At 38.4% G+C, this 144,179-nt stretch overlaps 1 protein-coding gene across 2 annotated transcripts; it reads right to left on the minus strand.

The window, feature by feature from the left end:
- Nucleotides 1-4,826: 4,826 nt before the first annotated feature.
- Nucleotides 4,827-115,180, minus strand: LOC126191555 (serine/threonine-protein phosphatase 1 regulatory subunit 10-like). 2 transcript variants are annotated; one of them, XM_049932467.1, is made up of 15 exons: nt 115,128-115,180; nt 114,907-115,016; nt 114,191-114,256; nt 79,976-80,073; nt 48,939-49,025; nt 41,598-41,785; nt 38,423-39,940; nt 10,881-11,104; nt 9,723-9,846; nt 9,377-9,634; nt 9,197-9,280; nt 8,955-9,114; nt 8,471-8,795; nt 8,022-8,388; nt 4,830-6,007 (listed from the first exon to the last, which is right to left on the minus strand). In XM_049932467.1, exons 3-15 carry the CDS (start codon nt 114,209-114,211, stop codon nt 5,889-5,891), a joined length of 3,573 nt encoding a protein of 1,190 aa, XP_049788424.1. In that variant the 5' UTR covers nt 114,212-114,256; nt 114,907-115,016; nt 115,128-115,180; the 3' UTR covers nt 4,830-5,888. The 2 variants fall into 2 exon arrangements, with proteins under 2 accessions (XP_049788425.1, XP_049788424.1); XM_049932468.1 differs by lacking the exons at nt 114,907-115,016; nt 115,128-115,180 and adding an exon at nt 114,413-114,477 and having other exon boundaries at nt 4,827-6,007.
- Between the last annotated feature and the right edge of the window lie 28,999 nt (nt 115,181-144,179).

A 144,179-nucleotide genomic window follows, 5' to 3' on the forward strand; every position in this document is an offset into this window, starting at 1 on the left:
TAATTCTGCCACAAGTTCCATGTATTTGTAATCTAAATAAAAAGTAATTATATTAAATAAATTTTTGCTTCATTTCTACACCTCCTTAGTCAGATAATTCCTCATAATTCACAGTTAACCTTCTGGATTTTTTTGTCAGCAATCAGTCTTGATTCAAATAAAACAGTAAGTCATATACATAAAATTAGAAGCAGAAATGATTTACTCTATTTATAAGTCAGTCTTAGTGTGGCACAGCCACAAAAATTTCTGATCAGCTACTCATTGATATATTGAATTTAATATGAACAGAAATCATATTTGCTTGACAACTTCTTCTCATACACAGAAGACTTTATGCATATACACACACTGAAGAGCCAAAGAGATTGGTACACCTGGCTAATTGTTTAGTGTCTCCCCCCCCCCCCCCCTCGAGCATGCTGAAGAGCTGCAATATGACATGGCAGGGACCTGATTAATGTTTGAAGTAGTCGTGGAGGGAATTGGCACCATGAATCCTGCAGGGCTGTCCATAAATCTGTAGGAGTATGATGAGGTGGAGATCTCTTCTGAAAAGCACGTTACAAGGTATTTCAGATATGCTCAATAATGTTCATGTCTGCGGAGTTTTGGAGGCCAGTGGAAGTGTTTAAATTCAGAAGAGTGTTCCTGGAGCCACTCTGTAGGAATTATGCACATGTGGGGTGTCACATTATCCTGCTCGAATTGCTCAAGTCTGTCAGAATACACAATGGACATGAATGGATGCAGGTGAACAGACAGGATGCTTACGTATGTCTCACCTGTCAGAATCGTATCTAGACGTATCAGGAGTCCCATATCACTCCAATTGCACATGGATTCATGAGGTTGTCTCCATATCCGTACATGTCCATCCACTCAATACAATTTGAAATGAGACTCACCTGACAAAGCAACATGTTTCCAATCATCAACAGTCCAATGTCGATGTTGATGGGCCTAGGTGAGGCGTAAAGCTTTGTGTCGTGCAGTCATCAAGGGTACAAGGTGGGCCTTCACTTCTGAAAGCCCATATCAATGATGTTTCATTGAATGGTTCGCATGCTGTTACTTGATGATGGCCCACCATTGAAATATGTAGCAATTTGTAGGAGAATTGCACTTCTGCCACATTTAACGATTATCTTTAGTCGTCGTTGGCCCTTTTCTTGCAGCATCATTTTTCGGCCGCAGCGATGTTGGAGATTTTATGTTTTACTGGATTTGTGATATTCACAGTACACTCGTGAAATGGTCCTGTGGGAGAATCCCCACTTCACCGCTATCTCAGAGATGCCGCGTCCCATCACTTGTGCGCCAATTATAACACCACATTAAAAGTCATTTAAATGTTGATAACCTGTCATTGTAGCAGCTGTAACCGATCTAACAACGTGCCAGGCACTTGTTGTCTTATATTGGCTCTGCCGACTGCAGTGCCGTATTCTGCCTGTTTCTTTGGCGCTTAAGTGTATATTACAATTGAAAGACTTTATGAATGATATTCCTGCGAGTCAAGTATTAGGTGCCAGCGATTCTTAGATAATTCTTGAGCACTACTCTCTTGCCGTGTTACCTGTTTTGTAAATACATACAAAGCATTGTTAAAGATGGTTAGCTACACACCAGGAACACTGCCCTATAGCACTGTGATCCGTCACTCACAAAATTATTTTGTTTTGGCTATAGCACCTTTTTAATTGAAGCCCATGTGATAATCTTGTTGCCTGTAATTTTCTAGGTTCTAATGCTGCAAAATGTCAAAGTGGTGGGATAGGTGATTCAATTTGCCTCCATCTTAGTGTTTCTGACATTAGTATCTTACTTGCTTGTGATATGAATGCACTGTGCACAGTTATGTTACTCAGAAGACAGTTTGTGTTATGAAGCTTTATCTAGCTGTCTTCCATTATCTGTCCCTTGCAATTTCATTTACAGATCAAGAACTTGTGCAGATTGCATGTTACACTCTTACTCCTGAATAGTTTCTGTAACATAAAAAAGTCTATTTAGCTTAAATCTCCCCACTTTACATTTATTACATTACATTTTTTATGTATGATTACTTACTGTTTTCTGGGATTGCCTGTACAAAAAAGTTAACAGCGTACCTTTGGGATTAAGATTGGAGAGAGAGAGAGACACTGAAGATATTAAGACACTGCAGTGTGAATACATAATCAGAAACACAACTACTCAGATACACTGAGTGTGCTTTAATCACAAACTTATTTGCAGCAAACAGCTATGGTGATGGTAACCAGAAAATGCCATGAACCTCTGTGATAAGCAAATATCCTACAATAAAATGTATGGAAGCAGCTGGAGCTGCACAAGGAAGATTGATGAATTGTTGCTTATTTCTTCTATGATGAAGAGTCTTCAGCACAAGCAGTCACTTCCTCTGTTTAGTAACTGTGTGTTGCCTTGTATCGTAGGTACAGTGAGCAGTAAGACATGATTTTCAACAGAGAAACAGCACTGTCTCTTTTAGATATACTGTGTACTCAAACTCAGTTCAGTGTGTTTTACTTGGTAGTATTGCACCAAAAAATTCTTTTTGTCCATGGAATTTTCTCTGTTTTGCTCTTAATTCCACTATTAAAGAAAAGTCCTGTAGCCACAAGGAAGTTCATTCTACCTGGATTTAATGTTGTTTTCTTAGTTTTGCTTTTTTACACATTGCCAAACAATGGTCATTATACTATATTTTTGTAATAGCATCTGTCACTAGAAATGTTCAAATACTACTATGTTCAACATCTGTTAAACAGAGAGAAGCTTTCCTCTAGTTACAATTTATGTCCTCACAGAAACTGAAATTGTAAATGTGAAGAATTAAGCTTTTTTAAAACTTTATTAATAATTATAAAACTTGCCACATACATGAGCACTGCATTCTGCTGCTTAGCTTGTGACCACCCAACTCAGTACAGTCATTTTATGAAACATGAGGAAGCATGTACCAGTGTGTACACAATAGTATTATGCCCAGTTTCCCCCTAAACAAAACCTGCAAATTAACAAAGTACATTGAAAGTGGCTGCAACCAAATTTTGGGCATAGAATCTTCTACCTTCAGTGAATTTTACATCAGTCACACTGTTAGGCTCTACAAAGCATTATATGTGCTGTTCACAATATAAGAAGAGGCTTCTTGTCTGACAAGGGTAGTTCTCATTCATAGCAAAGCTCATTTCCCTTCTATTGCAAAGGTTCTACCTACTCTAACTTGTATACATCTGGAGGCTTTTGTTTCACATTATAAGGAAGTGTGGTGCCGTTATAAAGAGATGTGGTTGTGGCAAGGAATGCATAGGTGAAACTAGACCAATAAAAGAATTATCAAAGAGGATGAACATCACACACATTTTAAAGTCTGAAATGTGCAGTAGTAGGGGGGGGGGGGGGGGGAGAGAAGGAGGATAATACTTGAGATAAGACATTTACTTACTAATGAATCATCATCTGCAAAAAGTAAATTTGACATCCCATAAATGAGTAGCAAGGTAGCAACTACACTGTCTGTAAACTGAAGAGGTAGAAGCTGTTCCCCCACACTCTTTACCCAGCTACATCAGAAGGAGCTTCTACAGGTTGCTCTGCAAGCTAATACTGACCATTCCATCATGCATTCACCTTTTGAATCGGTGGTAGTGGTGCACAGACATGCCTGAGGAATATTTACTGTCCACTACATACAGTAACACAACACAAAATGCAGGAATTAGTAACTAAATGAGTAATGCAAGAAACACACACACACAGAAACTAGATATTTTGCAAAACACTGCTAGATGGAAAAACTTGAGTCTTAGTCATCTTGTACAGCAATTAAAGAGTTTTTCCCAGGAAAGGCCACTCTGTTCACTGCAAGTGATGCTCGACATTCAGTTTAAAGACTGACTATAGCCAGCCATGACATGCTGAGAGTATAAATCACTCTCAGGAAGTCACATTACAAGCACAATAACAATAACATTTGTGTTTCCTGAACTATCTTAAAACATTCCCTCCATCTTGTATTGTCTGTTGTAAGTATTTAACTAATAATTATGGAGTGCCAAATACATCCTGGGTAATTTTTATTGGATAAGTCTCCTTTTTCCAAAAAGGACAAGGGAGCTCCCTTTTGTACAGGGACTGTGATACCAGCTTTCCACAGTGTCCAACTACTTGTGGACATTATAGAGAAATCTGTACAGGTACAATAATACGACAAGTGCCAACTTTAAGCATTTCTCAGTGCAAAGAACGTTTTAGTAACTAATAACATGCAGATGAGTAATATAGTCAAGAACCTTCACTTTTCAGCAGAAAATACCCTTCCCCCCCCCCCCCCCCCCCCAATCATTTTCAAGGCATAGACTGTGATCTGCATTATAAATCAACAGTGTATGTGGTCGTCCTGGTGCAGATCATACATGATGCCAAATAAGGTAAGTTGCATGTAATCAGTATTAGAGCCACTGCCTGTCAGAAATAGCTGCCACTAAGATGTATAGACAGCAGATGAAGTAGGTAGTATCTCTAGCAGTCAGTGGCACTAGTGTTGATCATCTGTAGCACCAGCAGGGCTTACAATGCACAACAGCAATTCATGCCTTGAAAATGATGGAGAAGGGGGGGGGGGGTCTTGTAACTGCCAAAATATTGGTGGTTTTCGATGAATCTATCCGACTGCATTCCTGCAAATAGAGTAAAGCGTTTGCGAAGTCAGTAAGTAGACAATAATCCGAGGTGAGGTAGAACACTCAAATACATATTATTGAATTACCACATGTATGTGCATTGAAAATCCTTCAGCACTGTTGAAAGAAAACATTTGAACGTTGATTTTTTTTCTCCTCTAGCTTTATAGACATGTTTGACAATCAGTGCTAACAGGGTCTGATATTCAGCTGGTCATCTTCATGAGGGTTTACATATTCGTTTCAAGTATGAAAAAATATAGTTTTTTATAACAAAAATTTATTTCACAAAAAGTGAAGTCTGTTGATTGTATATTGTTTAAGCATGGCATCTTTCACAAGTGAGGATTAGAACAATATTTTAACATCAAGTAGGCATTTTACACTTATAACTAATTTGTACTTCTTTGATGCTTAGTAATCAACATTTACAGCAGTCCCACCTAAAGCAAGTACATAAATAATGTGACTGTAATAAATATCATCATAAAATGATGAATACATTAAATTATAATGACTGCTGTATAATAAACTACTAAGCTTGTATTATGTTTGTTAAAATTTGTTATTCACACACAATAAAATAAAAAAATTGCCCAAGACTGGCAATGCTGCCTCTATGTTTCTTCGTATGCACAACATACAACATTTTAGTAGTTATCAGTTCATGCAAAATCGTATTCAAAAATGAATACTTTTCAATTATATACAAATAACATAATTAATATACTATTTACATTCTGCACTTTATGCATTACAATTTACATACATAAATTCTGCAATCTCTTAAAATATAAAAAAAATGTAATTTACTCATTATCCTTTGGTTATATAACTTTTCTTATAAAATCCCAGATCAACAAGCAAAGAATGAAAAAAAGTTCAGTAACAGTTTTGAATGACGCCTGCTTAATTAAAATATCAGTCTCTGCTTGAAGTTGTGGTCCAAATGGACTAACTGACTGTACATAATGGAATGTTCTACACATCTGACTCTTGTCAGTCAGTTTTTATTTATAACATTTTATACAAATAGCACCAGGTTTGACCAGTCGTCACGTCACTCTGCACTTCGAATGAAACTGGTATGAAGACAAGTTTGTGTTAAGAGTTGCACTACTTTCAATCTTTATTGCATAGCGAATTATCCACAATAAGAGCACCAACATGACACTGAGACAGCACTTTGTTGCACTAATACTGGGGGCCATTAACACCCGGATGCAGGAAAGGGCACTTATCACCTTGTCTGCAATAACCATTTCTAAAATGTTTACAGGGTGTCCTACTTGGTCCATTCCAACTTCCTCTACCTGCAAAAGAGAAAGAGCATATTATTTAGTATATTTATCAGTAATATTGAAAGGAAGAGTAAGACTACATTGACTATCCAAAAAGTTCTGAGACTATTTTATTTCTTGCATCATCATATCAGCACAGTAACTACAGTCACAGCTTGAATTAATGACTACGACAGTTGATATTTTTAAAAATATCGATATATCAATGAAAAAAATATTTATCTGTGGCCCTATAAAAGTATGGGCCACACACTGTAACTATACTGCCAGTTTTAGATCTATATATTTAAGTATTGACTTATTATTAGATGTTCTATAATCCACAAGTTAGCTGACTACTTATTCCCCTTAGAGCAGGAATTGAAAGGAAAACGATGCATGTTCACGCCTGGCGATAACCACTTTGGTAACTGCGCATAAGTTGTACAATATAAGGTGTCCAATGGATCTGTCATCAGATTTGTCTGAAACACTTCAAACGCCAGCAACCTAGCAGTTCTAGTGTCAAAGTTGTGTGGCGAAGTTAAATGTTGCAGTTTTTGTTGGTAGTGCTCAGCACTGATTATGTCGGCATATCCTCTCACATGTCTCCATCCACCACAAAAGCCAATCTTGTCATTTAGATTATGGTCATCTTTTTCAGCTACTGTTTTTGAAGAACTCAAATGTGAAGAAATAGCACACTAATTGTGTTAAAAATTGTTTTTTAACACAACTGGTGTGCTGTTTCTCCACATTGGAAATCTCGTTATTCCATTCACACCACCATCCCCCATTGCAATCGGGCTTCTTCTTTGTGCCACCTATACATCCTTCACACAATCAGAGAGAAAGACTGAATGTGATGGGAAGTCAAAAAGTAGCAAGACTCCTAAGTAAGATTATGTTCTACTACTATTTAAAGAAAACAATTTCATATATTTACTGCAAATTGTGAAAAAATATAAAATAAAATAAAAATACCAACACTCGATATTGCCATTTCGATATCAATATATTGGAAAAAATATATTGCCAATATATATCGATATTTTTGGAAGTTTTGATACATCACTACTTTATCACCAGCCCTACTAACAGACATGCATTTGACCAGCCAATTGTGAGTAGGAAGTGTTGAGAAGCAGATATGCAGCTGTGGCATTTCATAAATTACTATGGAGCCACGTTTCTAAATCAATTATTCATGACATTCCCCAAAATCATTTGAACAAGAGAAAAATTTGTGCATCGTTTTTCCCACACAGTGCGACTTCAAACAAAAATGAAGAATGGATGCCTATTGTGACTTGACTCAAGTGCAAAATGTGAACAATTATTTCCTAGAAAAAATTATCACAGGTGACGAAACATGGTGTTATCAATGTGAACCTATCACAAAACAACAAAGTGCAGAATTTCACATGAAGGGTCAATTCTTTGAAAATACTCCCAGTATACAAGTTAATGTGATGCACAAGTTAATGTGATGCACAAGTTGTGAACAACATCCCAAAGAAAAACTTTTCTCACAGTTTCACGTGATTGTATGAACTTCTGTTTTTATTTTTTTTTATTTTTTATTAACCCAGTCTTAATATTTTTGGGCTGACAGGGGTACATCAGAAACATGTCATCAATAATTATTGGTTTTTAAATGTTTGTGCCAAAAGCACATGAAAAGAAAATATTATTTGTTACAATTCAGCATCCAGTAAAAACTTGAAGTGGAAAAGCCAAATACAAATGTAATAGAGCACCTGAATTTATTTTTATTTACGACAGTGTTGGAAGTAGAAACAATGAAAATGAAAACAAAACCATGAAAATGAAAACTGAATAAGTCTGAAATGAATGTTATCAGTAGAATCATAACCTTTCTCAGCAGCAAAAACAAGATGAACAGATTGTAAGATATAGCACATTAGAAATGACACACTGTTAAAATGACTGCTAGACCATTAAGCTGCCATTTATGAACCTTGCTGTCCAATCCTTCTTTAAAATTCTACTTATACTGGAAGATATAATGATGCAGCGATCTTACCTCCACGTCCACCTCTCTGCCAACCTCCGCCACCGCCGCTGCCACCACCACCACCAATGGGGTTGAACCACTGACCTCGTCCACCCCTTCCTCGTCCTCCACCTCCCATATTATGACCACGCATATTGTGACCTTGTGCACCACCTCGGTATGGACCAAACATATTTGGTGGACCTGCCATTGGAAAACCCTGCATGGGATAAGGTGCACCCTGATTCATTTCATCTGGTATCATGCCATAACTCATTTCAGGCATTGGGCCAGGAATGTTTGGTGGCATTCCCATATTCATTGGTGGCATTCCTGGATTATACATGTCCATTGGGACAGGCATTTCATTTATAGGAACAATTTTTCCATCTCCAGTCTGAAAAATAAAACAAATTAGTCAGTATAAAATAATGTTTCAACAACGTTCAAAATATTTGGATAATGGTTGTAAAATTTACCCTCCAGTCTCCTCCACCTGTGTTCATGGAGTTAGGCACCATCATTCCTACAGGTGGTGTCATGTTTGCAGGAGGTATATTTTGTTGTGGTGGGAACACAGGTTGAGGGGGAAATTGCTGAGGCTGTTGGAAGGTTGGAAATTGTGGCTGGGGTACTGGGTATTGATGAGGAGGGGATGGAGGGGCCAATTTAGGTTCTGGCCATGGTGTGTTCTGGAAATCATTCACACTATCAGGATTGCCAGTGATATCATCTAATGGTATGATTACAGGATCTGTGGTTGCATGAATCTCCATATCAGGTTCTGCTGGAGAATCTGGTATCCTAAAGTGAAAAAGAAAAAAGTATTAAAAATCTTCACTGTACATATCCTTATTAAAAATACAGTAATATAGAAATGATATCACATTATTTTAATCAAAATTATGTCATAGTACGCTTCAAAGAGCAATTTAAAGACAAATAACACAGTGCTTCACTTACATACTCCTGCTGAAGTACAGTGCTTGAAGAACAATCTTCTCGCGAGCATACTGAATTTCCTTTTCCCTGCTATTTTTACCGGGTTCAACTAAATTTGTTGGTACATCAATGGGTATTAAAGGCTGCCACGTAGTTTTCTCTTCCATGATATCGTCCTGAGCTAAAACATAAAATTTGTTCTTTATACAATGGATCATTTAGACAAAAATGTTATTATTTTCAATGAGTAGATTTTTACTTACGCAATTTTCTTGAAAGAAGAAAAGCTTCTCTTTCGTGTGATCTTTCCATCTGCTTCATATCCATAAAATTTTTTGTAACATTCACTGCAAGGAACAAAAAAATAATGAGTATATCATAGTGCTTTCCATGTGGTAGTCTTTATTGTATATCAATATTAGTATCCTTGTTAAATGTTTTACCTCTTTCAGTTTCATCCAATTCAAAGAACCGCACATCTTCCAGGTCTTTCTCAGCTTTCCATCGCACGTTTTTCTTTGGCCCTTTCCTTGTTTTATGATAAATTAAAACACCCTTTGGCAACCTTACACAGTGTTCCTCCAAAGAATCGCTTTGGGTTTCATCTGTACTCTCATTGGAATTTTCTTCTTTGGTAACTATTCTGTTTTCACTTTCTTCTAATGGAACTTTTAAAACATCCTCTACTTCCTCTGCAGTGGCTGAAATAACAGGTTCTCTTTATTAGGAAAGTCACACAAAAACCAAAAATTTCTAAGAGTACAACACATATAAATGCAATTTACATACATTTTGTGTTCTCCTCATCTTCCTTATCCTTTGAAGCTTCAGTTTCAATGTTCATGTTTCGTTCACGTTCTGGATTATCTTCCGATGGTTTATCATCATCAGTTTCCAAAGTATCCTGGTAAAACTATAAACATAATAAGAAAATATAAACATTAATTTTAATATTTCCCGCTGAAACTGTCCTAAGAATTGAAGAGAGGTAATGGAAAACTTTCTAATTGCCATTTTTTCACAAAACAGTGTCAGTGGTTTTGTGTTCTCAGTAGTCTGCTGCAAGTCCCTAGGCCTAACTCGTGTGCCAAAACACGGAGAAAGTCTTCAAAGCATGCGTTAGTAGATAGTGCATGGTCATTGTGCCAAGCTGTTCTTTTCCTCTGGAGTTCCAAAATTTACAAGCTATGAAAGTGTTTTTGTTGACTGCTGTTCTACTAGTTAAAAATGTAATGCTGTATTTTATTAAATTTCTGTTACTGCAAATAAAACACAGTGTGTCATATCATGAAACAAAAACAAAAACTTCCTTCCTGATATTTGTGAGACTGTACTAAAGATCATTTGATTCTTACAAAGAAGAGAACAGCAACCATCCACTGTTAATAACACTATTTATTTACACAATTAACACCATTATTGGCTCCGAACCAACAGTTTCATCTTCAGATGGCTGCTCATGTTGATACTACATTATTTGTTCTTTACATAAGTTGTGTGGAGAAACAGACAACAACTAATGTAAGAAACAATAAATGTAATATAAACATGAACAACTGCCTGAAAATGAAACTGTCAATTCAAATCTGGCAACAGTACTGTTTGTGTAAATGAATACTATCATTAATTGTAGCTGGTTACTGTTATCCCCTATGCAAAAATCAACTAGTAAAATCAAAAAGAATCTTCCTGGGACTTAGAATGCTCCTAAAAATGTATTTATTTTCTAATTTGTCTCACTTTTTTTTTTCTTTTGTGGTGATGCAGCAAAATTCAGTAATATTAGAATGACTTTTTTGGGTACAAATGTGTTAAATACAGACATACATTATTTTTATTTCTTCTGACAAACAACAGATTTGGCACTCAGAATGTTTTTCATTGTCACTCTCAAGGGAATTTTTTTCATTGTCACTCTCAAATTAATATTTTTCTTCTTTAATTTACCTTAAATGTTGGCTTCACAATGGGTGGAGATTTGTTCTCATCAGGTACAGGAGACTCTGGTGGTGTGGTATCCCTACTGCACTCTTCATCTTTTCCAGTACCATCTTTCTTTGGCTCAGGAACATCTTTACTATTACTGATACGTCGTTTCCTCTTACGAGGTTCCTTCTTAGTGGAAGCATTCAGTGCATCCATAAACATGTCACTTTCTTGAAGGAAGCATGCTGCAACAATAAAGAAAAGGACATTAAGTATAATTTATAAACAATGACAATATTTATTTAAAATTTCTTATGTATTTTATTTCTGTCATCCACCTAAAGGAAAATTAAATATAGTTTACACTGTACATTACACATAACAAAAGCAACTGTACACAAAATCTCTCTCGGCCTCACAGCAACTGCCACCTAAAGGAAAATTAAACATAGATTACACTTTACATTACACATAATGAAAGTGACTGTACATAAAATGTACATGCACAAGTAAGCTACATAAATCAGACCGTGTGAAACGTTTTTAAATAGTATGTTTCTTCCTGTCTCAGCTGGAACTTCTGCCTATAAACATTAGTTATCTCCTTTCATTATCAGATACAAGCTACAAAAAAATTCTGGAACTACTGTTAGAGTGAGCCTAGAATAACAAAAACAGATAGCACTGATAGGACTGTCTTCACATATATGGTACCACAACTTATTGAAATATAAAACGAAGTGCTGGCTGAAAAGCTAGAATGGACTAGAAACATAATTTTGATTTGTTTCTTGCACACAAGCTGCTTATAATTTCACATTGAATGATATCTTTCATATGCATAGACATGGCACATAACCCCAATAATTCCTTTCAACAGCACTATTCTTCATTGTTGGACACTGTATGCTACCACTATCTAGCTCACGTTGCCAACTCGGAAAAATGGGACAGGGCGGGGGTGGAGAAGGTTGTGCTGATACTGTTTCTGATGATTTCCACCAAGTACTATGACTTTCTTTTTCAAAATATTATAGTTCCTTGCCATTTAAAACCTTATATTTATACTTGTATGTGCAAACAAAAGTAACAATAATGAATAAATTTTTACGACTTTAATGCAGAAACATATCCACAAGGAAATGGCTTTCTATTGCATTTTCACAAATAGAACATAAGCCACAGGTAGCCGAACATTGCCATAATCCAACTATACAGGACGTCCCAGGAGGAATGGTAAATATTTCGGGATATTACAGTAACAACTATTTGAAGCAAAAAAGTGTAGTAAACACGTGCATACCTTAAGGGCTATGGGATCTTCGATGTTGTGAAACAAATCTCTTCTACTGCAAGCTCTTTGTTTTTCATATTTTTGGAGGATGTAGTATGGAACAAAACAAGAAAAAAATGTCTAGTAAACACGGGCTCTAAAACACATACCTTAAGAGCTATGAACACTTGTTCTGTATAGGAGAGGTGTTCACAGTCTTGAAGCTGAACAAGTGCTCATTGCTTTTAATGTAAGCAATTTAGAGCCCTTATCTAATGGATAATATTTTTCTTGTTTTGGTCCATATAGAAAGCAGAGCACTTGCAGTAGAAGAAATTTGTTGCTCAGTATTGAAGACAAAGAAGTCTCATAGCCATTTAAGATATGCCTTTCACAGCTCATGTTTACTAGACTTTTTGCGACAAATGATCGTTCCTGTCATATCCCTGAACATTGACCATTCCTCCTGGAGTGTCCTGTACAGATGGCACCTCATTTGTTCACAAGCTTCTTTAAATTCACATTTAAAAATTTTCTACTTTTAACCATCAAAGTGTGTGTGTGTTTATCCTACTGGCGTCAGCAACTGTAATATATGAACCAGATACCACGTGCGTGAAAGCAGAATTGTTTTCTGTAAGTAATGAATATTTGCCCATATTTTACGAACTGACAATGTATATTGTGTACATTCATCCCAATGAGATGAAACAGAAATTCATTTTGACTTGTTGAATTTCATTGCACCAACTCTTATGTTGTTTTTTTTCTTTCTTTCTTTCTTTTCCTCTTAAACGCAAGAGAATTACATTAAAAAAATTCATGCACAATGATGATCCATAGAAACAAGTGACACTATCACAATTGACAGATCCACTTATTAACTTGGTCATCATGATCTAGAATAGATATTGGATATCAAGGGGCTGGTGGTCACAACACCATTCCACTCAGAGAAAACTTACAAAACATAAAATGTTAATGCTTGTCGTAACTTTCAATTTTTGACTTTTGTACCAAGAATTTAGTGATATTATGTGTTGTGCATTTTTCACCGTATGCAACTTGATATACCTGGGAACTATTCTAGAATGGACATTTCCCACTATCCTGTTTTCCTGCATTCATTTTTCTGTATTATTTATAAGCATGTATTAAGGTAGCCATTCATTCTTCCTCCCTACATAGTTTGGTTGAGAACTGTTCAGCCCATACCAGAGTGAGCCAGTGAGTGGTTTCCATTAATTAACTGGAAGGTTTCCGTAAATGACAAATTAAATGCTTTGAAGTTGATGGAACAGGTATACACATCCTCTCAAAATTATTATTTTTTCCCCATTTCACACTACTCTTGAATCAAAACAATGTCAATATAGATCTACACAAATACAACTGTCTTGAACAACATAATTTGGCAATCATATATATATATTCTCATAAGCACCCAGTTTTCCACCGAGCAGTCTCTTAAGATAATACTGTACATCTCAAAGCCCTCCCTCCCTACTGAACTAAAGATGAAATAAAGTTTAGTTTCAGCAGTTTTATTGCTCATAGTTATGCACTTAAGTTTGGAAAAATTGCAAATTGAAGCCATTGTTAAAACACAAAAAGAATCCCAACAAACCTCTTTGTTCCACGTATATAACAACTCAGTTTTTACAATTATTTTCTATCTACTTCCGAAGTTTCCCTAGAGACTACATTTTTAATTTATATGCATTCTAGTCTCCCCAACAACACCATTATTTAATGAACGTGACGAAGTTCACAGTTACATAATAAACTTGAATGCGGGGATATATTTTATATTATGTATTAAAGTGCACATATTGGATTGTTTTAACTTTACAGTTAGAATGCTACACTTCATAGTAACTGAATTCTTAATTAACCAGTATCTGGTGCACATTGCAAGGTGGCGTGTAGTAAGAATAGGATGATATAATGGATAACAAATAACAAAACATTTGGTTTTAAAATACATTTATTCAACCATCATGTACATACAATTTATAGCAAATGCAACACAAAAATAAATTATTTGTAAGTTATCTGAATTGTACAAAACAAAATGCTATGTATTTATTTAATCACAACTGGACATTGGTTTCAAGTGTGTGTGTGTGTGTGTGTGTGTGTGTGTGTGTGTGTGTGTGTGTGTGTGCAGAAGAAATATTTAATGTACTGCAGCAGTGTTACTTGTGAAGAAAAAAATAAGATGTCGAAGATTCGATGGAAGAGTTGGATCACAACTGTGTGTGAGAAGGCAAATAATCAATGGAACAAAGCTGAGTGGTAGGGAGATAGAGGGGACAGGGGTGGAGAGGGGATCATCGCAAAGCGATGAAGAGGTAGGAGGGGGGGGTGGCATGACAATAGGCTGGGGGGAGGGGAGTCGCATAACAAAAGAAGAGTTGAAGAAGGGAGCAGTGGGATGACAAGAGGGGGATTGTGGGAAATGTCAGGGGGAGGGGGCAAAAGGGCACGAGGGGAGTTCTTGGGAGGTGGGTGGCGGCAGAAACATGGTGCAGGGGTGCTTTCAGAAGTGGCAACAACAGGGTGGGTGCAAGAAGAATTTTCACAGGAGGCAGCAACAAGTGGTTGGGGAGGGCAAAGGGTGTTGGAGGGGGCAGTAACAGGGTGCAAGGGGGGGGGGAAGGGCAAAAGGGCACCAGAGGCGTTGGGGTGGGGTGGGGCGCGGTGCACTACGGGCGTTGGAGATGGGAGGGGCAAAAGGGCTCCAGAGGCGTTCAGGAGGGGCGTGCTAAGGGGGGGAGAGGAGGGAGGAGATGCACTACACTACGGGCGTTGGAGATGGGAGGGGCAAAAGGGCTCCAGAGGCGTTGTGGTGGGGCGCGCTACAGGCGTGGGGGGATGCGCTACGGGGGGAAGGGATGTGCTACGGGCATTGAGGAGGCAAAAGGGCGACAGTGGGGTTGGGGAGGGAAGGGGAGGCAAAAGGGCGACAGTGGGGTTGGGGAGGGAAGGGGAGGCAAAAGGGCGACAGTGGGGTTGGGGAGGGAAGGGGAGGCAAAAGGGCGACAGTGGGGTTGGGGAGGGAAGGGGAGGCAAAAGGGCGACAGTGGGGTTGGGGAGGGAAGGGGAGGCAAAAGGGCGACAGTGGGGTTGGGGAGGGAAGGGGAGGCAAAAGGGCGACAGTGGGGTTGGGGAGGGAAGGGGAGGCAAAAGGGCGACAGTGGGGTTGGGGAGGGAAGGTGAGGCAAAAGGGCGACAGTGGGGTTGGGGAGGGAAGGGGAGGCAAAAGGGCGACAGTGGGGTTGGGGAGGGAAGGGGAGGCAAAAGGGCGACAGTGGGGTTGGGGAGGGAAGGGAAGGCAAAAGGGCGACAGTGGGGTTGGGGAGGGAAGGGGAGGCAAAAGGGCGACAGTGGGGTTGGGGAGGGAAGGGGAGGCAAAAGGGCGACAGTGGGGTTGGGGAGGGAAGGGGAGGCAAAAGGGCGACAGTGGGGTTGGGGAGGGAAGGGGAGGCAAAAGGGCGACAGTGGGGTTGGGGAGGGAAGGGGAGGCAAAAGGGCGACAGTGGGGTTGGGGAGGGAAGGGGAGGCAAAAGGGCGACAGTGGGGAGGGAAGGGGAGGCAAAAGGGCGACAGTGGGGAGGGAAGGGGAGGCAAAAGGGCGACAGTGGGGAGGGAAGGGGAGGCAAAAGGGCGACAGTGGGGAGGCAAAAGGGCGACAGTGGGGAGGGAAGGGGAGGCAAAAGGGCGACAGTGGGGTTGGGGAGGCAAAAGGGCGACAGTGGGGTTGGGGAGGCAAAAGGGCGACAGTGGGGTTGGGGAGGCAAAAGGGCGACAGTGGGGTTGGGGAGGCAAAAGGGCGACAGTGGGGTTGGGGAGGCAAAAGGGCGACAGTGGGGTTGGGGAGGCAAAAGGGCGACAGTGGGGTTGGGGAGGCAAAAGGGCGACAGTGGGGTTGGGGAGGCAAAAGGGCGACAGTGGGGTTGGGGAGGCAAAAGGGCGACAGTGGGGTTGGGGAGCGGAGGGGAGGGTAGGCAAAAGGGCGACAGTGGGGTTCGGGAGCGGAGGGGAGGGTAGGCAAAAGGGCGACAGTGGGGTTGGGGAGGGTAGGCAAAAGGGCGACAGTGGGGTTGGGGAGGGTAGGCAAAAGGGCGACAGTGGGGTTGGGGAGGGGAGGCAAAAGGGGTTGGGGAGGGGAGGCAAAAGGGCACTAAAGGGGTTGGGGAGGGGAGGCAAAAGGGCACTAAAGGGGTTGGGGAGGGGAGGCAAAAGGGCACTAAAGGGGTTGGGGAGGGGAGGCAAAAGGGCACTAAAGGGGTTGGGGAGGGGAGCAAAAGGGTGTTACAGGGTTTAGCAGGGCAAAAGAGCATATAGGGGGGCTTAATGGAATTAAAGAGGATAGGTGAGAGCAGTGGTGCGCTACAGGGGAAGGGGTAGGGCAGAAGTGAAGTGCGCTACAGGGGATGGTGTAGGGCAGAAGTGCGCTACAGGGGATAGAGTAAGCAAAAGACAGTGGACGGGGCAGGCAAAAGGTAGGGAAGGCGAGAGGGTGGAGGTGCATGAAGTAAAGTGTGTGTTGAGGGTGGGGGCGAAAGGTGTATATGACTACAGCTCATGCTAAATTGTAGGGAAGAAGATAAATCAGTCATGGCTACAGCATAATTAGTGGTTGCAATGACAAAACAGCATAAACTTGTGTAACTATGGAAAAAGATTAAAGTATTAGAGATTATCATTTTATACTCAACTAAATACTGTAGTAATTATTCCCTATTCCCCACCTCTCACTAGTTCGCCAAGGACTACTTGTTAAACATTTTTCAAAATAATTTTTATCATCATCTTTGGTACGAAACTGCAAAATTAAAGTAACGTTGCTGCACAATTCCGTCGACTGTCCTCCAAAAGTTTCTCCGGAAACCCCAAGAGTATATGAATCAAACCTAGTTTACCTCGATAATATAAACACCTAAAAAATATCAGGGCAGCAGACAAATAATAGCGCCGATGGAACGAAGAATTTGGCTTACTTCTCTATCGATGACTAAGTTCATCAAAACACTGAAAGTAGTATGAAATAGACGGCGTTCATTTCATAACGACCAACACGGCATACACATTAAATCATTTAGGGAAACCACGTGAGACATAATGCGACGAGCACTGGTTAAAAATAACTCCCATCCTGAAAAAATCTTGTGTGTTACTATCTGCTCCACTTCCTTCTGTCACATATGTTATATGAACGTGAGCAAATACCGTTACCAAAAATGGCACAAGACATCACTGGTGATGCCACAAAAGCAATAACGATTTCTTCGTAAGATATTTGGGGAAAACGAGAAATTTAAAACCGCATGCCAATCTGGCGAAATTAGCTAGGCCTGCTCGTAATCACCCTCAATGGAGAATAAAAACTTAAAGACTATTGAGCCGTTTCAATCAATAGTTGCGAAGTGACAAGCCTTTATGTGCATAACGCTAGTGATTCTGGTTCCCTGTCAGCTTATCATATACGTATATCGGTTACGTGGCTTCAAATTTCTAGTGCTATTACTTCCGTGAACACACAACTATAGTCAAACACGTTTGTTTTGTCTGGCATTATGTATTCGCAGTAAAACACTAGGATTTCACGAATGAAACAATAGCATATACGAGAGAGGTATTTAACTTGCACTACAGTCCTATATAGGTCAATATCCCTCCTCTGTAGCTGCGCAGCGATTCCCGGCGCCTACGCAAAGATTTCCCCGCTCCGGGACTGGGTATTGTCCTCACGTTCGCATCATAACTAACATTTTTTCGCGCAGTATGGGCACGCCCCGAAAGGCAATAAAATGTCATTTGACTGCTAAGCAGACCGCTCCCGCCGGCAGTGTACAAATGGAAGCCTACATTGGCTTTCCTGTTCAAGTGATTGTGCTCTGATCGCTTCTGGACGACGTGAAAATTTCGCCCAATTCACGAAAAAAGTTTGGCCTTTATTAAAATCAAGAACTGATTTTAATTATCATGCTTAGAGGCACTATAGTTATCTTAACAGAGTTTGATTTTTTTGTAGAATTTATTTAGAAACTTAAAACAACATACGTGTTGAGAAATTATATATTCTTGTAAATGAAACTTTAGAAAGATCTCTCTCTGATGGGGGATTTTGGTATTCAACGAAGGAGAGAAAATGGTTTCAGTAATTTTGAAGATTTGAAATACTTCCGCACGTTTCAGAAAGTAGCTCCGGCCCTAATTCACATTTCATAATCGCCTTTCGTTTTTAAAATAGCGACTCAAGCAATTTTCTGTCGCCGCAGAGAGCGTTCTTCGCAACAACGTCCGAACTTTGACCTTTTCTACGTCAAATTTTCGGCGAACACAGTATCTGTAACTGTAATTCTTCTTGTTTTACTACGAATGTTTAACACTCGACAGGGTATTTTTCTTATCGTGGACTATGGCATCATTTTTGATGGTTTAAAAAAAAAAAAAAAAAAACTTTGCTGAAATCTCTCATTAAGCGTATATATGGGCGGAGCTTGTTCATTCTTATAGTCATTTTAAAATGTCAGTTATCACATTAAATATTTGAAAAAGTGGCCAGTTAACAAGCGCTTACTGCCATGGAATTACAGCGACTTATGAAGACGTACTTAGCTAGCTGAAAGTAAAAGTGGACTTAACTACCTTAAAGATTCTGGACTCATTCTTTAATAACTCGAGTTTCCGCGGCTTCATACGCCACAGGAAAAGCCCATTAGTGTTTCTTATACAAGGCTGTTCCACAACTGAAATCTTCACAGATCAATACGAAAATAACAACCAGCTGATTTCATCGGGAAAGATCTATATGCTATTCCGAATTGAGGTACGCAGCTCGTGGTCTACGGGTCAGGGTCGCTGCCTGTGAATCACTTTTTTTTTTATTATTCCCGGCATGGTTGGAAATCATTTCCACTTTAACCCATCTTCATCACGAGGACGCGCAAGTCGCCGAAGTGGCGCCAACTGAAAGACTCTAACCACGCAGCGAACTATTATCACATGGAGTCTCTACCTCCGCTATACGATCATTTCATTTCCGAAGGTTGTTCCCGCAGCTGCAGCATAAAACGGCTTTATTTTAACGAATTAAAACTTCAACAACACCCTTCTACACAAACACGTTCCGTGGAACTGTATTACATGGTGACTCGAATCTGAACACCTTAGCATTCGCGGGTATTACTCTTTCAATTGCCATCTGAGCACACCTCCTCAGAAGCGGACTTGAAAGGCTGCACGTTGCCACTGGATCTTCTCTATTTGCTTACAATACTGTCTGAATAACATTTCACGAAGAAATAATAGAACCCTCCTTAATTTCGAGTTAGTTTTAAGTTTAGAACGCTCAATAATAGCGGCGTTATTAGTGCCCCAGAGTTTCTTTGCTGCCAGTCCTACGCAAATGCTACACCGGAATTTAGAAGAGGGGCGATGCTTCCTGGGTACTCTGACGACAAGGATAAAAAAAGACTAGTTCCGAGTAGCAATATTTTTCTCCAATTTTAATCTTGTCATATACATTCAGAAAAAGCTTCTTGCTTCTGAAAAGAGCACCAAGACAACAAAGAAATATTTCACGCTAACACGAACAACCGATGGATTATAAAACAGTTGGTAGCCAAATGACCGTGAAAGGAGCGTATCCGCGATCGTGTCATAGTCCGGTAGTTTTTAACTCGCCACATATAATGAACACACAATATACCATGCAGGAGCCAAATCAAAACAAGCAACTACTCCTAAAATACGAACAGGGCAATATTTCAGAAACTCAACTGGGTATCCGACAAGTAGGCAATGGACCGCGTAACCTTTGTTGGTTACTGTGATGCTGAAGCTATTACTTTTTAATGATAAAATGTACGCGTCTCAGCAGCATTAGTGCGATCTTACAAGCTTCATAACAAGAGAGAATTCTGAATCTAAAGTCCACCGTTGGCCTTCAATTTCCGCGAAAACAATCGCTTGGAGATGTTCAAGCTATCAGATAAGCAGTGAAAAATTTAAATACAAACATTAGCACGCATTACACCACGGCACGCTGCTCTCTTGAAGAGTTCTCAATTTTTTTTATTTGTTAAACATCCGCTACAAAAGAACTTATGTTCTAATATATCTTTCAGATAACGAATATCAACCATATAGAATAATACCTCCAACGTTAAGTACTTTCTTGATTGCAATAAATACTGATACGACGATCGATAGCCATGATTACGTTGTCAGTATATTATATAGACAAATTGGCAAGCATGACAAAACTCGTTAACAGGTGCCACTAATGACGTGGAAAGAAAGCGTACTGTATACACTAACGGTAACAAATTACTACATCAAATCAGTTTGTGCCTCGAAAGCTACTGAACACAATATACGCTTTAAGAGTACAACTATGGGAAGGGGGCCAACTACAGCTGAAAAGGACTGAAGCTAAGAGGAATTAATTTACTGGCGCCCCAAAATAATAATCGTCAATTGGAAAACAGGCTTCCAAACAGACCTCGCCTCAATAAAGTATCGCAAACAAGTAATAGTATAATACAGGCACTACAGAACGTAAGCCACTTGGCTTATCTGTTCAGGTATCTTCAAAACGGATACAACCAAGAGTTCTACCAAAGACAACGCTGATGACCCAGACATGTAAAAGTAAACGTGATGGCATTATCAAATTTTATCAGCTACAAGCAGTGTGTTCAACCCGACCTTAGGGTTGGAAACGTCCTTTTCTTTGCTTATGAATGCAGTATCAGGACAGTATTTGACGAGCTATTGCGGATGCACTAGGCATATGCATGTTCACTTCAGTGTCACGGCATTTAAGTTTAAGTGGAGACAGGATACGTGTTAACAATTTTCTTCTTCATTAGGCTAGCGACATAAAATAGTCTACTCTTAGTCCCTATCTAAGAGACAAATTTCTTCAATAACCGAAGTCCTAAGAGTTTCGACAAATTCTATCTTAAGTGGTCTGTCGAAATGTTCGTCTTGAACTATGCTGTAAATTTAAAATTTATGCATGAATTCTTGTCACTAACTTCATCGTTCGAGTTTTAAGTAAGTAACTACGAAATGATCTTTTAAACGCACATTTTTCGCATCCTGTCGAATCGTAATAAAAGACTTGTAATGATTAATATAATTATTTAACGTAGCTGAGCATTCGTTAGACACGAGAAATCCTAAAACCAAAATTCGAAGATTTCCATCGTGAATCTACTGCACGATATAGATAACTACCAAGTTGGAAGGATGGGTTGCAGAGAATGAATAATATTAAGTTTTCAGTATACAATCAGACACTTAACTTCCACCCGACCCACTTACTGTAACATAAAAAATTCAATTTATATTTCAATTCCATTACAGTCGGTCTGGCTGCACTCGTATTTTGAGAGGAAAAGATTTCCTCGTCTGTGGCGATCACGGCCACTTTTCGCCTTTTATGCACTTTTTTAAGCAGCTACAATACAGACCGCAGAACGAGAGCGAAGTTCGATGTAATTCTGCCTAACTCAGCATCCGTCTCTGAGAATAACACGCCTTCAACTTATTAATGTATGAAGAGACGTTCTGTCGATTGAACTGATCACTCTCAACCCGAGGATACATGCATGCACCAGGTGCGACTGATTTAAGTTGTTCTTCAGTCAATGCCCGTGATCCTCAATAAGAGACTGTAACAGGTTAACAACACTGAAGTGAGGGCACACACACACACACACACACACACACACACACACACACACAGAGAGAGAGAGAGAGGGAGGGAGAGGGAGAGGGAGAGGGAGAGGGAGAGGGAGAGAGGGAGAGAGAGAGAGAGAGAGAGAGAGAGAGAGAGAGAGCGTCACGTGCAAATAGACGACTGGTGAATCCACCGTTGTCGGTTAACAAGTACAACAGATTTGCTGCACATTATAGATCGGGGTTTTTAAAGGAAGAAAAAGGTTTCTTTAAATAAAAAAAAACACCTAGCTGGGAGTTATCCATTGCCGTGCGCATGGTCGTTACCCCACGGCGTTGCTCATTAATTAAGAATTGGAGAAAATAAACTGGAATGTTTCACAGCTCCAAAATGGTTGAGCTGCGAATGCAAGGTAACATAACATATTCGTCACGTGGCTCGGTGAACTCCACATGAAATTCACAGTCTACAAAAAAATGTCTTCCTTGGGTAAATTTGTTAACTCAGGGCTGTTTTCATCGGATTCGGCGTTTCTCCCGACCAGGGCACTGGAAAGTGGTGATTAACGAAAAATGACACTTTTTAAAAAAGGAAAGTGTCCGAAAAAATACAAAGACTATGGTCGACTAAAAACATTTGCCCAAGTCTAAACGACAGGATTATTTTGTTTATATGCGTGTACCAAACGTTTAAAGTTAATTTTTTATTAAGCGCTGTGAAGGCGTACGCATTGAAGAGAAGCTACACTCCTCACCCCGTAAAAACGAAACAATGCGAACTAACATCTAGCACTACCAAAAATACAAATTCAGTACCAGTTTGAAGATGAATATCGACAGTCAGAAAAGTCCACACAGAGCCATCTGATGTGAAATCTCTAAAAGTATTTCGTAGTTCACTGCGAAATCAACATCAATTGCCGCCACCCCGCACCTCCTAAGCTTAATACCTGGGCAAACATTTGTGATGTGCGCTCGTCAAAACTGTATATGGACTAAAACTAATATCTCCTCGAAGGACAGGTTGGTAGCGGTACTGAAATATCTGTTATTTCAGTACAACGGAGTGGGCTCGACCTACAGTAGATGGTTTAAATAGTAATGGTGGAAGAAATTTTCCTTGATCAATAATTTTACAGCAAAGCTGGTTGTCTTCATTTGTCCGATACCTATAATGAGCTAAATCTTTTAAGTTCTCGGTCGTTGGTAGTCATCCATCCCAATGTTGGGCATGGAAAACTATCGTTATTGGGAATGGTCCTAGTGGAGGTGTTGCACTCGTCTTTGTGATACTTTCGAAGTGACGTATCTAAGCACGTATAGAGCGACCCGCAGCTAACGTGGACTCCGACCCAGGCAAAAACTTTTTTTCACGTTAACAAATAATTGCTAGATTTAACAGAAGTAATCCTAAGGCCCGGAAGGTAGTGTGAAGCCCCGGTAACCATGGAGACCCACACCCGAAATATCGGTCCACGACTTATCGAATACAGACCAAAATTAATGAAATCTCATCGAATACTAGAAACACAAGAAATTCTCCAGTCTACTTTCGACGTTCAGTCCTCTAGACTTAGAATAACTTAAATCTATCTAACCTAAAGGCATCACACACATCCATACCCCAGGCAGGATTCGAACTTGCGAGCATAGCAGCAGTGTGGTTCCGGAATGAAGCGCCTAGAACCGCTCGGCCACAGCGGCCGAGCTATGCAAAGATTTGATAACAGATCTAGAGATTTGTGATCACGACCGATTTAAGACTCCAAGGGGGACAAGCCGCTGCTTGGGGCGCCACAGTGCAAGATTTGTGTAGTATCGCAATTAGTTGCGAAAACTGAAAACAGTAAAAGTGTACGGAGAAAAAGGGGGAGGGAGTGAGGGGGGAAAGGAAAAGTCTTTTGTTTAGAAAAATGTTCTCGAACCGGTACCGGTTGTCATATGCACTTTCACACGGAAGTAGCAGTCTTCCCCAGTCTAGCAGTGATCTTACAGTAGCTCGGTGGGGTCGTGCTGATTCAAAAACGAACTGCAAATCATTCTCGTTAGATTATGAATTCTGTTTGCGAACAAACTATTTAGAAAAGGAGCTGTGGTGTATGTAGGACTTACTGTTTCCAGATTTTTTTTATACAGACGAGTATACCAAAATTGTAATCTTTCCAAAGTAAACATGAATTACGATATCACATTTTGCCAAAGGAGCAATTTCTCATTACTTATAACATACGCAATACTGAAGTTTGAAACAGCTGCTCATCTCCTCAGGCGATGACCTACTTTAATCGCTGTGCAATACATCTCACCTCAAAATATTTCACACACACACACACACACACACACACACACACACACACACACACACACACACAAAGCTAATTGGTGATTTTCGTTTTATGGATATTTGGCCGCGAGTTCCGAACTTCGGTCAGCAAGCCCAACTGTTTATACGTCGCCACGCAACTGTCGGGCCCCGACGTCATCAGACCGTTGCCCAGATCACGTAAACGCACTGGTGTTTGTTATGGTGCGTTTCAGTGTGTTATGGTGCGTTTCAGTCTTCACAGCCGCTGAATGTCTCGCATAAGGTGACGAAATGTTAGCAAATAAATAAGCCTTTGAACAGGGCCTACTGTCCGTAAGACAAAATTCACTACAGGTACAAATACCAGCCATGAAAGTCTCATTTTTAATTTTGTATGGCGTGAGTCAGTTGGCCATATATAATGTATTGCGTACGGTCGACTGACGTAAGCCGTAATTTGACTTAAGAAGCAAAATTAAAAATGTCTGTCGGTTGTATAGCAGTGCTGCATTAAAGGCATCTTCAACTCTTATTAATCTGCGATACCATGCAAATGTTTCAGTTAAATTTGTGGTTTCTGGATTTTAGTGCGACAAAGAGTACCCGAAGGGGAAAAGCTAGCTGTCTACCCTGCGAAGTCTAATGAGGTTACATTGCATCCCTTCTAGCAAAGTGAAAAATCTCGACAAATTGCCACATAGACGTGCATAGTTTACGAAGGAAAAACAAAAACCACAAAACTGAATAGCAGTACAAATGTGGCACGCCGAAAGGTTCATTTTAATTTTATCTGGTTTCGATTTGACTTCAGTGTCACAAAAGACTTTTTCAAAGAGGTGAACAGCATTGATTAATTTGAAATACCTAAGAACTTCCTGGCAGATTAAAACTGTGTGCCGGACCGAGACTCGAACTCGGGACCTTTGCCTAGAATCTTCAAGATTCACTAATGTTACGAGTGCAGCTGTTGGTTGCGGGAAACGGAAATTTCCACTCGTTCCTTCCTCGAATTTTATAGCTGAGAATGGAGTGAGACTCTCGCAACAGTAAATATGCTACATAGTGTAAGCCGATTTCGGATCGTTAAACTATTTACGAAAGGCTTGCTGGACGATTTAAGCTGCTGCCGAAAAGGGTCTCATTAAATACATAAATGTCCTGAACCATATTATTTCCACTTAAACAATGGTTTCTTCGGCATAGCGTCATTCCAGGCATTCTTATAGCCTAAAATAACTCGATATAAAATTGCCCATTAAAAATAACAAAACCAAAGCAGAGGCCAACTAAAGAGTAAGGATCCAGTTTGAACGAAAATTTCAACAGTTCTAAACGAATTGCCATTAACTTGTTTTTACAAGGGATTCGTAAATTTCTACAAAGGGGAAATTTAATACGCCTCAATGTAATATTCTAGCTGATCGTTAAAATTCGTTACTAAGCTGTGTTCTTTTCTGTTGTGCATACAAAAAGACCTGCAACAAAATGTAACAGACATGTTCTTTTCTTCAACCAAGCGAATTCAATCATTTATCCACATACATGCATAAAAATGTATGTATGCGATGACAATATCTAACAGCAGAAAAGCGACTCCAAACTATGAGCTGCTTCAGAGTTTCTTCTTCGACGATTCCAGGGAGCAAGTACGGTAAGTCACAAAAGCAATGGAAACTTAGTGCAACGTGTTGCGAGTGTCGTGAGGCCAACCTAACTGTATAACATTTTAACTTATTTACAAATCAAATTTTTTATACAATATGCCATATCATATATGAACACTACATACCCATCTATACCATGACGCACGTACGACAGGATAAGGGGGGGGGGGAGAGGGGCGCTAGACCTATGTGTATGAACTATTTTTAACATTTTGGAAGACAAATGGCGGATTATAAATAGACGTAAGTTCCGACAGTGTTCAAAACCTATGTAGCCCTTGCACTTTTATTTGTGGTCTCAGTCGTAGTTTTCCAAATACGTGGTGTGATCAAATGGTAAATGAATTTTTTTAATTTCGCTGACTTTATACATCTAATTTTCAAAACTTTATCTTGTTGGTACACATGTCCCTGATGTGCATATGCATTTTTGCAGTCTTGAATATTTAGTTTATTGTTGATAGTCGAAATGATACGTTTTTTCAAGTGTTCTACGAAATTTTACTACCGAAAAAGAGAGATCACAGGATCAGCATTAAATTTTGCTTGAAGAAAAAATAATAAGAATACAGTGCAGCACCGCATTCTAAATGTTGACTGTGGCTTTTGGCGAATCTACTGAGTTTACGAGTGACAGGGATCGAAAAGAAGACCGCGCTGGAACATCTATTACTGATGACAATATGAAAAAAAAGAGGTTCTGGAAGATAGCTTAATCAGTATATTAAAGGTTTCTGTTTACGACGGCATATCCTTTGATCACGCCAAGCAATTTTTTTTCCGGAGATATGGAACGTGAAGCAGCAAAGTTTGTTCCGAAATTGTTGAAACTCAACAAAAACGATTATCATAGACGTCGCTCCGTAATTGCTGAATGAAGTTGACAACGATCCAGAACTTCTTTAGAAGGTTATAACAGGTGACGAAAGATGGGTACACTGTTATGACGTCAAAATGAAGGCCCAATCGTCCCAGTGTAAACTACCTGAAGACCCAAGACAGTAAAAATTCAATCACACATAAAGGTTCTCACTTTTTTCTTAGATTGCGAAGGGATAGTGCATCACGAGTTCCTGCTTTATGGTCGTGCGGTCAATAAGCAATACAACCAGGCTTTCGTGCAGCAATCTAGAGAAACGACCAAAACTGTGGTGAAACCACGCGTGGAAATTCCATCACGATAAACCACCTCAAAGGTGGTTTACACAACAAAAAAAGTACATTGTCTCAGTCATTGTATTCTACGGACATGGCCCCCTGCGACTTCTTTCTATTCCCGATGCTGATGAGAACCCTGAGTGGACACTGTTTTGCCACCGTTGATGAGATAGAAGTCGCTGGAACACAGTAACAAAATTCGAGTTCCAGAAGTGATTCCACGATTGGAAAATGCGCTGGCACGAGTGTATTACATGGGGGAGGGGGGTGTATTATTTAGATGCGAACAAAGTTGATGAATAAATGAACATTCTTTAAGCAAAACAAAATTTCGTTACTTTTTTTATCACACCTTGTACATTCCTTCCACAGTAAACAGCAAAATGAAACTTTTGCCTTTTGTTGTATTTATGCCAGCTACTGTGAAAAACTCAGCAATTCTTAAAATATGTTCCTGTACAAATTGTTTCCAGACATATACAATGTCCCTGAAGTAATTCAGCCTATTAGAAAACAAGCTGACTAAAGAAGAACATCAAGCCAACATCAAAAACATGAGTTGGCAGCCTGATTCAATTGAAGATTTAATTTAGAGCACTACAGCAAATGACTGTATGAATCGCAATGAGCAAGACTTCAAGAGGTCAGTAAGACACGTTAAGGTTTTATGCTTCTGTGTGAAGAATCTTCAGTGATACTGTCATCATCCCAGTTTGTGTGAAACCATGGAGTTGCCTACAATATTGCTCTCTGGCTTTAAGTTCAATAATAAACTTTCACTTAATGAAATCTAATATGTGGTCATGGGTGTTTATCATTGGGTGTATAAGTTTTCCACAGAACGAGTGGTTTCAGTCAATTCAGTATTTCTGAGCAATTCCATATACATTTTGCTACATTGGAGCATATTTCCACATGCCATAACAGGCCACAATGTGATCAAGGATACATATACGGCCCAGAGTTACAAACTGTTGTCAGTCCTTGATCTTATTTTGCTGTTATTAAGTTCTTTGTTCCAACATTATGCCAACAGTATGTAACTCTTTTTTCTGCCACCCCTCTGTGGTAATAAAATCTGCAGCATACACTAGAATACTGGTCCTTTGGACACAAATAGTGTCATGTTTAAAGAAGTTTTACTAAAGATTATTGAAGGACCTCTATTATTTCTTTTATTTGATGCACAGTGTTTTTCTTTGCTGTAAATTTTGTAGTTGACTCCCTGCAGTAATACATTGGAGCTTTTGTTTCCTTTAATATTTCCAACTATATGAACAAAGTGCAGTTCACCACTGCTGCATGTTTATGACAATGCATTGAATACCACCGGAAAATTATTGCAACACACAAAATATTCTTTTCAACAAAATATTGCAATGCTGGTGACACCAATAGGTATCACTTGTTACCAAGTTGTTTTCTTGACAAGACATGCAGCAATGGGAAAAAAAAGAGTACAGTGTTACTTCATCACAGCTGTTGTCCAGAACAGTTCTGCTGGTAGCATCATTAATGATCAATAAAATTAACCACAGTAACGAATCTTCTTGTAGCTTGTTTCCTGGTTCATGAATCTGAAAATCTACCCACAACCAATGCATCTCCTCTTCTGATATATTAAAGACAGTGAAACATCCAGCCATCTTCTGAGCGAGTCCTGAAGATTGACTGTGCAGCCGGCAGCTGCTGGAGGTGCATGGGCTGTGTGTTTACAGCTCATTCAGAACATAGCTGAGCATTTCAAAGCCTATTTTGTATCAGATGAAGAGACAAATTAGTTACGGCTGTATACACGGAACTTCATGGACCGAACTTAACTTTATTAAAGAGAATATTGTTCTCTTAATACACTACCCAATTTCCCAACAGCTGCATCTTTGGCACCCTTGGCCTGTATATTGTTGTCCATAATTCTTTAGTGTCAGATGTGAAAAATGCTCCAAGAACCTTTTCATCGCCACAATTTGTTGCTTGAGTGAATGTAAACTGTTGTCAATATGTTTACCTATAGTGTTTGACATTGAAGAGATTATGGACACAGTGTCACTTGCATATACAGTAATCTCCCAACAGTTGTACTTTGCAGATAACGTCGCCACCACACTGTATATGTACGCTGTGCACGTTTTGTGTTCTTCCAACAAACATTATTATCCTCAGATGTCCAGGGCTTGACTTCAAGCAGCAAAATGGATAAGAGGCATACATGGCACAAAGTAATACTTTTGTATCCTTTCCACAACAATCTGTGTCTTGTGTAGAACAACTATTCTAGGTTACATTACTGTCAACTCTCACTGCTATGGTCAGATTATAATTACCCTTTTAATTAGAAACAGAGCATTTTTGCGATTCTATTCAGCTGGAAATTATTTTACAAAGTTACCAGAGTCTCACAGATTTTTTCTAAACCAGCAATATGCAGTATGTACTTACTTCTACTCTTATTTTTGAGAATAGAGGCAATAATTATGTGAAAGTTTAATGAGGCCACAGCAGTTGCTTTCGTGTTTTTTTATACATGAAAAATATTATCACTGGGGTACATCTAACATACATGTCTGAAAATGAAGATAGTGCACAATTTCAGATGCAAGCACAACGTAAAGTTGGTGGGAATCCCCAAAGTTGCAGCAATTCCACACACAATGGATTACAATTAGTTGTGATGTGGATGTAGCAAGAAAAGTAAACTCTGAAATATGGAAAACACATTACACCAATCAAGAACAGATGAAGAATAAAACATGGTTAAGATACAAGACATTCAGGAACAGAAGTTTGGAAACTGGACAAAATGTCTAAAAATGAATTAACCTAATGATCAGTCAATGATAACAACAAAGTACTTTGCTGCTAACCTGCCACAAAGATATGGTAATACTGAACAGGAAAAATGTTCGATGAACTGCAAAAAGTACAAAATACCAACATTCTGAAGATGATATAACTGAATTCTACTTTCCTTCTGCAAAGCCCACAATAAATGAAAGTGGTCACATGATAAAGGATGCTGGAGTAACATCACTTTATTTTCTTCTTTGAATGGCATATTTTTAAAGCCATCTGTTGGAAAAGAAGTTACAAATTATAATCCATGGATTAGGGAGTTCTCTATACAGGTTCAAAAGTAAAATATGTTATCAGCAACCAGAAAGAGCAATAATGAGATAAGTGATGAATTTAAGTGTACTATTCAGGATACCACTGGCTAGGGGAAGGTGTGCAAAAAAAGACATTTACTTCTGAAACTGAAGAGAAGGTGATTTCAAAACATTTGAAGTTTATGACATTCTGCTTGTGCCATACAGAGAAATGGGACATGAAATCAAATGAAAAAGTTACCATGATTTATACAGGTATCAAGTCATGGGGTTCCAAATTTCACTAATGACATACTGACAATATGTGATAAAACATCAAAGGGACAAAATGGCTTTGTTATCATGTGTTACAAACTGCAGTCTAAGTTAAAAGCTCTAAACAGAACTGGCAGGAGTAAGATCCAAATAACCATCAAACTTTGACCAGACCACCCCCTCCTGATACAGCGAACAGTAAAAGAAAATAGAACATGCTATAATGACAAGGAGACTAATGATACAACAATTTGCTAAAACTGACTTGCCAAAATTCAGCACCTTGTAATATGGAAAAACCTATACAAATCGATATATAACTAGAATGCAAATATTTACATCTGTAAATCTCATAAGATCCTAAAAAAGTGGAGCAATTTACTATTTTCATGTCACTTGCCTCGTATCTTTGGAAATATTATGAAAGTTGAAGCTAACAAACTCTACAACAGGCCAAATACTTAATTACTACTTTACCTTTTTACTCTATTAACTCAACAAAATGCATCTATAGATGCGAACAAAAATATGAGGAGATAATTACTCTGTTACAACATGATGGACACTACCAAGCAAGTCACAGGAATTTGGAAACTTCCAGGTCACTATCATCACAACTGAATAGTTGCTGTCCCATAGATCATAAATACAGAGCTCTGGACACAACATTTCTTCTTAATTTTTCCATATTTTTAAACAGCACATTTTTCAAATACTTTCTAATATTTATCGTACTCCACTCCAGGATGTCACAAGACACAAATAAGTTTGTTCACAGCATCTGTTTTCTGCACTGTGAGCTCATTAACGCTCACTAGCAACTTCAATTATCCATTGAAGAAGAACACATTATCATCTCTAGAGGATAATCCTGCAAACCAATCTGAAAACTTAAAATGTTTCTCAAGTATGTATGTAACTGGTCTTGTTTGCATGGACTGCTGACATTAAATATCTGTTCCTTTCTGGAAGGCGCAATTCCCTTAATATTCATGGGAACTCTCAAGGGACGATTTGAGGAATAACCATATTTTAATGCTAACCATTCCTATTCCATAGGAAACTACAAATATATTATTATTATTATTGTAGTGAATGAACTTCCAACATAAAATATCATCAGAACGTAAAAAATGAAAGCAGTTCATAAAGTTAATTTGCTGTAGAAAACCTGCAGTTTTCAGTTTCTTCATATCAAATGATTCTCCCCCACCCTCTGGTTAGTATTTTCTTATTTATTCACAACAGAAATGTCTTATGACGACTCATAATTAAGAAACATTCTATGTGCTCCACTACAGTAATTTGACATTTAGTGTGGATATACTGTGGTACAAATTTCATCTAACTGAAAGCAACACACTTTCTGATTCTTCATGTGGGAACTGTACTGCAGCTTGTAGCACTCCCTTCAGAGTTGGGAAGGAAGGGATTAATTAGAAAGTAAATAAAATAATATAAACCAATAAAAATTGATACCGTAGTGTCATTTAAGCAGCATCTTGATTGTGAAATTGTTGTGCAGGAAAAATACGTTCAATTTGCTGGATTTATGTCATGTCTCGCCAAGTCCAAAATCTGTGCCGTAATTCTCAACATCACACCAAATTTTCATCCCAAACTTATTTTGTTTGTGGTGATAATCTACCAAGAGTTCATAAACTGTGAGCCAACAGTTTTGGAAGGGAGCAGTGACACTCATGGTAAAAGATGAAATGGAATGCTGTCTGTGTCATTGGTAAAATTTTCAGACAGGCTGAAGAAAAGATATGAGCTGACAAGTATTTAACTATGAATGAATTTTACCAACAATGTTCAGATGCACTGAACTATTTTTAATGAAACCACCACATACAGTCTGAATTATTTTAAACCTGAGATACAGCAGATGCCAAAAACACTGAGATCACATAAGAAAGCAACTCGCTGCAACAAAAGACATTCAAAACAAATGTTGCAGAATAATGTAGGAAGAAATCCTCTTTGTACTTCCAGAAAATCTAACACACACCATGTGGTGTACAAGAACTGTTTTGGGCAACAGAGTTGGACGTTTTGGTGCATTCACTGCTCAGGCCAGATCTCAAACCAAGTGAAAAGTCACTTGTCTCCAAAGCCAAAAAGGTATGTTGAAAAAGCAGACAGAACACTTCTATATCACTGGGAGGTGGAGTGGAGAAATGCTCACACCCTTGGTCGCAGCATTCAAGTACAGTCTTGTAATGAAGCAGTAAAAGAAATTTGGAATGTATGCACGAAACTTACTTGATGTTAATATAAAAATGTGATTCACAAAAGTATTTTCGGTGCTTTGTAATTTTTACTTTACAGGTAACACTGCAATTTTTCATACTCTGCTTGAAACAGTAGCTTCATCTCCAAAGCCCGCCTTTCTCTAGTCTACACACTCTTATTGCATCTCCATATTTCAAAAATTCAACAAAGAAAACCCAACATCCATATTATGACTGTGTTTTTGAAAAATGTGTTGTTTAAAAAACTGCATCTGAGAAAACAAAATTCAAGTCCCATTTCCTGCAGTTCGTAACAACAAATTGTTTCATGATTTATATTTCTGTAGTGTTCATAACGTCTAGAACTTCCACTGATGCTATACCACAATAACCTTGCATGCTACATTATTACTTTATTATCTTATGCATTATATCTCCAACTTCAGACAGAAAGTTGTTATAAATGAAATTATGACAAAACAACTGGAATGTCTCTCGGCTCCCATCAAATTGAATTTGCAAACATGAATCCACTCTTACCTCTTTGCAGAAAGTTATTATGAAAACATCCTGGTATCTTGGAACACAGGCTTATGACCCGTAATAAACAGCAACAGCAGCAGCAGCAATGTATCAGCTATGAGCAATGTTGCTTGGAGTAGGATAGACAGCTTATTCCGTTTCGAAAAATCTAAAGGATAGTAATTTAAAATAAATGTGCACCCGCCTTAGAGTTTTTATACCAGCCCGAGTCAATTATAGTAATAAATAATAATGAAATGTTATGGCAACTGGTGATGCTGTCTCATTACTACTAACACCCTGAACGATCCCTACATTATCATTTTAATAAAACTGAAATTACAGTTCCAATACACATGAGAAGTTAGCGAACCCATGAATAAATTCTGTATTGAATGTGTAATTTTGTTTCAGATTATTTTCCTAATGCCATTTGCAGCTGGGCTTTTAAGTAACTTTACAACATTAATTTCTAGTCCCCAACTTTCATAAGCTGCCCCACACACTGTCTAAATTTGTAAGAACCCTCAGCTGTATACTAAATGATGTTAACATTACAAAATTACAAAGCTCTCTTTAACGATTACCCTAATGAAGTGAAGTTGAAAAAGACCTAGAAAACTTGTGTGTATCCAAAGCTTGCTTTGAAACCAATTCTTGCAGTGTAATTCTTCTGAATTCATCTGTGCAGGTTGACAACAGCTGATGGTAGTGTGGAGAGGTACTCCTGCCAGCTCTTGATGTCAGCACCACTCAGGCCGCCTCCTTCCGCTTCAGAGCATGCTTTAATTCCTCAGTTTATTCAGTTACAAATTTGTAGACAAAAGGTAGATTGCTATACTTTTGGAACCATTGTATAAAGCACATATGCTATGCAACAGTGTTGTTTCAATTATTCATTAAAATTTCAGAGATATTTGTTCTAAAGTTAAGAAGTGGTAAATTTACAACACTTCTCTAAACAGAGGAAGTTTTGTTGCCCCCTTCACAGAAAGCTGACTTTACCAAATGAGAACAGAAAATAAATTTCAATCTAAAACTGCTTTCTTCCTGTTGCATTCAAAACATTTCTTGAAAGTTCATACAATGGTTTGTAATGCAAACTACAGATGGTAGCCAACTTAACTGATATTTGATCCAATTTTTCTTGAACCAAATTGTCTCACAAATGTGATAAAATTATCACCAACGGAAAGAAAAATAATTTTAAAATATGAAGAAAACAAACCATTCTAGTTGGCATCGGTGGCTGAGTATCTTCACAGTGCAACTTAACAACAAATAAATAAAAAAAACTTATCTCCAGAGAACAGACATTAACTGAAAAATAGGAATTGTAGAATGATTACACAGCAAACATGTAACATGTTATTAAAGTAACAATTATAACAAACAAAAGAGAAACACTAATGTTGAAAAACTGAACTGTAGTATCTGTTGCTACTTCAGTGACACCTGTAAAACTAAAAGTAAATAAATAAATTACTTAGAACGTTTTGAGCTATAGTGTCCCTGCAATAGCCAATGTCACTTCCACCTACAAAGGATAAAATTTTCGCCGATGAATATAAACAATGTTATTTCTCAGGTATTAATTGCCACCAACAGAGTATCTAGAAAGAAGAGAAACATTTTCCAATTTTGTTTAAAAAAAATAAATGCTGGAAGAGGTGTGTGTGGGAGAGGGGGCAGGGGGGGGGGAGAGGGGGAGAGAGGGGGGGGGGGAGAGAGAGAGAGAGAGAGAGAGAGAGAGAGAGAGAGAGAGAGAGAGAGGGGGGGGGGGGATATTTCATTTCTGCTTTGCAAGGCTTGTGGCTGTACTGCATCCTATAGCTGCATTAATTCAGCAGATGTCCCGAAGCAGTTCATAGTAGCCATTCAGTGGAGAATCCTATCCTCCCTTTTTCTCTTTCATCTGCTTGATGCTGTGCCAAAATGCCACAGACGTCAGTCTTTAACTGAATAACAATTTAACATCAGCATATCCTACATGGCTTCACTCCTGTGTTACTACACAGGATAACACAAAATTCAATAAACATGAAAACCCAACAGCTGTGATATGTCTCATTCACAAATGAATTTAATAAACCCGTGTAATAACAACCAGCCACAGTATGATACAAGATGTGATATTAAAATCGCCTGAACGTCACCTTTTCACTGACAGTTACTTCCCAACTGAAACTGTACTTAAAGGATAACTATAGTCAAGATGCTATTACTACACTATGATTCAAGTTAAGGTAATGCCCACTTGTAATCTGGAAATCTGATCATCAAATAAAGGCCCCAAAAAAATCATAATCTTTCCACAGTTTGCAACTGCATAAATGGCAGTTATGACAGTAATATGAGATACCGTTTAAAGAGAAAATCAGCACACACCACATAAGGCTTCTGGAGATTAGACATATATTTGCAGAACTTCACAGGCTATGTACACACACACACACACACACACACACACACACACACACACACACACACACACACACACACACACAAAATATGTCCAAAATATTATGACCAAGTACCTAATTGCAAGGTGGCCCACCTTCAGAACACAATGCATGTCCAGATGTACCATGTCTTTACATACAAGTCATGTTATTCCCATAACTTATGGTCTGGTGGTTTATAGACGAGGAACTGGTATAAAATAGATTCACTGATTTGTTCCTTCAGGTTCCAATCAGACAAATTTGAAGGCCTTGTGACATAACAGTCTGAGACATCACCACTGTTGAGGAAGACATCAAAGCATGAAGGGATGCAGATAGTCTGCAATAATGTTCACGTAGACTGCGGCTGTCAAGTCCAAGTGAATGTTCTACCAAGACATAATATTGGCCCCACACATTCAAGCAGATGTTTATCTGGATGACAGTGTTTCCAAGCATGACCATCAACATGGTCTAACAAGAAATGTGATTTAACCAACCACGTGACATTTCCAGTGATCCATGAGCCAATCTCTGTGATGCTGTGCCCACCACAATCATAACTGACTATGTCATTGGACCAAAATGGAAACATGTAGGGGCTGCCTACAGGGAGGTCCATTTTCAGCAATGTGCACTGAACAGGGTGCTCCAAAACACTTTTGCCTCTATCAGGATCGTACTCTCGCCAGATCTGTTACAGACCACCACCGTGCTGACTTATAGTGTGGTCAAGCGTGAAACCTCTGTTCTGTGACGAGGCAGGGACTTCAAGATTTCACCATCTTTCAATCACTTTTCATGGATGCTCACCAAAGGTCCTGGCCTACAGCAGACTAACTTTGCCATCTAAGAGTTATTTGCTGTCAGGTGTCTGGTCATAACAAAATGCTTTATGTCAAGGTCACTTGTCACAGGATTTCTCAATTTGTGACCTTAATCATCACTAGAATGATTCCAACATTTGTTTCCACTCCCCTAATATACTTTCCTTGCCGCGTCACATGCCCGCAATGCCAACAGTCAAGCATTCAGTCCCATGGTGGACCATGGTTGTACGTGATATGTTTCATGTTCCTGCCAGAGACTTTCAGTGAATTAGGCAAGAAAAGCAACCTCAGATTAGAAAAAGTAAGATGAAAAAAAAAACCACGCCACACTGTCATTTTGGGGTCATGGGCCTCTTGTAGGTGATATTCTTGAGTTTCTCTCCAACCAGTACCAGAAACTCTTCTTGTTTACTGGGCCATAATTGTGAAAATGTGCCTAACCAGGAAGGAGTGGGTAGGGGGACTTACAATAAATCATTTTCTTATCAGGTTCAAATGGCTCTGAGCACTATGGGACTCAACTGCAGTGGTCATCAGTCCCCTAGAACTTAGAACTACTTAAACCTAACTAACCTAAGGACATCACACACATCCATGCCCGAGGCAGGATTCGAACCTGCGACCGTAGCGGCCGCGCGGTTCCAGACTGTAGCGCCTAGAACCGTTCGGCCACCCCGGCCGGCTTCTTATCAGGAACACACTCCGTCAATCAAGTGCACAGCTTACATAATTCGTTGCTTTGTAAAACCATTATATTTTCTAAATTCGTGTATAATAAATGCTCAATGTTCTCCCAATCACACCATCGTGAACACCAAAAATGGCACATACACTGCTATTTGATGATTCAGTCCCCACCACAGTTCCCTCTCTCCACCAGAAGCTATACCCCTCCCAAACTGGGTTTTTTTCTTTTGCATCTTGCCTTAAAAGGTGCTTCAATAATGATTCATTAATGTAATGTACATATTTACACAGAATATTGTGAAAACAGATTTTACAGAAATTGATTCATAAATCTGATTCACTTCACCGACATCTCCAGCCAGCCACCCAGCTCTATACAAACAAATTTTGAACTTTGGAGTAGAAAAGCAGGAAACTGGAAAAAGAAATAAAGAGTACATAACAAGGACCAGCAAGACATCATTATGATGCGGGTGGTTGGCGGGCAGGCCTGGGGGGTGGGGGGGGGGGGCACGCACACAAACTGAGTTAATAGAAATAATGACTCTTGTTCCTTTTTAAAATCATGTGTCATAGATAACTAAATATGAAAAACTTGCACTGTTGCTCACATTTAAGAAAATGCATGATGATAAATAGTTCAATGGAATATAGGTATCACTTTAGACATTATGGGGCTAAAGAGGGTGGTGGGGGGACAAGGTTATAAAAGAAGTGTGCAACAGGACAGTATGCAGTCACATACAATGACTATGCAAGGTTAGGAAACTGTTGCATCCAATAAGAATGATCGGAGTCAATACAGTCAGCAACACCTACAAAAATGAAAATGACAAACAAGAAGTACGTACCAAATATAAGAAATTAATGGCAGCTTCTCCTTAGGAGCTCATTCTAACCTGCAGTGAAGTTAACATTAACAATTTTTTTTTAATTTTTATAGAAAAGATGTGAGACTGCAAACAAGTAACAGGAAAGCTGAATAATTACTACATATAACTTAGTGCTTTACTACTAAATATGACATGAATGTTTGTGGCAAGTGAAATAAGTTTGTCGGACTGACTATAACATGTGCACCTGCCTTTTGCAAGCAGTACTCTATCCTTGACCCATTCAGATGTGATTCATAGAGTGACACAAAACTTCTGCCTGTCACTTGTTCCACTACATACTTTCCTATAAAAATAACTGAATGGCAATGGAAATAACATAAGTGAAACATGTCATGATTGTACATGACCAAGGAAAAATTGTGTTCCTTGATAAGCATAAACAAAAACCAATGAATTCATTGTTCTTTCTCAGACAGATCATTATTCGCCAATTATTTCCAAGGAACACGGAAACATTTTCAAATTTTTGTGCTACTCTCTCATACTTACGTTTAGGTCTAGGAGGAATCAGTTTAATAGCGCCAGATTTTTCAGTCTTCTTACTTTCTCCAGAAGTAACATCTGTTAATGCTGGTTTCAATTTCTTTTCTGGGGGACCTATTTCCTTCACAGGTGAAGGTCTTTTTAAGACTGGAAACTTAACAGGTCTTTTATCTAATGTTACAGGTTTTTTTAAAGGACGAGGTGGAGGGGGTTTAACTTCCTCTTCTAACCCAGTGGAACGAAATTTGGAATTATAAGTCTTAACAGTTTTGGGTCGAGATGCATCACCAGTTGGCTTTCGTACCTCTATGGAAATTGACAGCTTTTTTTGTTTTATTTCTGGTGGTTTTTTAACTTCACTCATTACAGGTTTTACCTCTGGCTGTGCTTGGCTATCATCAGTATGAACTTTCTTAGGAATTTTCCCAAGTTTACTTATCGATGGTGGGATGAGTTTGGCCAATGCAGCATTATCTTTTTCAAGCTGATCTTTGTCTGTTTCAGTCTTCTTCTCCTGAAGTTTAACCTCTTTCACTTTCTCTCTATCCCCTCCTTTCAATCTTTCTTTCTCCCCTTCTTTCGATCTTCCTTTCTCCCCTTCTTTTTCCACCTCATTTAACTTTTCTTTTTCTTTTTCCTTCCCTTTCTCTTTGTTTTTGTTCTTTAATTTTTCCTTATTTTTGTCCTTATTAATTACTTTCGTCTTTTCTTTGACAAATTCAGCTGATTTTATGTTCTTCTTTTCAGGGGTTTTGACAGTATTTGGCGGCCCTTTCACATCTTTCACTTTTTTCTGGGATTCTTTTATCCCTTTCAATGTTACACTACTATTCTCAGATTTATCTAGTTTTTTCTTTGATTTTGTTACAGGAGCCTTTAATTCAACTGTAAGTTTGGTTTCAACATTTTCAACATCCTTATTCACCAGATCAGATGACTCAGTGACTGCCGTTGCCGCTGAGTCACATTTCTGGACATTGGTCGTGTCAATTATCACTGTTTCTGGGGTCTCTGCATTTACCTTTTTTGGTCTGTCTGCACTTGTAACTTTTGCTAAAACCTGTTTACCATCACGTATCGTTATTTTGTACACTGGCAACTGCCCCATTGGAACATTCCAAGTAGTGTCTTCTCCCGAGTCTTCTGATGTACCTGTTTCTTCTGTCTGTGTGGCATTCAACACTTTCTCTTCTTTTTCCTCCTCTTTAACACTTTCTATATGCACTTCAGGCTTTTTTTCTTCCCCTACCAACTTCACATCAGATGGTGTTACTTTCACATCTGTATCTTCTTTTTTTACTTGCAATTCTGATTTATCTTCACATTCCTTTTTTATTACTTTTACAGGTGTAACATCCGATGGCTCACTCTGTACTTCTGCAGTACTAACTGAATTCTCCTTACTGTCATGAGCAATTAATTGTGGCTCTGATGATTTGATAATGTTTGCATTTAATTCTACACTTTCTCCTTTGACAATCCGAAGCCATTGTTCCACCAGCTTGCTTGCTAGGAGTCTGACACCTGTAAACAAACAAACTACCTTTAATATAAGTAACTATACACAAATATTACAATGAAAGCCTGCAAACAATCACTATGTTTGTTGACATAATATACAAAGTGTTGCTTTAAGAGTCGCCAGGCACATTCTATTTGGTGTTTTGGCAGATATTTGCAATTCTGTTTTTCTAGCAAGTAGCTAGAGTCAGCCTGAATAAATAACACTCATCATGTCTTTCACGCAATGCCCAGTGTCGAGTGAAAGCACCAGTTTGTTTCCCCATTACAGACAAAATGATTTTTAAAGCAAGGATTTTATGTGGTCTCTCAATAGAACAGCCCCAAATTAGTCTAAAGAGATATTTGTTTTTTCAAATACAGTACTGCTTGGTCACTGCTGGAGTAATGGTTATTCCTTGAGTTTTACAGTACCTGTTAATACATAATGATAAAACAAATATTGCACTGGATTAATCTGGGGCAACTCCACTGAACTGGTACGTAAAATTTCACTTTAAAAATAATTTTGTTTGTACTGGGAAACACACCAGTAATTTCTGATGACACAGGGCACCACAAAACTTAATGAGCTGCATTTGTTTCGACCAACTCCAGCTATACATTGCAGAGCAAAATTGCAGTTACCTGCCAAAACATCAGAGAATGCATCTGATGACTTTTAGGAGGGGCACCCTGTATAACAGTTACACAAAAGTAACATGTTAGAATACAAAAGCCAAGTTGCCGGATCCCACAGACACTAAACATAATTTATCTGATGCAGAGACAGCTGTTCTACTATCAAGAATAATTGAGTGTGTGTGAACACTGCAAACCATTTCACCTCTTCCCCTTCAAAAACTGTGACTAATATGAATAATTATAGTTGGAGACCTCACTTGCAATGAGCTGAGAACACAATGCCACTACCTAGATTTGTGGTTTTTGTGTACAAATTGAAAAGTATTAATGTTAAGATACCAGAACTCTAATGGAAGTCTGATCAGTTTTCAGAAATGCCCCCTGTACTTTAACATCTGTGTAGTTCACAATGTTACCCGTCAAATTAGATAAGAAATTTATAACCACACTAATCAAGACAGAGGACAAGGCTGGAAGCCATACTCTAAAAGAGTAAACCACAACCACATCAGCTGCCAATAAAATAAACTGTGAACAAGTTAAAAATTGGAAATTCTGTCAAAGAGAAAGTATTTCACTAAACTGGGGGCAAAATTCAGTAATTTCAGTTTCCAATTATTGTTCTCAAAGCTCCCTTTAAACAGTTTAAGTATGAATCCTTATCAATGATAAATGAGCTGTTTTTCCAAGGTAACTTATTACAATTTTTTTTAAATAATTCATCTAACAACACTAATCACAACAATGCCCAAAGAGTAAACTCTCTTTCTAAAGGTCCATGCTGAATTTAATATGATTCAGGTAAGGTAGGAACAATAAAAAAGAGAAGCCAAGACAGATATTCATGAACACACCATACCGAGTGTATACACGCACAATCAAAGTGAAGGTGCGCGCATAATCAAAGTGAAGGTGCGCGCATAATCAAAGTGAAGGTGTAGGCTGATCACTTGGAACGGGTGGAATACAGGCAAGTATAATCAACTTTACGTACATAATCAAATATCAGTTTACTTTTTTGGCTCAAAGTACTCACTTTCAGAACTTCCATCTTTTGATAGGCCTTTAATTAATTTTGGACAATTGTTTGTTTTTAGTCTTTCCACATCAACAGGGCACATTAGTAGCAATTCTAGAAGCTCTTGTATCAATGGCCAATTTTTGACAACAATGGCATCTGATAACCATGTGTGAGTCAAATTCCAACCACCTGCTCCCATAAACCTGAAATAAACACGAAATAAAATCCTTGTTTTTCAATTACAATACCACGTATGATGTCATGTATCCATTATACAGTTTCAGTATTAGTGCTTATAATAGAGCAAGAGAATAGGTCTACATATACTGAAACTGCACCATCACTTCTTATGAAATGCCATTTTCTAATCTGTATCCATTAAATGCATGACTTCATAAATGGAAGACAGCTGTACACAGATTGATGTGTAACCTGCTAGAGTGAAAGAATGCAAATTCCCATACAGAAGTTACAGAGAACTGACTCAAACTATGTTTAAAGGTACCAAAAGTATGATGAATGTCTAGTGTGAAAAATGAAGACAGTAAAAATGAAATATGAATACCACATTTAAAAAAAATATTCTGAGATACTACTAGGAGGCTACTACCATATCAACATTTGACTTACACACAGATTCACAAAGGAGACATTAAAATAAAGGATTCAAGAGAATGTCGCAAGTTAAGTTCTTTGAGTTCTTACAAATAGTAAATTCAGTTGATGAAGCTTGATTCTATCTTCCTAGATTTCCAAAAGGGGTTCTACACAATAGCACTTAGTTGACTGATATGCGAGATACCACTGTGCAAGTACATTTTCAGGCAAACGTTAAGAAACAACTGAACTTTTTGTAGTATAACAAAAAGTTCAGGACAGTATAGGACAGTAAATGTTCAACAGAAAAAAAAACTAGAAACATTAGGTGCCATGTAATTAAGCTAACACGACCACAAATGTTCAACACCTGTAAAATATTTAAAAGTGTATGCCCAGCATTATCATATTGGTCACTGACATGCAGTTGCTTGTAGGAAAATGACATCACTATGAAGAAATGCAGAACTGTGACAGAATTCCATTTAGCAACAGCTATTTGAAAGTTGATAAACATTATGTAATACCCATAACAAAGAGAGACATACCAAAATTGACCAATTACAAAATTACCACTAAACTTTTGGAGCTCATCACATAGTTTAAGTACGAGAGTAATCCCAAAAGTAAGGTCTCCTATTTTTTTCTAAGTACATAGACCTGTTTATTTCTACAATGGTTTGCATCAGTTTACAGCTTGAACATTTAGCTATTATTTGACATAATCACCATTTCTGTCACTGCATTTTTGTAGATGCTGTGGCAGTTTTTGTATCTCCATGTCATACTAGCTCGCCGCCATGCTATTCAGAAAGTTATGAACCTCTTATTTCACCCCCGTCAGAGCTGAATCGCTTTCTGGCCAATGTTCTTTTAACCTAAGGAACAGGTGATAGTCACTGGCTGCCAAGTCAGGACTATAGGGTGGGTGGGTGGGTGATTATGTTCCACTGAAACTGTTGCAGGAGAGCAATGGTTTGCTGAGTGATGTGTGGGCGAGTGTTGTAATGGAGAATGTGTACGCCGTTGCTCAACATTCCTCTTCTCCTGTTCTGAATTGCCCGTTTGAGTTTTTTCAGTGACTCACAGTACCTGGCAGCGTTAATTGTGGTCACAGCGATTCAGCTCCGATGACGTGGTGAAAGAAGAGGTTCATAACTTTCTGAACAGCATGGTGGCAAGCTGGTATGACATGGGCATACAAAAACTGCCACAGCTTCTACAAAAAAATGCATCGACAGAAATGGTCATTATGTCGAAAAATGGCTAAATGTTCAAGCTGTAAATTGATTTAAACCATTGTAGAAATAAACAGGTCTATGTACTTAGAAAAAAATAGGAGACCTTACTTTTGGGATTACCCTCGTACTTAGGGGTGATACTAACAAGCAAAATGGAATGAGACAAGGAGGTAAAATTGGTAGTTGGTAAGGCAAATAAGAGCGTTACATTTCTTGGAAGGGTTTAAGGTAAGTAAACTGTGCCTACTAAGGCACTCTCGCATGTCCATATCAAGACAGCACATAGTGAACCACTTCAGAAGTGCACTGCTAGAATTGTGGCAAGTTGTTATAGCCCACATAGAAGTGCTGCTTTTATATAAACTACTAATACAGGCATGAAGTGCTCTACTTCAAGCACCAACAGTGGCTTGCTGATTATGTACATAGACACAGGTGTGAGGGTTCCAACAAATGTAGATGTGAGGGTTGCAACTGGATGCACATTTCCCACTCCCCCTGGGAACACAGTGTCATTTCACTCTAGCAATTCAGTTACCACACTTCACCACTACAACACTATCATAAATATGTACCATTCACAGGCATTTTCACATAATAGTGTATCAACAAGCGAACAGGTTACCAATAAATGTTGTTTGGCAAATATTGGCTTCTGCAAATGGCAAATTATTCTCATGGGTAACTCAATGTTACATCACATTGAGTACAGCTTGTCTGATAAATTTTGTTAATGTATACAATAAACACACCATGTCTGTCTATTGCCTTGCTGGCCAATGGTCAAAAGAAATTTACTAGGGTCAACTAAAAAGTAATGGCAACACTGCTGTAACATGAAGGACGTGTGTCAAATGGTGTGCACACTGGCTACAGCTGGAGTACTGCTGTGGGCAGCAATGGCTGTGTTCGAGTCAGTTGCAGTGTTTACTGTCCAAATGAGAGGCCAATTCAAGCATCCTTACAGTATATTATGGAAACATGAACAATGTGTGTGGACCAAGACTGAAGCAGCATGCGATCAGAGTGCACAACATTTTCAGAATGGAATGTGACAATACGTACACACACACACACACACACACACACACACACACACACACACTCACACTGATGCAGAGTGTGGTTTCAGTTATCTGAGACTGCAGACGTTTTGTGCACGTTGTGTGTGTGTGTGTGTGTGTGTGTGTGTGTGTGTGTGTGTGTGTGTACTGCTGACAAAGGCCTTAATGGCCGAAATCTATAATTGTGTGAACCTTTTTGTTGTGCCTATCACGACTCGGCATCTCCGCTATATGGTGAGTAGCAACTTTCCTTCTCTGGTATTGTTAGATTGCATCCTGGATTTTCCACCATTTGAATTCAACATTTTCTGGAATTGCACAAAGCATGTGGTGATGCAGCATTGTCATGTCATACAGTGGCCAGATGGGTGAAGTGTTTCTGGACGGCAGGGATGTCACTCAATATTGGCCTCATTAGGGACGACCCACCACCGCCCCCAAACAATATGTTAACCCAGCTCCTCCTCTTCCTCTTGGATGTAGATTGCCGATGGAATATGCGAGAGTTAGCTTCAGAGGTTTAGCTTTGTGTCACAAAACAGAGCTCCTTATTTTGCACGATATTCTTGGGTTCCGCAAACTGCAGCGCATTGGGTAGCACAAGCAATAACTGAGGTGGAAAAGGGGCATCATCACACAACTGCAGAGGAATTGTTCAACCACTACCCCATGGATGGTAAAGGCTTCCTTGGGAGGTTTTTCGCTAAGGACAAACCATGACTAACACAACAACCCAATGACTGGAAAAGCCCACAGAATGTGTACTGTGAACCAGCTGGTACCAAAGTGAAGGTTACTGTGGCTTACGATATCCATGGGTTAATCCTGCATCACAATGTACCACAGGGGCAGATAGTCACTGAAGCCTACTACTGCAATTTCTTGTGGTATCGATCAACGTCACCCCGCACTGAGAAGAAAGGAACGGCACCTTCTGGTACTGCACCCCGTCATCCTTTGTGCACAATATTACACAGCAAATCTCTTGCTAGTACTCCTGAATTTGTAGGAGTGGTAGATATTGGAACACTCACCGAATTCACCTGATATGAGCCCGTGGATTATGACCTGTTTGCCAAAATGAAAGAGAAGACATCATCGACGCCATGGGGCACTCCTTGTGAGAGACTGACAGGGATGAACATGCTGACAGTGTAACACCATCTTCCAACTGCGTGGGTGGAAGTGATCAAGATGCAGAGCAATTATATTCCGGGCATGTAATACGGCGAATGTCTGTCAAAAACCTGATATGAATTATAACAGTGTTGCCACTACTTTTTATCTAAACCATGTATTTTTTAAACAACTAGTTGATTATGAGCCAAAGATGAGAATGAACTTATTTCTCTTACTTCCTTTTTCTGAACCACAGTTTTTATGGTAATTTGGTCTCTTCAACAATTTTTATAGTTTAGGTGCCACAGCGATTGATATAAATCTTACAGCTGATACTTCTGTGCTGAACGGTAAGTTACACATTGCTACCTGATCAATACAATACAAATTCCTTATGTTTAATTACATTACAGTTCAATCAATTCGCTACTGTGTGTGTGTGTGTGTGTGTGTGTGTGTGTGTGTGTGTGTGTGTGTGTGTGTGTGTAGTAATTGTTTTGTCATTGTATTTTGACTTGTGACACTGATTCACGCAGCTAAAGAAGAGAAACAGTACTTTCTGAATATAGTCAACACAAACATACAATTTGTGAACAAAGTTATCAGTAAATGAGAGTGACAAAACTCTATGTGCTCTTCACAAAGTAGCCTAAGACGTACTGAAAACAGAACAGAAAATATAGATCTATAAACAAATATATCACCATGTAACTTACGATTACTCCTATCTGCAAATTTGTAACCACGTAGTGCACCAACATTCCTGAAGAGAATGAGATTTTCACTCTGCAGTGGAGTGTGTGCTGATATGAAACTTTCTGGCAGATTAAAACTGTGTTCCAGACCAAGACTCGAACTTGGGACCTTTGCCTTTCGCGGGCAAGTGCTCTACCATCCGAGTTACCCAAGCATGACTCACGCCCCATCCTCACTGCTTTACTTCCGCCAGTACCTCGTCTCCAACCTTCCAAACTTCACAGAAGCTCTCCTGCGAACCTTGCAGAACTAGCACTCCTGGAAGAAAGGATATTGTGGAGACTGACGGAAGTAAAGCTGTGAGGACAGGCGTGAGTCATGCTTGGGTAGCTCAGATGGTAGAGCACTTGCCCGCGAAAGGCGAAAGTCCGAAGTTTGAGTCTCGGCCTGGCACACAGTTTTAATCTGCCAGAAAGTAACATTTATGAAGTTTTAAGGACTTAGTAATTAACTTATTTACTCAGGCTCTACTGAAGTGCTGTGAAAACTTGGGACTGTTGCAAATACTTCGAAATCAACAAATACTGCAGCGAACCACTTCCCTCATTTTACTATTTATTATGAATGAATAAGGAAATAGGAAAAGTGATTCACTGCAATATTAATAGATTTCCAGCAATCAAAGGACGACGACTAAATAGAGAGAGAGAGAGAGAGAGAGAGAGAGAGACCGCATGGGAAGTTATTTCATAGTTTCAAGCAGTTGCTGTAATATACCCTTCCTTTATTTTTGTTTATGTTTATTATTCTCTTTATTTATAAACTAAGAAAATGCCTTTTATTGTCTATATTATTATTATTATTATTTTATTATTGCAGATAATTACAAAAAAGGAAGGAACAGACACTTTGGAATTAGTCCCTTGGTATATTCATAAATACATCTTTGGCCTCGATGTATTTTACACGTGCCATTATTAGGGAAGGAAAAAATCATTTCAGTGCTTTTTTGCTAATATCAGTGCTAATCTGATGACAGTATTTGTGCTTTTTTTTAAAAAAAAATTGGGTTATTTCTTGTTGATATAGGTGCTACTTTTGCCAAATTTGACGCTTTTTTGAAAAACCCAGTTTTTTGCCAAATTTGGTGTAATTTTTATTACTGATTTCACTGCTACATTTTACCAATTTTACTGTTATTCTTTTAACGATTTCCCCCTTTTTCCCCAGATTTTGCTGTTTACTCCAGTTTTTTTGCAGATGTTGCCGATTTCTGTCTTTTTTGGCAAATTCACTTCCTTTTATAATTTCAGTGTCATTTTTCCAAATTTTGGTGCTATTTTTGACATCACATCACAGTTACATGGGAAACAAAGTGTCAGTTTCAGAGTAAATAGGAAGTTCAGTCTTCATGCAATAAGAAGTGAAAATGCAGTTTCAATGTTAAATAACTATCAGTTATTATTGGTGAACTGCAATCCTCAGATTTATAACATTTTCATCGGGAAAAAATGACAAATTTTGGGATAATTCAGAAAAAATGTAGACTGTGTCATTTCTCCACAAATTCACAATTTCGGTTCATTGTTTTCGTGACAATTTTCTGTGCCTAACTATTACAAATGTTAGGTATTAAGTTATCTTTTCAGGAGAATTTTTAGTTTCTTTCTATCTAGATATATTTCACCATGTTTTGCTAATATCTCTGGTGGGACGTAACAATATTGACAATTTTAATTAACCAATAAACTGAACCAAATTTATCATACTACGGTATAAGATACTGGTGCTCCATCTGGAAGCAAATAATTGTAATTGTTGTGTGAAGAATTGTAATCACAATGACTGGAAGCATAACAGTCCTGATAAAGCAGACACCATGTGCCATGCCATCTATACACATCAATATAGTGTACTGGAAGTCCTTTCCATTTGTTATCAGTATTTTGTATAGAATCTAAGACTTTGTACCTTCCTATAAATTCCAAAAGTATAAACTATGTGACACCATCAGACTTGGCCCGGTCAGCCACCTTTTGATTTACACCTTACACAAAAACACAAATAGGTTTTTAAACCGACTTCTGTGTAATTTATCAGGGAAGATAAAAAAAGGCAAGAGGGTCCGCAAGTGACTCAGTCCAGCAGTTCACTTATCTTCCAAGTGCACCCTCTACCGAGGCAGGATTAACTGTTCTAATCAATAGTAATACAATTTTCGTTTGACATTTAATGTTCTATGCCAAACAGATAAATTACATTAATATTTGATGGGACAATTCCAGAGACAATTTAAGTATGCATGAGTATTAATAGACTGAATATAATCTGATGTGAATTCCACATAAGTTTTAACTCCTCAACCTATAAAGGCAATTTTAAACCAAAACTGAAAACAATTTTCTTGTCTCTCATTTAATTACCAACCTTTTTCCACTTTCACTTTACTGTAAAATGACACTAGTGTTATATTGTAACGCTTAACTTTTATGTTGTAAATTTAGAAACAAGGATATTTGTTTAGGATAAGTATGAAATGGACAACTAGTAATACAAAAAAATTCCTTAGAACAAAAGTAATGATAAGATAAACTAAGCAACAGTATGATCTATCAGGAGAAAGAAATCATGGTACTCACATTCCTAGGAGATCTGTTCTAGTAGATTTCAGTATCTGTATGTAAATACATTTACTGACTAATTTTTTGGAGAATTTTGTCATCAAACTGAAACAACAGAAAAGAAATCATCAGTATAGTAAGCATTACCAAGGTTTTATAGTGACCTAACAGCAGCTATCAGCTTGGTCTGCAGCATTCAAATATCTAAAGAAAGATGAACAAACGTTTTAGAGTATATCAAGCAAAAAACCAGTACAATCTGGCCATATCTTTGTATATACTGTTTCGTTGGTGTTAACTGCTATGGTGCCCTCTAATCATTCCTGACTACTACTGCTGTATGTTGGGGAAGGGGGGGGGACACTGTTTACAGTTAGCACAGATACTATACAAAGACAGTTAAGCACAACAAACATGGCATGGAAAGTCAGGATAATGTCTTTTCTACTTCAATATTCAAATCACAAGCAAAATGAAGACAATACATACAAAATATGTGTTGTGTTGTTAGATGTCCATCACTGTACAACGAAATTCTCGTTCCAGAAAATTGACATTAGACAGCATCTTCAGGACAAATTTTGAATGTTAAAAGCACAACTTATTTACTCCAGAAGGAATTTCCACTCTGCAGTGGAGTGTGCACCGATTTGAAGCTTTATGTCAGATTAAAACTGCATACCGCACCAGGACTCTAACCTGGGACTTTTGCCTTTTGTGAACACATGTTCTACGACTGAGCTTTCCAAACACAAGTGACGTCCTGCCTCTGTCAGTACCTTGTCTCCAACTGTTCTGCTAACTGTGCACTCTTTATGTTTGCATAGTTCAGTTGGTAGACCACTTGCCCCAACATGCAAAATTAGCAGTATGGCACTGCTCACTTAAATGTGTGATAAAAGTAGCTCTAACTGAAATAGTCTAGTAACAGCAGGTTCATCATCTAATTACTAATATATTTCAGAATGCTCATGCTTGCTGTACTGATTCATCTGTGATCTTTTGAGATTACTTATGTATGCTATCAGACAATTTTTCCACAGCAAGCCAAGTTTTTTTTCTTTTTTTATTCATTCATTTTTATTCATAAAATCATCTAGATTGTTTCATGCAATATTGTTCTGGGCAGCGGCACCACCACCACCACCACCACCACCACCACCACCACAAAACTACTGACTCTGCTTAGGTCTAAGTTTTATTTAAACTGACACTGAACATTGTTTCAAGAATTCTACGTTTTACTCTGCAGACTCATTCAGGAAATATATTTTGTTTATTAATTTCACACACTAAGTTATTTTAGTTGCTTTACAGATTTCACATGATTAACCTAATCAAGTGATAGATGGTATAATTAAAAGAACAGTTTCATGAATATAACAATGATTGACAAAATTGTGAAAGTAGTGCAGGTATTCAATATTTCTTACAAAAATTTGCAATTAAAACTTTTTACTGGGCCAAAATATGGAACGAAAGAAGGGCGATTAATGGTTTTGCATCACATCAATTTCAATGTTATTATAAATTCAGCTGGAAAAGACTGAGAAAGTACTTCCCTTATTGGGAGAAAAAAAATCTTGCAATGAGGTAAGCTATAAGAAAAATTAGAAAACTTATGTGAGGAAGATTGTACATGGTTACAAATGCCCTTCCTCGCATAGCAAGAAATGTAATAATTTGTGGTGAGAACTGAAAAGTGAAAGAAAATTATAAGTCATGACGATGATGGTATTCTAAGTGGCCAACATTTCACTTTGTGAATGATTATAAATTTAAAGGAGATACAGGAATCACATGAAGAAATCAACAGTCTGGCTATCTGAATTTCAATTTATTTCTACTGTTATCCCCTGAACAATGACCTGACATTTCACACTTAACTAAGAGTTTGTGTGTGTGTGTGTGTGTGTGTGTGTGTGTGTGTGTGTGTGTGTGTGTGTGTGTGTGTTTACTACATGGAAAAAATATCCAAACAAAGCACACAGATACCTACATAACCAACTTCATCAGTCCACCCCCAGCAGTTATCTATTCTTACTATTTAAGAACAGTTAATCTACCTTGAAACAACATTTGTTAAATCCACGACCATGGATTCTTTCATTCATTCATTAACATATTTCTGTATAATTAAAATTGGGGTTATTTAACATATACAGCCAAGTAGGCTTGTTCTTTAGTGAGGCAGGAGTAATTCCCTCACACAAAATTACAACAGCAGGAAAGCTGGGATTAATTATCAAATGAAAGACATTCAACACAATGAGAAAAAATTTTCTACCTTTAACTGGCTCAACACTAGCTTACAAGCTAAAATTGGGCAACTATAACCTCCCTCCTGCAGCACCTTCATTTTCTTCTGATCCTATGACTAACATGGTAGTTCCTGTAACTGTGTACCTTCAAACTCATCCCAACCTTAACATGCTCAATTGTGTAGTGGTAAACTAATGTTTTCATACTTCAGTTTATGTACTCTGCATTTGAGGAGAAGTGGTGTAGAATTCAACTACTACCCAAAAGCCACTCAGGCTTGCCTGAGTGGAATATTAAAACGGGTATTCAGACCAAGTTGGTGTAATTCCTTGCATAAAATCGCAAACTATATATTCTTCACTTCCAAAAATCATACTGTTCCTCCTGTAAATAAAGCCTTTTGTTGACAGTTTACAGCATGGAAAGCAATTAACCCATTACAGTTCTGCACCATAACCCATAACTGAGAAAACAAAAAAATAAATTGAAATGTGATAAATGTGGCAGTTAACACATTTTCTTGGTAACGCAGCACAGCTACAATTATTTGTTTTAAGTGAATCAACAATGGATGGCTGTAAAACAAATCAGAGTGTGCCCACTGAGAAGAACAATGAATTTTTCTGTGTGCCGAAAACTTTTACGTAGCCTTAGGAATTACAAAATATGCCTAGCTTCCTAAAAATAATTAATGCAGACCTGTGAGGAAATACATTTGTAAAATGGAATCATCAACCCACCAGTCATTCTTTGATATCAAGAGATGTAATAATTTACACAAGTAACCAACATGTTCATTAGTTCCAGAAAATGATTAACTTTTAATAGTACATCTGTAAAATATTGCATCATCTATCAATAAACTATTTCCTGACTACAAAAGTGCGATACTTTATTTTTGGCCCATTTTTTGTATTCCTTGTGATGCACAAGAAACCTGGTAAGCATGTCCCACACTCCTAAATGTGTTGCTACATGCAAAATGTACAAATGCTTGTTTGATCTAATGCGGTACACCTGTTATCTCCACTAATAGTTGGGGGGGGGGGGGGGGGGGGAGAAAGAGTTGTATCTCAGAATGTCGAAATAGATGGGGCTTACAAATGTTTGCAAGTTGATTCACAAGAAAATAAACTAATATCACAGCATTTCTGTAATTTTGGGATGTGTTGGTACGTGCTTAAAATAACCGAAATTAATCTTCCTGCACACTATCTCTGCATTACATACTGAAGTTCTACATTGTGCTACTGAAAATCAGGTATTTTAGGGCAAAGTGCTCACAGTGAACAAATACATTTTAACTCCATGTACCAAAGAATATCCAAGATGATCCATGTTAATGGCTGCACATAGTAAGTCCATTTAAGGTGGAACTGAAGCATTTTGTGGAACACAGAAAAAAAAAGGAAAGAAGTACCTTTAAGAGCTTCAACAACGCGATAGGCCTACTCATAACTATGACAAAAAGTGCACTTCAGGAAATCTTTCTAATGGAAACACAAAGCAAATTTTTAAGCAATGTGCGTGATGGTACAGTAAATTTAATGTTCTATGGACGAAATAATTTGAATCAAGTATGTCATCCTGCTTTGTAGTGTATATGCTGTTTCTATCCACACACCATCATTATGATCCTGCTCTTTTAATAGGACAAGAGCAACAATAATAAAAACTTGAAAGGGTTAACAACCAAGTGCAATACACAAACCACCTTTTAATTTGTACGTCTCACTAATGTTGCGATATAAATACGTTATCAACAGTGTAAACTATGAGAGAAGGAAAGGCAACAACTGACTGTATAGTTGGGGTATTGTGTGGCTGATAGTCAAATACTGACAAAACAAATGCCGTGTACTAAAGACCAAGAGTTTGAGCTAATTCACAAGAAATTTGTCTACAGGAAAAAATCAACTGAAAGGAAGTTTAGACGCAAAGCTTTTTTATGTTCTTTGGCTGGGGCCTGTTACTATGGAGGAGGCTGAAAAATTTTAGAATGCCTCACTTCTAAAAACAAATGAAATCTATTTGTTTGACAGTTACTTTATATTGTTTTGCGAGTTGATTGCTCTGTAGTTATCACCAATATGGAAAGGATAGGACTACTCACCATACAGAGGCGGCACAGAGCTGCAGACACGCACAATGAAAACTAATGCCAAAATATTAAAGCTTTCAGACAGACTCCTCCTTCCACATTAGATCACACACACACACACACACACACACACACACACACACACACACACACACACACACACACACACACAAGGCTCTAACAACTGGGGACAGTGGCCACATGCATGCGAGTGGTGCTTTGTGTGTGTGTGTGTGTGTGTGTGTGTGTGTGTGTGTGTGTGTGTGTGTGTGTGTGTCTGTCCGTCCTGCTGCAGAAGAAGGACTGTCTAAAAGCTTTATATTTTAGCCGTCCTTTTCATTGTTGCTGTCAGATTCGTTTTTTATAGTGTTTTCAACGCTGATTTCAGGAAAAAAAGTGAAAAAATTCCATCACGTACAGTTATTTCACAAACAGCTTGTCTAGTTTTAGCATTTTTCGGTATTTCAGCACTCTAGTGAGTTTGAATTTTGGTTTTTAGGATCTTCATAAACTGTTATTTAGCCATTTTTATACTGGATATATGTAAAATGAAGAGTAATTAGGAGAAATCAGCAGTATTTCCCATGTCAGCACCTGTCTGTCGCACTGCCCCTTCTGCCGCCACCACGAAGCAGTGAAGCAGAAAGAGTGTGTGTGTGTGTGTGTGTGTGTGTGTGTGTGTGTGTGTGTGTGAGTGTGTGTGTGTGTGTGTGTGTGGGGGGGGGGGGGGGGATGACTAGGGCCTCCCGTCGCGGTCGCGTACACCATTCGCCAGGTGCAGGTCTTTTGATTTGACACCATTGCAGCGACTTGCGCGTCTGATCACCAAGCAGTGAACTTCTGCTACTGTCCTTCAGTTCACAGTACCTCTTCACTCTGTGCTGTTCACGTGTTATTACTAGTGCTTTAAAGTAGTGACTGTTTTCTTGTGTTGTGAAGTCGTTTTATGGACAATGGCTACCCGAGGATGTATAAACTCGCCAGATTGCTTCTGCTACATTTGTGGTAGCTATACCGTTGAAAAGCAACAAAGAAACATTTCCGATTTTCTTGAAAAAGTATAATTCGCCTATTTTGGTATAAAGTTAGGCAATCAAGATAAGCCTTGGGCCCCACACAAAGTTTGTTCAGTGTGTGTTGAAGAACTGAGGCAATGGTTTCAATGTAAAAAGCAGTCCTCACGTTTTGGATAACCAATGGTTTGGAGGGAGCTCAAAAATCATAGTTATGACTGCTATTTTTGTTCTTGCAATGTATGAGGTTTCAATGTGAAAAACAAAAAGTATATTTCTTAACCTGACGTTCAATCAGCCATTCACTCTGTTCCTCATGGACCTGAAGTACCAATACCCTCTCCTCCAGATTCTTTGGATGATATAGCCATTGGCTCAGCAAGGTTATAGTGAAGAAGACAGATTGCTACGATCCTGGCACAACCAATCCCATTCCTTTCTCACAATCTGAACTGAACAATTTAGTTAGAGACCTAAGCCTTTCTAAAGAACCGGCAAAGATTTTAGGATCTTGATTGAAAGATAAACATATGTTGGTTCCGGGTACATCCTTTTCTTGGTATTGATCGAGGAAAAAGGAGTTTGTATCACTCTTCTCTCCAGAAGGGGACCTGGTGTTTTGCAGCAATGTTTCTGGATTCATTGCACATCTCAAAATAGAACATGCTCCTGATGAGTAGTTGGACACTCAGTTCACTTGAAAGAATGTTTGACCTTGAACTGGTTTTTAAGCAAACTCTGCTATTCAGACCACAAATTAACACCATGTGGTGATTTAAAAGTGATTTCAATGCTGTGTGGTCAACAGAGTGCCTACACAAAGTTCCCTTGCTTTCTCTGTGAATGGGACAGTAGAGAGAGAAAGCAACACTACATAAAAAAAGCTTGGCCCTTGAGAAAAACCTTACAGGTAGGGAGTTAAAAATGAGAGAAAAAGCCTTTTGGATCCCAAAAAGGTGTTACTTCCACGACTTCACATTAAGTTGGGGCTGACGAAGCAATTTGTTAAGGCATTGCCAAAAGAAGGGGAGTGTTTCAGATATCTTTGTGGGCAGTTTCCTGGTTTATCAAAGGCAAAGCTAAAGGAAGGAATCTTTGTCAGACCAGACATTAAAAACTAATGACAGATGCCAACTTTGTGGACAAAATGGAAATAAAAGAAAAGGCAGCATGGACATCTTTTAAATTAGTTGTTACCGGTTTCCTAGGAAACAAAAGAGATCCAAATTACAAGATAATCATAGCAGACATGATCGACAACTTTAAGAAGCTGTGCTGTAACAAGAGCATTAAAGTTCATTTTCTCCACTCACATCTTGACTACTTCCCTGCAAACCTTGGTGATGTAAGTGAAGAGCAGGGCGAAAGATTCCACCAAAACATCAAAGAAATGGAAAAAAGATATCAAGGAAGATGAAACGTCAACATGATAGCAGACTACTGCTGGATGATAGAGAGAGATGATCCTCAATGAGTCCACAGCTGGAAAAGCATTAGAAAGAGTTATTACAAGGACTTATGAGCTTGAAGAGAAATGAAAGTATACTGGAAATGTAGTTTAGGACATGATTTATAAATAAAATTTTATAATGTTGGAAAAAATGTGATAAATTGCTTAAATTTTGTTATTATACCCAAAAATACTCCCTTTTTGTGAGAAAAGCTGACGTGATAGGAAGAAAATGGATTGCATTTTTGAAATCAGTGCTAGTACATAAAAGTCAGTTATCAAATTTCAAACAATTTCCAAAAAATATTTTTTTGCAGACCTGTGTAACCATCATTTACAGATATTGTGTGTGTAATGAAAAAGAAATTTAACTAGATAATATTTCTGGGCTGTAATTTTTTTATGATTGATTTGTCATTAATACCTTAACAATATGAAAATTGTCTTATAAATGCATTTGGCAAAGAAGCATCATCTATGACAAAAATTTATAAATGGTACAGCAAATTCAAGAGGGATCGGTTTGTTCTTAGCCATTACTTTAATGAAGGATGTTCAAGACCTGCTGTTACTGACGGAAATATTGTCACTGTTCAAGCAATGCTTGAAGACAGACATCTCATGAACTTATTCAGATGGGGAGGGGGGGGGGGGGGTGACCACAGGTCTTAGCCCACTACTGCCTACTCCAAAACTGAATATTATGTGGTGTATCTCTCTGCCAACCAGTACCCTCAAAGATTAATAGTAGCCCCTTTAATAGTTCTTTATTAAACACTTCTTCTAGAATTAATGAGCCATATAGTTGTGTATTTTGGCCTCCAATGCTTCACAATGGCAGAATAAGTGCATTTTCAGTCCCTGTCTACAATCATTGTGATGGTTAAAACTGGTTCTGGTCCAACGAATGTAATCATCGCTCGTGGCCTGGCCAGCCTATCACTGCCACTAATCTGTGAGTGACCAGGGACCCACACTACGTTTACTCTATTGCTTTCCCCTACGCTTACAAGGGGTTCATGGCATTCTAAAACAATCTCTGATCTTGTTGTAATCCTTGTAGCACCTATGCACATTCTCCACACTCTGATAGCACATATTTTTCAAATGTAATACAAAGGCCAGCTTTCATAGAGAGACTGTCCTCTAGTCTTAACTGTGTCCTATATACAGCAGCTCCAGGACCAGTACCTGAGCCAGGCGGAGTGGCCGAGCAGTTCTAGGTGCTACAGTCTGGAACCGTGCGACCGCTACGGTCGCAGGTTCAAATCCTGCCTCGGGCATGGATGTGTGTGATGTCCTAGGGGATGTTCTAGGGGACTGATGACCTCAGAAGTTAAGTCCCACAGTGCTCAGAGCCATTTGAACCTGTATCTGTATTCACCCAATTAGTGCCCACCACCACAGCGCAGTGGTAGCATTACCATCTTCCACGCAAAGGGGCCCGGGTTCGATTCCCAGCAAGGGACTGGGTGTTGTGTGTCCTTCAATCACCAATTTCATCATCATTGACACACAAGTCGCCAAAGTGGCGTCAACTAAAAAGACTTGCAATACAGCAGCCAAACCCCAAAGGGGATATCCCGGACAATAAATGCCATACAATCATTTCATTACCCCACCAGTAAACCAGACTGTCTCCCAAATGGTATCACAGTCATTCCTCCACTGCTTCCTATTTCCAGCACGGTCTCGATTCCAGTAGTGGATGTGCGACAATCCCATCTATTACGGATGAGCAGGACAGTCTCTGCCTCTTCCAAAGCTCATTTGCAGCCTCCTGCTGTACTTCATTTCACAATACCATATCCCCATAAATTATCATAGGTTTTATTAAAGGTCTTATTATTCAGTACACACACTTAGGATTAGAGCTCAGTTTCCGCAGGCCCTGCTAGTGCATATAAGAGCCCCTTCACCTTGGAACAATTAATTCTTTATGTGAGGGACCCACTTCAGTTGTAACACATTCTGGGTGCATTGTGTCATTGTTTTCCAGGTACTTGCAAATTTGCCAAATATTAGTATGACCAAATTGTCTACATATCCTTGACAAAAGTAATCTCTAGTATTTAACTGTCCAACAAGATCATTCACCACCAAGTTCCACACAGCAGTGGGGAGGAAATCTATCTTTGCAGCACCTTCTGGTGGTGTTGATCACCACTTCTCATTCATCATGGTGGCTTTCACATTTTATTTACTCAGCATAGTCTTCATCCACCTTAATGTCATGCTTTTCTGCATCTTTAACCAATGATTCAAAAGTTGTATTGCAAAAGTCTGCTAAACAACCATGCAGAGAGCAATTTTCTGAGAATGTGGCACTTTATCCATTTCTCAATGATTTGGTGAAGTAATGTTTTGAACTATTTGCCTGTTTGATGACTGTGATGGTTTTCATGTAGAGGAACCTCAATTAACCTCCTTTCCCTAACGAACACATTAACTGGTTTTTCTACTGTTTTTAAAAGAAATTAGGACAGACTGATCTGTCTCATAAAATGGTCCATACTGCTATTACATCATCAGAGGACAGATACATTGTTACTTTTGATTGGTACACAAACTGAAAGTTCACGAAACAAACCCAATAGGAAAAATAATTGTAAGTAAAGCAACAAAATCTATCTCAATGTGAATAATTCTCACCACACTCAGTGCTTACAGGTTTCGTTTATACATCATGCCGCAGCTACACGACTCACTCACTGCTGCAGACAATTAATATATGTATCATCTCATGATGATGATGATTTTGTGGGGCACTCAACTGCAGGGTCATCAGTGCCCATGCAAAGTCCCAATTTTTACGCAGTCCAATTTTTTTTTTTTTTTCTTCTTCTTTCTTCTTTACACCAACCTTGACACTATCACGAATGATGATGATGACACCACAAAAACCCAGTCCCTGGGCAGAGAAAATCCCCAAAGTGGCCGGGAATCGAACCCAGGCCCCCGTGATCCATAGGCAACAACACTAGCTACTAGACCACGAGCTCAAACTATCATCTCATAATGAAAATCGCTAGGCTGTTCGAAACCAGAAAAATTTTTTTTGAAGAACAAAACAAAAGGTGGCTGGTTGCAATGATTTCAAAAAACCTTTAAATAATTTTTCATCATGGCACTGCATTTTGTCTCAGAGCAAAACTAAAAACTGAGTAACGTGATGCCCTAAAGTTCATACCATTGACCCTTCCCACCATATAGCTGTGTCGTAACATCTTGCAATTTCTTGTTTTTCAAAAATTAAGGACAAAATTCAAGGAGTCAGTTTTTGTCATCAGATGACACAGGCTGAAGTAACTTTGTCACCACGTAATGCAGCTGAATATAATTAAAAACCATATTTCTATAGTGCCTAAAAAAAGAGTGGCATAATTGCTTCAAGGATTGGTTTCAGTAAATGCGAAAATATATTTACATTAAAGAGAAATATTTTGAAAAGAAATAAAATCATTTTTATTTAAAAAACCTTGCTTACTTATTTAAAAATTTTCAGTGTTGCCTTCGTATATGTAGTGTCTATACTGCAATTGTTTCAAATTTTGTTAGCAAACTACAGGCCTTTTCTGAAACTGTCTTTGAAAATATAACTTCTCAATAATTAAAATAAACTGCAATAACTTTAACAGATACAGCAGAAGCACTCATACCTATAACAAGGACTATGGCACAGTATTAGCTTTAGTCATAAGGAACTGTCGCTTTGAAATCTTGATACTTAATGACAACATTCTAGAAGCCAGAATTTCCTAATATTTCACCATCAGGAGGGTACCAGACAAAACATTAAATAATTTAATACAATAACCAAATAATTACTACGGGGCACAACATGCAAAAGACACAAAGCTTACCCTCTGTACTATTACGAATAGCCCTGTCACGGCTACACGCAGACTACCAAACTTCTGTTATAAATTCTAGTTCCTTCCTTCTGAAGTGTTCATTTATGCAGGTTACAGAAGTCTGTCTGGCATAATCAGTGCAAAAACACTTTTGAGAACTTATGCATGTGGCAACATTTCAAAATCTGATGACGTTCAAAATCTGAACTAATCAAGTTCAAAATCTGAACTAATCCAAGTTCAAAATCTGAACTAATCAAGTTCAAAATCTGAACTAATCAAGTTCAAAATCTGAACTAATCAAGTTCAAAATCTGAACTAATCAAGTTCAAAATCTGAACTAATCAAGTTCAAAATCTGAACTAATCAAGTTCAAAATCTGAACTAATCAAGTTCAAAATCTGAACTAATCAAGTTCAAAATCTGAACTAATCAAGTTCAAAATCTGAACTAATCAAGTTCAAAATCTGAACTAATCAAGTTCAAAATCTGAACTAATCAAGTTCAAAATCTGAACTAATCAAGTTCAAAATCTGAACTAATCAAGTTCAAAATCTGAACTAATCAAGTTCAAAATCTGAACTAATCAAGTTCAAAATCTGAACTAATCAAGTTCAAAATCTGAACTAATCAAGTTCAAAATCTGAACTAATCAAGTTCAAAATCTGAACTAATCAAGTTCAAAATCTGAACTAATCAAGTTCAAAATCTGAACTAATCAAGTTCAAAATCTGAACTAATCAAGTTCAAAATCTGAACTAATCAAGTTCAAAATCTGAACTAATCAAGTTCAAAATCTGAACTAATCAAGTTCAAAATCTGAACTAATCAAGTTCAAAATCTGAACTAATCAAGTTCAAAATCTGAACTAATCAAGTTCAAAATCTGAACTAATCAAGTTCAAAATCTGAACTAATCAAGTTCAAAATCTGAACTAATCAAGTTCAAAATCTGAACTAATCAAGTTCAAAATCTGAACTAATCAAGTTCAAAATCTGAACTAATCAAGTTCAAAATCTGAACTAATCAAGTTCAAAATCTGAACTAATCAAGTTCAAAATCTGAACTAATCAAGTTCAAAATCTGAACTAATCAAGTTCAAAATCTGAACTAATCAAGTTCAAAATCTGAACTAATCAAGTTCAAAATCTGAACTAATCAAGTTCAAAATCTGAACTAATCAAGTTCAAAATCTGAACTAATCAAGTTCAAAATCTGAACTAATCAAGTTCAAAATCTGAACTAATCAAGTTCAAAATCTGAACTAATCAAGTTCAAAATCTGAACTAATCAAGTTCAAAATCTGAACTAATCAAGTTCAAAATCTGAACTAATCAAGTTCAAAATCTGAACTAATCAAGTTCAAAATCTGAACTAATCAAGTTCAAAATCTGAACTAATCAAGTTCAAAATCTGAACTAATCAAGTTCAAAATCTGAACTAATCAAGTTCAAAATCTGAACTAATCAAGTTCAAAATCTGAACTAATCAAGTTCAAAATCTGAACTAATCAAGTTCAAAATCTGAACTAATCAAGTTCAAAATCTGAACTAATCAAGTTCAAAATCTGAACTAATCAAGTTCAAAATCTGAACTAATCAAGTTCAAAATCTGAACTAATCAAGTTCAAAATCTGAACTAATCAAGTTCAAAATCTGAACTAATCAAGTTCAAAATCTGAACTAATCAAGTTCAAAATCTGAACTAATCAAGTTCAAAATCTGAACTAATCAAGTTCAAAATCTGAACTAATCAAGTTCAAAATCTGAACTAATCAAGTTCAAAATCTGAACTAATCAAGTTCAAAATCTGAACTAATCAAGTTCAAAATCTGAACTAATCAAGTTCAAAATCTGAACTAATCAAGTTCAAAATCTGAACTAATCAAGTTCAAAATCTGAACTAATCAAGTTCAAAATCTGAACTAATCAAGTTCAAAATCTGAACTAATCAAGTTCAAAATCTGAACTAATCAAGTTCAAAATCTGAACTAATCAAGTTCAAAATCTGAACTAATCAAGTTCAAAATCTGAACTAATCAAGTTCAAAATCTGAACTAAGTTCAAAATCTGACTAAGTTCAAAATCTGACTAAGTTCAAAATCTAATTAATTTAGTAGAGGACCTTATACTGAAGACAGTTTCACATAGATCATGTTACTTAACAGTGCATTTCCAATTCCCACTCCTACTAGCTCGTCATTCTGTGATACGTCTTAGTTTCGAATGGAAAAGAAATTAATGATACCAATAATGTGATACCTCTTAGTTTTGAATGGAAAAGAAATTAATGATCCCAGTCACAAGGAAGGAGGAGACATTTCCTCTCCTACCTTTGCTGTAGTTGATTTTTATGGCCTTATGTTCTTTAGTTATTTCACTTCCAAAACACTCCACATCCCATGCCTTCAAGTTATTGCTTTTGAATTTAACATATTTTCTTTCGATGTTGCCCGTGTGCTTGTTCCTTCCTTTTATACAGCTGATTTAACTATTTTTCCTCGATCTGCATCATCCTTTCTCCAAACCAGATTATTGTCATTTGTACGTCTTGCATAACTTTCCTCTGATGCTACAAGCAGCGCAATGAATGAGGTGGCACAGTGATTAAAATATTGAACAGGGCTTCAAATTACCATCCAGCAATCTAAATTTAGATATCTCCTAATTTTGTAAATAACTGAAAAGGAAACTATGAATTTCCCTCCTCCTCCAATCCAAACTCATGTGCTACCTGTAATGACCTTGTCACTGAAGGGATGAGAACCAAATCTAACATCACTATTCTACACTGGTTATTGTCAGTCAAGTACCGTAGTAATGACAGGACTTTCTCTGCAGTCATTATTTCTTTCTTTTACTTTGTAATCCATATAATGTGTCCTTCATCTATTTACAGCTGACAATGCTTAATCACATTTTATGTCAAAGACCATTACTCTGTCATAACCCAAGATCTGAATACAATATGGCTTCCAGTCTTCCTATATTTTTATACTCACATTGATTTGGCAAGCTATTCCACTACAGTTATTACACACCTTACCTTGGTTGCTAAATTATAATGTAACCAACTTTTAGGAAGTTTACATAATCATCATAACAAATCATCACTTTACTAAATGACAAAATGTGCCCATATTATTAAAGTTCTATGTTCTTTAACTAAAACTGACGATATTCTATAATTTTCGCTTTTCCCATACCTGCTTCTGCTGCCTACCTTCAATTCAAGTCTCACATTGTCACCATATGTACCCACAAACCTCTGAAAATTATCCTCATTTCACACAAATTCAATAAAGCTATTAAGTTTATGTACCATACTAGGTCAGAAACTAATCAACCGCACAAGAACATGCAGGAAACAAATGCAAAAACAAAGAAGCAAATATTTTTAAAATTTGTACAGAAGATTACACAAAACAAAATGAATGTCATAACAACAACCTACATTCTCTCTTCATATAATTTGATATCTAGGTATTATCTCAATATTGTGACAAGAATATGATTGTCTATTTCATTCATACTAGGTACCTAATTTTTCCTGTTTAGAAAAAGAGCAAATTTTTATGGAGAAATAATTCAATATTTATTGCCACTCCTTACTGACAACTAGCTTCATCTAGTCTGTTTCCTGTTATCTCCATCAACATCAAAACATAATAAAGTCAAATTTTTAATGACTGCTGATAAATGATGTTTTTAGAGTATCTTAGAAGAGTTACGATTATAGAAAACATCACTACAACAACTTGCTCAGCCAATTGTACTTTTAAACTTTCATATTAAGTTTCCTCCACATTAATAGTAATATTAACTTATTGTGCTTCCACCTATTGCTCTTTAATCCTCATTCACATCATTGCTTCCAAAGTTTGGATAAAATAAACTATCTAAAACCATTAGACTAGCTCACAACTTAAAAATGTTGTGCAGGATTAGCAATACTGCTTACTTTATTGATCACTTTCTCAAAGAAAAACAGAAATTACCAAACAACAACAGGAAATGTTTTAAAGATTTCTGCCCATGTAAGAAAGGAAAAAAAAGTAGCAGAATTATTGTTCAAATGGTCTCATGCATGCAGCTCAACACAGGTTCACTAACCCCAACTCCAGAATGTCAAATTTTAATACAGTGAAAAACAAGGACCATATTACATTCAATGGCACTTAAGTTAAACAAATTACACTAACCAAAGAACACACAGGAACTTGAAAAAGATGCTAAAATGTAAATAAAAAAATCTAAGGTGGCTGTTAATAGCAACTGTGTGAGTGAGCTTCAATTAATAATATAAACAGCCAAAGTATTACCATCAGCCAGGCCAACTGATCGTATATTCGTTATATGACAGAAATGTTTAGAGATAAAGGAATTTCAACCTATGATAAACAACTATTCGGCGGATAATGATGCACAAAACAATACTGCAATATCAATTTTCGCATAATTACTCAATTATTAAAGCAATTAATTAATTTTAAAACAAAAAATTAATTTAACAGTAGCTCATTTCTACTCACTTCAGCCTTAAGTTTTACTACCCATACTTTTTCTTTGCTGCTACTTTCCCCCCATTCAGCTAATTTGTGCCTACTTTTTCATCGTGAACCTCTTCCAATACTTTCTCTTGTTTGCCCAGTAGTGTCTCCTTCCTTTTCCCAGTTTTTGTAAATTTAATCTTTTTACCTCCCTTGTTAGCACCGAGTTGGCAAGGAAGGAAAAAAGATAAGGGTTTAACATCCCAGAAACAAATATGTCATCAGAAGCTGAACTCAAGTTCAGATGGGGAAGGATGTCGATTGTGTTCTTTCAACGGATTCATCTTAGTATTCACCTAACTGATTTAGGTAAATCTCAATCTGAATGGCAGCAAAGAACTGAACTGTCACCCTCCCGAATACTAGTGTAGTTTATCACCAGACTACCTGACTTGATGGGCTGGGCAGAATCTTAACCACATTCATAGAAAGGTAGGGAAAAAAGAAATAAAAGTGCAAAAAAGAAAAAGTACACTAGGTGATTAAAAGTATCCAGACACCCCAAAAACATATGTTTTACATATTAGGTGCATTATGCTGCCACCCACTGCCAGGTGCTCTTTATCAGCGGCCTCAGTAGGCATTAGACATCGTGAGAGCAGAATTGGGTGCTCCGCAGAACTTACAGACTTCGAACGTGGTCAGGTGATTGGGTGTCACTTGTGTCATACATCTGTACATGAGATTTCCACTCTCCCAAGCATCCCTAGGTCCAATATGATAGTGAAGTGCAAATGTGAAGGGACACGTATAGCACAAAAGCATACAGGCTAACCTCATCTGCTGACTGACAGAGACCCCATACAGTTTAAGAGGGTCGTAATGTGTAATAGGTAGACATCATACAAATTATAATAAGCAGACATCATATAAATTATGGAGTGCAGCAATCAGTTGTTCTCTTTTTAGATTTCATTATGCAAATCCAGATTTCAGCTAGTAGCTATCTATTCTCACGCCTGTAAGTCCCTGTTGTTCATGCGTCACAGTTCTTTGAATACTGTGACTGACACCAGAACAACAGGGACTTACATGCACTGCGAATAAAAAATAGTGCATTGAGAATGGCTAGCTACTAGCCGAAATCTGGATTTGCGTACTAAATCTAAAAAAGGACGACTGATTGCTGCACTCTATAATTTATAAGTCACATAACAGTCGCTGAGCGCACCCACCTTCCGAATGGAAGGTAACCTGAGGCAGACATCTATCCAGACCATCATACTGCAACAGGATCCACTGCAAGCACTTTGACAGTTAGGCAGGAGGTGAGAAAACTTTGATTTCATGGCCGAGCACCTGCTCATAAGCCACACATCACACTGGAAAATGCCAAATGACACCTCACTTGGTGTAAGGAGCGTAAACATTGGACGACTGAACAATGGAAAAACGTGTGGAGTGACGAATCACGGTACACAATGTGGTGATCCGATGGCAGGGTCAGGGTATGGCAAATGCCTGGTGAATGTCATCTGCCAGCATGTGTAGTGCCAACAGTAAAATTCAGAGGCATTGGTGTTATGGTGGTGTGTTATGTTTATCGCGGAGGGGGCTTGCACCCCTTGTTTTGCGTGGCATTAGCACCTTCTTGCTTCCCACTGTTGAAGAGCAGTACACGATTGAGAACCTGTTCATAATACAAGGCATGTGGCGGAGCGGTTACACGACAATAGCATTCCTGTAACGGACTGGCCTGCACAGAATCCTGACCTGAGTCCTATAGAACACCTTTGGGATGTTTTGGAATGCCGACTTTGTGCCAGGCCTCACCAACTGACATTGATGCCTCCTCTCAGAGCAGCACTCCGTCAAGAATGGGCTTCCATTCCCCAAGGAACCTTCCAGCACCTGACTGAATGTATGCATGAGAGAGTGGAAGCTGTCATCAAAGTTAAGGGTGGGCCAACACCATATTGAATTCCAGCATTACCAATGGAGAGAGCCATGAATTTTTAAGTCATTTTCAGCCAGGTGTCCGGATACTTTTGATCACATAGTGTATGTGATGAAGGGAAAACACATTCAGAAGATAAAATGAAAACATAACAAACAATGAAAAACCAGGATGGAATGTAACATAATGATAACGAAAGTTGTGATTCACCATGTAGCAGAGATGCCGCGTCACAGATAGGCACAACAAATAGACTGTCACAAATAAAGCTTTGTATCATCAAGGCCTTTGCCAACTACAACTACAACAACAACAAAGGTCACACACACACACACACACACACACACTACTGCAGTCTCTCACAACTGAAACCACACTGACAAAAAATAAAATAGACAAAAGGAAATAACTAACTAGAGTATGAGGATGGGAGGGGGGGGGGGGGAGAAAAAGAGCCAAACAGAAAGAATTCTTAGTCACTACACTTACATACAATTGTTGTGCTCCATAACTTACCATACAGTGCAAGACAGTAAATACTAACCTATCACACAGTGCAAGACATTCACATCACTATTTTGTGGCTTTATTTTCTGATCTGCTCATTCATTTCTGGATACAAACTGGAAGCTCTTGAAGATAAGATGCCTGTCTACATTCAAAAAAGTCCATTTTGCATTCTTGAGCACCTCCACATTAACACTGCAATGACTAAACTGACTGCATACAAGCCCCTCAACTTTTAAGTTCTTTGGCCTCTTCCCGTAAGCTAGTCTGATGCATTCAGACAGCCAAACATGACTTATGAAATGGATAAAAGAGCATCTTTCATAGAGAAATCTTCACAAATGCACTGCATTTTCACATTACCTCTCCAAACAAATCTAAGTCTTCCATCTGCCCTATAAATTTTGCCTTTTCATTCAATTTAAGATCAGTTTTAAAGAAACCAACGGATATTTTAGGTAAGTGTTTGAACACAGAAATTCACTATATAAAGTGGAAATTCTACCTGCCATTCTGGATTTTCTTACAATTATTTATTTTCCTGTTAACAATGGAATTTGCACTTAACATTTTGACTGCTATTTACTATGATGGATGGTTTATATACAAGTAAGGGATGAGCTTTCTTATCACACTATTTTGTACACACAACTGCCCTTTAAATAGGTCTTCAGGCTACCACAGCTTCCACATTAATTAAATTCCCTTTACAGACAGAGGACTCTTAATGGGGATGAAGATGGCTGTGTTTAGTAGAGGAACTCTTGTCGGAAACTTACAATTTCCTGTTACATGTAAAATACCACAACAAATGTTGCTCTCCGTCCCCTGCTGCTTGATGCCTGTTCCACTTACAAATAGAGCTTGATGTAATTATCACTGACTTCCCAGATACAGCACCTCCGTATCACATAACAGTGCACATTGACATCAATCCCTGGTCCAGCATTCACCACAGCCATAATCAGTGACATTAGATCTTCCTCAGATGCCACAGGTCAAATCACAAACTAAACTGAATTACATGTAAACAAATCTGTGGTGGGCATGAAACATCAGGTAATCACTAATTATGTACGTAATATGCTAGTCATATAGGTCTTCACATGAAGTACTTTACGTCTGTAAATGGAATTTAATATACACTGTACATTTGTAATTTGTCAACAGAATAGTAAGTATCTATGAATTTTGGAAGCCTAAGAAGACTTGATATACTTGTTTGCCCGTGTTTACAATTTGCAAGATGTCAACGGTGAAGACAGCATGCTGAATCTATACTGTCTTTACTGAAACAATATGTTCCAGATTCCAGCTTATTTTCAAACAAATTATTCATATTCCTGCATCTGTTATGTGGTTGCTGGAAACATTTATACTTCCGCAAATCTAATCCTTTTATTTTTATAAAGAGGACTCACTTTTGACTTATTGCCAGTCAATGGCAGTTATTTGCTGTGCAGGAGATTTGTTAGGCAAGAAAGTAGGTAATTTTGCAATACACTAAATGAGAAATATCCAAAAACAAATTTTGTCATGTGTTGCTCGTTTATTTTGAACTTCTTTCATTTCCCTGTCCAAACTGAGTTACAGCAGTACTTTCTTCCTGGATATTTGTGAATTTAAAAGTGAAATTAAATATTATAACTTTCATTTTCTGTGGCTCTGAAATGATCAAGGTGTAACTGAATGGAGTTTCTGACCATTTATATCACAATACAAAGAACCAGACTTCATTTATCAATTTATATTTATCCATCCAAGTATCAACCAATAGTGACAAAAACTTTGGCACATAATACAATGAAAATAAATAACTCACAGATATTTTCTGACGGATCACTTGCAAAAGTGAAATTCACGGTATCAAGTTCCATCTGACAACAAATAACTAACAGATTAACAATGAACAGCCAATGTATAACTAAGATAACGTTAAGCCCTTTTTCTTACAGCAGTAAAACAGTTACCATTATCGATCTTTAATTTTTCATGGTTAAAAATACACTTTTTCTTGGGGAAATTTTTTTTCTATGGTACGTGACAATATAGTATCCCTCAGAGCTATAAAATTCATCAATACTTTACTATTCATTCAAAGGTGTTATACACATGCACCGAACTCATGGCATTTTAAGAGCAAAAAGAAAGGAGTGTTTTTGAAAGATCTTTGATACATGGAAATCTTCACAAAGCACATTTTCATATCAGGAAAATGTAAATACGAACTCCATTAAATAACAGCAGGGTAGCTTCCTATCTACTGAAATGAAGATTGCATCGTGTTTTTCTCAGCCAATGACAGCACATATTCGGAGTATAGGCTACTAGGTCGCACACATTTACTTGGCCCTCTCTGTGACCGACAGAAATTGGCTGCTGCTCTGGAATGTTTAAATCATTGCCAGATTTAGCTACACAGCAGTATTGTGCACCATAACAATAAATAGTTATAGTGAATATTTTGTTGATCCATCATGTTGTGTGCCATGATTTTTAATAATATTTACAAAAATGAGTGAAGAGGCCGGTCGTTGACAAAGTTCCGTGTCATTCTGCAAAGCATTAATCCATTATATCAGGGGTGTCCAAACAAGCGGACTGCGGCCCAAGAAGTGAGTATCTATCACTCACCTGGTAAAAAAAAATCCATTTACATAAAGTTATATAAACTGAATACTTTTAATTTGAAACTCCTGGCACACGATGCTATTCTCTCATTGGTCCACCTCCTCCACTTTTCTATGTTCAGCAGATAGTGTTAAGTACATTATGTGCAGCCAAAAATACTCTCCTTCTTCCAATGTCGTTCTGGTAAGCTAAAGGTTGGATACCCCTTCATTACAGTTTTGTTCCTTTCACATGCGATAAGCTAGCCGCTTTGGGAAAGGAAGTAGGGCTTGTCACGGCACCCAATACGCTACAAACCAATTGCAAAGTTCTGCTTTCAGCGCATTCTGCTCAGGGGCTAAGTAGGAGTTTGTCAGCCTACAGCACCATCTTTTTTATGTATTGGAAACACACAATTAGATAAAGTTAATAGTTAAAATTAATATAAATGCAGTATAGCAACAAGAAAAGTTAATCTTACACATATAAGATTCACTGACAAAAGCTTTTGCTGTTTTTTTCTGAGGGTGTGATTAGGTAAGATCCTAAGTGTACAGCTTAAATTGCAGCAGTTCAGTATTTCTGAAAAGCAGGATTAAATTTGAGAGTTGTGCACTAAATACGTGTTCCACAGAAAACTTTGCATTTTCCAAAGAAAATGCCAATTACATGAGAAACTTCTCAAGAACTCACATCACACTTTTTTTTAAGAATAATTATATCTTTTGCCATTGTGATCTGTGAAAGAACTAAAATAAAAAAAATAAAAACTAACGATAAAGCTCTGTCTTTTTTTAGCATGTGTTACCCTTTAAGATCTGACAAACACAAATGTGCCAGTAAAATTTTAAATAATGGCATAAATGGCTGGTCTTCTGGACTAAGTTTTTCTAGGAGGCTGGTCCCCAAAGTGTTAAGTTTTGAGAGAGTCAAATGCTCAGTCTTTTAAGAAATTTGTTGCACATTCTCACACATAACACGATTCATCCAGCATAAAAGGAAATTTACTTTGAAATTAATGCTTCTCAAACCACCATTCGCAATATTTTCATGCAGCCTGTTAAAAATGCACACTCTTGTGACATCACACACATCGAAAGCAGTTTATTGTTACGAAGTATTGCCACTGCAATATCGCGTAGCCTTTGTCCTAAAGCCTTTTAATACATCTTGCTGTCAGCAGACACTTGTGTGTGCAGAGTGTTTTGTTGTTGTAGATGGTGGATTTTCTTTGCAACTAAGGTTTTTTTCTTGTGTTTTTCACTTATTTTTTATTGCTGCAGTATTATTCTGCAGTAGAGGCAAAAGTAAAATTCTTTGTTATATCATCAGTTCTTACCAGAGAAAATTGCCAAAAAATAGCTCTAAACCAAATCAATGGAAAATTCCCGGAATTATAAAAATTTCCTCGGTTTTTTCCCAGTTGTCCCAGGAAATATACACCCTATGTTCAAAACCACGAATCTCATATTATGAACTTTTTGAACATCTTAAATCAAGCTAATCTAAGTCAAACATTACTGGAAAAAATATTATGAGAGAGAGAGAGAGAGAGAGAGAGAGAGAGAGAGAGAGAGAGAGAGAGAGATAGTTGAAGGGTGGGTGGGGGTGGATTAATAAATAAACATGAAGACTGCCATGTCAAACAGTTTAAAAACCTTCCCTACAATATAATTGTAACAGTAAGACAAGTATTTTGCAAGGAAAAGACTGAATAATTTCTTGCAGAAAGTTAATAAAAATGGAAAAAAGTTAAGTCATAGAACAAAGCTTGCAACTCTGCAATATCAAGGAATTCAAAATAGGATCTGAAGTTAAACAAAAACACCTCAGAATAAAAGGAGTATAAAAACTTATGCCATGTATCAGAAACCAAGATTTGTGTGTGTGTGTGTGTGTGTGTGTGTGTGTGTGTGTGTAGTTAAAATACACCAACAAGACATGGATGAATACGAAGTACACTGACTTCCATAGAAATTACCCAGGATAGAGACTAATCAGTGTCATTTAATAGTGGTCACCAAACTTTGAACATTATTACTGTAGTAACAGTTGACATATCTTCTGAAAACAATTCGAAACCACCTGAGAGAAAAGATTTGTCTTAATTTTCACTCTCAATGAATAATAATGAGCCACAGATTGAGAAACTACTTTCCACTCAATAAATCTCCAACATTCTCAACAAAAACGAAAAATGATGTATAATGCTATCGAAGAGTGTCCGTCGGCTACATGAAAACGCATAAAAAATGATTCAACAGGTTATGTGCCATTAGAATTAATTGTCTTAATTCCTTTCATGCCCAAAACCACAACCCATTTTCCACAATTTAGTTATAATTAAACTTTCACTACTTGAGCCAATATAGACTGAAAAACGATTTACAGTATGGAATGACTTCACACTGTGCACTGTAGGATTTGTATTTGAATAGTGCTAGTGTCTTGACTTGCTGTTAGGCATCGGTACTGGCACAGTAACATATGCTTGAAACATATCATCAATATGCATTACAGTTTCAGACAATCAGCATGGGTTTGCACAAGGTGAGCAGGGCTTTACTCGAAAAGCTGTTTTTATCAAAATAACAGCAATAGTACTGCTGCTCTTCAAGAGTATCAACACATTAAGGAAATACAGAGAGGTCCTCTTTCCACACTTTGGTTGTAGAGTATGACATTCAAAATAACTGGCAATTGGGGTATCTCTAGTAGGAGAGGACAATGGCCAAATGTACCACAAATTGTTGGAGAAGTATTGTTGCCATGACTCAGTATGCTGGATACAATGTGTGATCTTCAGGCAGTGCAACAGCTGTGTCACCAAAGCTGAACATTCTATGGTCCACTGTTTAAAAAATGCTACTAACAATTGTAAAGTGGTATCTGTGCAAATTTCGCATTACTCACCAACTTTTATTTCTTGCAAGGGTTAAAGTTAACAACGTGTGGCCTTGGAACATTGTATAGTGCTGATGCACACTTTACGCTCACTGGGTCAGTGAACACAATTGTCACATTTGGGGATAGTCACTGCCAACAAACATTCATGACGTTTGCCTGCATAATGAACTTTACACTGTGTGACGTGTCTTCACAGACAGTACACGATTGGTCCGTTTTTCTTTGAGGAACTTTGACCCAAAGGAACAAGGATATACAGTGTGAACAGCACACATTACTGTGATGTGATTTGCCAACATGTGATTCCTGCTCTATGGAAAGAGAGAGGTGCTTTGGACTGAAAATGTTTAGATGCATGTTCGAGCTTCACCTCACACTGCTCATAAGGCTATATGGTTACTCCGTAACATTTGGAGAAAACTGAATCATTGACTTACAGTTCCGAACTGTGTAGCCACCAAGATTACCAGATTTGAACGTGTGCGATTTCTGGTTGTGGGATTACCTAAAGGACAGGGTTTGTCAACAGGACACTAATACACATTGGAAGCTGGAGGTTAAAGGTGAGCAGTAGAGTAATCTCTAGTGCGGTTCCAGGCCATTGGGAATGCAGGTGTATGTTACATTGAGCAACATTAGTAACCTGGAATGTTAAACTTGTGCAATTAACAAATATTACCGTCACGTGTGGAAATTAAAATATGTTTCTTTCACCGTTTTATTCATTATTTCTATTCTGCATGTCCTTACAAATGTTTTCGTTAAGTATCATTGTACTACAATCACTTATTTTTCATGGGTGTCAATTATAACCACCCTGTATACAGTGAGGTAATGTTAAGTATGTCACAGTGACTGTAAGACATTGAAAAAAAGAATATGCATGATCAATATTGGGTGGCAGGGGCAGAGAGGGGAGAGGGGGGGGAGAGGGGGGGAGAGGGAGAGAGGGGGGAAGTGGGGGAGGGGCAAGTGGGGGGGGAGGGGCAAGTGGGGGGGGGGGAGGGACAAGTGGGGGGGGGAGGGGCAAGTGGGGGGGAGGGGCAAGTGGGGGGGGAGGGGCAAGTGGGGGGGGAAGTGGGGGGGAAGTGGGGGGAAGTGGGGGGGGGAAGTGGGGGGGGGGGGAGTGGGGGGGAAGTGGGGGGGGAGTGGGGGGGGGGGAAGTGGGGGGGGGGAGTGGTGGGGGGGGGGGGAGTGGGGGGGGGAAGTGGGGGGGAAGGGGGGAAGTGGGGGGGGGGAAGTGGGGGGGAAGGGGGGAAGTGGGGGGGGGGGGGGGGAAGTGGGGGGGGGAAGTGGGGGGGGGGGGAAGTGGGGGTGGGGGGGTGGGGGGTGGGGGGGGAAGTGGGGGGGGAGGGGGAAGTGGGGGGGAATGGGGGAAGTGGGGGGGAATGGGGGAAGTGGGGGGGAATGGGGGAAGTGGGGGGGAATGGGGGAAGTGGGGGGGAATGGGGGAAGTGGGGGGGAATGGGGGAAGTGGGGGGAATGGGGGAAGTGGGGGGGAATGGGGGAAGTGGGGGGGAATGGGGGAAGTGGGGGGGAATGGGGGAAGTGGGGGGGAATGGGGGAAGTGGGGGGGAATGGGGGAAGTGGGGGGGAATGGGGGAAGTGGGGGGGAATGGGGGAAGTGGGGGGGAATGGGGGAAGTGGGGGGGAATGGGGGAAGTGGGGGGGAAGGGGGAAGGGGGGAATGGGGGGAAGGGGGGAATGGGGGAAGGGGGGAATGGGGGAAGGGGGGAATGGGGGAAGGGGGGAATGGGGGAAGGGGGGAATGGGGGGAGGGGAAGGGAGGGAGGGGAAGGGAGGGAGGGGAAGGGAGGGGGAGGGGGTATAGGCACCATGCTACAGTAACTAAATGGAGAGAGAATGCTGGTTCTAGTCATCCAAATGTGAGGTAGCTAACTTCAGTCTCACTGGTTAAAGACACTGCCACAAGATACGACTATAAATTCAAAGGAAAGTGATGGGTCGATTTCCTAAACATATCAAAAGGAAAATTTGAGACAACTACTGTTATGAGGTATAATTGCTAGCTATTACTTACGCCTAGGAGGGAAAATATTTAGTACTGCTAGCAGACATACACAAACCACACTGTCCTTGCTGCAAGAACTTTTAGTTCTTGCACAAGAACTAGAAAGGGATAAGTTGGGGAACATTAAACAGGAAGAAGAGGCCACTCACAGCTGAAGATGAGAGGAACTACATGTTGTGAGAACAAGTCATCTGTAAAAGTGTTGGACATAAGTCAGAGGCAGATAAGACGACAACAACCTTCATCCATTAGGACATAGTGTCCTTCCACTATTGACAACACTATCAACTGAATGCATAGTCTGTTCCTCAAAATTATTTTACTTCTCATTACATAAACATCGTAAATAATAAAATACTTTACTGACCAATTCTGAGCATCAACACATTTCTAGGTCATTGAGGTGGTGAAAATTATGGCCACTAGTATGAACAGATTGCAATACGGTACAATAAACGGTGGGCCTTAGAAAGTGAAATGAAGTTTATCTCAGTCCACAACTACCAAACTATGTTTGTGTAAAAGTTTTCTTGCAACCTGTTACTAAGTTTTACTACAATATAAAGCTCTAGAGAGCACGTATTTCTTATGTTATAACATTTTCTACCACGGATTATTCTAAAAATTAGGTTCAGTAGTTTGAAAATGTTCATCTGGTGCGAGCAGTTTGTAGGAATTCTCTGCAAGTAAGTTTCTTCACTGCAAACTAATGTACCTCTGGTAAAACTAGTATATAGGTCTAAATTGTGTTTCGCTTTCTCCTTTTAATAGCCCCATTTTTAAACAACTGAAATTTGTAGACGCAGTCTTGGTAAAAAATTTATTTGTACTGGTAACTGCTTTTACTACATCAAGAAATATGCAGTAAAATTCTTTTCACCAAGACTTAATATGAACATTAGCTTTATAAACTGCAGCTGTTCACACTATTTTACTTCAGAGATACATATTTTAATTTTTCTGGAAATAGCAGACCCACAGCTACACTTTACTGTTTTTATTTTATTTACTGAATTAGTTTAAAATGACACAGAAGTAAGCAGCTGAAATAAGATTTCAGTACCAGATAAACTGAATAAGAATCAGCCACATAAGGAAAGAAATAAACATATTGAACGGCAGAAACAAAACAGAGGACTACAAAAGAGAATGATCAGTGATAGACTACCATACAAGGAAAGAAATTTTAACACAGTAGGCTGAAGTAGTCTGGGATGACATATTTCTTTCCTTGAGACTAGTTTTAGGGCCACAACAGCTCCATTCTCAAGAACTCATTCTTGTGCTCACTCAACCTATAATCTAACATCATCACTGGGCAGTGATTTGGGGAGAAACTGAAGAGCATGCCACTGATGACTCGCTCTTAATGTTAGAACAAGCATTTCTCTGACTGTTTGCAATTTATATAAAGAAAGTAACCAGAAGGAAATTTAAATGCCAGGAAACCATTTTTGCAACCAGTGTCAGAACACACTATTCCCACTATTTTTAAATGAATAAATAATGAATGTATCACAACATTTCACTGATACTGAAAACTGACAAGAATTTAAAAAAGAAATTCCTGAACACCTTTGTATGGGAATGAGACCTGCGCCATGGGAAATCCGGAAAAGAAGATAACTAGAGGCATTTGTAAAATGGCACTCAGGATGCTGTTGACTACCAAATGGACATTTTGTATACAATTGGTTGGTATTTGAAAGAATAAGTGGGGAGGAAGTATATGGTTATGACAAGAAGCAACATGTTAGTTTGCATCCAGGAATCAGTAACTTTGTGCAGGTTGGAGCAGCAGAGTGAAAACTGTGGTCATGCAGAGATCTGAAGAAATTGAACATATTGTGGAAGATGTTGGGTGTGGATTATCATATTTACTCGAATCTAAGCTGCACTTGAATCTAAGCCGCGTCTGAAAAATGAGACTCACTAATCAAGGAAAAAAATTTTCCTGAATCTAAGCCGCACCTGAATTTTGAGACTTGAAATTCAAGGTGAGAGAAAAGTTTTAGACCACACCTCCAAATCGAAATAGAGTTGGTCCATTGTAACATGAAAGACAATTTAGGTCAAATGGATGAAGATACAGCTACATGTAGTTTGGTTCGAGTCTTAAGATAAGCAGTTAAGCTTTAACAAGTAGCCATTGCTATGTTTCAGGCGCTCCGTCCGAGTACCCTTCCTTTTTCACGTGCTTCGTCTGGTTTGAATTAATTGCTTATTTTGCTTTGATCTGATAAGTGCTGTTCTCTTTGCTGAAAATGCATTATTGTACTGTGTGATGCATTATTTATCTCATTCTGGTAATGAGTTTTTACGATCTGTTGCCGTTCACGGCATGTCTTGCTTTTGTGAGCACTGCCGCCGCTTACAATAAAAAATAGAGAGGAATTGTATCATTAGTGAAACAATGGCAAGAGACTGCTATTTGTTGTTACTTACACTGCTGCTTTCTTTGATAATGATCAACAATAACCAAATAATGGACTGCATATGATAGAAAATGTTCTGAACAAGAGTTTAGTGAAAATTTTTCTCCGTCTGAAAATCTTTGCAAACGCCTCTTTAGTACATTACATTCTGCACAGAAATTAAGAGTCATCTAAGATTTAAAAATCTAGTCAGTTGCCATGCTTCATTTCTAACCGAATCACTATTCAACATAAGAATAATACAAATATAAACATGAGATGATATGTATATTCTCCTGAGTTTGCTGTTGTCTCACTCTAGTTTCGTAGTTTATTAGGCAGACACGATTTAAATGAGATAGCAGCAAACACGAAAGAATACATGGCATAATGTTTACATTTGTATTATTCTTATGGTGAAGAGAATACTGCATGCGATTCACAATTCATGAAAGTTCCTATTAGCAACGATCTCTTGTCACAGGCAGGAAAAAATTCAGAACAGAGTTGGACATATTGACATACATCCCGAACAGTCTTGCCAGTCAGATTTTCATAGTAGATTTTTAGTGATGACTTCAAATGCAGAGTGTGTGGTTGTCTTCAGTCTGTAGACTGGTTTGATGCAGTTCTCCACGCTTTTCTATCCTGTGCATTGCAGAGTAGCAACACTTATAACATAAGAATGAAAATAAGTTAGAAATTAAACGCTGAAATTTAAAACAAAATTTTATTAGGTTTGTAATACATTATACGAAATGTTTAAAATATCAGTCATGATTCTGAATCACTATCACCTGATTCTCTGTTGCTCATTTCTTCATAGAGAGCATCGTCCTCCGTACCATCTAATGCATTGGATACCGAACCTTTTTTAAATGCTTGTCGCACACTCTGATTTGGAACACACTTCCATGCATCATAAATCCATTGGCACACTTGCGTCAAACCTTCACGTTTTACACGTCCTGTTGGTGCCAGCTGTCTGTTGCTTTTCGAAAGCCAGTTTGTGTTAATGTGTTTCAGCTTCTCATCTTCTACCCTCTCTCTCTCTCTCTCTCTCTCTCTCTCTCTCTCTCTCTCTCTCTCTCTCACACACACACACACACACACACACACACACACACACACACACACACACACACACACACACACACACCCCACTGACACAGAGGTATTGACGCCAGTATTTATCATTGTGCCTGCAAATCACACCTGTGTAGCGCTACATATATTCGACGTCAGAAGTTAGTTGTGGCGGCACCTACCAACATTTTTCAGAACTTCCACTTACTTTGCACTCGATTCTAAGCCGCAGGCAGTTTTTTTGGATTACAAAAACTGGAAAAAAGTGCGGCTTAGACTCGAGTAAATACGGTACATGTAGAGGCAAAACAACGGAACTAAAAATTGGATGAGAGGAAATGGGTCGATCCAGTAAAATTTCTGATTTACTTTTAAAAACTGAACCTCCTTTGAGATCAACGTTAAAGGGAAAGATTAACAATATTTAAATTACCCACTGCCTATTCCCTTAGTGGTTATAGTTCAACTGGAGGTTCAGAGCCTCCGAGGAGATCAGAGGACACAACAGAAAGTTAGAGTAATACACAAAAGTCTAAATGTAATTCCAGACAACTTTACGAAATAGAACCGGAATTTTGACTGAATTTTAAGGGTTCTTCGTCAGAACACTGCTACCTGCCTTATGATCAAGTCACAATGTAAGAGCTTGTTAGAGTAGGAGAAGTACAATACTGTCAATATGAACTTGCCATCAACTGTGATTAATAGCATCTAGCAATATGACCGGAAGATCCCCCCTCCCTGTGACAACCCCTTACCAACATCCATAACATCCCAAAGAAAGGGATGTGAGACAGAAGACCAAGTCTATCAGCCATTACATACCACAAGTCTAACTTTACAGACTGTTGATTATATAACTATTACGAATATTTACAGCCCAATATAAATCAATCTGAATGGCTACTAAAGGGTCTACAGAGGCCACCTTGATGAAGTAAGAAGCTTGTAGTGGTGTGTGTCTTCAAACCAAAGTAATTGAGCCAATTTCCAATTTCATACAGGTTTTTAACAGTCTCTGGGGCCGAAGGTTGAAAATGGTGTGCATTACATAAGTTTTAAGTAGGCTTCACTGATACACACACCCAGTCAGAACAATAAGCCAAGTGAGTGACCAAACTAAGTCATTAGTAAATACAAGACAATTTCCAGTAGAAATCTTTGTTTCAGTAGTAGCAAAAGGGAGAAAATCTACCTTAAATACATGGTTCATAACTACTAATTAACTTATCTGCATCTTTTAATGGTGTAACCTTACTTCCACTACCAATACTTCAGTACTAATATTGTTTGTTCCCTTTCTGTTGTCAATGAAGAGGTAGTTCTCTGCACAACTGATTTATCATCCTTCCTTCAATCTCTGTCTTATGCTAACATATTCCTACTTTTGAAACAAGACCTCTCACCTATTGTCATAGTTTGACAACTTGGTTTAATATAATTCAATAGAGCAGCTAGTACAGATAAGCTTCATGAAACCAATCTGATTCAAATCATTTCAAGACTTCAGGTTTTCAACCTCCTCACTTTATCTTATCTTACTTCATAAATTATCTCATGTAATGAGAAAAGAAACTTCCTTATAAATTTGGCAAGCCACTTCCTTATATAAAACCCACAAATGCAACATGAATGGAAGAAATAGCTGATATGTTCTCCCTATTGCATACAGAGAGGACACCTCAGCAAGGCAAATGTTTACATTATTCAGTAAAAATATACAGATAAATTCTAAGCTTGCAATGGAAATGGTTTCCATAAAGAACTTTTGAAGCCGAAGGGTATGAGAAAATCACCACAGGTCAAATGTGATACATTTGGTAACAAGTAAATGTACAATTTACTAAACTTAGTGCACAGCAACTGCTATAGGAAACCTCTTTCTTCTTTGATAAGCACAGTTACTTTTCATTATTAATGACACATTATACTTTTGGTTCGAATGCATTAAGAGTACTACAATCTGACAAAGTTCCACTGAGGAAATATCACTTTTGCTAAATATCTTCACAAACTGTTGTCTGGATTATGGCCTGCCCTCAGAAGCTATTATGAATCTACAATTCATAAGCAACAATGAATCCCACAGAAATTTGGTCTGAAGGAGTTTAAACATATCCTTCTTTGAAAGTGGCTCTCACTGACAGTATCCTCTTCTTTAACATTTTCAGATAATTTATCGCCATTAAGATCAATAATTGGTTTGTGATACAAACAAATCTATTAAAAGCTGAACTTATTGCATTTGAATTCCAAAGATCATTTTTTGCTATGAAAAGAGATGGAGAAAAAACAAAAAACAAATTTCTAAATGAGCAATTTGAGAGCAGTAATTTTATGATGACTGCAAAGTATTAATGTTGTACAACTCACCTAGCAAGTCTTTGGACTTCCTCGTGACTTTTTATTCCTCCATCAGGTGACAACAGAACACTGAGGCAGCGGAGAAGCTGTAGCGGATCAATGCGTGGCTGCAAAAGAAAAGGAGAATTATAACCAAATAGAAATGTGCTGCAGCAACTATTAAACACATAACAGATGTAACATTCCTGTCACTGCTGAAAAGGTTGGACTTGCTATGAGGATGAGAGTAACCAAAAATGTCCCCATTTCAGTGTCTTATTTGTTGGCTTTTGTAATGCAAGGATTGGAAAAGAGAAAGTGTTATGAAATAAGGACTGAACAAATCACAGAAAACTGTTTGATGATTAACATTATGACCTACACTCATGCTCTTAAATTAAGAATAATCGCAGAATGCGGTGCCACACAATGTAGCACTACACAAAACTGGCGCTAATAGCTCAGACAAATAGGGAACATACACGACACAGATCTGTAAGTCCACAGCATTGGTGATAAGTTGAGAAAACCATTCCAAAACACATGTGCTACAAAATACCACTGTTTCCTGAGCATGTACCCCGACATCAATATAGGATATAACCACCATGCACAAGTACAAAGGCTGCACAACGGGTTGGCATACTCTGGATCAGGTGGTCGAGCAGCTGCTGGGGTATAGCCTCCCATTCTTGCACCAGTGCCTGTCAGAGCTCCAATACGTGGACTGAGAGAACCCCAGACGTGCTCGATGCGGTTTAGGTCTGGAGAACAGGCAGGCCACTCCTTTCGCCCAATACCTTCTGTTTCAAGATACTTGTCCACGATGGCAGCTCAGTGGGGCCATGCATTATCATCAGTCAGGAGGAGGGTGGCACCCACTGCACCCCTGAAAAGGCGGACATACTGGTGCAAAATGACGTCCCAATACACCTGACCTGTTACAGTTCCTCTGTCAAAGACATGTAGGGGTGTACGTGCACCAATCTTAATCCCACCCCACACCACAAACCATGACCTCTATACAGGTCCCTTTCAAGGACATTAAGGGGTTGGTATTTGGTTTCTGGTTCACGCCAGATGAAAACTCATTGAGAATCACTGTTCAGACTATACCTGGATTCGTCTATGAACATAACCTGGGACCACTGTTCCAATGGCCGTGTACTGTGTTCTTGACACCAGGATTTACGGGCTCTCCTGTGACCAGGGGTCAGTGGAATGCACCTTGCATGTCTCCGGGCAAATAAACCATGTCAGTTCAGTCACCTGTAGACTGTGTGTCTGGAGACAACTGTTCTACTGGCTGCAGTAAGGTTCCGAGTAAGGCTACCTGCAGTACTCCGTGGCCGTCTACAGGCACTGATAGCGAGATATCGGTTTTCTTGTGGTGTTGTACACTGTGGACGTCCTGTACTGTAGCACCTGGACATTTCCTGTCTGCTAGAATCATTCCCATAATCTTCAGATCACACTTTGTGACACACGGAGGGTCCATGCTACGAACTGCTGTTTTTGACCAGCCTCCAGTCGCCCTAGTATTCTACCTCTCATAATGCCATCAATGTGTGTCCTTTCAGCCATTTTCAACACACAGTCACCATTAGCACATCTGAAAACGCCTGCACACTTACTCGCTGCATCATACTCTGGCATGCACCAACACACCTCTGCGTATGTGGACTGCTGCCAGCACCACTGTGCGACGACCTCAGGACAAATTCACCGCATGGCCATACCCCGAGGTGATTTAAGCTGGAAAACTGCCCACCAGAGTGTTGTTTCACCATGTATCAGAATTATCCTTAATTTATGGGCATGAGTGTAGATGGCCACAAATAAAATTACACGAAGAAGGAAAGGTAGACTACAACCATCAAATTTGAAGTGGGCATCTAACAGTATGAAAACTGCTGCATGTCTGAATATTCAGAAAACAAAAACAATATCAATTACACATAGCTAATGTAATATGGTCAATGATTATGACTGTAACTTGCACATTCCATGGGGACATTAACTGGTGTAACTACAAAGAAATTACCAAAATCGAGGACGAATGCAAGCACAGTATTCGTGACGAAAGTGTTTCAGTTATTTTGCAGACAAAAAGCAACAGACACATGAGACATGGCTGTTCATCAAGATACTTTTCTTAACTACTGTATAGAGGTGTTGTCATAGCTTAGTATCAGCATAAAAATAGGGTGCCCAGGTGCCAAAGTTCCAAATCTCCTGAGAAACAATGGTTCTACTCCTTTTTAAATGGGGATGTATTCACTTTATAATCTGATTCAAATCGGCTGCCATTAAACATTGAAGGCATGATGCTGCGGCATTATTGTGTTATATACTGTCTGCAGGCAGCCACCACATTGCTCCACCCTCTGCAAGGGTAGTAAATCACTAAGTCTCTTGTCTTCTATAAAAATTGCAGGAATAATACAACACTCACGTACTGTATAAATTCCTTTAGCACCTCTATGCATATCAAAAATCTGTTCTTAATCTTTATTAGAGCTGAGGCTGTAGACTTTTTATTTGGAATTTTTGCCCATTCTCATTTTTATTTATCTATTATAATATTTAAAAGATTGGTTGAAAACAAAAGACAATGTAATCTATTTACACTGCCTGTACAATATTGTCAAAATTTATTTTTCAATACCTGATTTTCATCCTTTTGGATGGTTATCATTATATAAACATTTAAAAGGAATTCTTTCACCAAGGATGAAATAACACGCATGAAGATTTCAACAAAAGGTTTTGTAAATAAAATTAAAGTCAAGAAAAATGAGTAATGTTTACCTCCGCAATAACATGAATGAAAATATAAAATGCAAAGGAAAAACATTGCCATACATAAAAATAATTCAAATCACATGGACACAAACGGAGGGGGGGGGGGGAAGAAAATGTAAGTACAAACTGAAATCAGATAAGTTCAGATAACTGAAATGATGCATCACAGCATTAGAAATGAACAACTTTTATTTAATAACAGAATTAAAATAACGATCGTGAGGATGGAGGGTGGGGGTGGGATCGACGGAATGTGCCAGGACTCGAACCGAACCAACAATCGTTTTGAAATTAGTGATACTGTCAAGGGTCTAGTCGAACACAAGACACTGAAATTATTTTTTGGCGATCACCTGCAAACTAAGTTCAATAGATGTAGAGTGGTACCTGAGACCCTAAACCTACACTACCATATAGGTGGTTTCAAAAAATCCCTCTCATTTCTGTTGACCCCTCCTTGTTAGATGAGAACTTGCAGATACAATACTTTGCACACTGGAAGTGGAAAAACAGTGGAAGCCAACAACACCAGACTTCCATTGACGTATTTGTGGCAGGAGCAATTCCAAATGCTCGCTGTCAAATGCCTACATGGAAAGCAGGACTATAAAGACCACAGAGTGAACTTTGGAATGAATCCTTTAGCCTTCATTAATATATTGATTAGGTGAAACTACTATAGAAAACTGACGCCTCACTAAGCCTTAACATGCGGGTTTTGCAGACATACTATCACATCAAAGAGTGTACTATGATAAGAACTTACATGATGTGTGTGGCATTCAACATTATATATTCCTCAGGTAGCCTCCGATCAACTGTTTCCGGTCATGTAGCTTGTTTGGAAATTTACCCAAGTCAGTACATTCCACTTGACAAGTTTCTGCACGTATAACTGGCTGTGACAGTGTTTTGTGTAGACATGTTAAGAAACAACAGCTCTTTACAACTAAATACGGCCATGCAAAGATGTAATGTCAGGACTAGGATTGTGGTGCTTCCAAGAGTTGGGAATTGGGGGCATAACATGCCACCTCGTAACACAGATGTGGATGAAAGTGTTGCAGGGAAGTGGATAACTGTAGGATCCCAGATACACTACCATTTGTGGAAATTGCAACACCAAGAAGGAAACACATGAATTCAATTTAGTAATAACACAGGTTAGGTACATGACGAGTAACAAATGATTACCCTTTCAAATCTGTACATGTCCTTTGAGCCTTACTTTCCAATATGTCATGTGGCCACCATGCACTGCAATTAAAACTGCTATAGGCCGTGGCATTGAATCAATAAGGTCCTGAATATGTTACTGGGGGATTTCACTTCATGCAGTTTGTATCCGAGTCCACAAATCTGTGACACCAGTTACTGGAGGACAGTGACGCATCATCAGGTACTGACCAACCACATCCCAGACATTTTCGAATGGCGACATGTCTGGCAAACACGCAGACCAGGGAAGCAATGTTACTCGTCACTTTTCAAAGATGGCCTGTATATTCTTCGCAATATTTAGCCGGGCACTGTCCTGTTGAAATGTGGCCTGTGGAGATGCCTGAAGGGGGAGTACCTCAAGCTCCACAACTTCTGTTAGGTACCAGTTGCTGTTCATAGTGCCTGCAATACGTACAAGGCAAGATTGGTTGTTGTAACCAATGGCATCCCAAACCATCACACCTGGTGTTTGTCCACTATGCTGCTCCACAATGCAGCCCACCAGGTTGCACTCACCACGGTACTGCCAGACATGTATGTGCCCATCAGTATAGGACATGTTGAGTTGGGACTCATCCGAAAAAATTACATGTTGCCACTCAGCACCCTCGTAAAGTGTTCATGTGCCCATTGCAGTCAGGGGAGCTTGTTACTTCTGGTCAATGGAAGCCGACATAATAGCATGTGTGCAACCAGTCCAACCTGCAGCAGATGGCAACAAACTGTCGATACAGACAAGTTCACACCTGTTGCAGCACTCCAGCGACAAGCCAACACTGTGGATGACACTGTATGGTCCTCGTAATGGAAGTCATCCCATGCTGTGGCCATGTTCCGTGGTACAGTTCCCACTCTCTGCTGTCTACAACCTTCCTCTATCCACTGCTTCCACACACACATCAATGTCGTAGCAGCATGCCTGTGCGAGCTGAAATATCACAGTATGACAACCCCATTTCCCGGAGACCGAAAAATCTGCCCCGTTCGAACTCGCTCACATGCCGATATGGCTCCCTTTGACATCGGCGAGGCATACTGGCACTCACTGTATTGTTTCCACCTTGTGTGCAGCTCTGTACTGGCTACACTACGTGCAACACTGACCCTGTTGGACGACACGAGCGGGCTCTGCTCTGCTCGGCCTACGTGTACCCCACCTCACGCAAAATTTATCACGTATTGCTTCCACACCCGTTGCCACTTTCTTCAAGTGTGGCGCTATTCGGGTAATTGCTTCTTGGTGTTGCACTTTTCACAAACGGCAGTGTAGCTGTTTGTGGCATTTGCAATAAGACAAAGAAGCTGTGTTTGTTGAAATCTTATGGGAGGTAATACCATGTAGTTCCAACCTAATACCATTTCCGTGGGATCATGTGACACTATTAAGCAGTAGTCACTATCTTTGTGAATGGCCTCATGACAGGATGTTATTTATAAATACCACAAAATATTATTAAGTATTTACCAGGTATAACTAAAACTAAGTCTGGAAACATGTAATCTTCAGTAATGGACCTGCATTTTCTCCAACTGAAGCCGGACTGCTCCATTCATGTAGGCCTCAAGGAGCCGAACTCAGTTTTCGTAATGCCTCTACCTCGGCATGATGCTCTAATGTTCATGTCACTGGATGGGGACATGTATCACCTGCGAGACTGTAATGCTTGCTGTATTGATACTACCACCAGAATTGATAGGTAACTTCACAGAATGTCCAATGTTACCTTCATTAGGGAGTGATATCCATTATATGCGATTAAATTGCAGCACTCAATCCTCCACAGAGGAAACTATGAGGTAGAACTAATTTGTTGGCCTACAGAGGCACATTACATAGGACCGACTATATAAAGCATTTTACCTTAGATTAACACAGAAAATGATCTCAGATCATTTGCAGATTGTATCACTGTAAAGTAGGACCAACTTTGGCAAAAATTCGTGGATGAAGTTGGGTTCACAATGTAATCGTCAGTTCAGATGCAGTCACATCACAAAACAATTTTATTTTGTGCAAGTACAAATGAAATAACAAAGAAATTGTTATAAACATGTAAATGTCACTACACCACTCCTACACTGCTGAACCTCAAAATGTATTTTTCAATCTTAAGGTTATGTAAAGGAAATTATCAGCTATGTATATTATAAATGCAGACAATAGTTGAACCCATAACAATACTTTGAGACATCTCATAACTTGACAGACACTCAGTAGCATAGTAAGAAAGGAAAATTCGAAACATCTGCCATGAACAGTGAAGTATGTGCATTTTGACACCATCTCTTAAATACACTCTCTCAGCTCGAGTAGCAGTAACTACACAATGTGTTTTAATTTTTTTTAACTACCGAAAATGTGCATAAGCTTCTATAACAACTATGCCAAAACTGATAAATGATGCGTAAGTAAGTAAAAAGCAAGTTCTTTAACAATGTGTTTCAGAGATTGCTCGTGGTGGAGTTTCAGTAGCTTAGAGGTTGCCATCTAGCTTACAGTGCAGGGGTCACAGTTTCAAACCTAGGTCAGTTCCTGGAATTTTTTTTCCCCATTTGATACTAGTATCTCTATTGGGCTAATCATAAAGATTATTGTAATAACACACTGTTTTAAAACCCCTCTACTTTTCGTTTTCCAAATGTTCTGCACCACTGTAGTGGGCAGCATTCTGTGTACCTACATAGTGGGAATTATACTGTTTCCTTTCGTCCAATGTGTGTACTGACAATGACAAAGGACAAACCTATTTTTGGCATCAAACAACCTATTTTTTGGAATTAAATGAAAAATAATTTAAGCTGATGATTCACTGATTATTAGTTGTAACTAAGGTTGACAGCACAGAACGCTGAGAAAGTATCTGCCAAAAACAAACAGAAGAATCCAGCCACTGACTCCCATGTGCATACTACTTTTAACATAATGATTTTATGCCACAGGAAGCTTTTAGATGGTGGCTGCCAATTCACTTAAAACAGATGTAGCAACAGCTTGCATAGCTGTGCACATGGTATCAGCCTGCACTGCCTCACTGAAGAAAGAATTAATCGAAATGCCCATGGGCAAAAATGACGTGAGAAAACCCAGTGTTATTTTACCATACACCAGCAGTTCGTTTACCCGGTGATGTAAGCACTGTTTACTGTTCTCTCATCCCCATAGAACCCCCTGGTTGAAAAAAGTGAATAGACATTTAGGAATCATTACCGATAGTTTTCGTTAAAAGTTCAAGCAATCTCAGATGCTAGTTTAATTAAAGCATATTAAAATGTGCACAAGGCACCACATACAATAAAGGGACGAAAATCTGCACATGAAGAAATTACAACACCAACAAAAAAGGAAAACAACAAAACAGGTGTCACAATGTAATGACTGGAATGTATAAACAATGTATTAGCGTTAAGACAGTTACACATATTGCTTGTTGGTCATAGTAATTTTATCAGGTGTTTTTTTGCATTCTATTGTCTTTATGCTTGACCAATATGATTTCTAGGAATAAATCTTTATTGTCATGACACCTTTGATTATAAATACTATGTAGCTACAATGTACAATTAATGTCTGCATTCGAAGTGAGATAACAGCATCAATAGTAAATTTTAGCAGTGTTGTCAAGGATGTTTTGTGCTAGTTAAGATCAATGATGAACCACCTCCAGTTGATCCAATTTTAGTTTTATACAATTGAGCAGAGTCCTGAACAGAGTTCAATTTTGAAACAAATGTCAAAATTCACTTCCAGTCAGCAATGTTTATACAATCAGCCCCTGAATCGCATAGTAAAGGTATTAGTTGAGGTTCGCTAACATATAGAAAACACCTAACTGAAACAGCTTTAAAAATGAGAACCAGAAACAATATATTACACAAACTCTCCGGAACAAGCTGGTGAGCTAAGGCATCAATACTCAAAACAACTGCCCTCTCTCTTGTATACTCTGTTGGGGAATATTGTAGCCCAGTATGGCTGAACAGCGCTCATACAGCCATGGTAGACACGCAGCTGAATGTAGCCATGAGAAGCTTATCCGGGACAATAAAATCAACACCCACAGAATGGCTACCTGTTCTGTCTAATATTGCACCACCGAAGTTATGACGTCAAGCAGCGTTGAAAAGGAATTGGGAGAAATGCTCCAAGAATCCCGAGTTACCGCTACACCAGGACTGTGATGCCACTCAAAGGCAACGTCTTAAGTCCAGGAAACCCTCCTGGAGACTTGGAAAAAGGCTTACTTCTGAAGGATTCCAACCAGAAACAGCATGGCGGGAAGAATGGTTCGCAGCCAATTCCAATTCTGCAGGTCTCATTGCTGATCCTACACTAGTCCCTCCTGGATTCCACTTACCTAGGAGGTCGTGGACCACCCTAAATCGTATAAGCACCAAGCACGGAAGATGCCAGGACTTGAAGCATAAGTGAGGAATCGCTGAAAGTGCCAAGTGTGACTGCGGACACCAACAACAAACAATACACCACATAGTCACAGACTGTCCCCTACGGAAATATGCTGGAACTCTGACCAGCATACATGAGGTCTCTGAGGAAGCAATCTCCTGGCTTGATACTTTAGATATTAACCTATAGTTTTTATTACAACTTGAAGCTCTGTCATATTACTGTTTATAAAAACCACATTTTCTCTTTTACATTTAACTCATCCTAGTGTTTTTATTGATATGTATATTATTGATTTATCGATCTAATCTAAGACTTTTATTACCATAAATGAATGTAATCTATTTTATTTGTAGTATATGCATATTGTGTTACCAGTAACATCATTGCTGTTCAATTCAAGTAATGTATCCTTGATGCCAAACGAAATAATAAAAAAAAGTTGAGGTAAGAAACACAGGATATAAGTAGTAACTTTGTTTTCCCACATCAGCCTCTTTGGTTACGTCATGTCAGGAAAGTTTGAACTGAATAAGATTATTCGTTAATCATATAGTATCAGTATGAAATCGCACAATGTAGCTCCCAGTAGTGGTGCCTTAACTAAATGCAAACCTGCAGTTAACAGGAGACCTTTTAAAATCCAAAATTATTTCTTAAACCTAACAGTGCAGCACCAAAATAATTTGGATCTTAATACAGATAACAGGCGAGTCTTGTGGAGTAATGGTGCAAAAATATTTTTCTTACTTTGAGTACTGATGTATCAATGCATGGAGGTCAAGTTGGTAACAACCACAGGATGTTCTCCACCTCATATAAAACACTTATTTTCTCTTATGTAAATATCTTTGGTATCTATTCCTATTTACAAACATGGCAAATGAATGAGAGAAAAACTGTTGCATGTACTTTACAGATTTATTATGAAGCCTTCAATTAATACACACAAAAGTTTTTATGCAACAATGGAAAAAACAGTAATGAGTACATAAAAAATTTAAACGGAATCGTACCATAAAGTTGAAATTTTTAAGCTACTCTTCGCCAGGCAACTATAATATCTGCAGTCTCTATTCACTGACCAACAATCTGACATGAACCAACAGCAATAATAGTCTACGGGATATTGTTTTACCACAATTAAATTAGAAAATATATGTGCTGTGTTGGAGAAAGACTGTTCATGTTGTTAAGGTAAATAGAATAGTTCGGTGTCTTATCACTAGGAAGCATCAGGCTTTGTACAGCCCATATGTATAACAACCGAGTACATCCAAGACATTGGGCTTTTCACATACTAATGTCATGGGTGTAACATGCATATTTCGAATGCCACTACAGTCACTGCCACAGACGAAAATGGACCACAGTACAGCAAATCACTCCCCATTTCAATGCAACATGTGAGCAGTCATGCCACTAAGAGCCCTGCCTCACTATGGGGTACAAAAGCTGGTACTTAACTCATGTGCTTCTGCCCACAGCACAACAAAGGACACAGGGGCACTAGTAAATGGCCACACCCTATTCTTAAAAAAATTTAACTCTCATGTACAAAACAGCTTCAAACTTCTGATTGCATTGCAAATTAGCTAGTGTGAAATATTTGAAGTGAGAAAAGTTTACAAAAGAGTTGAAATTATGGTTCAAGATTAATGGAATCCACTAAATGCTCTTATTAGGGAGCACTGGATACATATAATCTGGGAAATTTGCCATCCATTTAAAACCAAAGATAGTTTTCACACACCTTCAATGTCATACAATGATATAATTTTGCAGGTAAATTCACACCTGATATCAAAGTCTTATGTAATGAACAACGAGAAAGTAGTAAGTGAAAAACTTTTTTCCTGTCTTTTTTGTATTTTTTTGTAAAGGTTTAAAATTATGTGTAAGGATTTTCAGATGTTTCTAAGTGCACTCTTTCTCAAACACTGGATGAATAAAGTCTAGGTAGCATGTGCACTGTGAATTAAGCTGCCTCAAGATTTTATATAACACACAGCTTCCTATGTTCATATGTGACATTGTATTAAACCTTTCATATAAAATTATCTCTCTTAATGAGTAGATTATGACAGAACTTTAAATTCAGTTAGTCATTATATGAAATACTGAAAAATCAAAATTTTTGTTGCCCCTGGAAACCATTAAACAAACTGCAACTGGGTCCGTGCACCATGAACCAGGCTCGCAATTTAGCAATAGAGAGAGGAGCACCACCATTGGATACACAACATTTTGAAAAGGTGATCTGGACAGACGATTCACAGTACACCTTTGTACAAGTTGACAGCAGGATGTAAGTGCAAAACCAACTGAGACAACACATCTGCTAAAATGACAAATTGCAAGAAGATGACGTTTGGTGCGAGGACTTGTTATACAGGCTTAAACGTAAATAATTCATACATTAATAACCTCATCAGCAAATGGTACAGAAAAACTATCTGATCACAAACATTCATTTGTTGGCCTACAGCATTCCAAAGGTGACCTGTATTATCAGCGAGACAATGCAATGCAGTCTATCAGGTTACTTCACCTCAGTTGTAATGAGGATGCCTGGGACACATTTATGGGTGATGTAAACCTGTTTCAGTTTTGAGCGACATCAGAGAGTTATAAGTTGTGTTTTAGATGATACTGATCGAGATGGCTTCCCATCTGTATTAGTGCCTTCTGGAGTTAATGACAATATGTCGCCACCATTCTATATCGTCCTAGAGGGATGTGTGAGAATCAATTTAGAAATTTGTCTAATAACAAAGACAATTTTTTTGTAGTTCTGAGTTCTCTGACAAACTTGGTCTACTCTTTTTCTCTTCCAATGTTGAGAAGGTATTTTTTTCATCTATAGATACCATTTTTATACAATTACGACCAATTTTCACACACACACACACACACACACACACACACACACACACACACACACACACACACACACACACACTTTTCATTCTGTATTTTCTCTGTCCATCCTTCTGATGTAGCGTCAAATTTCAAGCACTTCCAGTCTATTCATAATCCAAATCTGGCTTCTACAATGCCAATACTTAGTGATAAACTGCTTTGCCACTGCAATTAGTACAGACTTTTAGTCCTGTCACAAAGATTTCATACAGGAGAACATCTCTTTGGTCACCCAATCCTCTCTGCACAATCAATGTACACATCAAACACATTTGCACCTACTAAACTAATACCTGCCTTGTTCATGTTCTACTGTAATGCGATATTAAATATTCTTAGTGGAATACAAAACACAACTTCACCCGTCACAATTTCAGTAGAGTCTGCACAACTTATTTTGACTAACAACCATGGTGCTGGGAACCGAAAAATAACCATTCAGTCCAAAATCATCAAGTACTGCAACTGTTTATACCATCACTGTAGAATGTTTCTCCTTGTTAACAGAGCCACAACCTCGTCCCTGCTTGCATCACTTCATCACCATCAAAAAAAGTGAAAGTGTTCTTTAAGTTCTGGAAACACATGAAATGTGGACGAGGCCAAGACGGAACTGTCTGCAGGACAGCTGATGACAGTGAAACCAATGTGTCTGCTTGTTACAGATGTCACTGTGCTCATGTGCATCCTGGCATTGTCACGTTGAAGGGAAAGATGACTGCAAATATATGGACATGAAGAATAAAGATGTTTTGCTGTCATAGTACCAATATCTGTAGCGCGTTTGAAAATCAATGTTACAACCCCAATCATCCAGCAAACAGCAATTCCAGATGTGATACGTTTTATACTCCCTTTACACTACCAATCCAATTACACCTTCAAACAGCAACTTTAATTATTTATTCTACAATTAAAAATCTCCCAGTGTTTCCAGCTTACTCTGTTCATTTCACTGGCAGTAAAGTATTAGTGTTGCTGTGTGATTCTGAAGCCTATTTTGCATTAAAAAAAACATTAATAACAAAGTCCTCTTCCCACACTAACTACATTTGAACCATTATGTTTTAGGTTTAGTCTCCAATGTGAACACTTCAAGGTACAGAAGACTGGAAGGGAAAGATTGACTACAAGCTACGCTTACCATACCAGACTATCATTCCTGTTACTGGGAAGGTTCCTAAATCCTGGGAAAAATATTACTGTACAGCACCTACATATCAGCTTTTTGAAAGACATTTTACAAAACTGAGGGTGGTTAAGGGAATGTGCACTTTGAGACAGGCTGTGTACCTATCCCCCCCCCCCCCCCTCTCTCACGGCACACGCACACAAAAATCAAATACAAGTTGGTTCACCTATAGACCATAACTTGAACTGGTACTAGCATATGACGTACTACAAAATAACTTCCACCAGAAGCAAGACTGCCATTTGAAGAAACATAAGCTATATGAAAAAGCTTTTAGTTCCTCATTACGAGTTGCTAAAGACATAACTACACAGACAATGCAATCCCAGCTGCCTTAAAAAAGTTCACTTCAACACCATTAACATGGTATCATACCACATATTTAATTTCAAAGAGATAGAATTACCGAGACCAAAATGAGCAATTTCTCATCCACAGAGATTGTACGAGGAACTTACAAAATGTTTTTAATCACAGAATACAATTTCGAACAGCCAAAATGAAAGAAACACAACTTTATAAGAGTGTCAAAACAACACTGAAAATTTTCTTGCACAGTGGTGCACAGCATTCATATTTCATTCATAACTGACAGGCAATGTATAATTTACATATTAAAAAATATATGTTTCCTGTTGTACCTGTGAGGCTTAGAGAGACTGAAACTTCCTGGCAGATTAAAACTGTGTGCCCGACCGAGACTCGAACTCGGGACCTTTGCCTTTCGCGGGCAAGTGCTCTACCATCTGAGCTACCGAAGCACGACTCACGCCCGGTACTCACACAAGATACTGGCAGAAGTAAAGCTGTGAGTACCGGGCGTGAGTCGTGCTTCGGTAGCTCAGATGGTAGAGCACTTGCCCACGAAAGGCAAAGGTCCCGAGTTCGAGTCTCGGTCGGGCACACAGTTTTAATCTGCCAGGAAGTTTCATATCAGCGCACACTCCGCTGCAGAGTGGAAATCTCATTCTTAGAGAGACTGTCTGTCAAAGGAGAATCTAATAAAAGTTTGACCTCCGTTATCATATCTGCTGCCGCGAACAAAAAATCGTGCACATTCAGTTTATCAGCGATCTCTAACAATAATTCATTTCATCCGATCATCATAAGTATCGCAATAGTATCACTGAAGTTCCGTACATGCTACACACACACACACACACACACACACACACACACACACAAGACTAATGTATAAAGAGCCAAGTGTTAAGCAGAACAAGGAGTTCCACATAACTTCGATATCTGACATACGTCACGACTAACTGACTATTACATTCTGGATCTTATCATTCACCGACAGGTATCACACGATTCAGGATACATGCAGTCACACTAAACTTCTTTATGCATAGGATAAGCTATTTGTTAAATTCTATAATTTTGAGAAAAAATTTTCTTATTCTCAACAGAATATCTGACACGATCATTTACTTTGAAGTTTTAAAGTATGCACCAGATTAGTATTCAAAGCTGGATCTTTCTCTTTCACAGGCAGTGCATTACCAATTATGCCATCTCATCATCTTCCTCCGACTGAACTGAAGCCCCAACACGTAGGAGCAGTTTGTAAGACTGTTAGGTTCTGTGGCAATGTGGGCAGTAAGCTCAGACGGCCTAATTGGTAGCAAAGTGGCCAGGATCCAAGCTCAAGTTCTAATCCTGCAAAGTGAAGTTGCAAAGCTGTTTCTCAGATATCATGATTTTATCAAGACTGAATCATACTACGAGTCATCCATTTTCAATATTCTATATTTTCCGAAGTATTACATGTAAGAATATTATTGATGCACGAATAAAACTGTAAATTCACTAAGTTTGCATCGTGCCCACCAGATGGCATTGCAAGTGTGGTGGCTTGACAAAATGGCAACAAAGCAAGAACAGATTTTTCATTTGTCAGAATAAGCAAGTTGTTTATTTGTTACAACAGCCCAGTGTGCATTAAAAATATATCTTTTTTTAAATCAACAGTCCATAGTCCATGCAAGCCATCATCAATTTTGCATCGTAATGGTGAAAATAACATTTCACCTTCGAGATGTTCGCCCCCGGTAGCTGAATGGACAGCGCGACAGAATGTCAATCCGAAGGGCCCGGGTTCAATTCCTGGCTGGGTCGGAGATTTTCTTCGCTCAGGGATTGGGTGTTGTGTTGTACGAATCATCATAATTTCATCCCCATCGATGTGCAAGTCGCCAAAGTGGCATCAAATCGAAAGACTTGCACCATGCGAACAGTCTACCTGACGGGAGGCCCTAGTGACAAGACATTTACATTTTTACCTCCAAGATGAGGTTCAGTGACAAAATGATCTTCCATTTATCTAGAAGATTGTCACAATGAGAGAGGGTGGTGACAGACTGGTTCGAACCCTGTTTTTCATATCCTCTTATAAAATGAACAGGCCTCGCAGAGAAAGAGAATTATACTCCTGTAGAGTATATCACAATTGACAACCAAGGCTCAAGAACACTTACCCCCCACCCAGTGAACTTTAAAAATAAGCAGTGTCCTCAAACAATGTAGTATGTTATACGCACTTTCACTGCTGTATTTGAGTGTTTGGTGATTTTGTTTTATAGGCATTAGCATTAGGCTGTGGTCCACACCATATTTCTATGATAATGCTGGAGATATCATCAGATGCCGTATCAACTCAGAAAGCAGTTATACTCTCATAAAAGCTCAGTAAGCTAAACCGTTTGGGTGTACAGATACTTATAAAACCAACGTAAAGTCTAAAGAAAGCATATTCATACGGACGCACAATTTCACAAAAAGTTATCGAAACACTGGTAGACTGGGCTAAAAGAATCTGTGAGCCACAGTATTTGGAGGACAAACTTGATAATATAAGAACTGACTTCAGAAGGATCAGCTACCCTGACAAACAAATGGACAACTACATCCTGAAAGATCTGGAGATTATAGTGAAAAAAGAAAAACGAGAAAGTTCTCCTCCTCATAAAAATCCGTCACAGATCACATCACATCAACAGAACACTCTTGAGGCACAGTATGACAGTGTTTAACCCTACAAGAAAGCTGCACAAATATTTGAACACCATGGAGAACCTACAAAAGTCATTTGCCACAGCCAGGGTACATACAATCCCTTGCACATGTGTATGCAGGAACTACAACAAAAACAGCTTTAAGAGAAGAGGAGGAGGATTGAAATCAGACAAGTAGTGGGTCTAAGTACTAAATAAATCATCATAACAAATGTCGGCGCAACTACACAATCTTAGGCAGCAGTCTGATGATTTCACAAACTGAACGATGCCTGAAAATATATAAACAGTTCCATTTCCTGGGCTTTTAACTGCTTTCTGGGATGTTCTAGCCTTTTATGTCTCCTGCATTGGAAGATGAAAAATCAGACCGAAATAAGTCTTTGATCATGGCCCAATGCTCATTAAAAAAAAGGCAAAATTGTAGTATTATTGTTATTCCTATTAAAAGAATTGGCAGAAATTAACTACTCACAACCATTTTACATGTATGCCACTTGCAAGATTCTCACAAAATGAAGATTGAAAATTTGAACAACACGAAACGACAATTCACGCTTTTCATCCAATAAATAAATTGCTGCAACATCACCCCTGTTACAGGAAGTTTAACTTACGTGTCACATATTCCACTCATGTTAATGTTTGCTTATCTCCATTATGCTTAATAATAGAAAGACTGATGACACCGTCTGTCCAAAAATACCAGAAGCTGTGTCTTACAAGCATACAAAAGGAGTTGATAGATAAAAAAACTTTAAGATCAAGTTTTATTAAAGGATCATTTGACAAAAGAGTGTGTTCTGAATTCAGATGTTCTTCAGAAACTGACTGACAAACCTACAAGATGACAATTTCTGAAGTAGGTAGCCAAGAACCCACTAACATTGCCTAAATTTATGATAAAAATAATGCCTTTTCTGTCAAGAAAATTTGAAGAGAACAATCAGATAACAAATGCCTACCAGAATTCGTCAAATATCCTCAAATACAAAGAACAGCAAACATTCCATATGTGCAGCACAGCTTGGCCAGAAATGAAAGTAATAATTGTGAGCTCAAGATGGCCAAGTCTTTAGAAAAAGATAGCACTTTTGGCACAGGCCAGGCAAGAAAGCCGCCATTTACACTAGCACAGTTTCCTAGCAGCAGTTGGCGTAGCAGAAAGGTTACAGAATAATAATCTGAGGGTTCACTTGTTGCAAACAAACTTTTATTCCGATAGATCTTACACCATTAACTCGCAAACAGTCTCATTGTGTTCTCACAATATTTTCAAAACATTCATCTAACTCAGTTGAGAGATAACGAGTAAATGAGTTCTGCAGCTACAGGTAGCCATGTTCCCACTGGCCAATTTTATCTGCACTGGTCACCTACTGTTCACATTCAGCAGCCATAGACTGTTCAAAGCTTAAAATGAAGCTAACGGAATACAAAGTCCTGTATACTTTAATTGCAATCCTTTTTGCAAATTTGCAATCCCATATTTTTCTTTGCCGCTCCTTTTCATGCATTTCATGAAAATATTAGCAAATACAATATGCTGAACAATATTTTTGTTTATTTGCAGTGTAAGAAACTTAAAAATTTAAAATAAAAATGATTTCCACATATGGATTCTGTACCATGACCCTCTGATTACTGTTCTGTGTGCTTTCCGCTGGGCCAACTGCCCCCTTGAAACTAGGCTAACAAAATTGGCTCATGCCTCACCTGAGCTACACCAAAATTGTTATTTTTTCTAAATCTTCTAACACTCATTTCTGCCTAAGCCCTGCATATATCATTAACTTGGACAAAAGTGTCTATCACAAGTAGGTACAGTTCCCTTGAAGGGCAAACTCCATGTCCTATGACAAAAGGTGGACAGCTTTTATTGTGTAAAAAAAAAGTAAGTTTATTTTTGTCTTATAATGTTAATGAAATTTCACGTGCAAGAAGCAATCAGGAAAGAAAAGATTCATTGTCACAGACAAATTTGAGGCAAGTACCACTGAAAACAACATATGATTCTAACATCAACACATCAGAAAATATCCAGACTGACTACAATTTTGTTTTCAACACAATCTTCCAAGCACTTGTAAAGCAATGAGATCAAACTTCTTCAGTCTGATATAAATGTGTGTGTGGTTTTTTTTAAGTGTGCTCAGTTTCACAAAATAAAGTTAAGTAAAATTCCCATATTGTAATAACGCAGCATTCTCCAATTATCTCCCATATATAAATGTGTGAGCTATGAACATAACAGATCAAGTACACGATATTAACATGAAATCCAGTTTATGGACCTTTAATTTCTTTTTGTAAAAAAAGAACAAAAAACCATACATGACAAAAAAAAACACATCAATGGAATGAATTTTCATGGCTCTGGAGTTTTCATCCTATTCCATGTTTCTTAGTTCACTGTATTACCATCATTTGCAATATTTCTAGTTTAAAGCTGTGTCAACATTACATGTACGACCACCATTAGTAACGAAAAATTTTTTGACGTCTGACACACATACAACCTATTTACAGCCATGTCAAGTGAGAACTGTGACTGCAACCACCTCTGCAACACACACTGGTGGTTACAGGGATTTTGGTAGGTACAAGAAATGTTCGGCACGACTTCCTGCAGGATCCATAGCTGACTAACATTAGTTCCGGCAAACAATGCATGAAGGAAGGTGGTGATGTATCTTCTGTGCTCTCCAGTAACATTACATACACAACTGACATCTGCATTCAACAAAAGTAACTTGTTTGCATCCATATACAAGAGGGGATACAGAGGAAAGAAGGAAGGTACACAGACAGGCTTTGGAAGGACAACACATCAACATCCCATTCTTTTATCTCATCTCTTGAGAAACTTTCTGCTATATACATCGTTTATATCTCTTTAATCATTCCAAGCCACTCTAAAATTCTTAGCCTCTGAATGAAATACTGTCAATTCTGAATACACGAAATTAAGTGTAAACTGAAATGAGTGTTTCCAGTTCTGTTTGTCATTGCTTTGGCAACTAATTGGCCACATAACCGTTTACTATACATGAATACTTTCCCAGCTGACATAAAAGTGTGGCTAGTGTGTGTGTGTGTGTGTGTGTGTGTGTGTGTGTGTGTGTGTGTGTGTGTGTGTGTGTGTGTGTGTGTGTGTGTTTACATTCAGTTCATTTTTTTAATTTTGGTACTTTTCTGGCAACAATACTTCAAGTCTGTTATCCACAAGATAATCCTCCATCATTAATAACATTTCCATTTTACAATGAAAAGTATAAACACAATGTTGTATTCCCGCATGTAAATTTTCAATTAATCTCTATATCAAATGTTATACGATTACATTACTTTCCCTTTTAAAATTCTTTTTCTCTAATTTTTCAAACATATAAACTAAATTTACAAGACTTATTGTTGCCATGTGTAGCTCTTCTTGAGGTAATAATAAGTTCATAATCCGAAGATGACTGCTAGCAGAAACTTTAACTGGCCATTTCATTGTATTAATCTGCAATCTAAATTAATAACAACATATACCTAAAAACAAAGATGATGTGACTTACCAAATGAAAGTGCTGGCAGGTCGACAGACACACAAACGAACACAAACATACACACAAAATTCAAGCTTTCACAACAAACTGTTGCCTTATCAGGAAAGAGGGAAGGAGAGGGAAAGACGAAAGGATGTGGGTTTAACTTTCCAGTCTTGTGTAGCAAAGGATAAAATAAAATGAATTTTCTACTTTACACACCAGATGAAAGCTCCATTGGCAGTACTGCAAGTGATCCTACAAAACTTATTTGTAGCATGTTTGATGTGTGCTACGAAGGAAAATTATAAAACAGCTGTTTGCAGAGCAAATGAAAATGTACATGTAACACGCTCCACTCTATGACACTCACAGCAGGTCAAGTAGTTCATACACATACTGGTTGTCCAGGAGTACATTTCCTTGGTTGGGCTGCACCAGAACCTACTTGTATATTCCAACATTTGGAAATAACCGTATGTTCTGTTGTTTACACATTCTTTTCCTTCATTGATGAAATTAGTAGACATTGTTAGTCATGTGTATGTACCATAAAAGAATAATGTTAAAGAGTACAAGGAATTTCATTTTCTTTTTAACTATCAGGATCACTGCTGGAAGATAATTCTCTTCCATATCCATTACCCATATGCAACTAGTATTTGTCTGACTCTGCAATCATATTTTGCCACTTCTACTCACTTTCTTCCTTGTTCTGTTGCTGTTCAGTCTCAATTGTTACATAAGATTCATTATAATTACTCTGATAAGTAAGGGGTACCTGCACTGCATTTTACAAATTTCACCTAGAAATCACTGTCAGTAATAAACAGATACTTTATGCAGGACAATAATGTAAGAGTTCTTCCTACACTAACAAAGATTTAACAAAAGAAATATGAAGTCCTACATATACATCAGTTCACAAGTTTTCATTCACACATTTAACAAATTTTTTTCTATTTTGACCTTCGCCAGAGTTCCTCATTGCCCCCTTATATCTGTAAGGGACTTGCCGCCGCCGCCCCCCCCCCCCCTTAATTATAAGGGTATTCTACTATTCAAAACCCTCATTCTTATACACAACACCTACCATAAAATAATTACAAAATCCTAGTATTGGACGAAGATACTTTTTTTTTTCTTAAAAGAAACTATTTCTCAATAGATAACTCATTAATGCAACTCGCTCAAAATGTTCTGTCGAGCAATCCCCTGTCCCTGATTTAATCTTTGTATGCATACTGAACTATTCAGTAGCTTAGTCACAATTTTGTTATCACAATAAACTGAATGGTTCTGTGTACATTTGTATTGCAAAGGTACTGTATATTAAAAGCAGTGTTCAGTAATTCCAACCTTTTTTTTTAATCATCTATTGCTTGTCACATAAATATGTGCCCTTATTTGTGCAGGACACTTTGTTAAATAGGCATTGTGCAAGAGTCACACAAACATGTACCTTGCAGACTATTTATTTTATTTCTAGTGATAAACCGCATTAATGATTGCTATAATCAAAAATTATCTACGAACACACTTCAGACCATCTATGAAACAGTTTTTAACCTATTTTGCTTTACTGTACATCAAGAAATAAATTAGCAGTTTATGAGCTGTAGGAACACAAGCATGACACAGGGCATGCAAACAAGAAGAGAGTAACATTGGGTAAAATTATAATAATATAAAAAACAATTTCAGGACAGACTGGACTATTGACAAAGCTATATAAAGTGATATTGAAATTTATATTTAACCAACACTCAGTAATGATTGTGTCTTTAAATTTATGATCTTAATTTTAGAAAAAATTAAGAATGGAAACAATGGCATCAGACAGGCCTGAAACTGACAAATTTAATCACAGTAAGAAAAGGACAAAATAACAATATACAGAAGAACTGGCGGGGGAAATACCATATCGAAAAAGTGATGCACACAGAAATGCACAATGAATGCTTCCTCTTAAAGTGTGTCTGATGGATGACACCTGCAACTAAAAACATATTTCTAACTGTAGGTTAATAACTTCCAAGCACTTCTACATGTGTACTGAAATAATAAATTTGTTAAAATTATTACAGCACACAATTTTTATTAATTTTAGGTCACTTTGACTGACAAGAGAGAAATTATGAACGAATGTGTGGAAAAATATAATTAAATGTGTCTTCTACCCGAAGAGTGGTTTGAACACCACAGTGGTTACTAGGCATAGTCTTACTGAAGGTTGTATGTCATTGCCTTCCTCCAACCTGACTTTCCTAGCCACTTAGAGAACTGCAGTTTAACTTCAACTACGAACCAAGGTGCAAGTCAGCATTTTTCACATTAACCAATACTGTCAGAAATGAAACAAGTGATACATGACAGATGAAAGGTCTAGGACTGATTGGGTATTGAACCAGAGACTTTCAGATCTCTAGTCTGCCACTTAAACAAGGAGCAAAAATATAGCAAATATTTACTATCTGCTCAGGACAGTAAGTGCACCATTTGGCTGTAAGGACAGAGTACTTGTTCAAATTATAATTCCAGTGACCTGGAACCACTGAAACACATTCCAAAAGGAATATCGACAATGTAGGAAAAGACAGATTGCTACTTGCTGTAAACAAGACACATTAAATTACAGACAGCCACAGAAGACACAAGGCTTTAGGCCATAGCCTCTATCAGCAAATAAGAAACACACATCATTTATACACAAGCAAGCACACCTCATGCACACATTACCACCAGCTCCAGCTTCTCGGCATTCTGGGGTAGCCATATGCGCATGAGATGTGCTTGCTTGTGTGTATAAATTGTGGATGTCTCTTTTGCTGATAATGGCTGTGGCCAAAAGCTTTGTGTCTCTTAAATGTGTGTGTCTGCAACTTAATGTATTATATTTACAGTAAGTAACAATCTGTTTTTCTAAGTTGTTGATGTTCCTACCTAGAGTTTCCATTGTGAGATACATTCAAAAATTTCATACAAACATTCAAGAAAATATTAGCAAACACACAATTTCTAGACTGTGCAATGCAGTGACTAACTGCAATAAGTGGAGTATGCATCCAGAACAGTTATATCCAGGGAGAACAAACAAAAAGACAGCACTCCCACTGCGGTTAGTGCAAATAGTACACTAAAATGATATCAAGTTATAAACTTAAACCACATGAACACGACAAACTACAAGAAAATAACCACAATACTGTTACTGAAATGGAAACTATTGTTACTGAATTAAACCATTTCACACAATGAAGTGTTATCTGCCCAAACTGAGACTTTGGTCAATTATTCTACTCACGAAGACACAACAAACGCATTTGTAATCACAGTACATGAGGCCTTTCATGCGAGAGAATTATTTTACATACGTTTCATAGTTTATTTTAACACTACGCCATATAGAGACGTTCAACTGCGCCAAATGATCCCCATTTACAACCTATGTTTCCACACTTTTTGCAAAATATACTAATCATAATAAATGAAAAGGCCATATTGCTACTCACATAGAAGAGACATTGAATCAGAGACAGGCATGATGAAAATGACTACCGAATATTTAAACTTTTAGCTTAAAAAGATGCCGGCCTGAAATAGGTAAAACACACACACACACACACACACACACACACACACACACACACACACACACACACACACACGGCAAATTCACCAAAGCTACAAGGGCAGGGAACTTATCTCTCCTGCTGCCCCCCCCCCCCTCCTGTGTGTGTGTGTGTGTGTGTGTGTGTGTGTGTGTGTGTGTGTGTTTTCTCAATTTAAAGAAGGACCTTTCCGCCTGGAAGCTTAAATGTTGAGCAGACATTTCATTGTGCCTATCTGCGACTCCACGCCGCCTCTGTGAGTAGCAGTCCATCCTTTTCATACTACAAGTGGTTTCCTCTCCTGGGCTTTTTTCATTGCCCTATTATAATTTAACTGCACCAAAACATATTCATATTTTGTTAGCACTGAACAAGCAGAAAAATTTCTGCAAAAGATTGTGCTCAGCAATTGCTGTGGCCTTATTACTGAAGATACAAGCAAGAATATACCTGAAAATTTTCACAAAGTAACCAAATTGATTTCTTTATAAAATACTAGCAAACTGTAGCTCGTGCTAAACATGTATGCAGAAACGGGAAATTCTACACACACACACAATATATATATATATATATATATATATATATATATATATAATATAGAGGGAAACATTCCACGTGGGAAAAATATATTTAAAAAGAAAGATGATGAGACTTACCAAACAAAAGCGCTGGCAGGTCGATAGACACGCAAACAAACACAAACATACACACAAAAATCTGGCTTTCGCAACCAACGGTTGCCTCGTCAGGAAAGAGGGAAGGAGAGGGAAAGACAAAAGGATATGGGTTTTAAGGGAGAGGGTAAGGAGTCATTCCAATCCCGGGAGCGGAAAGACTTACCTTAGGGGGAAAAAAGGACAGGTATACACTCGCGCACACACACACACATATCCAACCGCATATACACATATGTATGCGGTTGGATATGTGTGTGTGTGCGCGCGAGTGTATACCTGTCCTTTTTTCCCCCTAAGGTAAGTCTTTCTGCTCCCGGGATTGGAATGACTCTTTACCCTCTCCCTTTAAACCCATATCCTTTTGTCTTTCCTTCTCCTTCCCTCTTTCCTGACGAGGCAACCGTTGGTTGCGAAAGCTAGAATTTTGTGTGTATGTTTGTGTGTCTGTCGACCGGCCAGCGCTTTTGTTTGGTAAGTCTCATCATCTTTCTTTTTGGATACATTTTTCCCACGTGGAATGTTTCCCTCTATTTTTTATATATATATATATATATATATATATATATATATATATATATATATATATATATATATATGGAATACTTTTCAAAACACACAGCTTTTACAAGCAAGAATGGATGATATGAACAGTGACTACTATCATAAATAGCTGCCTGGATCATGTTGCTTTAATAGTACCCCCTTTGGTGGCTCCAGACAGGTTGGAAAATTCCTTTCTCAATTTAAAGTTTATTCGTATAAAAGGCACCTCTTTTCAGAAAATATTTGAGATCACTTGCCAGCTTGTAGCTTACATGTTTCAAACCACTTTAACAGAGGGATTTCTACAAATATTTATTAGTTTTCAAGGTAACTATTTTTGTAAAAAGTAGTTACTAAAATAAAAACTATCTAAATTTTTCTAATATATGTAAGATTCTAACTTCTGTTATTTACAAAATAAGAAAACCCCCATGTTAAAACATGGGGAGTATTCTAGTAAGTATATCCTGTAATTCTTAACAAATTCTGGCAAACAGGAGCTGAAAAAGGTGCACTTCACTCTTAACAAAAAGAACTTGAGGGGAAACAGCCATTTTAAGTTGTCAATGCATCCTCTTCCGTATCATCTTGAAATTTCCTTTTCCATGGTGGTCTTGTTCTATCACTTGTTTCAGGGTCTCAAACAGTTCTCTGATGTCATTAATCTTTCTTCATCTAAATTTAACATCTCTTTCACCAACAGCTTGTAGCAGTCTTTTCAGAAATTCATACCTTGAATATGTCCTTCCCTGAACGTTGCCACAGCATCAAAGACACTAACATGCAGTGTACTAACTGAAAAACACTGTCTTATGTATTCTAGCAGAGATTACACTGTTGAAGACTCATCCAGGAATCTGGGTGCAGCCGTGAAGACACACCTTAACATCTGAGAAATCTTTGAAAGTTTCTCTCAAAACCTTCAATATAGCAAAAGGACAGCTGGTTTGTGAGTAAATTTCTCACAATTTTGCTGAGCTTTATTGTATTTACACCCTGAGTCACTTTCTGGAGGGCATACACCACGAATTAGTTTGTCCGTTGAAGAGAGGTGAAACAAAGAAACTGCCCATACAGCTCTTCTCTTTTCTTCTACACTATTAAGATTTTGCCCAATGGCCATGCCATAATAATTTTGAATTCTCTGCAAGTCTATTCTTAACACCAAATCCTCTGTCATCTTCCAATTTCTTTCCCTAGAATGTGGTTCCCAGTCATTACAGCCTTGTACCCATTCATCTTCATAGGTGGTCTATGCACTCCAAGTAATTGATAGTTACATTTTCGGAATATGGATTCTCTTCCTGAACTGCTTTTGAAAGCTTTTAAATTCCCACGTCATAAATAATTGACAAATCTTACCTTCAATCATTCATATTCTTGGAAATCTTGAGAACCCCTGTGACTTCCAGGCCTGCACTGCTTCAAAAACTGAGCAAGTCAATACGTCAGTCAACCTCAGTCCCTTACACAAGCAGTTATTCAGCTTGGTATTGACTGGTAGTTACTGGATGTCATATTGAGGGCAATCGTCCCAAATTCTGTTCAACTGGCGTGTTAGATCATCGAAATTGTGAGCTGGTTGGAGAGCCCTGTCCATAATGCTTCAAACGTTCGCAATTGAGTAGAGACCTAGTCACCTTGCAGGCCAACGAAGTATTTGACAAGCATACAGACAAGCTGTAGAAACTCTTACTGTGTGTGGGCAGGCATTATTTTACTGAATTGGAAGCCCTTGATGGCTTGGCGTGGAGAGAGGGGGTGGGTGGGGTGGGGGAACAGTGTAGAATATCAACAACATGCCACTGTGCTCTAATGATGCCGTGGAAGACAAATGGGGTCCTTCTGGCAAAGTCAAATGCACCCCTGACCACCACTCCTAGTGGTCAGGCCTTAAGGTCAGTGACAAACAGGTTGGTATCCCATCGCTGTCCAGGGCTTCTCCAGACACGTCTTCGGCAGTCGCCTGGTCTCATTTCGCAGTGGGACTCACTACTTAAGACACTTCTACTCCAATCAATGAGATTCCATGTCTAATGCGCTGGATACCAAAGCAAATGGGCTTGTTGAGGTATATAAGCCAGTGGAAGTCAGCACAAGGAACATCATGAGCTTAGCTCCAATTCAGTGAGCTGTCTGTTAATGGTCCGTGTGGTCACTGAAGTGCCAGCTGCATGATGGACTGAGGATGACAAGGAATCTGGGGCTCTGATTGCCTCTGACAACTGCACGGTCCTCTCATTCTATTGCCTCTCTAGGTTGACCTATGTTGACATCATACATGCCTGTCCTGAAGCATATAGTTATCACGCAATAGAATACACGGAATGAAATTCGCAAAGACTTTATGCCCTGGTATCGATATTTCCCCTGTTTACTACCCTTGCCAGCTGCATGATGAAACACTGCTGCAGTGTCACACATCCACCCACTGGATGTCAAAGTTTACAATTTCGCATTTTCCATCAATACTTGTACGAATCGCAATTCGTGATCAATTTTCTTAACTCATTTACTGTGTGTGTGTGTGTGTGTGTGTGTGTGTGTGTGTGTGTGTTTTAAGATAGCATTTTGCAAATCTAAGGGGTGGAGGGGGAAATTCACTAGGCCAGACAGCACTGCACCATCAGCTGCATATTTACCAATTGCCCTCAGTACATAAACCAAATTTGTCATAAACCTTTCATTATCGATTATCATACTTCAGAGAAACAGAGGAATCGCAGAATGTAGTACTAATGTTACATTAAAACTTTAATATAGTAACCAGTCTAACACTTCTTTCAGTTTGAAGTGTTAGATCACACTCAGCACACTGTTCACAATCTGTGATATTTAAAAATACTTCTCACAATATACCCATATCAGTTACTACATTTACGTTACCTTCACTACATTCTTCTTCAAATGTACTACATTGCTCTAAGTACTTAGATTCTTTCCAGGAACTCCAACACTGAAGTTCTGCACGTGGTTTTATTTTTTTTAATTTTCAGCAATTTCTATCCATGGCTTATATATTTGTAATAAACTCAATTATATAATAACAAAATTAACAAATTCCCAGTACACTGCAGAAAATTCCCAGTACACACAAAACAACTAACTCCATACTTTAAAACTTACACAAAGTAAGAAATGAAGATCAGAAGGTGATGATGTGCTTGCAGAGGCATCTGCGCAGTGCAGCCATACAAAAAGTCCCTTGTGTCCAAGAAGTGATTCAAAAATCAAGTTTCAGCCTGAGAACTGATAAATTGTACATTGTCACATCCACACTGTTTTGTTTAGATGAATGAATAAACCAGAATTATGGCAATAATATATATGTATTAATAATGCATATGTATTATAGTATCATTGGACAGTGGAAATTTCTTAGATTAAGATCAACGAAAAACCAAAAATTGAGAATTTCTGGATTTCAACCCATCTGCAGCCCCTTAAGGACAAAAATACGCTGAAAATGTTGTTTAATAATCCTTGTTATTTGCTGATGGGATGGGGAAAAAAATATTTCTAGGTAGCAATAATTCCACGAACAACGTACTATTCCGAAAGTCCTACTAGACTGCAAAAAACACAGCAATTTTGTAGAGCAGATTTTTTTAAGTTTACTATTTAAGAACATTATCGCCAAATTTCTATAAGCCTCAGCACTTTATCTTCCTGGGAAAACATAGGTTTGATTACAACATCTCATACTCTGATTATTAGCTGGGAAAATACTTGAAAACCGGAAAATATTCCCGTTTGTTGTTCTCCACCTAAATTCTTGGAAATGATGGCCAGATTACATTTTTTACAGAACAATCAAAGGAAAAAAATAATCAGTGGTAGAGGATACAAAAGTGGTGGAAAATAAAGTAGTGTAAATCATATTTGTTATACACATCAAGAAAACCAGAAAATCTAAAAAAGAGATGAAAATTAAATGCATCAGACGTCTTAAATTTTTTGTAACCATATCTGTTTTTAAAGTTGGTAGCTTGTTAACCAGTGGATAGCCTCTAGATTGCAGGCTCCATGTTGAACTGCCAACTGGCTCAGATAGTTTCTGCACTCTGGCACTGGATGTGTTTTGTCTTAACAATTTCACATCATCTTTATCAGCATGCAAACTGATCAAGTTTTGTTACATAAAAACACTTGTACCAGGCAGCCAAACCATCCCAGACAGTCTACCAGCCAACAATGCCAGACGATTATTTCATTTCTCTTTTTAAATATCACAGTTTTCTGATAACTTACTATACTGCCCACCAACAATTCTCATTAAAAATAATAGTACAACATCAAATGAGTGCCGCCTACTTCCAAGAACTTCACTCTGATCTACCAAGAGAAACTACTTTTTCCAGATTTACTTAAGAATACCTTCTCCTGAATGTTAATAAGAAAAAAACACTTTCCTGTCTAGTTACTGATCGTGGATTTTACAGCAAACTGTACACTGTGTCAAAAACCAGAATTAAAATACGAGAACTGTCAACTAGTTTAAGAAATACAGAAGAAATATATTTTTTAACAGTTTACATGAAAACAAATGGAAATGATAGTATGGCATTGTTTGGCCAGGAGGCTGCCGTATTGCAAGTCTTTTTCAGTTGACGCCACTTCGGCGACTTACGGGTCAATGATGATGAAAATGATCATGAATGTCACAATACCCAGTGCCCTGCTGGCAATCAAACCCAGGCCCCCTGCATGGCAGGCGGAAACACTACCGCTGCTAAGCTATGGAGGCGGATGGTGCACCAAGGAGAGCACTTCGTCTTCCTACACTAACTAGCTTGCACAACAAGCACCGGAAATGTTTCAGTCCATATTCTGTCACTTTTGCAAGTAAGTTCAAGCTTAGTACTGAAAGACAAACCACAGTATCTCACTGTCAGGTATATGTTGCTCCAATATGACAATTATGCAACTGCATCAGGAAGTTGGACCACCTGCCCTGCATACAATGCTGAACCCCTTGAAACATTTGGGGCATTACAGTAAGCTCTATGCAAAAAAACTTCAACAATCACTACCAAAGTTAAGCAGTTTGCTGAGCAAATGGCTTGGCTACATATTTAAAATATCAGACTAGAAGTACATTTCACCTGATCCTGTAGCATAGTCATTAGCGTTATCTGAATTTGAACAGTGTGAGATATTGGAACAGCATGTAAGGGTAAATAAATGTAAATGGGGGACAGGAAGGAAAGGGGGAAGAGGGGGAGAGGCAGTGGGGATGGGAGAGGTGTCCACTAAGTTATCAAACATGTTTTTTATTAATGGGCATGCAAGCACTTTTGATCTAGCAATGCAAGAAGTTTTCTACTCCGAAAATTAGATAAGTCAGCAGCAATCACCTTAAATTTCTATGTATTTGTGTGACATTCAACATTCTATACTGAAGTTGACTGGTGATGTCCTCTCAAACTTCGCCTTACAACTAGTCTCATCAGCATGCTGACTCACTGTGTAGTACACAACTCTGCTATTATTTCCCCTCCCCATATTTCGTTACCACCTTTTTTATTACTCCATTTAAGTGCAGCTGCATTATCAATCAAATTACATAAGACTAGCTGAACTGCTGCACTGAAAAGAATAAATAGTGTACATCAACTAGATAACTATCAGTATTACTTAGTGACTAATCCGAGGTACAATAACCCAATCTCAGTTGCAGGTTGCCTATCTAACAGCTTACAGACAAAAAAAAAATTATTTTCAGTAGCCTATTTCATAAAACTAACCAAATTTAAAATGCTGCCATAATCTACTTATTACGAGGTAGCCTATAGTCTTATGTTACAGGTTTAACACAGTAGGGCTAGTATTTTGAGTTATAAACTATACCTCTTGAGATTGCATAATTCATGGTATGCAAATTACCACACTATACTCAACCAGTATTTGAGAACTAGAGTGCTTCATGACATTCAACAAACTTTAAACATAATTTCAAACCTTCTCCAACTTTTCACACTTACATGCTTAACATCAAATATTTGAACACATGAAGACACATCAGTAATTATATGTTTGAAGCTGTTTTATATATGGGAGTTTGAGTCATTAAGAGAATCAGGAGTTTAATGGCGACTGGTACTACATGCCATAGTTATTCAACAAGTACAGCCATCAGATTTTGCTGAAGAAAATTTTCAGATGACTGAACCCTAGATTTGAGAAGCAATAGAAATAAAATTTTATTGTCATCTTCTGTAATTTGATCATTAATTTCTCCCAGCATTCAAAGCACTGCAAGGTATTACCAGACACCTACAGCTGAATTTCAATATTATTAATTTATGTTCATTGTAAATATATATCTTAAGCTATATTAATACAGTTACGTTTATAAAGACGTAAAATGGAAATACCACAACTGAGATTGTAGTTGAAGATATTGTTTCACTGCACATCCCCTTTAGGGGTGGTTGCTATAAAGAAAATTCCAATTGTATGTGGTGAAGGTTAAATTTTTTATACCTTCACCTGTGAAGTAACTGTCCAAAACCACTGTTGAAGTAACAATTTCCTTTAAATAGAGTTACCATATGACAGCTTCTCTCATCAATCACACGAAGTAACAAACACATACAAGAAAGTATGTCCCATTCTTTCCACTGACACTTCTTCAAATTGCACTGCTACCAGTCTTACTAGACAATTCATAGCACAGTCAGGATCATTTATCATCTAGGCCCCCTAAATTAGGCACAATTTTTACCTTAGTTCTATAAACAACAAAATTACTGCCAATACATAAGTAATAACACACACAATCTAAGCCATCTTCAACCTGAAAATTAGTTTCAAAGCCATAGCTGCATTTTACTAAGTGTGGTCCTATTAGAAGTGGTATCCTGTTGCCTTCCTTAGAAGTTTAAACCGAATTGAGCAGCTAGTTACAGTGGAACCTACAGTTTGATACAGATTCCAGAAAGAAGAGAACCAGAAGAGAAAAGTAACATCAAAAATGCTAGGACTGATCTGGGATCAAATTGAGTATGGATCTGTAGTCTGGAACTTTACCAGAGAGCCAAGCCACAACTCCCAATAATATGCTACAAGTCATAGCCAAATAGATCTAAAACGTAACAAGGCAGCAGCTTTCATTAACTGCACAAATTGTTTCAACTTTCACACAATGGCAAAACAAAGGCCGTGCATGTCAGTGCGTCGAAACACAATTAGTGCACATCGTTATATGACCTGCAAACACTATGTTATGCAGTCCACACAGCATTCTATGGAGCTTGTTCACACCTTCACCTTCAACAAATAATAGGTGTCTTAAACTAACCAACGATGTTGGGAAAATATTTATCCCACCCCCTCCATTTAATGAATCTATTTCCATGTTCTCAAATGAAGTTCAATGAGAATTAATTCTAAAACAAAAGGAACTTTTCCTTGTACTCATTTTGACATTTCAGATGATCTTCAGTTAGTATACATTGTGAGGTTACCCAACCACTGTCTGACCATTATAGTTTGGCTGTTGGTTGGAAAGTTAACTAGACAGAAGTAGGTCGACTACAGTAACTGAAGAGAGTAAGTAGTGAGAGAAGTTCACATTTTGGAACTACACACATCTCACAAATATAATGACGGTAATGCAATGGTCTATGATATAATAAGGAAACTGTGGCATAAGCTGAACTTTCTGACAGCTAAAACATCACATTATGAACTGTAAGTCTACAATGTTACAAGATAACCAAGAAGAGGCCACACGTAATGATACAACATGCCACATCAGAACATCCACTTACAACAACCTGCTGAAAGCAGTGAAGAGATGACCCTTGGGGAGAACTAGTAAGGATTTCCTGAGACCCTGACAACAATTTCCCAATCTCTACACCCCCTGCGAATCCTGAGTTGCTCCTCAGCAAGCTGGGGCTAACCATCCAGACAAAAGAGAAATCCAGCTTGGTTCTAATACCAAGTACAGAAGTGAAGTGGGTGTTGTATGGCTGGCTCTGAGCACTATGGGACTTAACATCTATGGTCATCAGTCCCCATGGGTATTGTATATCAGTGTACTGCACGATTGTAAATTACAAAATTTTTGTCTACGAATGCTGTATAGCATAACAGACTAGTAGCATGTGCCTTCTGGATGAACAGATCTGTGAAATAGATTGCCAAATGGTAGTATGTGGACTGTTTATTATTATTATTATTATTATTATTATTATTATTATTATTATTATTATTATTATTATTATTATTGTTTATATTCTATGTGGATCCCACCCCTTAAACAGGACAATTCTTAATTATTAACATATGTGAAATTATGTTAAAATAATGTGTGCTGTATTCATACCAATAGCAAATAAATAAATGTGAAATCAGATGGGGAGTTACAGCCTAGTTACCAAGTGAATATTCTGTTCAAACTAGTGATTAGGGCAAAGACAGCCCTTTCAATGGAAAGGAAATATTGGGCCAAATAAACAAAAAATCAATCTATTCAGATATGACCCTATGAAGGGCATACCCTAACATCACCTTCAGCAAAAACTGGAATACATCTGGTAATTTCAAAAACTAAGATACTGAAAAGGTGTATCTCATAATATACCAATGACTTGTTCAATTCGGCTATCTGTACTAGTCTACTCTCCAATGCTGACCCTTCCATCCATTATCAAATTATTCCTGATTATCAATTAGTCCTATCAACCTAACCCTTATTTTAGTCAAATTATGACGAACTCTTTCCTCCTCAATTCAATGTAACAGGTCTTCACAAGTCGCCTAATGTATCTTCGTACTCTGTTATACCATACCTCAAAAGTTTCTATTATATTCCTGTCTGCATTGTTAACTACTCACATCTGACTTCCACTGCAAGCTAAAGCCTACACTTCAAACAAGTGTTTTGCCCATTACCAGTCAGAGAAGTGGGACAACAAAAATATCACTGCACACAAAGGTTCATACAGCAATGCTTAATAGATTTGTAGCAAACTGGCTGTCAAACAGCTCTAAACATAGTTCCAATGCCTCATTTAAGCACAGCTTAACAGACAGTTAAAAGCAAGACAACCGTCTAACAAATTATTAAATTCACTGACAAGTTGTTACCAAACATCCTTAACATCACCAATGAGCTATTCATATCTAATTAAGATTTTTTTTAATCTTTATACAAGAAACTGGGTTTCACTCAAAACATTTAATCAGTATCATTTTCCTGAAAAGGTAGGACGGCAGATGAGAGGGAAAAAAATAACGAATATAACACACAGCTCTCAGAAAGGTCGATAGAGACATCTAGCAATTAATCCGATATTATTCACATTCCATGTGCATCAATCTGGCGTTCCTACTTTCACGTTAGTTCCATATTTACAAGTACCTCTTAACTATCCCACTTTAAAAGTAATGTTAGCAAAAAACTATACTGTCCGCTTTAGTGCTGTAACAGGAGTTAAAACTCTTATCTAAATAGTTTTTTGGCCACGCGTTCACAATCTAAACATTTGACTAAAGAATATGAACACACACTAACTCATCATCAGGAAGATATTTTCAAGACTCATTATTTTCGAAGCTTCATTTCATAATTCTTTTAGGTGTTTTTATATATACATGAAAAGTTCAGAAAAATCTATTGTTACAACCCACAAAGCGAATTATTTCTACACCCATATCTCATAGCGATGCAAGCCGATGTTAAAAATGATATCCACCAGCAGCATCAAGTTGGTGGTTGATTAACAGCTGCAAAAGGAACGACAGAAAGAGAAGGAAATTATTCCTCGTGTAGAAGCTACAAAAGCATTAACCATGTTGCAGAGACAAACCATTGCTAGCAGGCATAGTCAACGTTCTAGAATCCTAATGTGAAAGACCTGATATTAGTCGCATTTTAGTATCAGACACAAATGTGGATTAACATACGAGATGCAAGGTACGAAAACAAAACCCGATTCTGAACGCCGGTATATTCCTAAAACGATTATTATAGCAAACACTGAGCGAAACGTCAGCAAAGTTCGGCACAATAAAAGTAAAAAAGCCTTTGGTTTATACGACATACGCACGCACGAGAATTAAGATAATGATTGTCGCTAAGTAAAATAAATAAATAAATACAATGTCCATTTTGAAGTTTACGCTACTTTTTAAATAAACTGTTGTCGCCCGAATGTTTATGTCGAAACACACAGCAAAAAAGTAAGCTGTAGTCCAAAATAAGAAAATGGAAGACCTTATGACGTAATCTACAAAGCTTCCGCCATCTATAGGAAGACCTGCATAAATTTGCAATTTACATTGAGTATTAAAAAGTTACTTACCATAGCGCAATATATGGTCATAAAGAATCTATTTTCTTCAAAGAGTGATACTCTCTTCCGTAAAACCTGAAAAAAAGTAGAAAGTCGAATTTTGTCTCATGCTCTATATGATGAACTTACGGATTACGTATCACTAAACCGTTAACTTCATAACGTTTACGTAGCATCTAACTTATATAACTATTATCTTCTATAACTTCATCGTTTTACATATATACGTACTCCAACATTCCCCAACGGCCAAGTCCCCCGCGCCCGTTTCCGAAATACAGCACTATATTTATTCTCTAACGGATCCTATAATTTTATACTCTAAAAGAAGCTACTACGAACGGATGTTAGATAGGTGCTTGACCAAATAAGTATTAAGTCATTTTATTGTAAACCTATTTGTGTCTTTTACAGCGAATACGGAACCCGTCAAGATGGCTTCCCAACTCTCGCGCATAAGCAACGCGCACTTTGGTCCACTCAAGGACAAGTGACGTCACTTCGGCAATATGGATCTCTCAAATTGAAACATTGTATTAGCTACTAACCTCTTGATTAAGCACTTTTCCAACAAAACCGTAACAAAAGAACCACGAAAAAGCATGCCTTAGTTTCTTTTACCGGAAATAATATTCCTTCCTATTCATTCAACAACTCGTATAACACAAGTCTGTAAGGGAGCATTTTTTCAAGGAAGGATTTGTATGTATTACAAAAAAACTTACACAATAATTCAAAATTTACATAATTCATATTATGTACAGCATTTCTTTTTCAAACATTTAAACGATCAATCTACGACAAACTGTTTATATTTCATTAACCCCACCGGCACCTGAAAAAAACAAGAAAGTTCACAATTAATTAACAAAAACTTCACACCATATATTCAATAACAAACTGCTGCAATCAATGCTTTACAATATAGCAAATCCAAATTGATTACCTTTCACATTCCTCAACTACCACGTATTAAGACCGGAAGAATACAATGATAATACACATACGAGACAGTGCTACCAAGGATGTTACCAAAGAGACTAGTTATCTTACAGCAACATCGACTGAAGTACTTCAATTTTCTTTGTGCTTCCAAGCATTCTTTTGGCCTTGCATAACCATACCATTAGATATTACAATACGAGACGGCCAGGATCTGTTTCAGAACATATAAATTGCGAGCGAGCATGACGGTTAATAGTCGATTCACACTGGACGGCAGCGGGACCGAGGCAATGTCATCGTGATGAGGAGGCATGTATGATTACGCATTTGACAGATTTTCAACACAACGTCGCTGCGTTTAGCCTAGTATCTAATCAAACACCATGCGTTATGCGAAAGGTTGGAATATTGGATGTAAGAAATTAGTAATGCAATGAAAACCAAATGGTCGTGTGGTGTGATAGAGTTTTTAACGGCAAAGCAGCATTCACATGGCCGATTGTAAAGAATCTGGTTAGCAGTCGGTTAAGCCCTATTCCTGGTACAGAGCGGAAAACGAGTTGTACCAACCCAGAATAACCCCTAACTAGAGTATAAGCATGGGATAGCTTAACCTGAAATGTCGGGCGATTTAGCGAGTTTAAATGCAGACTAAGTTTTCACGATGGCACGAATAGTGATCAATCAGACAGTGCTGATGAGATTTTGTCAGAATTATTTGTCGGAATGATACACCACCTCAATTACTTTGAAGAATATGACTATTCCGAGTTGATTTCTAGATCTCGTCTGTTCAAAGAAGACATAAGTCGTCTTTTCGATCTCGTATAGTACATGGTAAACTGAAGCATATAAACAACAAGTGAGACCATTTCTGTTTTTCCTAGCGCATACTGTTTATTTGTAGTAATACATGTATGATATAAGTAATTCATGAATGATATACTGTCATTGCTATTACCATTACTATTACTAAGTCAACATCATTCACAGGCCAGTACAGCACAGATTCTGTCACATCTTAGCGATTATATAAAACTACTACTAAAAGTAAAATAACGGACAAAAAGCATTTCACAACACTAATATTACAAACACTGATAATAAACAACACTTTACAGCTATTAAGAGTTCCCAGTTTGTGGTTTCACATGTGATGACATCATGATGGTCAGTCGACAGTTCCACTTGTAGAGAAAAATTCATTTACAGAATATAGTGCTGTTGCTTGTGCACATGTGCCAGTCTACCTATGTAAATCCTCAGTGACAATGTTTGAACAGCCAGTATTTGAATATCTACAGGGCTGCCATGGGAAAGCTGTCCAGTGTTTTGCGCAGGTGACAGCTTAGACTTACAATGTTGGCCTAATTTCGTGTGTTGTAGTTGTCAATCTCTTTCTCCTTGCAAAAGGACCCTTGATTTTCTTTTATACAGACTAGAGAGTTGAAAACATACTTGCTAAATATTGTCATTGTTCTCAGTTGCTTTTAGATGGCTCTACAGTGATCAAATTTCTTGCTGTAGGATATTGCTCTTACACCCATTTTTTCTAGGAGCAATAGGTTTCACTTACAAAGAGAACTCCACAGCAGCAGTCCATGTGTCTTGCTGTTGTGAAACAGTACATGATACAATGTTAATAAGTACTGATCTGTAATCACACTTTGAGTTTCCAGGGATCTGAAACTATCAACATTTGCTATGAGTCTATAGTCACTAAGGCAGCATAATATTTTCTGCATTTTATCTCCATTTAATTTAATTTTGTTTGCACTGAAGCACTTTTTGGTTGTTGTTATTGTGGTCTACAGTCCTGAGACTGGTTTGATGCAGCTCTCCACGCTACTCTATCCTGTGCAAGCTTCTTAATCTCCCAGTACCTACTGCAACCTACATCTTTCTGAATCTGCGTAGTGTATTCATCTCTTGGTCTCCCTCTACGATTTTTACTCTCCACGCTGCGCTTCAATACTAAATTGGTGATCCCTTGATTACTCAGAACATGTCCTACCAACCGATCCCTTCTTCTAGTCAAGTTGTGCCACAAACTCCTCTTCTCCCAAATTCTATTCAATACCTCCTCATTCGTTGTGTGATCTACCCATCTAATCTTCAGCATTCTTCTGTAGCACCACATTTCGAAAGCTTCTATTCTCTTTTTGTGTAATCTATTTATCATCCATGTTTCACTTCCATACATGGCTACGCTCCATACAAATACTTTCAGAAACGACTTACTGAACCTTAAGTCTATACTCGATGTTAACAAATTTCTCTTCTTCAGAAACGCTTTCCTTGCCATTGTCAGTCTACATTTTATATCCTCTCTACTTCGACCATCGTCAGGTATTTTGCTCCCCAAATAGCAAAACTCCTTTACTACTGTAAGTGTCTCATTTCCTAATCTAATTCCCTCAGCAGCACCCGACCTAATTCGACTACATTCCATTATCCTCGTTTTGCTTTTGTTGATGTTCATCTTATATCCTCCTTTCAAGACACTGTACATTCAGTTCAACTGCTCTTCAAGTCCTTTGCTGTCTCTGACAGAATTACAATGTCATCGGCAAACCTCTAAGTTTTTATTTCTTCTCTATGGTTTTTAATACCTACACCGAATTTTTCTTTTGTTTCCTTTACTGTTTGCTCAATATACAGGTTAAATAACATCGGGGAGAGGCTACAACCCTGTCTCACTCCCTTCCCAACCGCTGCTTCTCTTTCGTGTCCCTCGATTCTTATAACTGCCATCTGGTTTCTGTACAAATTGAAAATAGCCTTTCGCTCCCTGTATTTTATCCTGCCACCTTCAGAATTTGAAAGAGAGTATTCCAGTCAACGTTGTCAAAAGCTTTCTCTAAGTCTACAAATGCTATAAACATAGGTTTACTTTTTCTTAAACTATCTTTTAAGATAAGTGGTAGGGTCAGTATTGCCTCACGTGTTCCAACATTTCTATGGAATCCAAACTGATCTTCCCTGAGGTCGGCTTCTACCAGTTTTTCCATTCGTCTGTAAAGAATTCGTGTTAGTATTTTGCAGCAGTCGCTTATTAAACTGATAGTTCGTTAATTTTCACATCTGTCAACACCTGCTTTCTTTGGGATTTGAATTATTATATTCTTCTTGAAGTCTGAGGGTATTTCGCCTGTCTCATACATCTTGCTCAGCAGATGGTATAGGTTTGTCAGTAGTTCTAATGGAATGTTGTCTACTCCCGGGGCCTTTTTTCGACTTAGGTCTTTCAGTGCTCTGTCAAACTCTTCATGCAGTATCATATCTCCCATTTCATCTTCGTCTACATCCTCTTCCATTTCCATAATATTGTCCTCAAGTACATCGCCCTTGTATAGACCCTCTATATACTCCTTACACCTTTCTGCTTTCCTTTCTTTAAGTTACTACAAACAAAATATTAGCATCCTTTAGTACATCAGCCGAATTTCTACCCTTAGTCATTAATGTTGCAATTAATGTCATTAATGACCGTCACAGCTTGGGCCGTCAAGAAATTCATCGTGTTATTTATGTAAACTGGGTGCCTGAAAACCATGATTCATGTCAACGTAGTCTTATTTATCTAGTTCATTGGTTGTCAAACTGTGGCCTGCTGGACACATGCAGCCCAAATCAAATATTCACGCAGCTCACAGTTCTCAGGTGTATTTCACAGTAATACTAGCGACCTGCACTGACTTCGCACAGGTAGAATGACTTGTCTGTCACAGCGCTAATTTTGTTGGCAGAGCACTGTGTAGAGTTATGATAAAAACTTGGAGAAGAAGATTAGGTACATGAGTATTATCACTTTCATGTAAATAAACGATTTAAACAGCAAACACCAGTTGCTTGCGTACTATACTGCCTATAAATGCGTGAATAAACTGCCTGACCACAACTCCCTAACGATGTGAGCTGCACAACAAACATACATGGCCGCTCACTTGCTCGCAGGGCGGTCCCGCCAATTTGCCACGAGTATCAAGGATCCTACAATAGTTCCTGAGATTAGCCCCTCCTTTCAGACAGCAGTGAGCAGGGAAGTTAATAATAATCTATTGCAGTTCTTTCAGTTGGACAGCACTTTGGCGACTTGCGTCGCCCTATCCAGTTGTGAACTAGGAAAAGGTGACCTACCGCTGAATGCAGAATCTGAAGCATGTTTCGTTTGTAGCGAATCTCCACCATGATTGAGAAGAGTTTGCTAGATTACAAAATAGAGATAGGAGTCTGTCGTTCAACCAGGATTCAATCCTATGACATTTTGGTTGTTAGACATGCCCTAAGCCAACAGACCTGACTCAGAAACTGCTCAAGCCTTGCTGTTATCTGGAGTTATGGCAGCTGTACCACTAGGTGGCAAAGCCAACTTTTTCACAGTGGCGGTGGAATTTAATTCATCATAGTTCAGCCAGTTTCCATGAAATGCACTGATGGGAAAAAAGTCGCAACACTAAGAAGCACTTGGTAGGCATATTTCTACATCTGAAACATAATGGCTGCTCGCATAACAGTGATTGGTTGGTTCATTCGGTAGAGGGGACCAAACAGTGAGGTCATCGGTCCCATCGGATTAGGGAAGTATGGGGAAGAAAGTCAGCTGTGCCCTTTGAAAGGAACCATTCCGGCATTTGCCTGAAGTGATTTAGGGAAATCACGGAAAACCTAAATCAGGATGGCCGGATGTGGGTTTGAACCATAGTCCTTACGAATGTGAGTCCAGTGTGTTAACCACTGCACCGCCTCGCTTGGTGCATAATTGTGGTGCTAGTAACGCCACTGTGAGGAAGCAAATCAGATTTGCTTTTAATACATACCATAACGGTCGTGGGCGTTAGTTACCATTGAGATTGGATGTGGTGGGCTGATGTTAGTCAAGAATGCCACTCAAGCGACGAAGAAGCCATTATTATCACCACCTCACTAAGTTTGAATGAGGTCATGTTATAAGGCTAAGAGAAACTGGATGTTCATTCTATGATATTGCAATAAGGCTTGTCAGCAATTTAGCCACTGCACATATTTGCTGGCAGCAGTGATCACGAGAATGCATGGTTGCAAGAAGAATGGGCTCCAGATGGCCATGGAGCACTACCGAGAGGAAGATCATCGTATTCAGTATATAGTTCTGGGGCATCATACTGCATCTGCAGCAGCAATTTGAGCAGCAGTTGGCAGCACAGTGACACAAGGAACTGTGTGAAATGGGTTACCTCAAGGACAGCTCTGAGCTGGATGCCTTGTAGTCCTGTAACGTGCATTCCGTTGATCCCAAACCTCCACCATTTGCGACCTCAGTGGTGTCAAGTGAGCGCTCATTGGAGGGCAGGGTGGAAGTCTGTTGTGTTTTCTGATGAAAGCCGGGTCTGTCTCAGTGCCAGTGATGACTTGACTGTGTGTTGGTTAGGAGGAGGCCAGTTGAGGGTCTCCAATCAACCTGTCTGCGTCCTATACACACTGAACCTACTCATTGAGTTATGGTCTTTGGTGTGATTTTGTATGACAGCAGGAGCACTCTCGTGGTTATCTCACACACTCTGACAGAAAATCTGTATGTCAGTCTGGTGATTCGATATGTTGTGCTGCCATTCATGAACAACATTCCAGTGGGTGTTTCCGAAAATGATAATGCCCACTCGCTACCAGTATTGTAACCTAACATGTATAAGTAGGCTGTTTATGTTTTCTTATTGGCAACGTTACATAGTGCTCTATATGAAAATCACTGGCTGTGCTGTGTGCGGTCTGTGGCTAGTTTGTATTGTTGTCTGCCATTGTAGTGTTGGGCAGTGGCAGCTGGATGTGAACAGCACGTAGCGTTGCGCAGTTGGAGGTGAGCCGCCAGCAGTGGTGGATGTGGGGAGAGAGATGGCGGAGTTTTGAAATTTGTAATACTGGATATTATGAACTACTATATATACCTTAATAGTTCATAATATCCAGTATTACAAATTTAAAAACTCCGCCATCTCTCTCCCCACATCCACCACTGCTGGCGGCTCACCTCCAACTGCGCAACGCTATGCACTGTTCACATCCAGCTGCCGCTGCCCAACACTACAATGGCAGACAACAATGCAAACTAGCCACAGACCGCACACAGCACAGCCAGTGATTTTCATATAGAGCGCTATGTAACGTTGCCAATAAGAAAACATAAACAGCCTACTTACATAGCCCCCATGCTCCCCACAAAAAAATTACAAATTGTTTTGGACAGTGGCCAATAATGATTTGATAAAATTTTTCATAATTACAATAACAAAGAAATCAAATGCACACACTTATTGATACAATGTTGGTCAAAAGCTAAAATTTTCTCACAGTCCATAAAGATAGTCCTGATCATTCATCATAATAGGAATTACAGGTTTTTTTTCACAAAGTCTCATTAGTAAAAGAAATTGCACACAGAAGTAGTGGATTTCCATGCAGTCTTGAAGAAGTAGTGTTGTCCTTCCAACGGAAAGACAGTGCTGACTCTTGACATGCAGACAGGTAATGGGCCACAACAGTGCAAACCCACCGCAGTCAGTCGAAGTTGATGAATATTGGTAGGTAGATCATCACAGAGTAGACCCACTGTAGTCCTGGTAGAGATTGTGGTATTGGTGGGCCACCAGAGGTGCAGACCCACTGCAGTCCTTGTAGAAATAATGGTATTGGTGCGTCCTCAAAGGTGTAGACCCACTGTAGTCCTTGTAGAAATAATGGTATTGGTGGGTCATCAAAGGTGTAGACCCACTGTAGTCCTGGTAGAGATGGCCAGGAGCCATCTGCTGCGACTGTGCAGGTGCACAATCACCATCGAAGAGTCTTGCAGAGAAGATAGCAAGTCCCTAAACCACCACTTGTGCACGCACAAAGTTTTTGGAATTGTCCTTAGAAGTCTTGCAGACAATATAGCAAGTCCATAAGCCACCACTTGTACACTCACGAAGTTTTTGGAATTGTCCTTAGAAGTCTTGCAGACAGTATAGCAAGTCCATAAACCACCACTTGTACACTCACGAAGTTTTTGGAATTGTCCTTAGAACCAGCAATGCTGTTATCCAGTCCCTTGCTGAATTATTAACACACGTGCAAACACTAACAGTCCCTACTTCTCACATTTTGTGCATTACTGTGACCAACAGAAATGTGTGCAGTGAAATGAATGCTTACAAGTTACTTAATTTGATTAACTGGTGTCAATTACAATATTATAACATGAGAATACAATTACAAAGGTACAAAATACATCATTAAAGAACATAACAATACAGATAACATTTGTGGTAATACAGGCTTTACAAAAGAATAGAAATAAACATATACATCAGTGTTACAGGAATTATGACATAAATAAATACATAAAAGATCAGAATAACTTCTGAAACATCAACTTTACACATGAGCATTAAAACAAAACAGAATAAATAATGTCTAAGCATATTTACAAGGTAAATAACATATTATTAATGCCAATTATATTTGAGGATAACAGTATTCCTCATCATAGTGAATGTAGCTTAGTATTAGAAAAATTCTACAACATAAGTCTTATCAGATACACATATAAATACAGGAAAAACATAAATACACAAGGGTACACAAACATATAGTGGGATAACACAGAAGGAAAGGACAGGGTTCGTTTTCAGTGTAACATTTGGTACTGCAGTCCAACCCAAAACTTCATTCCATAGATCTTTCATCTTATTTCAACCTTTGCTTCCACCAAAATAATCCTATCCAAGCATGCTTTCTGTATTTTTCACGTATAACCTCTCAGTGCATTTCTTCAAATTCATCGCAACTCATTCTCTTATAGGCTACCCCCTCGTAAGCTAACTTAAATCTACTGAGCTCACATGCTAAACTAAGGGACGAGGCAATGCAGCAGCACAAAACAATTAACACAAACAGCAATGACAAAAAAATTCAAATTGGCAGCAGCAGTAAATCTAAATTAACAGAGAAAATGCAACATTACAACTAATATGAGCCAATGTGCAGCAACAAGAAAAATAAATCAGTAGTAAAACTAGCTTAACAGAGTAATACAAAGTGAAATTTAGTAGCACTATGCCTGGCAAACAGCAGCAGCAACTTATATCTAAACATGACATAGCTCAAGCAGAAAAAATATTACAGTAAAAATGGCCATGTTTAATACCTATGTCACATCATAACACTAGAGTGATGCATCACAAAAACTTACTCTGCAAGAAAGTTACCAAGTCACTAAAAAAATTATTTATGCAATTCCTGTGAAGGGAAATGTCTATTTGTGCTCTCTTTTCTAGGAAAGTACATCATAACCGTATTCTTTACTGGGTCTGTTGACAAAAAATAGTGATATTAGTACATCTATTAAATTTTATAATAACCAATGCTGCAGTGCAGCTAGAAACTAGATATTAAAGAAAATGAACAAATATGTACAAAGGAAGGCATGAAACATCATTCATTAGCCATATGGCACTTCATAAGGTAGTAAAAAATCTCTCAACTATAAAGACAGTAGTCATAATCAGGTGTATAGACATAAAATATTTCTCGTCATTTCATTAGGCATTTCAGTAAATCACAAATTAAGAGCTCCACAGTGTAATCATATGTTTTCAAGTTTGAGCGTGTCGTATTTGGGATGCTTTCTACAAAGGAATGTCAATAGCGAGGTTAATGGCCTCTTTTTTTCTCCACCTAATGGCTTTCTTTTGTCAGACGACTACCTCTCAGCTGGGTGCCCACGACGCATTACGTGCAGGTGGTCACTTAACTTTCTTACGGAAATATTTACGACAGCAGTTTCCGCTACAGTGACAGTCTCATATACAAAATATTTCACAGGTCAAGAATTTGTGTTACAAATCTGTAGAAACAAAATCTTATGAATATAACAGTGTCCAAAAAATTTTCGCCTGCATTGTGATACATTCACGCATTTACACACATTTCATAACTCTGAAAGTACGATTCTTGGTTTCCAACATCCTTTTTCACAAGTCAGAGTCACTAACCAATATTCATTACTCTTTACCTTATTATACACATATACATATTCGTTGACACTTCCTCAATATTTCATCATAACAGATATGTAGCATCACCTTATTGATCATAAACATACCTCATCAGCATAATACACATCGTCGCCGTAAAAATAACATCATAACTCTTCAGTCAAATCTCAAAAACGTCGTAGCTTTCTGCAATAATTTCAAAACCTAAAGAAAATTCTCTGCTCATTTCAGTAGTGTCATCTACCTCAAACGTACTTTAAAAATCATGATCTCATACCAAATACATCATTCAAAGCTCTCATAGTATCACAATGGTTCCGAAAAAATATGAACAGTTCACAAAGTACAGACAAAATACAATTTCGTAAGTGTGAAGTTATCCAACTGTGTAATTGTGTAAACATGTGTCACTGATGTAAAAAAAAAGTTTACCTCTCAGTTAAATTATCAGCTAGCTGTGTAATTTATGTGTTAGAGAAATATGGTACCAATGTGTAAAGTTGTATAAGCAAATACCATATTAGCTAGGGCTCCTTGTGCTTGCCACACACATGGTACACAAAGTAAGCGTGCACCCCCCTGAGGATTAATGTAATTATACCCTCAGGTGTTACAGATTACAGCAATGGAATGAAATGTATCACGGAAAACCTTTGTATCATTGTAATTCAAATATCTTTAATAATAAATATTTTAAGTACAAAATTAATCACTCAAATACGTGTACTGTAGCGCTAAACTGTGCGTCTTGCTGTAAGATAATCTCTGTGGAAGTGCCGTAGTTATTGTTCTCCGAAAGCTAAGTTCTGCAGAAGTCAATGTACTTACCTCATGATAAACAAAAGTGAAATTCTTTGCGTATAGATATCTTAGTTATTACGCTTATTGTTGTGATGAAGAAAGTACTGTGCTGTAACGTATTGTTGTGTTATGAAAGAGGCTGTCTCATTGTAGCTATACCACAAAAGTTACTACTAAAACATGTTTTACTTTCCAGAATAATTCAGAAAAACTGTGCAGATATAAAACAGAAACACCGCAAAAGCAACATTGTAAATTGTCACTCATTAGCAGCGTCGTGATAAAATCGTGTAGCTGTCACACAAACCAACCACTGTGTCATCTGGCATTTCACAGAAAGTACTTTAAATCCAGAATGTATTTTCAAGTAAACCAAAATGTTGCATTAAAATCTCATTACCAGTACTGGTAAATGTTCTAAGTATGTGAGCCTTATAGTCGTTACGTAATCGTGCAACTAACAAGCAAGAATGTACACACACAATAACACTGTGTCGTCTGTTCGCAATAACAATGCAATCGTAATTTCTGTTTACATAAGTTCTCTTGGTTCTTGTCTGGATATTTAACTTCAAACATTGTTGCATGTTAACAGATTCTAAGTCTGACAAAGCATACTAGCGATGTAAAGTGAAAAGTTATATGGCAAAGACAAAGTTAAAAAACAGATTATCTTTCAATAAACGACAATTACGAAATTACTATGTTGAACATTAGTTAATTCATTACACGGTGGCGCTAACACACTGCTTTCGTCTTCACTGTCATTTCTCAGTTTACTTTGGAGCCTAGTATTACGTTTTTCACACGTCATTATTGTCACAATATTTCACACGACAACACAGAAAAGCAAAATTTGAAGAGAAAAAATAAGAGAACTCATTAACATAGCACTGAAAATAATATCTGGTTAATTGCAGCTGCGAAATACCTGGTGCAAGTCTACATGCGTGCCACACCTGTTTTACTGTACAACAATGAAAGACTGCAACTACAAAGGAAATTCTCTCTATAATTACGCGCTAACATTAGCGCGTAAGGTAAATACATTGTTTGTTCTCTATTATCATCTTTCATTTGCTAACTTTCCCTATCAGTAGTTAGTGCCTTCCGTAGTTAGAATCTTTTATTTAGCTGGCAGTAGTGGCGCTCGCTCTATTGCAGTAGTTCGAGTAACGGAGATTTTTGGTGAGGTAAGTAATTTGTGAAAGGTATAGATTAATGTTAGTCAGGGCCATTCTTTTGCAGGGATTTTTGAAAGTCAGATTGCGTTGCGCTAAAAAATATTGTGTGTCAGTTTAAGCACAGTCTTGTATAATTGTTCTAAGGGGACGTTTCACATGCTCTAGAGAGTGTTGACATGTTCTCTTGACCAGTTCAATCATCGGATCTGTCTCCAGTCGAGCACATATGGGACATCATTGGACGTCAATTCAGCATCGTCGACAAACAGCATTAATCACCGCCACATTGACTGAATAAGTGTAACAGGTATGGAACTGCATCCCACAAACTGACATCAACCACCGGTACAACACAGTGCATGCATATTTGCATGCTTGCATTCAACATATTGACAGTTACACCAGTTAGTACCATACCAGCATTTCACAAATGCAGTGGCTTATATCCTATTTGCATTAGTCTGTGCTCTTGGAATGTAAATCACTTAAATATATTACCTAAAAAAATGTGTTCTTGAAATTTTACTACTCCACATTACTCATTTTTTGAGGTTGTCATTATTTTTACGTTAGCGCATTTAAAATCATATACACGAATCCTGCTCATGAATCAATCTATTATTGGTCAAAACCGGATCAACGTGTCTACTGTAGTTTCTGCAATTAGCCCATACATACAGACAGAATCCAAAAACTTCAACTACGTCAAGATCCTCCTGCTTAGTTACAAACAAAAGTGCTTCCAGAGACAGTAATGTTTTAAGGTATGCTTAATTTTAAATGGCATTGCTGAATTTGGTCATGAGCTAAGTAAAGTTAGCCATTTATCTCAGAGGCAGTGGGATTAGTAGTGTGAGGTGGGGTTAGAGGATATGAGAGGGGAATGATTTTATTGTTTGCCTCCCAGAGCTGACAATTCATGGGCATGCTTGATCCATACCAGTCAGCTGCTGCAGTATAGATTTTCACACAGGTGTAACATAGATTCATGAATGCACATTACAGAGATGGTATTTTACAAGTTCAGTACCTACTGAAATGTGTCAGGCTGTAACTAGCCTCATGTTTCACTCGCATTTTTACTTAACACATTTAATCCATCAACAAGACATGTTTAATTAGTCAATAAACTCCAATGAATATAAAAACGGGAAGTATTACCATGGGAGTACCCAGTGGCTGTAGATGATTTCGTTTAATATCTCTTAATTTTAAATTGCATGCTAAATTAATTCTGGTTGTTAGCGGGGACTAAAAACTTGGCCTTATGGTTTCCGCTCACCTTAGCCTGTCCTCAGCGGCTGACTCGACATGGGTAATACTGGCCACGTGAATCTGGTGCGCAACCGCCATTGTTGCATTCACCACATCATAGGTTGGTGCGTGTCTCAGGTAAAAATAATCACACTTGGGAAGGAATCCACTTGTGTGCTGAGTTCAGCGAACTCACACTGTCCTCACCAGTTGGCGAATATAAGTCTAGATAGGTCGGAGTTTGGGATCTTCCTAAAAGCAACACAAAACCTCCTGAACAAATTTGTTGGAAGGTCTCGCATTGGCGAAGTAATGCACACTGTCTCAGATTGACCCAAATGGCAGTTTTGGCAGGGTCACACCGAGTAACAGCAGGGGAGAAAAGTATCAGGCAGTTCTTCGTTGGGAGCTGTAGTAAACGCTTTTTCGCCAGGCACCTTAAGAGACGGACTTGGTCCTCGCGAGGTGCTGAGAATGGTCTTTTTCACTGTGAGAGGAGAAGGCAATTTACGAGAGGATGGCCCGCATTACGTTAGCATACGACCCCACCTACAACCTCATTGTTCCTCATCTCATGCATATGATTTAAATGTCGTAGCAACAGCGTACGAAATTGGTACAGAATGATAGGCGCATTGGTTTAGATTGGTCAATCAGTCACTGTGAAGTGACCCTTCAGCTACGATTTTACTCTTTGGGGTTCTGTTTTCTATACTCACTAACCTCGCCATGCCATTATCACTAATACTTCAATTCCGCCATTAAGAAGATTTCTTGTTCATTCGGTCTATTTTATAACTTTTCCAGTTTGTTCCCTCTGTAGATCCAAAATTATCACACGCACTCATTCTCTTGTGATGAATATTTGATTCTTATTTGTTCTGAGCAGTCTGTGAAGTCATAACAAGAAATGTACGTAATTTGTAAGCGTTTTGTCATTATAGTAGTTGACTGTCCCCACCACTCCTTAGTAATCATTGATGTTTAATCAGGGCACACAAGTACAGTGCCCATGTTAGGGCCAACTCTTTTCTTTCGTTTCCGCGCGCATCTGAGTGGATGCTCAGTGCACATCAGTGGCAAAACAGATTGGCTATAACCCTACCCCAGTGATGCCTTGTATTATTTGTAGCAAGTGACATTAAATTAACAGAGGCTGTTGTGATACAATGGAGAGAGCAAAAGAAAACTGACATTTAAATCATTTATCAAACTTCTGTGATGATGTCTCGCATTCAAGAGTGTATTTAAATACTACAGATACCATTATTAAGCGTCATTCGCATACATGGTAAAACCAACAGCACTTCACTACACAACAACAGTGTCACAACTGTTAGATTGCTGTAGTTGGTAGCAAGCAATCTGAGATCTGCAAAGTGCATCGTAACTTAAATACACTCTAATGAGAATACTGTCTTATATGGTAGTCAAAGGTTCCACACACCGATCGAGGTGGTGCAGTGGTTAGACACTGTACTCGCTTTCGGGAGGACGACGGTTCAATCCCACGTCCGGCCATCATGATTTAGGTTTTCCGTGATTTCCCTAAATCGCTCCAGGCAAATTCCGGGATGGTTCCTTTGAAAGGGCACGGCCGACTTCCTTCCCTGTCCTTCTCTAATCCGATGGGATCGATGACCTCGCTGTCTGGTCTCCTTCCCCCCCCCCCCCCAAAAAAAAACAAACCAAAGGTTCCACACTTAGAAGACACAGCTAGGATTGTATGTAAGTGAGCAGGCGCAAATATGGATGAGATAGCCAAGAAGTATATCACAGCAAACGTCTAGCTATTTTTACATAGCTCTTCACAAATGATGGGTATGGGAGCAGAATGTGGCCCTCGTCTTCTTGGCATTTTCACTTGTAACTTCTTGGGTCGTATTACTGTGGAAACTAAGGGCATGTCCCTATTTTTTGCAGAACTTAGTCCATTACTGACTATTGTCGCACTGGCAAATTCGGATTCAGGGTTTCTCCTTATACTTGTTTCCCTTCATTTGTTTCTACTTTCATTAAAAAAATCATTCTCCAGTTGCGAAATATACTTTAGAAATTTTTTAAATATATCTACAACAATGCCAAAATATATGTGAATTGTTATGTTCCTTCATTCTTGCTGTTTTCGTTTCTTTCGTTAACTTTCCACATGAAGTATCTAATTCGAAACTTGAAGTCTGAATGCAAGCTTCCTCCATTATATAATTCTTACTCAGAACTTATTATCGTTTTTATGAAGAACTACAGCAAGGCGACTGAAGTCATCGGAAAGCGATATGCACATATACAGATATCGGTAGTATCCTGTACACAAGATATAAAAGGGCAGTGCACTGACGGAGCTGTCATTTGTACTCAGGCGATCCATGTAAAAATGTTTCCGGCGTGATTACAGCCACACGACAGGAATTACCAGACATTGAACACAGAATGGTAGTTGGAGCTAGGTGCATGGGACATTCCATTTAGAAAATCGTAAGGAAATTCAGTATTCTGAGATCCACAATGTCAAGAGTGTGCTGAGAATACCAAATTTCAGGCACTACGTCTCAGCATTGACAGTACCGTGGTCAATGGCCTTCTCTTAAAGACCGAGAGTAGCGGCTTTTCCATACAGTTGTCAGTGCTACTAGACAAACAACAGTCAGTGAGATGACCACAGAATGAACATGAGATGTACGACGATCATATCCATTTGAACAGTGCAGTGAAATTTGTCATAATGGGCAAAGACATCAGACGACCATAACAATTTCCTTTGCTAACAGAGCGACATCACATGCAGCGCCTATCCTGGGCTTGTGACCATATCGGATGGATCCTAGATAAGCTGAAAACTGTGGTCCAGTCAGATGAGTCCCGATTTCAGTTGGTATGAGCTGATGGTAGAGTTCGAGTGTGGTGCTGGGCCCTGCAGCCATTCATAGACGTCATGTTCCCAAACAATGATGGAATTTTTATGGATGTCAATGCGTCATGTCACTAGACCACAACTATTCGTGATTGGTTGGAAGAACATTCTCGACAGTTTGAGCGAAAAATTTGGCCACTCAGATCGCAAAGCATGAATCCCATTGAATATTTATGAGATATAATCAAGAGGTCAGTTCGTGCACAAGATCCTGTACCAGTACACTTCCGCAATTATGGGTGGCTCAATATTTCTGCAGGGGACTTCCTAGGTCTTGTTGAGTCCATGCTATATCGAGTTAGTGCACTACGCCAGACAAAATGATTATGATGTTTGGTTTGTGTGGCACTCAACTGCATGGTCATCAGCACCGATATGAAGTCTTAATTTTTATGCAATCCTATTTTTACACAGTCCTACCTAACCACTGTCATGAATGATGATGATGATGATGATGATGATGATGATGATGGTGATGATGAAATAATGAGGACAACACAAACACCCGATCTCTGGAGATAGTCGGACAAAATAAACTTCAACAGGATGTTAGGAGGTATCCCACGACTTTTTTCACCTCAGTGTAAATAGTTTGCAAGGTAGCTCTTCCATTTTTTCGAACAACAGGAGAGCTCTTAACGTTGCAAAAAGTGCTCTGAGTGACAGAACCTGAGTTCAAATCCCCACCACAGAAACTCGTTAACATCACAGGCATACCTACGGAGAAGTGCACAAGGGAAACGCCAAGGAAGGGGATCCATGTGCCAGACCCGCCACCACCGCAGATTTGTCATGTCAGTCATTGCCAATCATGCACAAAGCTTTGGTTCTCCTGACAATTCGTCATGTTGTATATGTGCACCATTTTGTGGTGTGACTATCTTTATTGGAATAAATAATATGGTGTAGTATCTAAAATAGAGTCTAAGAGGAAGATAAGAAAACAGAAGTTTCCAAGAAATATGGGAAGAAGGATTTTGTTTTATAACTGGACACAAAGAAAGTAGTGCTACTTGCTTAATATGTCAGGAAATGCTTGTGGATACAAAAGGATACAATTTATGTCGCCACTACACAAGTAAGCATAATTCATTTACAGTAGCTTTTCCTTTACATTCGAGTGAAAGAAGGAAAAAATTGCTGATCTCAAATCAATAATTCGTTGTTAACAAAACGTTATGTTAGCAATAGTTGGGCCAAACTTACACTTTAAAATCTACCTGTCGCTGGCTCATAGAAAATATTTCAAAATATATGTTTGATGAGGTAATTAATACACTAAAAACTTTCTGTCTAACAGGCCTCGAAAGGCCCAACGACATCGAGCGACCGCTGTGTCATCCTCAGTCACATTGCAACACTGGATGCAGATCTTGAGGGGGAAGTGGTTAGCACACTGCTCTTCCAGCCATTGTCAGTTGTAGTGACTGGAGCAACTACTTTTCAGTCAGGTAGCTTCTCAATTGTCCTGACCAGGGCATCCTGTTTGCCAACAGCACTTGGCAGACCCAAACAGTCACACTTCCAAGTGCTAGCCAAGCCTGACAGTGCTTAAGTTCTGTGATATGATGGGAACCAGTGTTACCTCTGTAACAAGGCTATTGGTGTAATTAAAAAAATGAAATCAACTTCATGAACAAAGTACACTGACCTCACACTCTTTTTTGGTAGTGATTCAAAATTATCACATTTCTAATTCGTCCCTGCCTTTCCTGCACCCCTCATATGTACCAGTCAAGAGAAATGAACATTATAAGACTATGCATGTCAGGTGAACTTTATTTTTAAAGCGATATGCTGTACTGGACTCAATTAGATGGGTGCACAGTATTCTTTGCTTTAATATATCGAAAACTGACCAGCAGAATTTTATGTTATTTTCTATACTTGTAGACATGGTGCAGTCAATCTGTGAAATTCTCTCTGTGGCGAATCTTGTCATTGGCTCATGCTACCACAGCCAGCATCACACATGCCTCCCACGAATACTCAGTAAACTTGTGATGGTTGTTAAAATTCCATGTGTCAGCTACTGACTTCCATGAATACATTCCTAAAATCTGTGTAAGGCGATTTAAAATTCTTATTCACTGCATTGTAGGATTTTAATATCATGAATATGGCTGATCATTGTCAGCAACTGCACAATAATTTTATTCAATGAAGGAATCACGCACAGCAAATTGTAAGTACGCATTTATTCTTCGCCAGTTTCGAAAATACCTTTCTATTTGCTATAGAGAAGGTTAACTGATTTATATCTAAATCTGGTAAAGAATAATTAATACTTACCATCTTCAGCTGTTGACTGTACCTGACAGTTTCATAAAATGAAAAATACACAGGGGAATTGTAGTAGATGAGTGGGAAGTTGTCTTATCGCCTCAGGGGCGAAACTTAGTACTGGGACAAATAGGTTTATCATTCCATGGTGAGGGAACATGATAGGGGAAATGTTTTCTTGTTTGTGTTCTAGTGGTGGCAACTCATGGAGGTGTGTGCCTTGTACCAATCACTTGCTGTGGTATAAAACTTTCATGGAAGTAATATCGATTCGTGAACATGCATTATAGAGAAGGTCGCTTTCAAATGCACTACTTAATTGTAGCAAGGAATATAAAATAAAGTTTAGGCTATTGTAGTACAACACAATGAGTAGTAGAAGAATTACATTCAAAACATTCAGTAAATATTTGTGATGCTACATTTAAATGTAAGTACAATTACTGTTTAATCAATTAATCATCCTTTCACAAAGACAACAAAACAATACTTCATCAGGCAATTACAGGTTCATAATATTGAGATCAGTGAGGTGGGTAGTAACCTGAAATGCTGAACAGTTAACATGAAGTGTCCCGAATGGTGTCAACTTTTAACAATTATTACTTGGAGGACAGCGCCAAACTTGTCGCTGTCTTACTACAACTAGTCTACTGTTGAATCATAACTCTCTAATTCTTATAGGTTACATGTTAATGATAAGATAGGTATGTATCAGACCTGAAGTGCCACTCCACAATGTTAGTATTTGCTCGTGAGCAATAAAGTTTCACAACCACTTATCTTATGTGTATTACCATAGCTGCAATATTAGCAGAAACTACTTTGTTTCATTTAGGAGACTGTGCCAAAATAGACCCAACCAAATACAAAAACCGCACAAATCTAAGGTGCTGTATTTATTAACACCTTTTTCAGTATTAGACAACAACATAACGATTTTTAATGTAGTAAAAAGTTTGATAGTATACTAATGTCCCGAGTTCATTCACTAACATTTTGTCAATAGCAGAAAAAACGTTTACCTCCCATTGGGGCAACAACTTTCCATCCATCGTTCAGTGAAAATATTAGGACCACATGCCTATTAATGCGTCAAAGCAACAAAATTGTCTCCCACGTAGCTTCATTGCCATAAACATATATAGTATTTGTGCTAACTCAAGGCAAGTTTAACACGGTAACGTTAACAGTAAAGTCAGTATTTTTTAAGTTGTAAAATATAGTTGTTGTATTTCTTGGTTATTAGTATAATCCACATAAGCACATCCATATTTATCATAACATAATAGTTATCTATGTGTTATAAGAGCATAGGTATTCGTTATTCAGCTAACAGGAATCTTTAGCTATTGAATCTACATAATCATAATAGAGGAAGGTGTGGCTGGCAAGTTATATTTTTAAATTTCTGTTCAGTTGTCAAACAAATTGTCTCATTCAATTCTTTTCGTTATTTCAGAAATGACTCTGTCACATCAGTGAACCCACTACTACTTGCACCCAGATACTTTGCCTCTCGTGATTTATTTCTGTTCCTAGCTGGCTTCATTGGTATTGACAAGGGGACAGCTAGCAGGATAATTGAAACGATGTGTATACAAATACGCAATACGCTCAAGAGAGAGTTTTGTTAATTACTTCAGTTCTCTGTTGTAGTTAAATGAAAATAAAATACATTTTATTCTGAAGGCATTTGTTTTAACTTTCCTTTTCTAGTTCTAGTATAGAGCTTCATTCTCCTTTTTAAAATGTCACATCCACCCTTCTCTGGTTCTCCTTACACTACTTTTGAAGCAACAATATCTGCAACTCTGCTACTTGTTACACATTTGGGAGCTGATATTTTTATTCTGAAAACGAAATTGACAGTTTTAAGCTGACATGGTTGTAGAAAAGAAGGAAGAGCACAGTGAAGGTGTCTCATTTGCAGTTACTTCCACTTCCCTCTCAGATTACTTGTAGCTGCTAGAGATTACTGCAAAAGCCAAAACTTTGTGTAAATATTTACTGTTTCTCAAACATTTAGCATGGCATACGATAACAACAGGCTCTAGTTTGGGTGTGTACCATAGGTACATTTCTAATCCATCAATACAAAAGAAATATGCTTGCACATTGTAAATGCTGGAATCCTACTCTTCATAAATGCCGCCAATATAATTATTAATAATCATCTCGACATACTAACAGGATTTGTATATGCCAAGAACTGTAAAAATGGGTGCACAGATAGTGTTCAATAACTCAGCAAAGGCAAGTTCTGTAGAACACCCACTGCTGCAGTAATAAATTAATCACTTGAAGACATACACTCCTGGAAATTGAAATAAGAACACCGTGAATTCATTGTCCCAGGAAGGGGAAACTTTATTGACACATTCCTGGGGTCAGATACATCACATGATCACACTGACAGAACCACAGGCACATAGACACAGGCAACAGAGCATGCACAATGTCGGCACTAGTACAGTGTATATCCACCTTTCGCAGCAATACAGGCTGCTATTCTCCCCTGGAGACGATCGTAGAGATGCTGGATGTAGTCCTGTGGAACGGCTTGCCATGCCATTTCCACCTGGCGCCTCAGTTGGACCAGCGTTCGTGCTGGACGTGCAGACCGCGTGAGACGACGCATTATTCAGTGTCTCCTCGACGATCACCAGTGTAGGAGATCGCTCCCCACACCATGATGCCAGGTGTTGGTCCTGTGTGCCTCGGTCGTATGCAGTCCTGATTGTGGCGCTCACCTGCACGGCGCCAAACACGCATACGACCATCATTGGCACCAAGGCAGAAGCGACTCTCATCGCTGAAGACGACACGTCTCCATTCGTCCCTCCATTCACGCCTGTCGCGACACCACTGGAGGCGGGCTGCACGATGTTGGGGCGTGAGCGGAAGACGGCCTAACGGTGTGCGGGACCGTAGCCCAGCTTCATGGAGACGGTTGCGAATGGTCCTCGCCGATACCCCAGGAGCAACAGTGTCCCTAATTTGCTGGGAAGTGGCGGTGCGGTCCCCTACGGCACTGCGTAGGATCCTACGGTCTTGGCGTGCATCCGTGCGTCGCTGCGGTCCGGTCCCAGGTCGACGGGCACGTGCACCTTCCGCCGACCACTGACGACAACGTCGATGTACTGTGGAGACCTCACGCCCCACGTGTTGAGCAATTCGGCGGTACGTCCACCCGGCCTCCCGCATGCCCACTATACGCCCTTGCTCAAAGTCCGTCAACTGCACATACGGTTCACGTCCACGCTGTCGCGGCATGCTACCAGTGTTAAAGACTGCGGTGGAGCTCCGTATGCCACGGAAAACTGGCTGACACTGACGGCGGCGGTGCACAAATGCTGCGCAGCTAGCGCCATTCGACGGCCAACACCGCGGTTCCTGGTGTGTCCGCTGTGCCGTGCGTGTGTCATTGCTTGTACAGCCTTCTCGCAGTGTCCGGAGCAAGTATGGTGGGTCTGACACACCGGTGTCAATGTGTTCTTTTTTCCATTTCCAGGAGTGTATATACAACTGCAAGCTACCAAATTAACACCTCTCAGAACTGACAGTTGAAACAATACCCATGATGTCTGTTTTGTGACAGTTTGTTGGATACTCTGAAAAGACCCTCTGTTCCACAAAGCAGACTGCATTTCACAGTTGCTACTTTAATGAAGTGACAAAAGGCATCAGCTCGATGTGGCATGGACTCAACAAATTGCTGGAAATCCTCTGCAGAAATACTGAGCCATGTTGCCTCTACAGCCGTCCATAATTGCGAAAGTATTGTTAATGCACGATTTCGTGCACTTACTGAACTCTCGATTATGTTCCATAAATTTTTGATGGGATTCATGTAGGCGATCTGGTTGGCCAAACCATTCACTCAAACTGTCTGGAATGTTCTTCAAACCAATCGCAAACAGATGTGGTCTGGTGATATGGCGCATTCTCATCCATAGAAGTTTCATCGCTATTTGGGAACATGAAGTCCATGAATGGCTGAAAATGGTCAATAATTGGTTCAGTTGGACCAGAGGACCCAGTCTGTTCCATGCAAACACAGCCTACTCCATTATCGAGCCACCTCTAGCTTGCACAGTGCCCTGTTGACAGCTTGGGTCCATGGCTTCGTGACGTCTGCGCCACACTCGAACGATTCCATCAGCTCTTACCAACTGGAAATGGGACTCACCTGATCAGGCCACAGTTTTCCACCAGTCTTCTAGGATCCAACTGCCATGGCCATGGGCTCAAGAGAGGCACTGCAGGTGAACTCGTGCTGTTGGCAAGGGCAGTCACGTGAGTCATCAGCAACCATAGCCATTAACACCAAATTTCTCCACATTGTCCTAACAGATACGTTCCTTGTATGTCCCACATCGATTTCTGCAGCTATTACATGCAGTTCATTTGTATGTTAGCCATGACTACTCCATGCAAACACCAGTACTCAATGGTTAAGTGAAGGCCATCGGCCACTGAGCTGTATCTGGTGAGGAATAATTCCTGAAATTTTACGATTTCGGCACAATCTTGTTACTGTGGATCTCAGCGGAATATTGACTTCCTTAACGATTTTCGAAATGGAATATCCCACATGTCTAGCTCCAACCACCATTCCGCATTGAAAGCCTGTTAATTCCCATTGTGCAGTCATAATCTCGTAGGAAACCTTTCCACACGAATCACGAGTGCAAACGACAGCTCCACCGATGAAATGCCCTTTTATACCTTGTGAACGTAATACACCATCATCTGTCTATATGCATTTTGCTACCCCACGACTCTGTGTATATTACGTGCTTCCTTAACAGTTCATCGTCTACCATCAAGCTATGTCTAAAGGAATATAATCTTGCCTAGAAATGTTGTGTCTGAACTGAATTGACTGTGGTGTTCTTCTCTTGACAACTTTATCAGAGTGTTTGACAACTTTATCAAATTGTGTATTTTCTTGTACTCAATTGAGAGCTTGTATTCCACACAAGGGCCACAATTAATCTGCAGCCTGTGCTAAAATTTCTTGGCGTAATATTTATGTGTTTCTTTCTTAAACAAAAAAATCTTACGTTTGTTGTAGCTGCTCCATCAATCTATGTGAAGTTGTCTGTGAACTGAAACTTGCATATTTTGGAAGTTTATAAAGGTCTCTTACTGCTCAAACGAAAAATACCTCATACTTTAACTCATGTCGAGATAGATTGTTATGTTATACATACAAATACCTTACGAGCATTGTTAAATTTTTAGTACCAATCTTGTCATTGCATGAGACTGTATCAATTTTAGTGTTTTCTCCTGGGCTCCTGAACTTTATTACAGCATTTATCTGTCTCAAAGTTTCATAAAGCCAATAGTTTTGCAATCTTGAATGCTTTTAGATAAAGTTAAACACACTGTTTCTGCAGGTGACAATTAAGTAATTATGAAATGATGGAAGTGTAAGTACCCAGCGTACTCTTCAATTGCTGTCAACTTCACTGGACAGGAACACTATTTCAGGAATAGCTGAGTGGGGAATAAATTTTTTCATTCAATTGAGCTAAATTTTCATTGGTAAAAAAGATTTTTCGACCAAAACAGTTTTATCAATGTATGTTCTCATTAATGCATGGTCACAGGCTTTTTCTGTAAAAAATTATTTTTCGTTTTGAGATGTTTAACTTCGTTTGTGGAACGTAGAATGATGGTAGGTGTGCTTTTATGTCCTTACTTGTAGCCAGACATGCTGAATGCAAGTCTGTATCGTAAGTTTCTTTGCAATACTTTGTCTGATGCATTAGAAAACGTTCCACTTTGTGTTTGGCAGCAGCTATTGTTTCAGCATGTTGGTGCACAGTCACACTTTAGAATGAATGTGCATAACTATTCAAATGAAACTTTTCCAGGAAATGGGTTGGTTGTGGAGGACCAATGTTTTGGCCTCCACGTTCCCTGAACCTTAACCATAAGATTTTTATTCGTGGTAACACATAAAGAAACCAGTTTATAGTACTCCAGCTGTGGATGTACATGCATGCCACTTTGGCAATGGTGGATGCAAGTGTGTTGTGTAGTGTCCACCAAAGTATGATCCAGAGAGTGATGAGGTGTATGCAAATGCATGGTGGTCCCTTTGAACATCTTCTTGAAAGTGAACATTATTTGTACATGTAGATACAGTGAAGATAAGCCTGGATGTCAAGTGTTCAGAATGTAAATATTGTACATAGCATAATGTGCAATCTACGAGTAGTGTATCTACCTATCTATTGTGTTTTTTGTACCTCAGTGGATACAGACGCTGTTACTGTATCCACCATTATTTTCCATTGGCTTTATTTGTGTAATGGACGAAACAAAGTGGTCACCTACATCTGTAAGAATGTCATACGTCATAATTTTTAAATACAGCTAACAGTAACAGGAAGAAATACACTAGATACCGTACTGTGCAGGTGTAAAATGGATACAATTTGTTGCTTTAACTGAAAAAACAAGTTTGGCGTCAATGTGACTCAAACATTGGCGAGCCTGCATGTCTGTTTCTGATGGCACTGCCTCGTCCAACTCAGCAATGGAACAGCTCCAGCATTGTACAGAGTTCATGCTACTTCTTCTTAGACACACTGCACTTAGTTACAGCATTGCCAGAAAGTAGTTTTTAAATCACTTTTCTATTAAACTTGTTGGCAAGACTAGATTTTGCTAGACTGACTTGAATTGGGGTGAGGAATCACATGCAGACATCAAAATTTGGCATTTTTCTTCTGCTTGTATAGGAATATGTATATATATGGGAGAACAGTATGTGTATTATTTTAAAAGACAAATAAGTTCTATAATTATGCAGATCGATGGAACAGGCATGAAAAGGTGTCACAGATGGAAAATGTTGACAATAAAATCGCAATATTCTGTAAGTTGAAGTCAGATATAGTGAAAGTTTGTGAAATGCAGAGCCATGAAGAACAGCACTTTTGATGTGATGAGTGCAGGGATGTAAATATAAAACCAATTGTGCTAATCCAGGAGTGTAACTAATAATGAATAAGAAAATAGTGGTTAGTTGTTATCAACAACAACGTGAATGCCTTATCATAGACAAGATAAACATGAAGCCAACATCAACAACAGTAATACAAGTTTATATACAAATTAGTTCCACAGATGATGGATAGATTGAAAAAATATATGATGAGATAAACAAAATTATTCAGCTACTTAAGGAGACAAAAATTTAATCATGGTTTTATTTTTTGTTGTTTATTACTAATTACAATTTTGACACCTAACATCTGGAATCCAATGCAGGTCATATTTTCACATATCTTCAGAAAGTTGCATACAACTATTGTTAACACTCGCTTCAAGATTTTCGATTTTAATCATTTTTAATAATTAGTGAAATTAATTGGAAAGGAAATAGTTAATTTTTAAAAACATATGTTAAATGAAAAGGAAAAACATCCAAAACCTTTAAACCATGATACTAGATTTGCTAATCATCTACACTACAATCAAAGCAGATTTAAGTGTGACAAGGGACTAAAATTTCTAGTAGGAAAGGGAATAGAAGCAAAAATAGTAGGAGAACAGGGAATGGGGGGAAAATAGAAAAGTAGGAAAGAGAAAACGAATTAAACGAACAGCAGGTGGGGAATATGATATCATGTTAATAATTTGACGGAACACTGAAAGATCAAAGTGGAAACAAGGCCCCTGGACTAGATAACATTCTCTCAGAAGTATGAGGATCCTTCGAACGGCCAACAATGACGAGAATACTCTACCTGGTGTGCAAGATATGTGAGTCAGACAGGTGAAATGCTCTCAGATGTCAAGAAGACAGCAGTAATTCCAGTTCAAAAGATTGCAGGTGCTGAAACGTGCGAATAATACAAAACAATCAACATGAGTTGTTTACACAAGAATGGAAAAAGTTGCAGAAGTCAAGCCCAATTTGGGTTCCAGGGAAATGTAGGAACATGCGAAATACTACTTATCTTTAAGACAGGTTAAAGTAAGGTAAACTTCCGTTTATATCATGTGTAGATTTAGATAATTCCTTTGACGATGTTGACTAGAATATATTCTTTGAAATACTGAAAGTATCAGGGATAAAATAGGGGGAGTTATTTACAAACTATATAGAACCCAGACTACAGTTATGAGAGCAGAAGGTAGTGAAAGGCAAGCAGTGGTAAAGAATGTACTAAGACATGATTCTTGTCTAACCCCAATGATATGCAATCTGTAAACTGTCAAATAGTAAACGAATCCAGCAGAAATCTGGGGATGAAATTAAAATTTAGGGAAAAGATACAAAATCCTTGACATTTCCCAATGACATTGTAATTCTGTTGGAAATGGCAAACGACTTGGAGGAGCAGTTGAATGGAATGGTCGTGGAATGTAAGCTAATTAAATCAGAAGATGATGAGGGAATTAGACTAGGACATGAGACACTAAAAGTAGTAAATCGTTTTGCTGTTTGGGCAGTAAAATAATTGATGATGGTCTATGTCTATGATGAGCAATCATGTGCTGCCTAGAAACAAATAAGATATTTTGACTCCAGGTATAACTAATTCAGATATTATTAAAAGCAGAAACATAGTGGCGGAAATAAATAATAATTGCAAGAGCATCTTTTAGCAATTGACTAAATGCAGTTAAGAAGCCTACTGTAAGTAAGACGAAAGCAGTTGATATTGACAAGGCAACTCTATGTAAAGAATTGATGAACAATTGTGACATCTGTATATATTCCGACAGTCGAAAAAGCGGAATCACAAACATTTTACGAAATGATCAATGAGTAAACGCCACTAATTTCGATAGCTAGGAACTGCTCTCTGTGAACTCGTTAAGAACTGCTCCAATAACAAATGGTGCATGGTGTTAATAGCAGTGCCAATGACGTTTATAAAAATGATCTCACATGAGACAGAAGATGTTTAAGGAAAACAATGACGTTACTAGACAAGCAAGCAATGACTGCTATAGGAATTCTGTACAGATAAAACATTCCAAATATTTCCTGTGCAAACAAAGAGATCGAGGTCTGCCAAGCCTTTCAGATCACATTCTTTCTCCGCACCCAGGGTATGGACCATGAACTCTTCACCAGGCATGGTATGCATCTTAATGGGATGGAAAGAACTGTTGTTTGTAAAAAATTGTGTAGCTATGAAGGGTGCTCATTGCATGACTAGTTCAACTTCCGTTCCTGTATCTCAGACAGTCCCAAAACTTTCAGAAAGTGCTAACCATTTTCATACAAAGTGTAGTGAAGCGTTTCAAACCTCTGGACCAGCAACAGAAGATTGCTTTCAGCCTGACAATACACAAACAATGTCAACATCAGATACCTTTCAAGAAATATGCTCTAGGAAAAGTTACACTAGAGTTCTGAATATAGTGGCAGCAGTTCCAACCTCTCCTATGGAAATGAATACAGAGAAAACAGCTCCAGCAGCAGTGTCCAGTGAAGTGAGCAGAAGGAAAAAAGTGCCTTCTTGCCATCTGAATGATTTTTTTAGTAGAAAGCAGACCAAACAAGAGTAACACAAGATAAAGAGAGACAGGATGTTAAATTATGTAAGTGGTTCATCAGAAATGACAAAAGTAGTAGTAACAGTAAGCAAAACAAAATTAATTTTTTCCTATTCATATAATGCAACACAACGTCCAGTCTCTAACGAATAAGTTACAAGAACTAGAAATGATGCTAGACTCTGATGTAAAAATTGATGTTTTTTGCACAACAGAACACTGGCTGATTAGCAGCGAATTTAAAATGTAAAGATTCCTGGTTTTCTTCAAGGCAGTTCATTCTGCAGATCTCATTATAAACGTGGTGGGACAGCTAACGCTATACAGCAGATATTTAAGGTGTAAATAAATCCGAAAATATTGTAATTTGATTGAAGAAAAAGTACTTGAAATGGCAGCTGTTGAACTTACTGACAGTCACCTCACCATTCTAACTGCATCCAGATCCTCTAGTGATAACTTTGAAGACTTCCTGCAGAAATTTGAAATGATGTTAAATAGTCTAGACCCAACAAAAAAGAATATCAACTGTGCTGCCTTTAAAACTGGTTTTTTGAAACTTTCGAACTTCAGAGATGAATTACTGTATATGGCAAAGAGTTTTAACTTAATACTCACAGTAAATGCACAAACAAGATTTGCTGCATTACACCGAATTTTAATTCGTGAAACCTGCTCTCCATACAATGCTGAATATGGACTAGAGTGATCATGAGGCTCTGTTGATAACATTCGAATTATGGACAGAGAAAATAGCATCCAACAAAGTTACTGAGTGCAGGATCTCAGTGATGGTAATACAGGAAACTTCTGCTGCCTGTTAAGCAGGCAAACATGGGATGAAGTGTTCAATAAAACACATGTAAATATAGCGTTCAATTACTTTCAAGGAACATATCAATACCGTTTTTACACAGCCTTCTCACTTTGGCAATGCAAATTAAAACCTGCTAGACACGAAAGTTGAACTGCTACAGGTATAAAAATCTTTAGCACAAAGAAAAGATTTCTGCACTCATATAAAAAACAAAATACTGTATCGTTATAAATGAAAAATATATGAAGGAGGACAATATGATCTAACACAAAGTTATTAAAGATGCAAAAAAGGAGTACTACATCTACAAATCAGATACAAGACATGGACCACATGGAACATCATCAGATCTGAACCAGGAACCAAGGTAGTAGCAAAAAAGTATTAGCCTAAATCTGGAAAACGGACAAGTGCCTGATACATCAGCAGCTAATACATTTAATGAGCACTTTAACAAAGTAGCAAATAATGTTATCCAAATCAACTTTCAGTCTCTTAATATGCACCACACTGAAAACCACAAATCCATTTGTTATACACTATAAGCTGAAACAGAGGAACAGTGATACAGACATATCATAAACATTTCTAGTCATCAGTGAATTATGGAATAATATTCTGGGGCAATGCACCTTAGAGTTGGGTCATATTGAAAAACCTAAGAGTGCTGCTAAAATAATATGCAACAGAGAGAGACAAGATTCGTGTTGCACACTTTCTCCAACATTAAAGACATTGAATCATCCCTGCCTGTGCGTATGTGAAAAGATAGCCTTTAGAAATAAATACATAGCAATCTCCACTGCATGTCATCAAAACAGCTCTGTGCAAAGCCATAAAACAAGAAATGTCAGTAACTTCCACGTCTCCTATGCCAGGACATCAACCCATCAGAAAAGTGTATCATAGAAGCGTACGATTTTATAATCACCCCCATAACAACACCAAATTGTTAAAGAAAGAAAGCTTGATAAAAAAAGCTGAAGTCATTTCTGATGGACCACTGTTTCTATTCTGTAAATGAATTCCTCACCAATACAAAATAAATCTTATAAGGAATACACCACCATTTGGCCGTATATTTCCATGCATATCTAGAGTTTGGCTTTCGCGCCATTACTGAGTACAATGATCTTAGACCATTAACATATTTTTTTGGATACTGTGCAAATGACACATTATCGAGTACAATGCTTTAGCTGTAGATATTTGAATAAACGCTTGAATGACTGACTAGGCAGGTTGGTAAAAAGTT

The sequence above is a fragment of the Schistocerca cancellata genome, chromosome 6, assembly GCF_023864275.1.
Source record: "Schistocerca cancellata isolate TAMUIC-IGC-003103 chromosome 6, iqSchCanc2.1, whole genome shotgun sequence".
NCBI classification, from domain to species: domain Eukaryota; kingdom Metazoa; phylum Arthropoda; class Insecta; order Orthoptera; family Acrididae; genus Schistocerca; species Schistocerca cancellata.

Excerpts from the sequence above, each read along its gene's own strand:
- LOC126191555 (XM_049932468.1), bottom strand. The coding sequence starts at position 114,211 with ATGACCATATATTGCGCTATG. Across the intron at positions 49,026-79,975 it reads GAAGTCCAAAGACTTGCTAG|TTTGATGACAAAATTCTCCA; the intron begins GTGAGTTGTACA and ends CTGTTGTTTCAG. Across the intron at positions 6,008-8,021 it reads GCAGAGAGGTGGACGTGGAG|GTAGAGGAAGTTGGAATGGA; the intron begins GTAAGATCGCTG and ends TCTCTTTTGCAG.